At 36.0% G+C, this 101,792-nt stretch overlaps 1 protein-coding gene across 1 annotated transcript; it reads left to right on the top strand.

The window, feature by feature from the left end:
* The first annotated feature begins 10,618 nt into the window (after positions 1 to 10,618).
* Positions 10,619 to 93,108, top strand: itga8 (integrin, alpha 8). Its single transcript, XM_051130944.1, has 30 exons — positions 10,619 to 10,941; positions 11,285 to 11,418; positions 16,025 to 16,125; positions 16,661 to 16,784; positions 21,213 to 21,274; positions 21,679 to 21,724; positions 24,566 to 24,691; positions 25,171 to 25,215; positions 28,364 to 28,407; positions 29,065 to 29,121; positions 30,777 to 30,829; positions 32,167 to 32,372; positions 37,589 to 37,780; positions 44,628 to 44,673; positions 46,831 to 46,938; positions 51,520 to 51,575; positions 53,762 to 53,916; positions 55,949 to 56,086; positions 56,375 to 56,442; positions 56,634 to 56,781; positions 60,641 to 60,733; positions 72,397 to 72,476; positions 76,778 to 76,858; positions 77,152 to 77,257; positions 79,114 to 79,272; positions 80,267 to 80,380; positions 80,995 to 81,108; positions 85,188 to 85,289; positions 87,318 to 87,440; positions 91,459 to 93,108. The coding sequence occupies exons 1-30, from the start codon at positions 10,766 to 10,768 to the stop codon at positions 91,546 to 91,548; spliced, it is 3,147 nt and encodes a 1,048-aa protein (XP_050986901.1). The 5' UTR covers positions 10,619 to 10,765; the 3' UTR covers positions 91,549 to 93,108.
* Positions 93,109 to 101,792: the final 8,684 nt, after the last annotated feature.

Below are 101,792 nucleotides of genomic sequence, written 5' to 3'. Positions count from 1 at the left end.
TGAAATTTAAATGAAAATTTTTTTTATTTACTCACCAGACTAATATTAATTTTCTGAGATTGTGTATATATATAAGATATATAAGATGTTGTTTGTAATTTAGTGTTTCTATAAAAAAAAAAGATGGGGGGGGGGACCTAAGACTCATAAGATAACAAATATACGACGAATTCTACTACAAATAGCAGTATAAAATGCACCAAGGATTAATGAGCTGCTGGGTTTATGAATATTAATCACGTTGTCTGCGTTCGCTCGAACAGATTTGCTGAAATCAAAACAGGGACGATAATAGGTGAGCGCCAGCCAATGAGATTGTTGTTTGCACATTAGTTCCGCCTACTACAGGAGAAACCAGCAGTTCGTAAAAGCTGAAAAATTCCGTTATTCTGACAGGAAAATACAGCAAAGTGTATCGTTTACATGTAGCGCGTAAATTCTTCATGGTATATAAGGTATATATCTCGCTCTGTATCTTTATTTGCGCCTGTGTGTGAGACAAAGCGACGGCTAGTTGTGTGCCTTTACACTGGAGTTTACAGTTCGTCAAATACAGGTATGCGCATTCATTCAGATTACCTGAAAAATAAAATTATAATAATATTATAATAAATAATAGTAACGGCGCATTTTATTGTCAGTAACGGTAACAGCGTTGTAACAGTAATTCGTTTGATTACTTGTTACTGAGAAAAATAACGCCGTTATCACCATCACTGAATGTTACATACATTTAAACTCGTTTAACAAGCATTATAGAAATAAAAATCTAACATTTAAAAGAAGCATTTTAATTCACCCGTTATCTGTAATCCTATTTCACCGAAATAGTGCTAATTTTTGTGCCGGTGTGTCTCCGAAATCTGAGCCGGTGATGGGCTGCTGTTCGCCGGTTGAGCTGCGAACTTCAGACCGCCGCCTCGCGCCTAGTAGCTGAAAGATGCCCATAAACAAACAGTACTGAGATTAGAAAACATATTTTAACATCAACATTAGTTTTTGTTATGCAAGGCAAAATGCGTTTCCATCATCCGAAACGACCCCTGCTGATGTATTTAACATTAGCTGACTGACATCTCGTCCTTGTATGTTGCGTTGCATAAAACAATATAATTTACAGCACAGTAAAGACTTCACAAATAGAAAAAAGTATATACAAACCTTTATTTCGCTTAAGAAGTGCACCAAACCGTTGACGCTGAGAACCGCTCTCTCCTGTAGAGCATGCAAAAAGCCCGCGCTCTGACTGTACCTCAGCAGCTGGGTTGTTTTGTCGGAGATATTGGCTCAAGCCAGTGGTTGAGCAGAAAAAATAACCCAGCATTAAAAATGACTCAGCAGCTTAGTTAAAGACAAACTACCCAGCTCCTAGGTAAAATATAAAAATAACCCCCCTAAAAATAGCCCAAAAAATTGACCCAACAAACTGAACCCATCATTTGGGTAAAAAAAAAAAAAATAGGGTGCAGAAAAACTACCCAGCACCTGGGTAAAATATTAAAAACATCTCATAAAATGACCCAACATGCTGAACCTAGCGTTTGGGTTAAAAAAAAAAAAAAAAAAAAAAAACAGTGGTAGAATCCACATAGGACCATCAAACACTGTTTTTTTTTATATATTATTTGTGTAGCCTTTTTATTATTGAAAAAAAGATTAATAAAAAAAAATATTTATACTTGTATTTAAAATATATGCTTGAATATAAATATGTAATAATAATTATTATTATTATTATTATTATTACAAATAATATTGCAAATTACACACATTCCATTAAAAAAAAAAAAAAGAATAGTGGTGTAGTCTACCATGGCCTGCCCGTATTTTATTTTCTGTATACATTTACGCATTTAATTCTTTATTCTGTATGGATCATTTTTCCACATTTTCTAACCCTTCTCTCTTTTTCTGAAAGGGGACATTGGATGCAAAATTCACTTTTACATTGTAGTACATTGTATATTGTTTGCATATAAATGTGTCTGAGCAGTGTGTGCAACCACCCTACAACTTGTGGAACTCGGGCATCCGATGTCCCTTTTAAATGACTTGAATTAAGTGACTGAAAATGTTTAATCATCCTCTATATCAGCGGTTCTCTTAGTGAATTTTTGTGTTTCTTGGCTACAATGGGTTTTGGTTGTTTGGTTTACCTTTTGAGTCTTTTGAGCTGCCCCGTCCTAAGATGTCGAGATAGAGATATTAATACACCAGGCCAATTACTGACAAATTTAAATGTTTCAATTTCAAGGATTTGTTTTTCTTTGACTCAGCAGTTACATTTTGTGTCAAATGGTCGTGATCGGTATTTGTTTTGACTGGTTAGTGAAGTTTAAATCAGATTTGGGTTTAAGACCTTGCCATCAAATAAATTTGATGTCTCAGGATGTGATCGTTGTGGCCCATATGATCCACAGGGTCACAGATCAAGCTGCTCTAGTTTCCTCTATAAAGGTCAGACCAACAGATAATTAAAAACGTTCCCGCTGAGGGTGTGTGTGACATATGGAAGACATCTTTCATGGGCCAAGTGACTTGCCCAAATTCCGCATTATTACAGAAAGAAATAAAAGCGACATTTAGTGGAACCAAATTTTTCATTAAGCTTCTTGCGAAACGACTTGGCGCCACATCAAACAAGCAGTATTCAATGGCAGAGAAAATAAATTCAAAACAAGATGCGGAATACTGCATAAAGGACTTTTATATGCAGAACGTGCCTGTTGAGCTCTTTCATGTCTGCGTAGTTCCTATTCATTTTTTACTTTTAAGAATATGGCTGGAACTGGGTCGGCTGGGAGTTTTCAGACGTTTGTTGCGTCATATTATAAACAATTTTAACTAAACGTTAATGATGCTGTGGTCATCGCTCTGTAAACATTGCGAAGAACACATTGTAAAAGATTCTGTTATGGCTCGCCATGATCATATATCACTGCAGTCAATCTGGGACAAGTGTATATATTATAATGACTTCTAAACAATCTGCTGTTTGACAGGTGCTTCTATTTTCAGTAGATGACGCTAATATTACTGTCTGTCTGGAATATGAAAACATGGAGGATTTTATGTCACAGCCAGAGTTTATCAGTTCCTGTCAGAACAAAAGTTCAAGAAATCTTTATAAATGAACAGAAAATGTGGAGGAGAGAGTATTTTGGGATGGTTTGTTTCAAACATCACTGAAATAGAAATAGAAAGTGACATTGGTAAAATCTAAATTATTTTTGGACCTTTAACCATTTTCTTAAGTTCTCTGTGATCCTTTTTAGTGACTCTCAGGCAGTTGTCCTCTCGCTGATGGTTATTGAGTTTGAATAATAATGTGTGAATGAAGCCAGATTAAAAGCTAGAGTAAAACAAATGCATCAATTCTGAAAACGATATGTGAAATATGCAGATCTGGCTCAATTATATCAAACTATTCAGATGTTGTTGAAAAGATTGTTGAACAGATTGTCCCTTAAAACTCACTAATATGATCCTCAGGGAAAAAAAAGATGACATTGCTCATTTTGAAGGGCTTCAGCTGAGACCAAATTAAATGTGCGCTAGTTTGTCATCTAAAGCATTCTACAGGACACTGATCTGTACAAGAGGATGGAACAAACAACATATTAAGCACATCTGGAGTTTGCCAATAATGCATAATAGTAAACCAGAAGGAGTTTATAGTCAGATGAGACCAAGATAAAGCTTTTAATCAAATTTCAAAGCTTGATGTGTGATGCAAATCAAATGCTGTCGACTGACATAATGAAGTTCAGGAAAAAGTTTATTTTCACAGCAAGAATTATCACACAGGCCAAATTAAAGGAGTATTTTGGTTTCAATAGAACTTAAGTTCAATGGATGTTCATAATGTTGATTACTACAAACAATTATTTTGACTTGTCCCTCATTTTGTTCATTATAGTAACTGTAAAAAACAGAGGACGTGAATAAGGACATTTTTAAGGGATTAAAAGCAGAAATTTGAATGTTCAATTCATTCTTCTGTTAAAGGTTTTGTAATGTTTGGCCAGTAAAATTGTTTTTGTCATTTTTGCAGTCATTTCTAGTAGTAAGTTGTCATAGTGACAAAGTTTTAAAACTTTTTTATTTGTCATAAAACTTTAAAAAAGTTTCAGTATTTCTAAAAAATAGGCAGCGGCTATTTGCATTAAGTGTAAACAGCGATATAGGCTATTTACACTGTGTAAAGAGCAATTAGATGCTATTTACACTAAGTGAAAATATTTTTTTTTTTTTTTAGCAATAGATGCTGTTTGCACTGTGCAAATAGCAATTAAATAGCATATTTTCTTAACGATAGATGCTATTTACACTAAGTGCAAATAGCTATACACTGTGTGCAGAATTATTAGGCATGTTGATATTCTGGTCATGTTTTTTTTCCAAACACATTTTACCAATTCCAAACCACATCAGTCTTAATAACTACTGTCAATTTTGTATTTAATCATTTATATGTGATATATAATTGTCCGTGAAGGCTGGAAGTGAAAAACTCCTTATATTTAGGTGTGCATAATTATTAGGCATGTTTTCTTTTACAGATAAAATGAGCCAAAAAAGATATTTAACCCAGACTGAAAAGTCCAAATTATTAAATGCCCATAAGAAGAATGCAATACTAATGCATTACAAGAATTTGCAAAGTTAAGTCTTGACCATTGGACAGAGAAATGCTTGTTGTGTCTGCATGGTCAGAAAAAACAGGTGGAGAAGAAAAGATGGATGTTAACTGCAAAAGAATTAGGAATTAAGGTGAAGAATTAGGTGTGACACCATCAGGAACCGTTTCCAGTTCTCCAGCGCCACCATTTTCCAGAACTGCAACCTACCTGGAGTCTTCAGAAGTGCAATGTGTCAGGTTCTCAGAGACTTTGCTTGATAAAAAATCCTAAAAAATGCTCCTGACTTAATAAGAATAACAAGCTGACGTGTTGTTAAATACATGAAGACATTTTTTCTTTTTCTTTTTTTTTTTATAGGCTTTATAGACAGATGAGTTGAGAGTGACTCTTGAAGGACAAGCATCACATCCTCTTGTACCTCTGATTCAAGAATTTATCTTCCAAAATCTGGCAGTAATTTTTGGGAGTTCATTTTAGTCCATCTCTGCAAGTCAGACTTTTCAGGATAGGAGACTAAACATGAACTCCCAAAACTTACTGCCAGATTTTGGAAGATAAATTCTTGAATCAGAGGTACAAGAGGATGTGATGCTTCTCCTTCAAGAGTCACTCTCAACTCATCCGTCTATAAAGCCTATAGAAAAAAAAAAAAAAAAAAAAAAACTGTCTTCATGTATTTCACAACACGTCAGCTTGTTATTCTTATTAAGTCAGGGGCATTTTTTAGGATTTTTTACCAAGCAAAGTCTCTGAGAACCTGACACATTGCACTTCTGAAGACTCCAGGTAGGTTGCAGTTCTGGAAAATGGTGGCGCTGGAGAACTGGAAACGGTTCCTGATGGTGTCACACCTAATTCTTCACCTTAATTCCTAATTCTTTTGCAGTTAACGTGCATCTTTTCTTCTCCACCTGTTTTTTCTGACCATGCAGACTCAACAAGCATTTCGCTGTCCAATGGTCAAGCCTTAACTTTGCAAATTCTTGTAATGCATTAGTATTGCATTCTTCTCATGGGCATTTAATAATTTGGACTTTTCAGTCTGGGTTAAATATCTTTTTTGGCTCATTTTATCTGTAAAAGAAAACATGCCTAATAATTATGCACACCTGAATATAAGGAGTTTTTCACTTCCAGCCTTCACGGACAATTATATATCACATATAAATGATTAAATACAAAATTGACAGTAGTTATTAAGACTGATGTGGTTTGGAATTGGTAAAATGTGTTTGGAAAAAAAATATGACCAGAATATCAACATGCCTAATAATTCTGCACACAGTGTAGATTCTATTGTCACTATGTTAAAATAGCATGATTTTCCGCTTTTTATAATACAGAGGTAATTATCTGCACCTCAGTATTGTAGTACATTATAAAACATTATGCAATAATAGCATATTGAGTGTAAATTATAGTTTTCATTCAAATTATTAAATGGATGCCACTTTACTGGGACAATAAGCCCTTCCTACATCTACCCTAGCCGATACTTTATTAACTTTTCGGTTATTTCCTTTATTTTTTATTGAAATTAAATGCCTTTCCGATATGAGACGAGATTTGAAAAGGGAGAAAAAAAGTTCAGCAAAAGGCGAATTTGAACCCGGGTCGATTGCGACGAAAAGAGTACAGCATGCACTTTACCATCTACACCATTGGAGCAGATGTTTAACATTAGTCTTTTGTAGTGCTGACTAGCCCTATCACACGTTGGTGGGCGGAGTTAGTGTAAATAGCCTCTGCCAACAAGGCGGGCTGTTTGCACTTAGTGTAAATAGACACTCCGATAAAGGCACCACAGAGAACAAAATTACAGCGTAATATTTGAATCTGTCATGTTCAAATAAAGCACTAATTAAATGTCTTAATATTTTTGCAAGGCATTTTATAGTTTCACTTTTACATGTTTTTTTCCCCCCTTCAATGCTAAAAATCCTTTCACTCTTTTTTTTTTTAAACAGTCTCAATTATTGACGTTATATTACTCAAGCACTGCCCACAACTGCTAATGGACTGTCCCCTATTAGCATATTTCCCCCCTCAGCCAGTTGTACACTATCCACCAGTTTCTCTCGAGTGCTGGAGCAGCTGTAGTGACAACAAAGTCTCGTAAGCAATGCAGGTGTTTTGTAGTTGGATGTAAAAGTGAATATAAGAGTCTTCATTTTCACCTAATATGAGGACGCAGTGGATTAGTTTTGTTTTTAATGGTAACGTGCGACAAAAAAATGGAAGAGAGAGGAAGGGTGAGTAGTAGCTCATTATCATTTAAAGAGACATGCACCGAAATGGGTTGGTGTGAATAAAGGCTTTTTGACAAAGTATTGTTGTTTTACATGACCACTGAGGAATTTTAACCAAAGTATTTTGTTGACATTTCATGAAGACCCTAAGGAATCATACCAACTTGGAAAATGGGCATCCAATGTTCCCTTTAATCTTGTGAGCCTTGTTTCAAAATCCTAATGTTTCTGGTCAGTGTGATAAAAGACTGTCTGGCTCGTTGCCTCCCAGAGCCTTAGAGGGGAATTCAGAAAATGTTCTCCAGCTCTCTCATCCTCCTGGAATGAAAGTACAATACATGGACCATGCCTAATCTATTATTTTTTCTTGAAATATGTGTGTCTGTTAGATACAAAAGCCTTCAGAGGCAGCTGAGCCAAATATGCCAGTTCTAAGAAGAGAAGCGGGTATCCATTCACCACTGTGAATGCGTGTTTTATTATACCAGACAGAGCGATGACAACAATCACTGGAGATTCAATACTGAACCCATTATGGACTATGGAATCAAATCATCGTGCTTTTAGTCCTGGGTTGCAAAGACAACACTGTATCTAAGACTGTCACCAACAGTCCCAAAAATGGACAGCAGAGAACACTTCAGACCTTGCTGATGCATGTGCACTGTCTGCTGTGAAGGTTTTTATATATTTCACCTGCTTCTCTTTGAGAGTGGGCCAAAAACATACTTTATATCTCAACAGCAGTAAGCTATGTAAGGAAATGTTTTGCTAGCTCTGTGGAACAGTTTATGGTGAACAGAGAAGCAGTGGAATTCGGTTAATTTTTTTTTTTCAGAAGGTCATGCTTCGTAGTTCACCCTTATTTTATCATCAACATTTAATCCATGTTATTCTTAAGTGCAGAAGTAAGCCTATGGGGGGAGACTTCCAGTTCATTAGCTATAGGGGAATAATGAGAAGAACATGAAGTATACAGTGAAACTGTTTGAACTACAAACCAGTGTGTTCATAATTAAGATAATATGTTAAAATAATATGGTAAGACACACCAATTTGCAATATCAACCAGCAAAACAAGTTGTTTTGTACAGCTAAAAAAAACCTGAAAAGCATAATAACAGCCACTAGCATTTTGCAAATACGTTAGTGGTTTTCTAAAATGTGTAAAAGTGTGAGATTGTTTACAGTTGGAACTTCACAGGATAGGTGGTGAAGCGAATGACTTCATTTAGACAAGATTAAAACTCTGACAGCCAGATGGCCTGCGTCTTGCACTCAGATGTGAACGCAGCGCCTAAATTTAGGTTTGCTCCAATGAAACAGGTCAAGCAGGAACTACGATTGTAGGTTCTCTTCAAAACATCCGCACCGTTTATTTTCCAAACGTTATACTTATCGTGCGCGCTTCATACCAAAGTTTTAACTTTGGACGTCTGATGAGGATAATTACCGTTCATTATTTGCAGCCGGTGTTAAAATTGTGAAATTAAAAGCATCGGCTCTAAGGTTGACAGACTGAAACATCCTAATCCGAGTAATACAGTGTTAATAAACTTTGATATACACTACCAGTCAAAAGTTTTTGAACAGTAAGATTTTTAATGTTTTTTAAATAATTCTTCTGCTCACCAAGCCTGCATTTATTTGATCCAAAATACAGCATAAGCAGTGATACTGTAAAATTTTTTTACTATTTAAAAGAACTGCTTTCTATTTGAATATATTTTAAAATGTAATTTATTTCTGTGATCAAAGCTACATTTTCAACATCATTACTCCATTCCTCAGTGTCACATGATCCTTCAGAAATCATTCTAATTTTCTGATTTGCTGTTCAATAAACATTTATTATTATCAATATTTAAAACATTTGAGTAGCTACATTTTTTTCAGGATTCATTGATGAATAGGAAGATCCAAAGATCAGCATTTATCTGAAATAAAAAGCTTTGGTTACATTATACGCTGAAGAGTAGGGGACACCAAACTTGGTCCTGCAGAGTTTAGCTCCAACTTGCCTCATCACACCTGCCTGGAAGTTTCAAGTTTTCAACCTAGTAAGACCTTAATTAGCTGGTTCAGGTGTGTCTAATTAGGGTTGGAACTAAATTCTGCAGGACACTGGCCCTCCAGGACAGAGTCTGTTGACCCCTGCTATAGAGGGTTTGCACTGACCTCATGATTTGGTCAGTTAGCCTACCTGGACACACAGCAATATTGGTGATACTCGGATGTAAACAACAGCATGGATTGCACGGTTAATGTACTACGTTGTTCTGCTAATTTATGCTGTCTAAACCATAGGGAAAAATTGTGTGGAAACTACTAAATCATATAGAGAAGGACTTAGTAAGCAGGAAAGGGTGTCAGTATTTTGACAAACTAAAGTTAATAGGTGGGAAAGATACATACAAGCGGTGTTAATTAAAGGGGTCATCAGATGCCCATTTTCCACAAGTTGATATGATTCTTTAGGGTCTTAATGAAAAGTCTCTAATATACTTTGATTAAAAATTGTCAATGGTTTTGTAAAACAACACCCTTTTTACCTTGTCAAAATCAGCTCAGCAAAAATCATCTCATTCTAAGGGGTTGTTCCTTTAAATGCAAATGTCTCTCAACAACACCTCAATCGGAGATATTCTTGTTTAACTTACATCCCTGCTTCGGCATCGAAACAAGGAAAGTTTCTGGACTGTGACAGCTGATCTTAGGTGAGACGCTCATGTTAATCAACTATCATGGGAGCGGCCTCTGTCGGTGTGAGAGCATCTGAGAGCGGCTCGATTTAAAAAAGGGGATATTATTTTCACAGATTAATTAAAAACCACTGCATTGATTTTTATCATTATAGGGTAGATTTGTACATACACTGCCAACACACATTAATGTTTAAACAACATGAAAAAGTCAACTTAGCATCCAATGACCCCTTTAAGATATTAGCCTAATATTTCACCTACCTGACTGGAAATGATAAGAACAAACACAAATGTTGTCAAGATTCTTGCCATGGAAATCCCAATCACAAAAGCTCATTTTGTTCCTCAGACGTTTTTTTGCACTCTTCTCCTTGATTTGTTATAACTTTTGTCAGTCTATAGTACTCCAAATGTTTTTCCCGGTCTGACCGGTTAGTACAGCCCAAAACATGACAATAATTTTCAGCAGCGATAATCAGCAAAATATGTGAGTTTTGTTCGGTTCAGAGGCATTGTTTATGTTTAGTGCTGCCAGTATGGCCGATTAATGACGCGTCGTTAAAACACTATACCGTTCAAAAGCTTGTAATCTTTTATTTATTTATTTTTTTTTTTAGATTTCTATTTCAGATAAATGCTGTTTTCTGAACTTTATATTCATCAAAGAAACTTGAAAAAATTCTACTCAGCTGTTTTCAACATAATAATAAATGTTTTTGAGCAGCAAATCAGAATATTAGAATTCACTAATTTTTTTAAATAATAATAATTAATTAATTATTAATAATAATTCATTTTGATAAGTAATAATAGAAGTAATAATGTTTAAAATTAATAATAGCTATCACTACTAATACAGTAGTAGCAGTATTACAGTAAAGGTCTTTTCCTTTCGTAATTGTCTAATTTAGTGTGTGTTTCCATAAAAGGAGTTGGCCGGATGCTGTGTGATGTGGTGCAGGAGTCCGGTCTCGTGCGCAGCTCATTATAATCTTAAGTACGCAGAGAGCTCGCTCAGAGAAAGGCGCGCAGCTTGCAAAAAGCCAGCAGCAGACGCATGGAGCGCGCATTCAATTTATGACAGCTGAACACGGACGTACCTTACATTCTCTCTGCACATCTTTAATCAAAACTTTTGGATTACATTTGGAGACACCGGGTTGACGCCATGCACCCTTGTTTATTCCGCGTGTGTTTTCGTGGGGTTTTGCTCATATTTTCAATTTTATGCAAAGCTGCTGCTTTCAACCTGGATTTGGAAAAGCCAACGGTTTACAATGGACCAGAGGGAAGTTATTTTGGATACTCACTGGACTTCTACCACCCAACGCAGGACAGAAACGTGTAAGTGAGAATTTAAAAACTTTTTTGTTGTTTATGTTGTTCTTATTAAAATGACAAACTCCCAAAGAGAGGCACCTTCCAGTATATTTCGTAATAACCACTTTTCTCAGAAACAAACTTAGTTATGCCTACAATGTTCGCAGCTTTTGACTTTTGACGCAGCTTCTTTTGCAAAAACATTTTCAGCACCACCAATGTGGACCAGTGAGCTCAGATTCTTGAGGTTGATATTGAAGTACATGTAACTGGGGAATTTGCTGGGATTCATTTTGTGACTTATAAGTGTTTTACCTTGATTCAGTAGGATGCTGTTGTGTGTAGATTTATGCCTTTCTCTCCCCAGCATGTCGGTGCTGGTTGGGGCTCCTAAAGCGAACACCTCTCAGCCAGGAATTGTGGAGGGAGGAGCGGTGTACTACTGCCCCTGGCCGGCATCAGACCCAGACTCCTGCCGCCAGATCCCCTTTGATAAAGCAAGTAGGTACCCTCATGATTTACAACCGGTCAACTAATGCAAAACGTTCAGAAGCGTTTCTGTTGAGACGCTTCAGTTATAACGAGTCTTCTTAAGTTCCTTTTTATACATTTTCTTAAATGACAGTGTTCAATTTAAATCCTTCAATTTAAACAATCTAGAAACACGCTATGTTGTTTCTTTGTCTTATTTGCTAACACAGATATCTCAAGCAACATCTTCAGAGTAGGTTTCATAAATTCCTGTTTCTCCAATAAAAAGATCAAAAACCACATCCAAGAAAGAGTTAATTTCACCGCATATGGTTTGGTTTAAAATTTCAGGAGCGGAGTAATTACCAAGGAAAGGCGCGTAACTTTACCTCAGTGCGTAATCTGCCGTAATTTAGACGTCCATTACGCGCGTCTATTATTTAGGGCACCAGAACATCGAATCTTTACATTTTAATGTATTTTTTCATCATTTCCCAATGTATTTCTGCTGTCTGTGTCGTCTAAATCATTTAGTGAGGGAAAAGGTGTAGGGGATGTCTGTATTGTGAAATCAAACTTGAAGTGCCAAGAAAGAGGAAATGTTGTTTTTGAGAGTCACAAAACATCACATTTAGAATGATTTTGCCATCTGGAACGGAGATTGCAGGAGTGTTTATGATATTATTGGACTATGTTGAGGAGCCATGGCTTGCCGGTAAATGCAGTGGTCGGTTTTGGACACCGACACATGGATGCAGCGGAATTTGAGCGCTGATGTTTCGTCAGTCTCGTGGTGTTATTCATAGCATTCTCCAGAGGGAGCTTTGATCGCAGTATTTATGTGCTGTTTTTGCTTCTAACGTAGGCTCATATGAAAAAAAGGCTATTACATTTGATTCTCGAATTAATGACTCGTACGAGTCGGTTCTTTATACGCACAGCGAACAATGTTGTCCGATTCTCAAACAAGCGACTCGAATGAACCGGTTCTTTTTAGTGAATCAAAGCAATTAAGGCAAACAGTGTGATCCGATTCCCGAATTAATGACAGTAGCCTACAGTATATTTGGATCCACGAATAAATCACTTTTATAAACCGGTTCTTTTTATTTGATTAAAAGATAAAAGCCATATCTCTTCTTCAGTATTGCTAAAAGAAAAGACGAATGTACTGATTTATTTTAGCATCTACATTTAAACAGTCTATAAATATAAAAAATGGATTTAAAAAGCGGTTTGCATGACTTTGGAGCAGCTAATTATTATTATTAGATTATATTAATACTAATAATAGTCATTGTTTTTGTGTATTTCATTATTTTAACAATTATTGCTTTGTTAAGTTATTATTATTTAATTTGAGGAAGAAAACCCTTTTGGCGCATCATATTCAGCCATTTGTAGGTGAGCCAGTGAGAATCACTATTTGTAGAAGTACTGAAGTGTGCGTGAGGAATTGACATTGAAATGGATTGTCTTTTGGAGATGAAAGCAGTGGTGTTCTGGTTGGTTTTAAAAGGAGCCTGATGGTGATGAGGTGAGAGAGGCAGAGAGAGAGATGTGAGAGTGAGGGAGAGTTAAAAGAGCTGTGAACACCAGGGAAATAAGGAAAGAGAGCAAACTCTGACGAGGGAGGACAGAAGCGCTGTCTGTTCTTTGTTAGTGTCTGAGAAGACGTGTCATGCGTTTCCAGCATCTACTCAGCAAGAACATCTACGCCGAACACACACGTTTCCAGATTCATTAGTCACGTTGTTTTTAACACACTTGACCTTTGATCCTGTGCACTCTTCCCACTGTGGCCCTCAGAGCACTCCATGGGGGGCATGGCACGTGTGTGTGCGAATGACGTTTTTGATGACAGCCTGTGTGTGTGTGACTAATGCAGTCCTGACTGAAAAAGTAAATTCATTGGATACACCAGATAGGGTCACGTACAAATGGACCTCCCCTTGCAAGTTTTCACACAGTTCTCTCACACACACACACCTTCAATTACATGTCCAGATATTGTAGAGGCCTTACAGCAGATATGTTTGTAAATATGTAGTTTTATATATATGCATTATGAAAAAGAAAAATGCCAAGCATGTGTTTTGAACCCAAAAATGAAACAGATGTTTTAAACCACCAAGTGATGCCCTGCTGTGTTTTTATATTGTGAGTCTGGCCTTGCATTTTAGCAAAAGTCTGTGACACCAGAACATGTGTTCATTTAAGCAGAATTTTTGGCCTGTTTCGTGCTTTTCTGTGTTTAAACAGTCTCATCATGTTTAGAATTGAGAAGCAGTACTACATAAATATGTTTGTGTCTGTTTAGTGTCATGTAGTGTTCATGCATTCTGCTGATCTCAGTCAGCAAAAGCAACTTCCTACAATTCAGCATGGTCGTATTGCACTTATAGGCTTGCAAAACATAATGTAAACACAATTAAATTGTATCTCACTTTTATATAATAACAAGAAAAAAATGTTTTGGCAAGACACCCTTTTGGATACAAATTTTTAATGTTTTCTGTGCAAAAGTCACCACCGTGATGCAAAAGTATTGATTTGTGATCGCTAGGGTGTTTCTGTGCAGTTTCTAGGGTGCTTAAGGAGTTTCCTACAGGAGGTTAAAAGGTGGTTACTATATTGCTGCGGCATGCTTCGCTAGTGAATGCTTTGCTACAGATACAGTGTTCTGGATGGTTCCTAAGGTGTTGTTAGCGTATTTGGGCTGGTTGTTAAAGGAGCAGTTCGCTTCCAGAACAAAAATGTAAAGGTAATTTACTCACCCCCTTTGTCTTCCAAGATGTTCATGTCTTTCTTTCTTCAGTCGTAAAGAAATTGTATTTTTGTGTATGTATTTTCAGGAATGTTTTCCATATAGTGGACTTCTATGGTGCCCGCGAGTTTGAACTTCCAAAATACAGTTTAAATGCAGCTTCAAAGGGCTCTAAATTATCCCAGGCGAGGAGGAAGGGTCTTATCTAGTGAAACAATCGGATTGTTTTACCTTTTTTTATAATGGGTGTTTGACCCCTCTTCCGCGTTCACTTTGTAAACACTGGGTCGGTACTTCTGCAGCGATGTAGGGTCATTTTGAAGTTGGAGGAGAAAATGAGATGGGAATTTTTTCGACATACCCTAACTGTATTGACCCGGAATACACAGAATTCACGCAGAGCTAGACAAGACGAGCATTTGAGGTTAAAAAGTATAAAAGTTGTCCATTTTTTTTAGAAAAAAACAGATTGTTTCACTAGATAAGACCCTTCTTTCTCGGCTGGGATTGTTTAGAGCCTCCTGAAGGTGCATTTAAATTGCACGTTCAAACTCGCGGGCACCATTGAAGTCCACAATATGGAGAAAAATCCTGAAATGTTTGCCTCAAAAAAATAATTTCTTTACGACTGAAGAAAGAAAGAGAAGGGGGTGAGTACATTATCTGTAAATTTTTGTTCTGGAAGTGAACTTCTCCTTTAAGGTGTTGCCGTGCAGTTTGGCTCTCAAGAACGAAACAAGAATGTAAACCCAAGTTCCAAAGCAAGTCTACAGAATGTTATTGGCAGGGGAATATCATAAATCAAATTCTTTAGAAAAGGAGTAGCAGACTCTTTTCAACATGCTACATAAGTTATCATACATATACATGGCACAAATAACAGTGAGGAGTGGCAGAATTTCAGCAAAATTTCACAGGAAAAAAAGCCAGTTGTCCATTGTCAATAGTGTAGCTTTCTTTTGGTAAAACCAGTGAATTTTATGTGTCCTAATTGTCAATTGCACAGGCTCCTACTGAAATGACTTAATATGAACTGAGAAAAGATACTGAATAATGGTAAATGTGACCATATCATTTGAGTTTGAAATTTGTCACTCATCTTCACAGTATTAATGGTGATGCCTTAGTGAAAACACCATTAATGAGTCTTTAAAGGAATAGTTCACCCAAAATTGTAAATTCTGTCATTAAATACTCCATGTTGCACAGACTAACATGGATTTGAGCATGGTAGTTGCGTTGCTGTCTATGTAGGGTCAGAAAACTCTCAGATTTCATCAAAAATATCTTAATTTGTGTTTCAAAGATGAATGAAGGTCTTAGGGGTTTGGATTGACATGAGGGTGAGTAATTAATAAAGGAATTTTCATTTTTCTTGGGTGAACTATCCCTTTAAAAAAGTTGAATAGAGAGAAAGAACATGACTTTAAAACTCTGCAAAATCTTAGGAGATATACACATAGCATGAAGAAAAAGGCCTGAGAGATGGAGAGAAGAAAGCAGAGCAGGATTAGAGTTGATGTGTTTTTATGAGGTGTAGACTGTACCTTCTGGAGCTCTAAACAGGTCCAGCTGTAGCGAGATCTTTTCTGGATCACACAGAACCCCTGTAGACACAGATCCACAGAATCACGTAGCTGAGAGTAAAACGACCCCCTGTAGATGTGCCTTCACATAAACAAACACACTCAGACTCATTTAAAACCTAATTTGCTGTTTCATGGCTCATATTGTTCCAAAATGAGTATACTGGCACAAGAGTTTTCGCAATCTGTTATGATTCTCAGCTGCCTGATGTTTTCTGTTTATTATATAATGACGTCCCACTGTGTTTTTCTGTGACTTTCATTTTTCCTCTCTCTTCTTCAGATAACCGGATGATTAAAGTGAACGGGACGCGGGAGCCTCTAGAATTTAAATCCCATCAGTGGTTTGGGGCCACAGTTAGGACCCACAAAGGCAAAGTGGTGGTAAGTGATGCTCAGAAATATAATCCAGTTAAAGAGCATTTACAGTCATCCTCATGCTGGATGCATGCTTCCGTGTATTCGTGGATGCGGTTGGAAACTCTAGTCTTTATCAGTAAGTATCTGGCCATCAATGGGTTTAATGGCATTAGTGTTTCATTCATGAATGCATGGGAGCCGGAATCAGAGTTTTATTCATGAATGCATGGGAGTGTTGTTTTGGGCAAATGTTTTGATAGGAAGTGTGGCTCTGTCCCGGGACTGAGGGGGTTTTGGAAAATGTTGATTTGAGGTTGACCATGCGAGGTGGAGAGCTGCTGATGTTTGAAAGAAAAAGCCCAGAGTTATTACATGAGGGAAGGCATGGTTCCCAAATGTGACTGTTGTTCTTCAAACAATCAAATATGGAAACATTTGGCTCTTTCATTTTTCTTTATTCAGAAAATTACAGAAGTCTGTAATGGATGTTTTTTTTTTCCATCTCCAGCTTAGTCCTAAGAAGTCTTTTTATGTTCAAGTACCATGTGTTCTTCTGTAGGCTTGTGCGCCCCTTTATCACTGGAGGACAGTGAAGGTCAGCAGTGAGATGGATCCAGTGGGAACTTGTTATGTGGCTGTGCAGAACTTTAGTGCCTATGCTGAGTATTCACCATGTCGAACCAGTGAGTATACACGCATATACACACACACAAAGAAACAGTAATGCAGAACCAATCAGTGTGCATTTAACTTTAACTACTTGCAAATTTAAAAGCAATGTTTTTAAGCTTCACTAAAGTTTAGCATATCTCAGTTTGTTTAGAACAGAAACACACTGCAAGGCGAAATTTCCTGTTCACATCTGTGTTACATTCGAAAGTTTAGACGTTTGGAGTCTGTAAGATTTTAAGAAAACTTTTAAAAGAGATGCATTCAATTGATCAAATGTGATATTGAATCTGTTTTAAATGAATGCTGTTGTTTTGAACCTTATATTAATTTAAAAATTCTGAGAAAAATATGTTTTGATTTCTGTAAAACTATTAAGCAACATTGATAATAATATTAAATGTTTCTTGAGGTTCATGTGACACTGAAAACTAGAGTAGTGATGCTGAAAATTCAGGTTTGCTTTCACAGGAATTAATTATGTTTTAAAATGTACTCTACCAGCCAAAAGTGTTTAAATGTTTTTCAAAGAAGTCTCTTCTGCTCACCAAGCTTTGCTTATATTTGATCCAAAAGTACAGCAAAAGCAGTCATATTTTGAAATGTTTTTACTATTTAAAATAACTCTTTTAATATTCTGATTTGCTGCTAAAAACATTTATTATTATTATAATGTTGAAAACAGCTGAGTGGAATTTTTTCAGGTTTCTTTGTTCAATAGAAAGTTCAGAAGAACAGCATTTATCTGAAATATAAATCTTTTTTAACATTATAAATGTTTTTATCATCACTTTTGATAAATTTAAAGCATCCTTGCTAAATAAAAAATATTAATTTTTATTAATTTTTATACATTTATACAGCTTTTTATTTCAGATAAATGCTGATACCTAAAAGCTGGATCTTTCTATTCATCAAAGAATCCTGAAAAAATGTACTCAATTCTTTTAAATATTGATAATAATAATAATAAAAAATGTTTCTTGAACAGCAAATCGGCATATTAGAATGATTTCTGAAGTATCACGTGACACTGAAGACTGGGGTAATGATGCTGAAAATTTAGGTTGATCACAGGAATAAATTTCATTTTAAAATATATTCAAATAGAAATCAGTTATTTAAAATAGTAAAAATATATCACATTATTACTGATTTTGCTGTATTTTGGGTCAAAAAAATGCAGGCTTGGTGAGCAGAAGACTATTCTTTAAAAAAACATTAAAAATCTTACTGTTCAAAAACATTTGACTGGTAGTGTATTAAAGTACAAAACAAAACAAGCTGTAATAATATTTCACAATATTACTGTTTTACTGTATTTTTGGTCAAGTAAATGCAGCCTTGGTGAGCAGAAGAGAATTCTTTCAAAAACATTAAATAATTGCACTGACCTCAAACTTTTGAACAGTAGTGTAGCTTGTCAGCTTTTATATAGAAAGCTGTAATGGTCAATTATATTTGGAATTATTCTGAAAAAATAGCTCAGAAAAATTAGTAGTGTTAGTGTGAATCCAGAGCGCTTTATGTTCACAATGTGAGCTATATGTGTATCTAAGATGTCTGCATTCATTTAGTGTGTTCACAAGCCAAAATTTTTGCATACCACCCTAACGAATCAAGTTCTGCCCAAAGGCTGACAGAACCTATAAGCCTGTGGAACATGACAGGTTTTGGCACTGTTCGTTGCAATGCAAAAAGCATAAATCTGTGTAATGCAGTATGCATGCTTTCGTTTCTCATCTGCATCATCCTCAGCGTTGTACTTGCTAGATACAGCACCAAAAAAACTGTCACTCTTGGAGTGTTTTGACTGATTTACTGTATTTTTACTGATTTTTTTTTTGGTTTTTTTTGGATGACTTGCTGACTAGCAACAAAGAGTTGTTGTGCCAGCTCTGCTTTTCACACAGAATCACAGATGTGTCCATTGCTTCTTGGGCTGCCCAGTTGTGCCATTTGCCATGGTAGTCATATGCCCTGCTGTAAACAAAGATCAAAGGAGAAACTCGCATGTTTATTTTAATGTAATTTCCTGATTATTTCCTGTACTTTAAAGTCTCATTCACAGTTACGCTAGTTGTTAAATTTACCCTTGTCGTCATATCAGATACACACATTCCCTTAAATGTACATAGCACACACACACATATACCGTGATAGTGTGTATAAACAGTTAATGAAGGGTGAAGTGGTATATTAATAATAATAATTGTGCCTAATATGTTCTGAGAGAAAATTATTATATGATACATGAGGCCATAATGACTGTGAATTACTTTCCTTATTCTTTGTTAAACAATTTCAAGTGCCAGCCGTCTCCCTGGCAGGTCGGCTAGGAGTCCCTGCCAAGACTCAGGGCAGAGAAGATCAGTGTTGATATAAACCAGCTTGTGTTCGCTCTGCAATGAACTCGCTCATGTGTACATGTACACACACGTTTGCAAAGACAGTAGTATTGAGAAAATGTGAAATATGAATACTCAGTCTGGCAGAAGAGTGTAGGGAAAGAAAAAGGGTTGGAATGAGAAAGTGTTTATTGTATTTTTAGAGAACATGACGAGAGCAGGCTTGGGATTTGGATGTGATGTTCCGCCTCATTAACCCTCCCCACCTACTGTACGCAACACACACAGGACAGAATATACTGTACATAATACAGCATATTCTTGCTGGAAAATGGAACACCATTCCTATCCTCCAGTCAGATTTAAGGTTATATTTTGGCCTGGGCTTGGGGTTGGAGCATTGTTCTTTTCAATCAGTCATCTTCTTCTGATTTTTGGGTTGTTTATGATGAGGTTTGAGATTAGGCATAGGGTTAGGACCATAATTGCCACTTTGTTTTATGAAGAATTGCAGACAGGGAGGATTTACGCAGATTTGTTATACTAATTTGCTGAATATATTAAAAAATTAATCAATATATCATATGCACTGTCTGCAAAATAAGTATATTTTAAACAAAAACAACAGCAATAATAATAATAATAATAATAATAATATATATATATATATATATATATATTTATATTTTAATATAAAAAATATATTTAAGCTTTTTTTTTGCTGTGGCCTTATGAGTGTAGCAGGGGACAGTATATTGGATATTTGTTGATGATTTGTGTATTCATCTTCAGTGTAAGAATGCATTTTAAGTACTGTTAATAAATGAAGTATTTAAAAAAATTAAATAACTGAATATACTGAATATAACTTAAGTACATTAAAATAAACTATTAAACTATTAACATTAGTAGTGGTAGTAGTATGTCGTAGTTGTATGCTGTTATAATAGTATATTATTAATATACTGTATAATATATTGATTTATGATCGTTCCAGTATATTCAGTAAGAATCAGTTTGGGATCAGTAAAATCAGTAAGATTTTTAATGTTTCTTACACTCATCCTGCATTTATTTGATTAAAAATCCAGAAAAAAAAGTAATGTTGTGAAATATTATCAATTTTTTTATATATCAGTGTAAAATAACAGTTTTCTGTGTGACTATATTTTAAAATGCAATTTATTTATGTGATCAAAGCTGAATTTTCAGCATCATTACTCCAGTCTTGTGTCACATGATCCTATAGAAATCATTCTAATATGCGGATTTATTATCGATATTGAAAACATTTGTGCTGCTTCATATTTTTTTGGAACCTGTGATACTTTTTCAGCATTTTTTAATAAATACAAAGTTAAAAAAACAGCATTTATTTAAAATAGAAATCTTTTGAAACAATAAGAAAACCACTTTTTTTAACAGAAATTTGTACTTTTATTCACCAAGGATGTGTTAAATTGATAAAAAAATTATAGCAAAGGCTTGTTAGAAATATATTGTTAGAAAAGATTTCTATTTTGAATAAATGCTGTTCTTTTTAACGTTATATTCATCGAAGAATCCTGAAAAAAAGAATCACAGGTTCAAAAAGCACAACTGTGTTTAAACACTGATAATAAAAGTAATAAATCAGCATATTAAAATGGTTTTTGAAGGATCATGTGACACAGACTGGAGTAATGGCTGATGAAAATTCAGCTTTGCAAAACAGGAATAAAGTATGTTTTAAAATATGTTCAAATAGAAAACTATTATTTTAAACTGTAATAATATTTCACAGAATTACTGTTTTTTCTGTTTTTTTTTTATCAAAACAGCCTTGAGTAGAAGAGAGAATAAGAGATTTTTCTAAAAAAGCATTAAAAATCTTACCGATCCCAAACTTTTGAATGGCGGGGTAGTTCAAAGAGTAATTTAGACCCCATATTTGCATTTACATTAAAGAATAATATGAAGTATGAACATGTGAACTTATATCATATCATACATTTACGGAAATGTTTTATAGACATGTCTTTGAAGTGCTGAAACCTTATGTACTTAATCATATCCTAATGACTTGTAATACAGAAGTTGCTCTGATATTTACAGATAACCCGGACCCCGAGGGCCAGGGCTTTTGCCAGGCAGGCTTCAGCGTTGATTTCACTAAGGTAACAAATCTCCTTCCTCAACCCTTTGACTACACACTCCTGTGTAATATAGCCTGATTTTTATTTAAAATTCAAAACATTCACTTTACTTCCAGTTTTAAATGGAAAATGACTTTTACACCCTGCTTTTACCGTATGTATCACTTTGACCCCTTATTCAATCAGAAAGAGGTTTAATTCCTATATGTTCATGCCTTATTTCTTTTATCTCAACATAACTCACTCTTGTGTTTAAACTAATCAGTATTCATCTCTCTTGTCAGCAGCTTGTAAGACTTTCTCCATAACCCTGCTCAAAATGCACAAGCAAACACAAGGAAATAAACATAAACACATTTTTGAGGCATGTGTCCTCATTTCTACCTTCTCTTTTATTTCCTCACTTGTTTTTCTCTATCTTTCAGGAAGGGACTCTGGTTGTGGGAGGGCCAGGGAGTTTCTACTGGCAAGGTAACACACTTCTCCTCATTATTTTGTCTTTTCCATCATTCCATCCTTTTACAGAGTCTCTCAGAGTGAGATTGGCAGATGCAAGACTCTCATTTCCCAGACTCACAGTCTCACAGGACCCCAAGAATCTGAGTCCTGTCCAACAAACTGACCAGGCTGACCCTTCCTCCACCTTCAGAGCAGAATAACAGACACTCAGAACGATGACACATCACCTCCCATGAGCCCTGTTACTAAAATAATCAGGGATTATCTCAGCGTGTTAGCGCTACCATTGCTGAATCTGTTCAGCCAATCAGAGCTCGGCATTCATTCCTCAGTCAAGTGTTCTGCCACAGTTCACTCATCACAGATGGGTCAGTGATAGCAGTAGTATAGCAGTTGTGATAATAGAAGACAGAGAGAGGTCAATGAGCTGCACTTTCTGGTTAGTGGCTTTAATGTTGGCTCACAGTTGAAGCTGTAATCACTGCTTTTGAACTAAAGTGAAAGCAGGTTAATGAATGCCTGCACTTGCTCACTTTTAGCCTGAATTGTACGTTCTGCACAATTGACAATAAAATACATTTAAAGAGATTGCAGAAATCTGTACACCTGTGGATGTTTAGCGGTGTTTATGTTATGGAAGAATAGAACAGCAAGTGTTTGGCATGTTTGAGACTGTCAGCATCAACTCATCTGGCTGATTAAAAAATGTGGCAGTTCCACTTTGAGTTGAGTTGAAAATCTGCTTAGCTTTATTTATGCACCTTTTTACAAAAAATATATTGTTTTAAGCAAATTTTGCATTAAATACTTAATTTGCATAAATAGTTTTATTTCTATGTTATTAAATCATATAATTTAGTTATAATTGCTGTAATTATAATATTTCTAAATTGTAATTTTTGTATTGTATTGCCCATTAGTGACACAGGCTAGTTCAAAATTGATATTAAAATAAGCCAAATGCATTTCAATTAGCCAGTTAGTATGAGTGTGGTGAAATATCAAGAAATTAAATAAATAAATAAAATAAAATGTAAAAAAAAATGTAATAAAATACTTCTTAAGATTTAAAATCTTTAAAATTTCTATAGCGTATACATACATATATAACATTTTATATTTTCAGGAGTCAAAAGTATACATACACCTTGCAGGAGCTGCAAAATGTTAATTATTTTACCAAAATAAGATGGAACATACAAAATGCATGTTATTTTTTATTAAGTACTGACCTGAATAGGATATTTCACATAAAAGATATTTACGTGGTCCACAAGAGAAGATAATAGTTTAATTTATAAAATAACCCTGTTCAAAAAATGTTGCAGGCTTCTGAAGGGCAGTACTAAATGAAAAAAATGATATTTAGAAAAATGTACATATCTTCAAGCATTTTCCCTTCTAGAGCATCAGTGCAGTGTAAGAGATGAAGAGATGATTTGTACAAAATGTTAATTATAGGATATATTTAATTATTTTACCAAAATAAGATGGAACATACAAAATGCATGTTATTTTTATTTTGGTAAAATAATTAACATTTTTCAGATTTTGCAGGGTGTATGTACTTTTGACCTCAGCTGTATTAAATTAGCCATAAACTGCCTTTTGAAAGTGCAGTGTCTTTAAAAAAAGTGATAATTTCACCAATTCAGCTTCACAAATACATCTGACTCTATTGTTTGTAGTGTAAGAGGACATTGCTGCTCTTAAAGATTAAAAAAAAATGTGTGGAATAGATGTTTGGCCCTAACCAAATGAGGCACAGCTAAATATTTTGTGGCCGGATATATATGTGATTGTTTATGTGTCTGGATTTGGATCACAATGCTAGATGTTGATTGTTGTGTAATTGCAGTCGTATGTTGAGACATGAAAACAGACTTGCTCAATCTTCAGACCCCCCACATCCTGAACTCAGTGTCACAGCTCTTAATAAATACTGATAATCCTGGGTTCTGCATCATGTCTCACATGTGTTATTGGTTTTTGTTTGTAATGGAGAGACGGATGACTTGCGAAGACACAAAGATCTCATGTCAGACACTGGGTCGCTCTCTTTCTCTCATATACTTCATGCTGTGGACAAATACAAATGCATTAGAAGTTATGACCTGCCTCTCGCTTTCTCTCCTCTCCTCTTTTCCCACGGTCAGTCCATCTTAACCTTTACCTTTCATCATGTTTTGGAGGAAAAGACAACAGATTTCTGTGAGGTGAAAAAGTACCACATGTTGTGTGTCATGTGTGTCCACAAAACAAATGCAAATTAATAGAGACATATGCACACACAGACATACAGCTAAACACACACATTAAGAGAGATTAATGGTTGGGGTTCAGGTCAGGCTGTAGCCCGGTAGTAAAAGAGAGTAATGTGTTTATTGAACTTCAACAACAAAAATGGAGGACATTCCTCTCACTCTCTGTCACATTCGTTTTTTCATCATCTTAATCTAAGAACTTGCATCTGTATTGTTGTTTTCTTCAGTGCTTGTGTAATGTTGCGACAGGAGGTAGTCCAGATGAAGGCCAAAGAGATGACATTTTCAGCCATTGCAAGAGAAGTTAGTCATTCCAAATCTGTGATTTTTCAAATATTGCAGGTTTAGAAAGACACTAACTCATTCAAATCACCCAAAAAGTATAGTCGTCCAAGTAAGACTCTCTCAATGGGGAATGGGTTCAGCACTGCAGCTGGAATTGCTTGCTAGTTCAGTGTTGAACAGGGATGTTTAAGAGAAGTCAGACTAAAAGCACAGAAAGATTCAAAATGCTAAGCTCACCTTTGCTGAGGAACACATTGTGTGGTCTAAAGTATATAGAAGATAATGTGAAGTTGTGTGTGTTTAGGTCAAGTGATCACTGCAGGAGTTGCAGAAATACTGAACGGCTATTCCCTGAAAACCATCCTGCGCAAAGTTCAGGGAGAGAAGCAGACTGTGGCTGCATCGGACACATATGATGACAGTTACCTAGGTAAGAGACGTGTGTGTGTTTGCCATGAAAGGTAAAGATGTTTTATGGGACACTAGTGATTTGCTTTGAGGCCCTGTTTATGGGTCAGAGGATCAGCCCACTGTCAATTTAATAAACACACGTGCACATGAACACACATGAGGGTTTTTGGTGGATGTTGAGGTAACCTTGACCCCCTGTCCCATAGCTCAGTTCGGTGCTGAGTTTGTGCCTACTGATAACATTTCCATCTGGAACTACAGACCTCAAAACACTCATACACACACACGCAAATATTCCTTATATACACACTTGAAAATCCTATAAGCATTTTCCGTCACGTACTGCAAGTAGTCATCATCACAGCTGGTTTGTCATGATTATAGTGCAATTGATAATAAAATGAGATAATCCAACATCATTTTTAAACTCACCCACTTTGGTTTGCAGTAACAAACAACTGTAGTGGCTCTGGTTTTCTTATGTTTTTTTTTGTGTAGGTTACTCTGTAGCAGTTGGAGAGTTCACAGGTGATTCAGAACAAGGTGAGAACTTTTAAACTTTATATGTGACCCTGGACCACAAAGCCAGTCTTAAGTAGCATGGGTATATATTTGGAGCAATAGCCAACAATATTTAGGGGTCAAAATTGTCGATTTTTCGTTTATGCCAAAGAACATTTTAATTAGCTAGGAACTTCATTTGGACAACTCTAAAGGCGATTTTCTCAATATTTAGATTTTTTTGCACCCTCATGGAAAGCTTATTTATTCGGTTTGCAGATGATGTATAAAACTTAGTTTTAAAAAATGTACCCTTATGACTGGTTTTGTGGTCCTGTGTCACATATACACGAATGATACACTTAAAAAATTATAAATTTATTGTATTCACTCACCCTCATGTTGTTTCAAATCTGTATGACACAAAAGAAGATATTTTGAAAAATGTCTCAATGGGCTCCAGTGTTGTTTGGGACTCCATGTGTGGACAAAACATTCTTTCTACTATCTTTTTTGCCAGTTTGTCACATGTTCGGGTTTGAGTAGCAGACCTATGCCTCAGAGGCGTAAACAAACCTCTGCATCTTTTGTAGTTTGTGTGTAAATGTGAGTTCATGAGAGAGAAAGAGAGCTCTGTCTCTGTGTGTGGTTGTTGTGTGGATTTGTTGCTTACTGAGCTTTGATCGGACTGTTCAACCTCAGACCATAATTACAGAGCACTTCCAGGATTCTGTCCCTGACATGCCACCCAGTGACAAACAGCCCGTCTGTATTCTGTCATCCTCTCTAACACACACACATGTGTGCACCCACGTTGACTCATTAGCATACCTATCCATCAGACTGTGCTGTTCTGCAAAATTCTGTATCTTATTTACCAGCCGCCCACAATCCAGATTTAACAGGCTAAAATCTGTCTAAAAATCATCTTGTGTGAATTATTATGCCATATAATAGAGTACAGCTAATTGAAAAGTACACCTTTTATTTTTAAAATGATGTTTGTTTACGTTTTCTACATTGTAAAAAAAGTTAGGTTAAGGTTACGGTGACAAAAAAATGAAGCTGTGGTTGCCAGAAATTCACTGTTAAATACTATGACAGTAGCTGTGTTCACATGGACCCTAATATTCCGATCGTAATGGGACTAGAAGCACAATCAGAATAAAAAAGTCACATGTAACCACGTTAAAATTAGAACTGATTAAAATTTAGACTGGATTGTAAGGGGTGGTTTATTCCTTTTGTATTCCAAGTGAGAGAACATGTAAACACTTGATGGGTTGAAAACCGAAACTGGACAGTACTGTGCATGTGCAATGGCGTAAAGATATCATAATGACTTGTTACGCGCAGAACGAGCTGTCCTTCCCAGTGTTGCCAAGTCACAGTTTTCCTGTGGAATTGGGCTACTTTAACACTGTTGCCACGGGTTGATTTTGATGTCCGCGGGTTGAAGCGACTGCAATAATATCATGTTTAGGTACTGTAATAAGATTTTACCAGGGGAACCCCAACAAAAAAATGTGTATTTTATTTCCAGAAAGGGATTTATAATGGGGATCCCCCCCTTAAAATACAGTTGGGTTTTGAGTAGCAATTGGGCGGGTTTTGTTGTGAAAACCTGGCAACCCTGGTCCTCTCTGGTGAATAAAGTGTCATAAATGAGTTTCGGTCATTCTAAAATTCTGCTTTTACTCAGCATCTGTGAAGTGGAGCAGCACAACATCCCACCAGTCCTTGTTTAAGACACTCATCAACAGATGACTGGTTTTGGGTGCAGGAAGTGGCACTTTTGCTGCTTTCTAGAGTAATCAGCACAGCACAACAGTTCATGCGCAGGTCGTCGCCTAATTAGGACCTGAAGTAGATAAATATCAAGTTTGCTTTCTAAAACAGTGTGCGACAACAGGGGAAACTCTGTGTATTCACATAGTTTTAGTAGACCACAGCTACTAAAAAAGCTTACAAACGGCAGAGACGAGAAACGCTAGATTCCATCCAGGCAGAATGTAAATATAGCAACATGTTGCACCAGTAGTTCACCAAGTGCAACCATTTCACATCATCAAAATAATGGCACCCCCCCATAGTCCAAAATATATATATAAAGTGTTGTGGATTTTTTTAAATAACGTAAATCTTTCATGGGTTTTCTACTACATATTTCAGTAAGAGACATCAAATTACGTTATATTAAGCCATACAAGTCTTAATACCCAGAGTTCCCTTTAATAGATTTTTGGCCACCGTAATTCATCAAGTGATGATCATGAAGTACGGCAGATTGCAGAAGTCTGCTGTGTCATCCACAATTTAGCACTCAAAACTGACCTGCAAAAGGGGAAGGTGACAAAATTGTGTTCAACACCATTTTGGGGGGGTATATGTGCTCTGTTAGTTGATGTGACCAATTTCTTTAGCGAATCAGATGTTTAAACAATGCAGACAGCATGCATAAATAATTAACGCTTTCAGCGTTTACAGTTCATTCCTTCTAGAATTCCCTCTCAGACATATGTTCTATCTGGTCTGGATTAGTGGTGAATCCAGAGAGGAGAGACATGCTGATCTCTTTTTGTCAGAGTTTCATAAATGAGCCTTTGCTGTGGCGCACTTTGCGGTCAAGGAAGGCGGGAAATTTGAGGTGGCGGGGGGAAGGGTCGAGGACGATCGGGCTGTGATGGGTTCCTTGGGAGTCTGGGAGATTTCGAGTTAGAAACAAGGTTGACTTTTGAACGGTCCCTCTCCGATCTCAGTGGGTGGGACAGATCCGACAGACAGCCGCAAACCCTCCCACCACATCACTATCTCCAAGATCATCCATCAGGCCTCAGACAGCCTCTGTCTCCTCCACTATGTGTCTTTCTCCTCTCTGTCTCTCTCTTCTAAATATTTATAATAAATGAGTGACTGACATGGTGTTGACAGAGAAGAGATTAACAACACTTACACGTCTCACCTCACTGTTTAGCCTGAGATGCACTAGATAAGTGGTTGTGAGTGTGGAAATGCTCACTCATACACAACGTTCTCAAAACAAGAAAAGTGTATGTTTTATTATTGTTGGGTCTGAAGTACATCATTTGTTTCTTCAAACTCTGCAAGTCTAAAATATATAAACCTGCTGAAGCATATGTAAATATCTCAGGTATGTTTACTGTATGCCTTTCTCGTGTCCTCTGTGCAGAACTGGTAGCAGGGGTACCTCGAGGGGCGCACAACTTTGGCTATGTAAGTATACAGTCCTAAACAGACTTTGTTTACTGTATTTCTATCATGGTTAGATATGGAATCAAAGGTCAAAGAGAAAGGTCAAGGGGGAAGGAAGAATGTGAGAAATGTTTGAGAGGTTACCCACTACTTTTGTACTAAAACTGAAACATTTGTTTATTCAAATAAACAAAGACAAGTTGTATGTTTTGCAAAGACTGGTATTCTTGTGTAAGTGGATGTGAGTTTCTCATCTGGATGTGATTTGAAGTCTTAAGAAGGAATTCCCAATTAGGGCTGTAGCATCTAGGATGTACGGGTGTCCCCTTTGGCCCTCAATTAAACAGAATCATATTCAGCTGGTTTGTGAAGCAGACAGTGAATTTGGGCCTTTTTTTTTACTGCATGTTATATTCTTGGGTATTAGCCATATGTGGCTTTGTTTGATTTAGGATCTCGGTCATACGTGCCCCATAAAACATCCACTAAGATCAATCTGGATGTAATTATTAGAGTGCTAAATGCCTAACATGAGGAAAATCACTCTGGTTTGGAGTAGAGGACAGACATGTGGTCAGATATACAAGTCCTACAGTACATCAGAATCATGACAATCTGTCATGAATGGAAACAGTGTTTCACGCGCAATAATATAATCTGACTTTTCTCTTTTTGTAGGTGGCTGTGATCAATGCAACAAACCTGACATTTATTCAAAATTTTACTGGGGAGCAGGTGAGTGACTGTTCAACCTTTAAAGTGTCTTATTTTTGTTTTGCTATGTTAATTTTTGTTTTTAAAATGGTGTTAGTTAAACATGTGATTTGTTCACTGTGAATTAAAAAGGAGTAGTTCACTTCCAGAACAAAAATTTACAGATAATGTACTCACCCCCTTGTCATCTAAGATGTTCATGTATTTCTTTCTTTAGTTGTAAAGAAATTGTTTTTTGAGGAAAACATTTTGAGGAAAAACTCCCATCTCATTTTCTCCTTCAACTTCAAAATCGCCCTACATCGCTGTTTTACCTTTCTGTTGTAAAGGCCATTTGACCTTCTTTGTTCACATGTTCACTTTGTAAATACTGGGTCGGTACTTCTGCAGCGATGTAGGACAATTTGGAGGAGAAAATGAGATGGGAGTTTTTTTGACATTCCCTAACTGTCATGAAGCAGAATACACAGAGTTTACGCAGAGCTAGACAAGACAAGCATTTGAGGTTAAAAAGTATATAAATTGTACATTGTTTTTTAGAAAATAACCAATCGTTTCACTAAATAAGACCCTTCTTCTAAGGGATAGTTCACCCAAAAATGAAAAAAAAAATCCATCATTAAATACTCGCGCTCATGTTGTTCCGCCGTTGTAAGACCGCCGTTCATCTAAGGCAGTGGTTCTAAAATTGTGGTACGAGTACCACTAGTGGTACGTAAAGGATTCACTAAATTAAATACAAATTAATGTTAAAACAATACAATTTCATTTAATCTTTTTTGAGTAAAGTTTTTATTTGTATTATATATTATATTATTTAACTTTTAGGTACAGCACATTTTAATTTAATCATTAAGATTTTTTATTTACCTGTTTGTAAGCACTGTGCAGTGTAATGTTCGAACTGTGTATTTACAATGTTAAAGTGGCAGACAATAAATATTCTTATTAGGAATAAAGCTGCCTCACTTTTGAACTGTGCAGAGCTATAGCTGAATAGTTAGGCCTACTACGCTACAGTATTTTAATGCTGGTCATTATGGTGGTACTTTGAGAGCCAAATATTTTCTAATATGGTACTTGGTATAAAGAGTTTGAGAACCACTGATCTAAGGAGCACAAATTAAGATATTTTTTGATGAAATCCAAGAGCTTTCTGACCCTGCATAGACAGCAATGCAACTACCACATTCAAGGCCTAGAAAGGTAGTAAGAACATTGTTAAAATAGTCCATGTGGCATGAGTGGTTTAACCTTAATTTTATGAAGCAACGAGAATACTTTTTGTGCACAAAGAATACAAAAATAATGACTTTATTCAACAATTTCTTCTCTTCCGTGTCAGTCTTGGACGCATGTTCGCGAGAGTACCACGAATGACGTGGAAGAGAAGAAATTGTTGAATTAAGTCATTATTTTTGTTTTCTTTGAGTTTAAATATTGTAATTTATGTTCTGAAGATGAACAGAAGGTTTACGGGTTTGAAACAACATGAGGGTGATTAATTAATAAGAGAATTGGTCCCACTTTACATAGTAGTTAAGGCCACTTAATATAAAGTGGGACCCAGATTTTTTAACTGCTTTTTGATGCAGCAGAAGATATTTGTCTTAGCAGTGTGACCTATTTTTGTTTTGTCTCTTATTTCTATTTCATAAAGATTTTTTCTCTCGCAGATGGCCTCTTATTTTGGATACACCATTGCAGTGACTGATCTAAATGGAGATGGGTAAGTCAACATGGAAATAACTGTCCAATAACATGTAAGGTCACAAAACGGTTGCAAGAGGTGGTGGTAAATGAGCAAGTCTATCTACACTAAGTTCTTTCTTAGTGTAGTTTATCCAGTTTATCCACATGTGAGGCACATTCTGTAGTCGTAGTACTTAGGTGTTCCTCACGGTCTGTCTGCATTGAAACAAGGCATTCTTATCTGTCCGTAGTATTTGTTTCAAGCTAATTTAATTTACCAGTTCACTCTGTACTCAGTTACAAGGTGTATCCAGGACTAGACTGGACCATATAAATCATATAAATATGGTTTTATATGGTTTTGGCTTATTTAGACTCATAAGCTCTGGTTTACTTGACCCTCTTTAAATGCTCACAACGTCCAGAAGGATATTTGATATATATAAAATTTGTTTCTAATTTGGTCTTATGAGGATACAAAACTTTGCTGACGCATCAGTGCCAAAGCTCTGAAATGCTAACATGTGTTTATGCCATTAACTAAAAGGCTCCCTTACCAACGGTACGTAGTTGAATACACAGTAAAACAGCAGTATACACAAAGAAAGAGCAGTTAAATGATACACCAGCTATGACCACCGTACGGAGCGAATTACAGCTCATTACACTTATAGCTGTTGAAATGGCTCATTTGCTGGAAACAGGGCCAATCAGTCTTTAGTGTTGAAATCAATGTATCGTTTTTGTTATTTTTTGGCTACTAAATGCTGAAATGTTTAAATCACACTCATTTATTTTTAGATACCAAATAACATGACTTGATTGTATCTGTTAGCTTCAATCTAATAAGTCTGAGAAGTACAAATGTGAAATTTCTATGTTTAATCATGGAATCCAGGTTGGTTTTAGTCCAGGTTATTCTCAGAATACCCTGTTCCAAACTGTAGCAACATTTTGGTATTCCTCCATCAGTCCTCATGCAGTCCAAAACACACTCCTAAATTCATATCTCCAAGCAAAACGTCTCTGTTTTACATTATCAGCATTTGTAAGATTTATACTTTGTTCCCCGCCACGATACTGTCATGCACTGGCTCGTCTTTGTCTCCTCTGATAGGTCATATTTTACAATGGTTCAGTGGTGCACTTCCTTGCATATATTGCTGTCATGTAACCTCAAGGGTGACATCTTGTATGATACTTTGACTTCAAACACGCACTATAAAGCTGCAGGTCTTCATTCAGTTGTTAACCATCCATTCAGTTTCCAAGTAAAGCATCTTCAAAACAAATACTTGTACAATTTATGTTACATATGGGCCTTCAAAAATTCAGGTGTTTGTGTCAAAGTTGTGAATTTATGTGCTCATGCAGGCTAGATGACGTGCTAGTTGGAGCTCCACTCTACATGGATCGTGAATTTGAAAGTAAACCCCGTGAAGTGGGCCGTGTGTACTTGTACCTGCAAGAGGACGTGCTTCTCTTCTCCCCTCCCATCACACTTACTGGAACGCACCTGTTCGGCCGGTACGGAAGTGCCATCGCCCCTCTTGGAGATATCAACCAGGATGGCTACCTTGGTAAGTGTTTTTGTTTGTGAGTGTTATGTTGCATGTTTCAGGAGTTTTTCCAAGAGCAGTGAGACAGAGGTTACATATACACGCATTTCCTACTTGTTTGTTTTGTGTAGGATATCCTGTCTCTATTACACGCTTAAAATGTACAGTTCTAGCCAGCCCGGAAGGGTAAAATTAGTGATTTGGTGCCCTTGTCTGCGTTTTCTTGTGAGGAGTTGGGTGTGAACCACTCTGTTGCGCGTGTGTGTGTGTTTGTTTTTTTTAAGTCTGTGGGTGGAAGTCACATGGTTTATGTTCCTGTCGATGGCCAATATGAGTGAAAAATCTTCTGTAAAATATATTTTAATAATTTAATAATTTAGAAGTTAAAAGGATAGTTCACACAAAAATGAAAATTACCCTATGATTTACCCACCCCTAAGTCATACTAGGTGTATATGACTTTCTTCTTTCAGATGAATATATTTGGAGTTATATTAAAAAATGTTCTGGCTCTTTATAATGCTTTATGATGGCACTGAAGGGCTGTTAAAAAATTTTGAAGCCCAAAAAGTGTATTCATTCATCATAAAAAGTACTTAAACACACAACTCAGTGGGGTTAATAAAGATCTTCTGAAGCAGATCGATGTGTTTGTATGAGAAAAATGTCCAATTCGCTTCAGAAGGTCTTTAGTAAGCCCCAGAGCCATGTGGAGCACTTTTTATGATGGGCGGATGCAATTTTTTGGGCTTCAAAATCAGCCATTATAAAGCTTGGAAGAGCCAGGATGGCTTGGGTAGAGCATTAAGGAGTCTGAACTGCTGGCTTGACCATACTTTCAGTAAAAAAATCCTTTTTGTTGAGCCCTGTCTCTCAGTTTTTGTCCTGACCATCACCAATTATGTTGTCAAGGAAGTATTTCTCTATTTATTATGAATTTTTAAGAATTCCTTCTGCATCTGAAGGAAACCAGGTGTTTATGGGTGGAGTTTAGATCAGACTAATCAGCCACAGATCATCTCCATCACTGCAGACAGACTGAGTTGAGTTGGGAACAGTTGCACTGGTCACTGTGTGCATGTGTGCACACGCAGTCTATGAATCAGCTCCATATGTTACTGTCATATGATCTGATATTTCAGTGTAATTTTAAAATGACACTAGATGTGGATGAAAGTTAAATGAGGATATGATATCCATACATGAGATGTAAGCCACCTGATCCTCTGATTTCCAAAAGCATGTTGTCATATAAGACTTTATGATTTGTATGAAATGCCAGTGTGCTTAGAGACTCAAAAATTGTATATAATGGATCTGTGTGTTTCAAGTAAATGCGTCTATGGTAACAAAACACACAGGGATTCATTTGGTAGATTACTTATGGGTCTTGACTTTTTCTGGCTATCCAGAATATCACGTTATGAGATAATGCTGCCTTGGAGTTTTGGAGAATAATGATTTAATCAATAACTGATATGGTCATAATGAATTTGATATCACACACTGCATCTCTGTTACACCAGCCATATGGCTGCACTGGCGTGATGAAGTGACACTTCACAGTGTGTTTTTGTACTTATACTGTATGAATTATTCGGTCTTGTAGCTAATCATTCAGCTGCTTTGCCATGGGATTTGTTCACTTTTGTTGCTCTATTGCCTCCAATTTTAAAGGGGTCATCGGATGCCCAATTTTCCACAAGCTGATAATGATTATTAGGGTCTTAATGAGAAGTCTATAACATATTTTGTTTAAAATTTCTCAGTGGTAGTGTATTTATATATATATAAATATATATATATATATATCTAATGGAATTATATATATTACATATATATATATAATTCCATTAGAGCCTGGAAATAAGATTAAGTCCTTGAGCATGACTTTATAATATATGTCTGTTATTTTTGTACTTAGTGGTTTCTTATGTCTGTAAAGTGTCTCTTTCTGTCTCCACTGTGGCATGTAGTGTATGTATGCAGTCGTTTAGGGCCAAGCCACACAATTAAGTATCTTGTAAAGTGTCATAATGAATTTGCTCTCATGTATATTATGCATGAATGTGTTATTTTTTTTTGTCGACCGTTTGACTGTTAATGTTGGGGGTCTTTGGGCACTGTGCCAGCTACTGTGCCCACTGCCAGAAAACAGGAAAAGGAAATGATCAAGAATCACCAACAACACGCGACAGATATTTATAGAGAGGAACTCGCCCAAGAGAAACAGTGAACCAGAGCATTATTGCATGCGCTGACGCACATGCATACACAAACACACACACACACCTACACACACACTTCCAACCCTCTCACACACACACATGGTGGTCCGGTGGACGGAAATGAGTGCTTTCTTGTGGTGATGATTTTATTTTTCTAAGTGTAATTAAACTTTTCGTTCCCGTCTACCTCAGAACGGTTTGCTTAGCTTAGAAGATTTCCATGAGCACACATTCCTTTAAGATCTATCATTAGTCATGGGCTCTCTCTCTTTCCCTGTTCTATATCCTTTTATCCCTTTGTTTTTGTCAGTTCTTTGCAGTCTCTCAGTTATTTTCATTACAGAGTGAGGACATAGATTTGAGATACTCAAAGTTTGGCCTATTAGCAAAATCCAGATCCCCATTAGGTTTTTAGCAGACATAACTATCCTCAACATCGTTATTGTTATTAACCATTCAGTTGCAGTTTCCTCACTACACTACAACCAAGAGGCACAGGACAAAAACCCTCTTTATTCAAAAAAGCTCTATACACCGCTCAAGGTTTGCTCCATCACAAAACTTGCTTGTAGTATACAGTCTTGACGATTTGTCACATCACACTGATTTGATGCTGAGGTGCAGAGTAGATACCTTCGTAGACCGTGGGAGTTTGATTGACAGGTGATCTGACCAATTATAACACATAATCTGTCATTTTGTCCAACAAACAAACCAGCCAGGGAAGGCAGTCTATTAAAGTTGGTGGATTTGAATTTGAAAACTGGTGTGTATTGACATGTTTCCATGGTTAAAATGACACACCTTCAGATGTTTATTCATGTTTATTTCAAGCTATTAACAGCAGGAAGAAATGATCTATTTGTGTATTGCTTGAACTGAGGCACTACAGTGATTTGTCACGACTTTGTTTCAAACCAAAAGTAACCTGCTCTGTCTTGTCTGCATTGTGAGTGTCCTCTTTATGCCTCAATATATTTTTCACTTAGTGAGAATATGTAATTCTTCACTATGTCGTCACTATTGATGCGTAGTCGCACTCTATTTTAATAAGAGTGTCTGGAGTTAGCATACTGATATCGTTTATGAATTTTCTGAATGCGTTTATGTGGAAATAAGATGTCATGATTAAATTCACATGGAATACCTTGAATGAAAATGGGCTTTTAAAGAGGTCCCAGCACTGTTTTGATAAATATGCAGTAAGTCATGGCTGCGATGATTGGTTACTGAGCACTTTTAAACTAAATGAAAGCCATCTATCATTACTATTACCAGATAATTCAGTATCCCCGGGTTATTGTCTAAAAGTGGCCCTAAAGCAAAGTAATGTGAACATCCTTGACATAGATGTTTATAGAGCTTATTTCCTCAACATCCCCTCAGTCGCTCTGTTCCTCTGCCGTTCTGCCCCTCAGTGGGCATCTCTGTCTGGGTCAGCATTTCTCTGTTTCTTTAGATTTCCTGTTGTGTGCGTGTGCTGCTGTCCAAATGTAGGTTAATGACTTGAGCAGGAGGAACACTTGAACAGATAACCCTACCCTGGAGATTTATTGGCCATGCAGTAGTGGACTTGGACTTGTGCTTGTGCATGAGTCTGTTATTGTTCTGTAATAGTCCCTCAGTGCCGAAGAGAAAAGAGCGGTCGCTCCCTGCGGAGCTTTGTGTAAATCATCGGTATTCATTTCAGCAGCATCCTCTGTTCTTCCACATGAAAGCATCTCTCTGTTCCTCTTCAACATATCAAACTCTGAAATAATCAATAATAAATAATAAATGACAAAATGGAGCAGATCCAAATGTATAGCACTCAGTGTGAATCCTGGTTTTCTGGTAGGTAGTGTATGCAAGCCTGCTCTTGTGATCGAATGAAAACTCCACCTGTGACTTTATTACTTAAATCTGTTTATCTCTGTTGCAACTTCATGCCTTTCTGTATCTCCCAAAGTGACTTTGTATCTTGCAAATGAGACTTTATAACTCATGTTATGACTTTTTGAATTAAGAATTGAGGATTTTAAGTCTTACTGTTTAGACATTTCACTTTTCGGCTTTATATCTCTCAGTTGCAAGTTGATATTTCTAAATTGAGATGACAATGAAGAATTTATATCTCATGCATCAGCTGTATATCTCACATTCAGACCTTATCTTACAATTGTAACTTTATGTATTAAAATTGAGACTTTATCTCAATTGTGACTTTGTCTAATCTCACCGTTTAGACTTTGTATCGCATTACGACTTTATATCTCACGATTAGGATTTTATCTCCTACAAGTACAACTTTAGATTTCATATTGACTTTATGTATCATGTTGTGACATGTCTCAATTGCAATTATATTGCAACTTTTATCTCACAATTCTAACTTTTTTCTCGCAAATGCAAGTTTATATCTTGCAATTCTGACTTTTTTCTCAGAATTGTGAGAAATTAACTCGTAATTGCAAGTTTGTATTTCACCATTCTCACTTAATAACTCACAATTGCATGTTATAAAGTCATAATTATGACTTTTTTCTCTGAATGGCAAGTTTATATCCTGCAGTTGTGTTAGAATTGCATGATTCTGACTTTATAACATGCCATTGTGAGTTAAGTCAGAATGGTGAGATATATACTGAGAAAAAAGTCAGAATTGCAAGATATAAACTTGCATTTGTTTATATCTCATAATTCTGGCTTTTTAACTTACATTTATAAGTTTATATCACAATTATGAGAAAAAAAGTATGATTTGCGGGTTTATATCATGCAATTCTGAGAAAAAAGTTAAAACTGTGATATGTAAACTCGCAATTGTGAGATAAAAGATCACAATAACTTTTTTTATTTTTTATTCAGTGGTGGAAATGGACTTCCATAGGGTTCCATAGTATATGGAACCCTTATACTATGGAACCATAATATCCATAATATAATCTAATATAATATCCATAATATAATGTACATATTGTATATTTTGTTATTGATAAAATATTGCTTCTCCATCTTTTTCTTACTCAGACGTGGCTATAGGAGCTCCGTTCGCAGGGGAGGATCGTGGTGGCAGAGTCTTCATCTACAACGGGCAAAAATCTGGGCTGATGTTACAGGCCTCTCAAGTGCTGAAAGGCGACTGGGCCTCATCCGCCGTCCCAGCAGGCTTTGGATTCACTCTGCGTGGAGATTCTGACCTGGATAACAACCAGTACCCTGGTGAGTAAAAAAAACTTTCAATCTCTTCCCCTCTCTGTTTACACAAGTTTCTGTTAAGACAATCATGCTTTGGAACTGATGTAAGCCAGGGAGATCAGATGTAGGAGGAATGAAAGACTGGGCGAAGAAGAAAAATCCTGGACTGAGGCATGCAGATTGAGTCACACTGTTGGTCAGTCCGCTGGTCATTTTTTACAAATGTGTGCAAGTATTTCTAATCATTTTTTCTTCTTTTCTTGGTCTTTCTTCGTCTCCTTTTATGGTAGGATATTGTTTCTGCATATTTTTCTCATTACTATGTTTATCGTGGTTTATTTATCATGTTTTTATTGAAAACAATCTTCAGCAGAGTGTGATGAAATCCATGTGATTTTTGACGCTCTCTGCTGTCTGAGCCACATCAAATCACGCATATATGAATGATGTTTCAGCTTATTTTTTTTTGAGAATGGTGATTCAGAGTTTACCTGAGAAGGTCAGACCTTACTGAACATTTGGATGTTTTAAAGTTGATAATTTTGAGACTATAGAGATAAATATTTTCAGGTGACTGAACAGGCTATTTATAGCCTGTGTGTGTGTATGTGTGTGTGTGACAGATGTTGACTGAGCTCCAGATGAAGTTTCAGAGGTTCAACACTGGTTCTCCCAGCTAAATGACAAACAGACCAAGGTGTCTCGGAGTATCTGTGAAAAGAAATGATCATAAATGTTAAGCAGTTAAACATATTTTTCAGTAGAATGTTTTTTGATTTGGAAATCATTCTTTTGATGTGAGGAATCTCACTTTTCAAGGTGGATAAACATTCATTTACACAACTGCAATCAAACTTTTAAAGTGTGCGTAAACAAATATGTTGCCTGTACAAAAGCAAGTTTATCTGGAATATGTCCTGAACTGACTTGCATTTGGACAAAAGGGCCTCTGGTTTCCCAGTTGAGATCTAGAAGTGTTGAAAAATGAAGACACTGTGGCTTTATCATGGGGTTATTAGTTTGGACATCCCAACTCGACTTCACATGGTTTGTGAGTTAGTTTATATTGATTTGAACTGGCGAAGTGAATATCCAGAGCTTTCTGAAACACACGGATCTTCTGTTCTCACAATCCATCACAGCTGTGCCATAATCTTGTTTTGACTAACAGAAATATGAATTAATTGTGTCATTTAAACTACAAAAACACCCAGTGTGTTTCTGAAGCTAAACTGCTGTAACGCCTCAAGTCCATTTAGCAAAAACAGAGCAGTGTGTTCATTCTTTCTGTCCTTTAATCTCCTCTTTCATTTTTTAATGGCATTGTACAAAATCATCAAAGCAGTGCTGTCACGTGCTTTCTTTAAAGAGACGGGAAGTCAGACGGTTAGGCAGCTTATATGCACATGTGTGTGTTGCACATGGGTGTTTGTTCTTTCAAGGCGACAGGATTGTCATCTTAAATATGCTCTAATAAAACGAGATCTTTTCCATACATGAAAACCATCAATGGATGGCAAAACGATCACACACAGGTGTACATACATGCACGTAATGATGTTGAACAGACCGAGAAAAGCAAAACGAAAGACGGAAAACAGGTTTTCCTGTCTCGTCTTCTCAAAATGGATAAACTGCAGCTTTTTACGAATATGATCTCAGTAACCTTTGATCAGTGTGAATCTTCTAATTGGCCTCTCAGTATATCATTGATGTGTGTGCATGTACATTTTTACAGATGTTTAGCACTTTCTTCAGTTCATTTGGATCATAAGTTCATAAGTTGATTTAAATAAAGCCATCTGCTAATGAAGAAATATTAGTGCTGTCAAAATCAGCGTGTTAACGCAGGCGATTTATTTTTCCAATTTAACGGCATTAAAAATATTTAACGCAGGGGCGGGACTTGGGTTGCCCACCCCACTCACAACTGCTGCTTCTCTCTCTTTTTTCTTGACAAGAAGTGCATTTATTTAGTTGCAGAACGTCTTAACGAAGTCAGACGCGCACTCCAACTTCACTTCAGTGCCATGACTAGTCAAATGAGCCTGAAAACAGTACAGGTGATGTAGAAGCTTCAGTAGAACATAAGTATGTCAGCTCCGCATCACATTCAGCAGTGGCAGCTCTTAAAGTGATAGCAGCCAAATAACCTAGTAACCCAGCTGCTGTGATGTCTGTTAATCAAAGAACAAAAGAAAATAAGAGGAAATTAATCATTTTTGTATATTTGTTTAAGAGGTTGCGACTTTAACATTGTCCGTCATTCCGTCATAATGTATTATTACCTGTCATTATAATTTTCATATTTTAATTAGAATAAAACATTTCATTGCTTTTATTTTTGTTCACATTTTAATTTTTAATTATGAACCTACAGGACGACAGCGCAGTGTTTAAAAACAACAAAATACGCTAGGGCTGGGTAAACAAAAGATAATAATATTAAAATAGAATGATTTCTCGATTTTAATGAACCAAATTTGATTCTTAAATCACAATCGATCTTTTGGTCTATGCTGTTTTCATTTGATGAATAAACAGTACATAGTGTGTCTTTCTTCCAAAAAATAGCATGCAATTGTGAGTTGATATAAAACAAAGTCTCAGATTTCAAATTCTGTCCATTTCATTAGGAAATTAAAGCAATAAATACAGTTTTGGCGCTCTGTAATGTGGCGTGATAGATCGTTGTAGCTTCTGTGTACTCGTCTGTGCGTAATCAAACATTCGTGACAGTTCCGTTTTTGTTCTGGATTCAGTTCTCTGCGCACTCGCCACCAATTGGACAGGGATGGGAATTACAGCTACAATTTTACAATAGACCACCCTTAGTATAATCCATCAGAATGACGATGGCCTTCCGATTTTTTCCATCACTGATAAAAAAAAATTCTGTCAGTGACGGAGAATTTTCGGTTAACGCGATTTGTATACATATTCTTTATATTTCCTACTTGCTGAAGGGCACAGGTAAATAATGGGTTTGTGTGACTGTTTAAAGTTTAATAAATGTTAAAATTCATAGCTCTCAATTGTACTGTAATGTTGAATGGCAATAGTCAATGGTTACATATTAGGAAAAAAAGAACAATTTCCTAGAGACATAAAAAAATATTTAACATATATTAAAAATATACTGTATTTATGTTGTTTCTACATTAATTTGAAGATTGTATGTTAAATTATTGCATTATAATAGTTTATTAATCAAGATTAATCAAGAATAATTGTATAAAAAAGTTATTAATTAGTTATTTTTAAAATAATTTACAGCATTAATAAATATAAATGGGGTGTGTTGAACATTTAATTTTATTCTTTGAAATCTGTTGATAAAGTTAATTTAGTATAATTTAGTTTTACATGACTATTTTATACTTTGTAGATTTTGACATGCAATCATGTAAGTTATGTTGATCATTCTAACATATTTTGAAAAATGATTTTGCAGCATGGTTTCCATAAATGGTCTCGGTTGAAAGGGGAAATAGCTTTGTGCCCTGATTTCTGAAATAAGTCACAGATATTTTGTAACTTGCTTGCTGTACCTGGGATTGTACTGGGTAGCTCCGCCCACTGTGATATCTCATTGGGCCAAAATCACACTAAAAAAAAAAAAAAATAAATAAATAATAATAATAATAATTCACCCAAAATAAAAATTGTAATCATTAAGCACCCTCATGTCTGTGTTCTTATAAGAAAAAAAAAACACTGTTGTTCATGGAAGTCAATGGTCACCAAAACTTTTTAATTGCTAACATTCTTCTGAGTATCTTAAAAGAACAAACATATAAAGTCATATAGGTTTAAAACAACATCAGGGAATACGACAAAATTTTTCATTTTAAACATCAAATATCTTCTGACTGGCTAATGTTTTGTCAGATTGTGCAGCAATTTCACGTTCAGTGTGGACAAACTATTGCTTGTTGCTGGTAACTGGAAACTACAAAGATTATTCGATATATATATATATTTTTTTTTTCAAAAAATCAGGTTATTTATTTTGTGTTATAAATCACACAGTAACCTTTCCTGTTTACATACCTTTTCATATGTGTGTGTGGTTTGGGGTTAATGTGAGGGTTAGTGTGAACTTTCTGGTTAAATGCAGGGTTGAGGTCAAAGGTGAAGGGTCATTCATCATGACCTGCTTAAACAGCAGTGAAGATTTGGTACTTTGCACTTCCTGTCTGCTGCTTCAGGCATTGTTCTCAGACAGAACACAGAACCGACACTCACTTTGCACATTTAAAATCAATTACTTTATTAATCTGAGAGAAAAACATGTTTGAAATACCAAATGGTAACAGAGAATCAGAATGTGTCATTCTGATGGTAAAAACAATAAAAATGTTGGAAAGATTTGTAATCAGAATTTCCCTTTACACTATATTTCAACATTATATTACTTCCAAAAACATGATCTGTTGTTTGTGTGTGAAACTGATGTTACATTTAGGACTCATTAGAAATGTTTTAAGATCTTGGGTGGGCACCTTATATCCCTTTAGTGAGCAGCTCTCCAAAATGTGCACTTACTCCCAATTTCCATCCAGACATCTACAGGGAGGAGTTCGTTTCTGATTTTTTGGAGGGGAAGTGATGGATGCATGTGTGATTGTATGTCAGGTGAATTGAGAGAGAAATTCAGAGCTGGAGGTAAAAGAGGGGATTGCATTTGTTGGCTGCTGTCCGGCATTTCATTGGCTAGAGGATGAAGATGACTATAACAGACTCTATCCTCATTAAAGTTTAAGTGTTTGAGCTTCTTCTATCCCCTTCCTCCATCATTCCACCTCCTATTAACCTATTCGTGCGGTTAAGACCCTTGTGTTGTGGTGGCCAGAGGGTTCGAACGGAATATTTTGAGGTCGACTCTTGCCGCGCACACACACACGTTTACACCTCACTGCCGTTCTGAGGAAGAGTGTGCAAATGGACTTTCCAGATGTGAGAATGTAATAGATTGAATTATTCTGTCATCATCTCTGCCTCACAGATACAAGGTGAGAGCTCAGGCCTTCGGGGTGTGCGTGTGTCTGTCAGTCGGCTTTAGTGTGCGTGTTTCTGTCCGTTGTGTTCGAGGTGTGTTTTCTGTCACAATACCAAAAGCTGCTGACTCGGGTTAACAACGGGCTCTTTGCCAGGGGTGTCTTGTTCCTGAAGGCAGGACCTGATGGAAAGCATAGCCAGTGATCAACCTCAGTGAAACAGGAATCAAAGCCGCAGTCTCTGAGCGCTCATTAGGGTGCTGGAGCTGTTCTGGAACATTCCTGCATATGAGTCTCTGAGTTTGAGTCTGACTGAAAGCATCCCTCCAGGACCGATTTGTACTCTTCCTTCCTATTAATGCTTAGTGCAATTCATAAACTGAGGAGAGAAAAGTTCTCTCGCTCAAGTTTGATAAAAGACCAGATGAAACTGACCTTTTGTGAAGGTTAAAGTTTAATGTTTATGTTTTAGAAATTCTATACTTATCACAAAAACTATTTCACCACCAAAGAAATCAAACGTCTAATACTGTAATATAGTCTGAGGGGGTGTCAGAATTTGCTTTTTTGTGATCGTTTATGTTGGTTCAGTTGTACATACTAGTTTAATGAGATGTCAGAGATGAATGAATGGTTATAGCTTTAGCAGAAGCCACAGAGGAAGCAACAGACCACGAACACACACACACACACACAAACACACTGCCAGTATTTCCACTGTTTCATCTCAGGTACAGGAGGTGTGTTTTGAGTGCACACAGACCTGAATATTTGACCATATTTTTTGTCTGAAAATTGAAGTAGGTACTATTAGTTAAAAAAATAGTTTTGCTGTTTTAAACGGATAGTTCACCCAAAAATTAAAATTACCTTATTACTCACCCTCAAGCCATCCTAGGTGTATATGAATTTTTTTCTTTCAGACGAATACAGTCAGAATTATATTAAAAAATATCCTGGCTCTTCCAAGATTTAGAATGGCAGTGAATGGCTGTTGATTTTTTTTTTGAAGTCCAATAAAGTGCATCCATCCATCGTAAAAAGTGCTCCAAATGGCGTAGTGGTGAAAATGTATTTCTAATATTTTAGAAGTGGGTGTGGCAAAATGGCTCGATAGTACTACCTACAAAATTTCAAAGAAGTGCCCCGGTCTACATTTCACATACATGTACGAAATTCGGTAGACACAAGTAACACACCTATACCTACAAAAAAGTCCCTTGTTACGAAGTCCGAAACCCAACAGGAAGTGTGTTGTTTTGAATTTTCTCTGCAAGTTTTGGGCCGTTTTTTAAATGTTCCTAAAAGGCCGTTCATATTGCTCACCGTTCGCTGCTTTCCTAAACTCATCGGGTGGCAGTGAGTCCAGTTGCGAAGGCCCTTTCAACACTGCTTGCAGCTTTAATTTTTAATATAGGCCCTGGTTCATTTAAACTACATTACGACACTTCCACTGCATCACATTAAAATCTCATATAGGTTGAGGCTATCATGCCCACCTTCATTGAGAGAAGAAGGAAACCATTCAGTGTGCTGTATTTACCTTCGCCTTAATCAGATGTGGCTCTGTGCACCTTCGAGTAGAATGAGATTAAAGCCTCAAACGCTCTCCGTGGCTCTCTAGGGTTCCTCTATGGCTCTGTTCAGGGACGGCAGGTGATGTAAGATGCAAGACTGGTAGAATGAGAAACGGGTCGACGAATCTTTGATGGAGTCTGCTGGAGGCCCAAATCACTTCCAGCTGCAGTGTGCTTTGAAGCTTTATGATCCAGCCACTCGTTCTCTTTCTTCCTCTTTCTCTTGCAACACACATTTTCTGTATCATATTATGGCCGTCCTGCAGCTCTCAGAATATTTCATTCTCTTTACAGATTTGCTGGTCGGTGCATTTGGAGTGAGTAAAGTTGTGGCCTACAGGTGAGAAATTTTACACTTTAAATACTCCATATTAATACAATATTGTGAAAATGTTGAAAAATGTGAACATATATATATATATAGGACATATAACATATATATGTCATCATTACTCGGGTCTCATGATCCTTCAGAAAGCATTCTAATATTCTGATTTGCTGCTCAAAAATGTTTTATTATTATTTTTTATTATTATTATGTTGAAAACATCTGAGTAGAAGTTTTTCAGGTTTCTTTGATGAATAGAATGTTCAGAATAACAGCATTTATCTGAAATAGAAATCTTTTGTAACATTTTAAATGTCTTTATCATCACTTTTGATCAGTTTAAAGCATCCTAAATAAAAGTATTAATTTCTATAATTTCTTTCCAAAAAAAAAAAATTATACTGACTTAGGCTTTTGAATGGTATAGTGTATAATGTTACAAAAGCTTTTTATTTCTGAAGTGATTTTATGATGCTAAAAATTCAGCTTTGAAATCAAAGGAATAAATTACATTTTTAAATATATTCCAATAGAAAACTTAAAAATAGAGAAGTTATTTTAAAAAGTAAAAGATATTTCAAAATTGTACTGTTTTTGCTGTACTTTGGATCAAATAAATGCAGGCGTGGTGAGCAGAAGAGACTTCTTTAAAAAGCATTAAAAATCTTAGTGTTTAAAAACTTTTGACTGGTAGTGATGATTAATGCTGATATTTAAAGCTCAGAAACACAGAACTCAAAAATAAAAATATACTTTGATGTATTTTTTTTAAATAAAATTATATATATTCAATATATATAACAGATCTGTAAATATTATATACTATTATATACTGTATAATAGTGTGTTTGTGTGCAGCAACATATTTTTTCTGGTCTAAACTCGCTCACAGTTTTCTACTACACTCACATGCTTTCCCCATTAGAGTGAATGGCACAGAAACCACCTGTGTTTGAGGTTTAGCTGGAAGGAAACCTGATACATATGAAGTTGTTTTTCTCTGTTCTGTGATACGATTGTAACACATTTTCAAATTGCGTAACAGAAAATATTGAAATGTCTGACTTCATAATGCATTCACAACTTCATAATGACTTCCTTAGCTGTCGCTGACAGGAGTACAGTCAGCGGACATTATCTACAGACTTGTGGCATGTCTGGTTTGAGTAGGCAAGACTCCGATTGGTTGTTTCAGATCAGGTTTCCCTCAGAAATGTTTCAAAACAGTCCCCTTTTCCTGCCTCAAAGCCACCAAAAACACACAGACACATTAACATGTCCCAGCACACACTCTCACGCACTAGCAGTGTCTTGGTGTCAGTGTTAAAGCGATTAGCTGTAGTGGGCTCTGGTGTATTTGTGTAAGCTAACATTTCCACTGTTAATCCAGTTTGAGTGCTAGTCTCAACAGGCGGAAAGTGAGACCCGAGCAGAACAGAGACTGACCTCATGTTAAGTTCCCATTTACTCAGCCTGTCTGATGTTTTATTAGGATAGGACTCTGAATGTTTAGTTTCTGTTAGTTAAATGTTCTGTGAGTGACTCTTTATGTAACACAGTTTGCACTAAGTGTTCATTCTGTCAGAAATCAGATATCACTGAAACAGGCATCCTGAGAAATAGCTTTTATAGCTAATCGGAAATTATTCTTGTCAGTCATTTTGTATGTTCAGGCTGGCTGAGAAATAAACTCGTTATGAACTGAAATTCACATTGACTTTCAAAGATTTGTTCACTCTAGCGTTAAAATCTCCTGGATCCAAGATGTTCATGTCTTTCTTTCTTCAGTCTTCTTGAGGAAAACATTCCAGGATTTTCTCCATATAGTGGACTTCAATGGGGATCAACGTCTTGAAGGTCCAAATTGCAGTTTAAATGCAGCTTCAAAGCACTCGACACGATCCCAAACAAGGAATAACGGTCTTATTCTAGCAAAGCGATCGCTCATTTTCTAAAAAGCTAAAATTTTATATGCTTTTTAACCACAAATGCTCATCTTGCACTAGCTCTGCAATGCGCATCCGCGACGTCGTACCTGTATTCACGCATAACGTTGTCACGTTGAAGTCCAAAATATAGAGAAAATCCTGGAATGTTAATAAAATAAAATCATATCAAGTATATCATTGTATTCATTTTTGTAAAAAAATTGTCTCTCAACAATACTAGGGCAAGGCCAGTGGTCACTGTGGATGCTCAGCTCATTTTGACACCCAGAATTCTCAATCCAGAGGACAAGTCCTGTCGCATGCCCAATTCTGATGATATGGTAACCTGGTAAGTGCTAACTACATTTATCCAGTACTGAGGTATAGCTACTGACTCAAAGAGTGACTCTTATGTACTACAAGCTCCAAAAAGTTCTTGTTTTGATTTATCTCTTCTAGATGAAGTTTTCAGCTGATAGGACAGAGATGTGTTGATCTTTAGTCCTGGTTAAGAGTAAACCAAAGCAGTCTGGGCCAAAGAGCTATGGCTGACTGGGAGGTTTTAAAGTCATGTGGTCTATAGTACCACATAACAGCAGTTTTTTCTTCTCTGTGGTAAACTAAGTGTTTCTGGAAGTCTCAATGCATTCTTCCAAACCACACAAACATACACACAACCCTGCATTCTTACCCCTTATGTGGACGGACATTGCGTCCCACAAGCAGTTTTTGGGCCCCGTGACTGTAAACATACCAGATTTGTTTGGCTGCTTGGGGTGCATGTGCCTGTGTGTTAGGCTTGGCGTGGGGAAGAAAGAACTGGAGGTTTTGGAGAGACAAACGAAAGAACTAAAGTGTGGAATTCTGCAATAACAAAAGAGTAGCTTAGTAAAATAAATGTACAAACTGTGGTTGGAAATAGAGAGAAACTTTGAATCACATAGATGAACACAGAGAAACAGAACAAGACAGAGAAGAGAGCGTAAAGAGATCCAGAGCATAGAAAAACCACCACTATGGTTAGGATTGTAAACCGTATCTGTCTAGAGTTAAATTTCTTTCTTTTTTAAATATTCTTCCATATTCTTTCAACATTATAACAATAGCAAAAATAAAAATCGACCAAGCCTCTTCTCGTCGACTATTAGGGGCAGCCCTAAAAATAATAATAATTGTTATTTTGTCAAATTTAATACAGTTTTTTCAATTATATTTTATACAATTATATTTTAAAGCGGATAAAACACACACAGTTTCATCTGATGTTAATAAAGTATAGATTAGTATTGCATCCTTTATATCTCTGAAAAGACTTATATATAGTCTAATATCCAAGATTTTTCACATTTCTAGTAATTGTGCAGGTAATTCTCATATTGTATTTTCAGAATGTTTTGGAATATTTGTCCTCTCCCCAAATTTTTCACTCACTACCGAAACACAGTAATGTATAGTTTAATAACGAGGGCTATATTGGCCTATTAAGATTTAACTTACATCTACCTTGTAAATATATTTTTATTAAAAGTTTACAGAGGTAAATCAATAACAATTATAATTTTAGCAATATTTGAAGTGTGATTTATGAGACTTGTTGTATTTTAATTCCATTTTTTCTTTTTAAAAGGCAAAAAGTTGATCTTACTGATTTCAAACTGAAGGATTCATTCAAATAAACACTTAACCAAACACTATCATAACATCTTAGTTAATAATTCAGAATACTTTGTTTTTGACAAAACATCCCATGTTTTGGTTGTGACTGCACATTTTCAGTAGTAATGTTTTTAGTAATGTTTTAGTGACCACATCACATACTAAAACACTACTACAACATATTAAAATACAAAAAATTTGCATAACTGTTCTAAGAATGTGTTTATTTCCCCCAAATAAAGCATTGTGTGTTCCCTTTTGTCACTACCGAAACAATGATGGCATGTTTTGGTCATGATTGTTTACGGTAGTTACAATTTTATGGGATAACATTCAAAAAAAAGATGTCACTACCGAAACTTCACCAAATGTTTCGGTAGTGACAATTTTGGATACTTTTGAGCTTAGCTCAAAGATGCTAATCAGCACATGGTTAGCTAGCACAGTTCTGAACAGTTGTACACATATAAAAACTAAATGTTATGGAATAACTTACAAAAAAAAATACTTAATTATAGAAAAATGGTGTTCGGTAGTGACAATTTTTAAAGCTGCTTAATTCTTTTGAACACATTTACCTCAAAATGATGGGGCCTGTCTACTCATCATGTAGCTATGAGAGAGGGTGCCACAAATATTTCCTGATAAATATAGGGGTGTAGTTAAAATCACTCTCAGCCAATGGACTAAAACTTACAATGTTTCGGTAGTGACATGAAAATGCAAAAAATGACACTTTTTTTTTTTTTTTTACGTAAATTTACTTTAATTTAAGTTTCATAATTTACAAAGAAAATATAAAAGGAATATTTGTGAACTTCACTTTTTAACTATGGAATAAAATGTACAAATTATTTATTATTATTATTTTCATAAGTTGACATTTAGGGGTTAGGGTTCAGTACAGCCACCTCCCAATTCAGTAGAATGACCTATATATTTGATGCAAAATCAGATCCTGACGACTTCCTTAACCCGAATGAAGCATGTTGCTGGGCGTGCTTTTGCTCTTGCTATCGCTCGGGAGTGCTTTGCCCAAATCCATCGTTATCCAACTGTGGTCGCAAGTTCCGTCGTTACCAACATAGTTCAACGATTCGGTGTTTCCCGAAACCTTAGTTCAAACGAACATTCACAAACAGCGTCACAAACTCACGTGGTTGGAACTACAGCTCTCGACCTGTGGTAAGAAGAATAGTTCCTTGTTAGTAAGACATATGAGCTCAATAAATTATGCTCTTGGGCACAATAAGCAAGCTAACATGCAGTACAATATATATCTTTAACTCAATCTAAATATAAATGCATTTTAATCTATGTATTTTTAAGCTTCATCAAATAAAGCGAAATGACGGGGAACAAAAAATAGTAAATTAGTCATCAGGTACCATGTTCAGTATAGCTGCATTTTCGAGATCTCTAATCAGTTAAATAACATAAGTTATTACTCGGTGACGTCGTTAACAACAGCCCTACATTGTTGAACTAATGTGGTTCAAACGACGCAGATGCGACCATGTTCAGGAAACAGTCATGACTAGCTAGTTCGTTTCCACAACAATACATCGTACTATGGAGGTTAATGAGCGAGTTACGTCGTTGTACAGGAAACGTACCCCAGGTTGATGTGTGCGTTTGCATTTCCAGGAGAAGTGCCCATATAAGGAATTCCACCTGTTATGACATCATACATGGCCATACTTGGGAAAAAAAACTTTCAGAAACTTATACAAACCCTAAAGAAGTGTATTTGGCACTGAAATATTCCGTTATACATCCAACTCATTTTTTTGAGACTTTGGTCATGTTTAGCATGAGCATCCTCATGCTCTTTAACAGTGTAAATAAGTCAGAATGCATGAAATAGCATTAGACCTCCCCTTTAAACAACCTATGCATGTGCAGAGTGTAAAACTGTGTTAAATGACTCATGTCAAACCACACACACACGAGGGTGCAATTAAAACTCTTGAGGAGTGGGCAGTAATTACAAATGGCAGATGGGCGGCAGAGTCAGAAATGTTGCAGTGGGGTCAGAACAGGGGTCAGGGGGGTCAACCTCCGGGCACTGGAGTGTTTGTATGTGCACAGGCGTTGTGCATGATTATGTCGTCACGGGGGAGGAGAACTAACAGGTCATCATTAAATTATGTATAGCGGGGCCACTTCTTCCCTTAAATATGCATACTCTCTCTCCTTTCTCTCTCTCGCTGTACAGCGTACACATGACTTCTGCTGTGTGTTTTAAAATGCATCACTACCTGGAGGGGTCATGGCAGGGTTTGCGTGGTTAGAGCACAATGTACAATGCTGGATTCCATCAGGAATGGCCTCATGGGTATTTCGTGTTGTTCATGAGGCACAGCATCCAGCTGTTTATCGCTAATTTAAACTCAGACACGCTCATTGCTGTGTAAGTGTGTGTAGGGGGGCTAATGGGGTGTTTCTGATTAGACATATTTGGGTTGTATGGAATGCTATGCGTCGGATTGGCCCTTTGGGCCATTAAGACTGCAGTTGCGAGTCCCTGAGCACAGATATCATTACACGTTCAACATAACGGAAATACAGTTGTTGAGCACCAGATGGAAAGGTGTAAGCATGTTTTTATGCGCGCTCACCTTACAGCATGTGTCAGTGAGTTGTTTGTGATGAATTAGCGTATTTTAAGTCCTCCGTACAGGCTTCATTTGTGTTTCTTTGCAAATGACAGACTGGTTTTAAACAAGAGCCCTGCGGCAACTAAACTACCATCTTAAGATTCCAGTAAATTAATTGTGCGGCCCATAGCCGTGACATCCTGTGCTGGATAAAAGTGTGTTTGTGTGGGTGTTTGCGTATTATACTTCATATAAAAGGGCTTTTAAAATGTTATTAGAATATTTAATGACAAAGTATTTGTACGAGATCTTTGAGAACGTGACAGAGGTTTTGTGCCTTTTTTTCTGACAGGAACAGGAAATCACTTTTGGGCTGATCTAATTGCCAGCCTCTATTACCAGACTATTAAAGAGAGAGAGGTATAGAGAGATAAAGCGAGGAAAGGGCAGATGGAAGAGAAAAAAGAGGCAAATTCAATTAAGTAATTAAATATTGAGGAGCACAGAGTCCCTCAGCATCCCTCGTCTCCATTCAGCTCCGTGTATAAACACTCCACCCCTATTAGCAATCCTCTTCCTTGTGTTTTTTTAACATCACTTAAATGTCAGTATTGCTTTTTGGCTAAGTTATGCTGTACTAAATGTCTCTTTCTCTCTTTATTTCTTTCTCTTAGTCTGTCAGTAAATGTCTGTGCAAAGATCTCTGGGATTGGTATTCCTGATTATGTAGGTAAGTGCAATACTTTTCTATTGATTTCTATTAATTGTAGTCTTATCAGCAAATGTCTTGAACAAATGTACTTGGCCAGTGTATGTAAGCCTGTTTCCGCCACTAAATAAAAAATAAAAAAACACTAATTGTGAGTTTTTATTTCAGTTTACATCTCGCTCTTCAGACTTTTTTTCTCAGAACTGTGAGATACCCGTATAAACTCACAATTGCAAGTTATAAAGTCAGAATTGCAAGAAATAAACTCAGAATTGTGAGTCTTTATCATGCAGTTCTGACTTTTTCTCACAACAAAAAAGGCTTTTCTCACAAGTGCAATTTTTGTGTTTTTTTTAGAATTGCATGATTTAGACTCAATTGTGAGGGGAAATAAGTCTGAATTACGAGATATAAACTCACAATTGCGAGAAAAAACAGAATTGCGAGATACAAACTCCCATTTTGCAATTCTGACTATTTCTTGCAATTGTGAGTTTATATCGGGCAATTCTGAGAAAAAAGTTAGAATTGTGATTTTATATCTCACAACATTGACTTTCTAACTCATATTTGCAAGTTATATCTTGCAATTCTGACTTCAACAACTCAATTGCGAGTTTATATCTCAGAATTCCTAGAAAAAAGTCTTAATTGTGAGTTTTTTTTCTCGCAATTCTGACTTTATTTTTGGCAAGAAAGTTTTAATCATGCAATTCTGAGAAAAAAGTCAGAGTTGCGAGAAAGAAAACAATTCTGACTTTTGCAAGTGCAAGTTTTTATCTCGCAATTCTGACTTTTTTTCTCAGAATTGCATGATTTAAACTCAGTCGTGAGGAAAAAAGTCAGAATTGCAAGATACGAACTCACAATTGGGAGAAAAAGACAGAATTGCGAGATACAAAGTCCAATTTGTGAGAAAAAACTTTGCAACTTTATTTCTCGCAATTGTGAGTTTATATTGAGAAATTCTGAGAAAAAGTCAGAATTATGACTTTATATCTCAGAATTTTGACTTTCTAACTCCCAACTGCAAGTTTATATCTAGCAATTCTGACTTCAATAATTCAATCAATAACTTAATCAAAAGTTTATGTGTCAGAATTGCAAGAAAAAGACAAAATTGTGAGATACAAACATAAAGTCAGAATTGCAAGTTTTGCAGTTTATATCAGGCAATTCTGAGAAAAAAAGTCAGAATTGTGACTTCATATCTCGCAAACTGTTTAACTCGCAACTGCAAGTTTACATCTTGCAGTTCTGACTTGAATAACTTAATTGCGAGTTTAAATCTCAGACTTCTTAGAAAAAAGAACTGCGAAATAAAAAGTCAATCAAAATAAAATAAAATAAAGTCACAAATAAAGTCGCAATAACGTTTTTTATTTTTTTATTCAGTGGCGGAAACTGGCTTCTTCTTTCTCTCTGATCTGGTTCAAAGCAAGAAAGTATTTTAAAATAACTGTTAGAAGGTACTTCTTCCTAAATGAACTACACATCCCATAAAGCTTTGCAAACAACATATCACAAATCACAATGTTACATAAGTTGTTTCGGAGTGTACAGAAACTGACACCATTACGTCTTTCTTAGACGGTGAATGTTTCTTCATAATTGTACTTGTCCAAAAAACATGTTTTTTTCTGTGGCTTCTACATTTCAGGGGATTTTTCAAAAAAAATTGTTTAGTCAATTTCTCTATGGAAAAAAGAATGAGACTTCTAGAACTCTAATACTTCACAGGCTAAAAATAAAAACAAGTGATTTCACCATCCAATACACATTGTCTCACAATGCTTATCATTTTCACTTATATGTATTGTGCTCAGTGTGAGTTTGTGTGTCTGAGCACTTGTTGAACATCTGTATGTAAGTGGCTTCAGTAATGGCCAAAATGGAGAAGGTGCCAAACTCAGTTAAACCAACAGGCAATAAAAGCCTCTTTTCCCAGCACTTCTGAATGCAGGCCTGTTAAAAATCAGTGCATATGGTTTTGGATATGACAAAGAACAGGTGTGGCTGTGTGTGAGGTGCACGTTTGTTGGAAGCCCTATTTGAGTGTTGTTCAGAAGCCCTGGTCATTAACCTTAGGAACGTGCAATTTTTATGGTCCAAACCCTGTTTGGTTCAAGCAGAAATTGCAGGAATTAGAGTCCGTAAAGGTGGAGCTAACAATAGCCTGCCTGGATTTCTCTCTCTCTCTCTTCCAGCTCTGAGAATGGACCTGCAGCTGGATTGGCTGAAGCAGCGTGGAGCAGTTAAGAGGATCTTGTTCATGGACTCTCACCAGCACCAGAGAACCCAACAGTTGGTTCTGGGTCAAGGGGACCGCCAGCATTGCCACAACTACTCTGTTTACCTGCGGGTGAGCCATATAGTCCACACACAGCACAGAACGTTGCTGAACTGGCCTCATTCCTTGTGATAAATTCTTGTTTTATCTTCACTACAACTGAACCCATGGGAAAGTTAATTGTGAGCCAAACCAAGCTTGTAGTACAACACGGCTCATCTGGACGGAATAAGCAATGTGAGAACCCCTCCGTGAGAGTGCGTCTCGAAAATTAGACCAAAAATTCTGCCGGGCCGAGGTGACACAGGAATTGAACGCAGTCTTAAGTGTTTTTGGGTGTTTATATGATAACACAGGCCATGGGAAATACTTTTATTTGCCAACTCAGTTTGACAGATAAAGTCTCAGGAGCAACATGAGCTATCACTATTATATATAACAAACATCCATCAACAAAACAGAACAGAAATTAGAAAAAGGAAATGATTAAACAAGAATTATAATAAAATGATTATTATTTTATTATTATTATAAAAGTAATTTTATATATATGCACTGATATAATCATTAATAGAACAGAAATTAGAAACAGAAAATTATTAAATAAGAATAACAAATTAGTTATAATTGAGTATATACTGATATCTAATTAATAATTTTAAATAAATAAGTTATGTTTTTTATTATATATTATATTATATTACAAATATACAACAAAATAAATGTTTATATTATTATTATTATTGTTATGATTTATTATTATAAAAGTAATTAAATTAGTAAATATATATACTGTATATATAATCCTTAACAGAACAGAAATTAGAAACAGGAAATTATTAAATAAGAATAATAAATTGGTTATTATTGTAAATATACTGATATATAATTCATAATATTAAACAAAGAAGTTATGCTTTTTATATTATATTATATTACGAATATCCAACTAAAAGGTTTATATTATTTTATATTATAGTACATTACAAATATCCAACAAAAGAATTATTATTATTTTTACAATTATCATTATTATTATAAAATTAATTAAATTAGTAAACATATACAGAACAGAAATTAGAAACAGGAAATGATTTAATAACAATAATAAATAGGTTAAATTAAGATTAGATTAGATTAGATTATGTCAGATTAGATTAGGTTATAAATATCCAACAGCAAAATTGTTTATATTGTTATAATTATTATTGTTTAATTTTTCTTTTTCTTCTTCTTCTTCTTATTATTACTATAAAAGTAATTAAATTAGTAAATATATATATATACTGATATAATTATTAAATAAAAATAGTTGAATACTTTACATATTATATTATTATTACTATATTACAGATGTGAAACACCCTAAAACATAAGAACAGAGATGAAATAAGTGTGAATATGTAAAATGTTCATATTATTTATTTATTATTAATATATAATATATCTGAAATAAATTATTATTATTAATATGTTAATAATATATATTATATATATATATATAATATATCATATATATATATATATATAAATTATAATATATATATATATATATATATATATATATATCAGTCATGATTAAAAAAATATATACATATATTTAATATGTATATATGTATAATATGTATATGTATAATATATACATATATTTTAATCAGTCATGATTAAAAAAATTTGTAGGTATGAATTCACCCAGAATTTGAGGAAATATTTGTGTTTGTAACAATTTGGATTTGTGGAAATATGTGTGTTTTTATGCAGCAGCCTTACACCATAACAGCCTGGCAGCTTTTGTGTTCATAAGCTTTTCCTTCACAAATCCTTGTGCATTTCTGTTCAGAAACATAAACATACTTTCTCCTTTTCTCAAATCCTCCTAACTTATGAAATAATTGTATTTATTGCCCTTGGCTCTGCTCACACAGCAGCTGTGATTTTTCTCTGTCATTTATAGGAAACAGACTGATGTCAAAGCACAAAGACAATTAAATAAGTAGTAGAATAAGTAAAGTAAAACTAGGATGAGAGAAAGAGTTCTGTTTCTGTCAGTTCTGTTTGCAATCCACCTCTCTTTCTTTTTTTTTTTTCCTTGGTCTGTGTGTAGGATGAGGGAGAATTCAGAGATAAACTGAGTCCTATCAGTGTGACACTAAACTACAGTCTGGACCAGAACTCCCCTCCACCTGGCCTCCAGCTGCGGCCCATTTTGGACCACTACAGCAAGACCTTTCACCATGAGCAGGTTTGCATGCAACATGAAAGTTTAGCAGTGTTTGTGAGAAGCTGCATGTATGCATTCATCTGCACGTTAAATAATTCAATTGTGACATGCAATTCAAGCAATGTAATTCAAGCGTGACATGCAGGGTTTCGAAGAAGTTTTTTTTTTTTTTTTTTTTTATGAAAACAAGACAACAACTTGTTGTCCGATCTAAACAGAGTTAAGTAGAGAAAAAGTAAAACGCCAGTTCAATTCGATTAACAAACAAACAAAAACAGAAAAAGAAGGGTTTTTTTCCCTCTCCCTTAGGCAAACATCCTGTTGGACTGTGGAGAAGACAACATGTGCATCCCAGATCTCAAACTTTCTGCTAAAATGTGAGTCAGTGGGTCTGATGCAGTATGGCAGTACAGTACATGTGTGTGCCATTGACCAATTGTTTGTGTATTTGTTTTATATGCAGTGCTCTATTATGTATCAGTTGTTTATGTTTTATATGAGGTCATTCTTTGATATTGGCCTCATATAAGAAGTGATTTTAAATTCTGGTTTCATTGTTGTTTTATAGGGACCAGACTGAACTTATAATTGGGGATGACAACTTGCTTATGTTGATCATTAATGCAGCCAATGAGGGCGAGGGGGCGTATGAGGCAGAGCTTCATGTGACTCTCCCACCAGAGGCAGACTATATTGGTGTGGAGCGCAGACGTGAGGTAAACAACATTACCCATTATCCTTTTTGACTGTACATATACTGCATGTAAAACTGGTAAAACTGTGGTGTTGTGTGACGTTTGATCCAGGGAGGCATGTTAAAGGAGAAGTCCACTTCCAGAACAAAAATTGACAGATAATGTACTCACCCTTTGTCATCCAAGATGTTCATGTCTTTCTTTTTTCAGCCTTAAAGAAATTACATTTTTTGAGGGAAACATCAGAATTTTTCTCCATATAATGGACTGATATGGTGCCCCAACTTCCAAAATGTAGTTTAAATGCAGCTTTAAACAATCCCAGGTCTTATCTAGCGAAACGCTCGGTTATTTCCATAAAAATAATACAATTTCTATACTTTTTAATGTCAAGTGCTCGTCTTGTCTTGCTCTGCCTAAACTGTTTTTCTCCGGTTCATGACAGTTAGGGTATGTCGAAAAATTCCCATCTCATGTTCTCCCTCAACTTCAACATCATCTTATATTGCTGTTTTACCAGTTTTGTTGAGGGTGTTTGTTCTTCTCTGCATGTTCACTTTGCAAAGACTGGGTCGGTGCTTCTGCAATGATGTAGGCTAATTTTGAAATGATTTTTGAAGTTGAGGGAGAAAATACTAATTTTTTTGATGTACCCTAACTGTCTTGAGTCAGAATACACAGAGTTCAAGGAGAACAAGACAAGACGAGCTTTTGAGATTAAAAAGTATTTCAGTTGCATTTTTTAAAATGAAAATAGATAGATAAGACCCTTCTTTCTCGGCTGGGTCACTTACAACCGCATTTGGGATTGTTTGAAACCGCATTTAAACTGCATTTTGGAAGTTCAAAATTGGGGCACTATATCAGTCCATTATATGGAGAAAAATCCTAAAATGTTTCCCACAAAAAACATAATTTCTTTACGGCTGAAGAAAGAAAGACATGAACATCTTGGATGACAAAGGGGTGAGTACATTATCTGTAATTTTTTGTTCTGGATGTCTTCTCCTTTAAGCTCAGCCAAAATGGAAAATTCTGTCATTAATTACTCATATCATACCAAATCCGTAAGACCTTCAGTCATCTTCAGAACACAAATTAAGATGTTTTTGATCAAATCTGAGAGCTTTCTGACAAGAGGATGTGAGCGAAGCGCAGAGTGTAAGGAGGAACGGATTTTTTAAAAGTCAGACTGTCGTGGTTTTCACTCTTTCCAAAAGCGCTCCACCACCACTCCATCACGAGTACAATTCATGCCAATGGCATATAATATAACTGCATAGTTAGCAAGAATTCACTTGTTAAACATATTAGGTAGACTGATAGAGATGGATCACTCAAATCATTTAAATCTGGTAAAACACTTATTCCTACACAATCACTCTCTCAATAATGCATTAAAACAAACGTAATCTTACAGTGCTTCATCTGTATCCGATTTCGAATGAGCAGAAATCTGTAAGAAAGCAAAAACGTAGGCTACTGTTATTTTCATCACAGACTAAATTTGCACCGCAAAAAGCAGCAATTATACCTTTTAATGCTGACAACCATGTTATAAGCTTGGCATAACCATGTTATAGCTGGAGCGGAGTGATTATTAAACGCCCGGAGCGCGGAGAGGAAATTGTTGCCGCTCCACTCCGCTCACATACTCTGTTTCTGACCCTGCATAGACAGCATCGCAGCTACCATGTTCAAGGCCCAGAAAGGTAGTAAGGACATTGTTAAAATAGTCCATGTGACATCAGTGGTAAAACTGTAATGTTATTAAGCTATGAGAATACTTTTTGTGGGAAAAGAAAACAAACTTTATTCAACAATTTCTTCTCTTCTGTGTCTTCGATGCACGTTCGTAAAAGTACCACGACGTAGAACCCAGTTGCACTGCACCTTGTTTACAAGCAGAGTAAGATGCATGCTGTACAGTCTTTGTAAACATGTCTGAAGATTTCAACAGAGAGGATGACTCTCTGTTGTCCAGTCTTATTTGAACCAGAATATACAGACAATGAACTAACAGAGGCTACGATGGCTCCTGCGTCGAAGACTGACAGGAAAGAAAAGAAATTGTTGAATAAAGTCGTTATTTTTCTTTTCTTTGTGCACAAGAAGTATCCTCTTAGCTTCATAACATTACGGTTGAATCACTGATGTCACATGGACTATTTAACGATGCCTTTACTACCTTCCTGGGCCTTGAACGTGTCAGTTGCGTTGCTGTCTACGCAGGGTCAGAAGCTCCCGGATTTCATCAAAAATATCTTAATTTGTGTTCTGAAGATGAACGAAGCTCTTACGGGTTTGTAACGACATGAGGGTGAAAAATTAATGACAGAATTTTCATTTTTGGCTGAACTATCTCTTTAAGAGTGAATGTTAGAGTAGCACTACGGGGCTACTGGCTTGAGAGTGGAAGCACAGCTTGATTTTGGCCTTGCAGCTCAAGGTTCAAGGCTATTGGCTCTGTCTAGCCTGTTGTTAGCCCTGGCTTGCACTGGCCCAACAGTGGAAAAGAGGTTAATGTGTGTTTATGAGGGTCTGGGTGGGCGATTACATGTAGAAGTTTATAAATACTGCATGTAGTATAAGTCTTTTGTATGATGTCTTTCATTTATAGTTGCTCTGATTATAAAAGGTTTATTTTAGTCTCAGACTTTCATTGCTGTTTAGTTTATGACTCACTCTATTTTCTTCTTCCAGAAAACAGCTCATGCCTGAGTTTATTTCGCTTATTACAGTGTATAAATATTTTACATGTGTTTAATATCTGTCTATTCTTTAATATCGTTCTGTCGTTCTATCTATCATTCTGCATCGTTCAAGACAAAGATGACGTTTTATCGCATTGCAGCTGGTCATGACAAAGTGTAACGTGAGCTCAGGTCTTGTGAAATATCAGATTTACTTAATAGGTTTAAATCCATCATGGTGAAATACTAAATCTGTAATCCATTCTGACTCCGAGTTAAAAACACAAACATGAGCATTGCAGTGTCTTTGATGTTGTAATGAGGCAGGAATGCAGTGAATGTTGATCTAATTATGGGTATGGTTTCTTATTAAACAGTCTAAAACATGCCTCATGTCTAGGTGTGCTCTGTAATGCATTTCTGAGATCTAACAGACTTTTTATTTCATTTCATACAGTCCTGCATTCTCTTATCTTCATTCATATCTGCTGCTGTCATTCAGTCATTCTATCATCTCATTCATGCATCGCTGCCTCTTCCCGCTTGAGACACTGGCGCTCTGTGGCACTGACCGCAAAAGATCTGACTGCTCTCTGTCTGTCAGTTATGAGTTTAACAGACACAGTGTATAGCTGGTAATTGCAGCACGTGTTTAAGAGTGCCTCTTAATGCAATTTGCACAACTACATTAGCTGCTCTTCTGGGAGCAGACTGGTTACGGTTTGACTCTGTTTTGGGGAGAGGAAGTGATTGCCAGAGGAGGGAGATGGTGGAAAAGAGAGACTGATGTAGGGGGTTGAGGAGATGACAGGGGGAGGGCCTCAGTGATGTATGATGTGATTACTATCAGAAAATTCATCATGCACTTTCTCTCTCTTGTTTCCTTTCCTCCGTCCCTCCCTTGACCCTCTAGAGACTTGTTTTCACTGGCTTATGGTAGTTAATGACTGGTTTTGTTTTCAGTGATGTCATGCACCTATTATTTATTTTATTTTATTTTATTTAAAAAATGTAAAGATTAATTTATTTACTATTTTAATATTTAACATTTATTTAATATTTAAAATATTTTTTTAGGGGCCATTATGCTTCTATTTGTGTTCCTTTACACATTAAGCATGTATTTAACACAGCAGCTATTATAAATCAAATAATGAAGGCTAAAATATTTTTTCTCTCGGTCTCAGGATCTCCAGCGGCTGAACTGTGAGCACAGGACGGAGAATGATACCAGAGTTGTGGTTTGTGACCTGGGAAACCCAATGGTGGCTGACACAAATGTAAGAGCCATGTCTGTCTACAAACTCTATTTATATGATGTAATGTCTACAGTTTGATCTGAAAATGAATGAAGGAAAGTAGTATAGAATGCTTGGCCAATGCTTTGCAAGTGTGTGCTACATATTTACGTTACAGACAAATGGTGTGTAATGTGCTTTCTTGCATTACAGTGAGGGTAACAAAACCTCAGTACTCGAGAGGGCAATATAGTTTCCTTCAAATGTCTGTGCTATTAAACCAGATGTGTTATCATTTAGATAGCAAACTATAAACCTGTCATCAGTCTAACTATCAGTCTAAACTTAAGTAACTTGCTCAGCAATCTTCATTTCAAACAATTACCCTTATACAGCCACCATGACAGAAATTGACTTAAAATGTACAGTGTTTTGCGGCAGTGCATGGTTGAGTTGCATTATGAATTGGATTTTGGTGCATTTGTCATCACATAAAATTGGGCTGGGGTTTATATGCTTGTAGAGTTTGTACCCTTGCGTACTTGCATATGTTTTGGGCCTTTGCTTTCAGTATGAGCTTGAATCCTTCAGTGCATTAACATAAATGAGAAGGACAGAGGAAGGAGGATTGTACAGAGGTGAGAAAAGGGTAAGACAGCGTATTAGTTTGCCCTTTAATAGCCAGATATTTAGCAGTGCTGTCAGTTTGCTGAGACTTCAGGTCCTGTATGAGACACCTGCAGATGCATCACACACATACACACATTTACTTGGCTATCTAAATGGGGACAAATTATCTATTGTTTTTATATACAGATAGTTATACATTTTCTAACCTAAACCCACCCCTACCCCAACCCTACACCTCACAATTTCAAAAAAACATTTCTTACTTTATTTTTACACCAGTTTTACAAATGAGGATGTCCCCAAAGTCTCTTGATCCTGTTCAACCAAAACAGGATGCTGAAACTTTGAAGGAGAGAGGTTCTTTCAGTAAGTGCAAGTGAGATGAGTCAAGTTCATTTTATTTTATTTAAAAATTTATGAAATAAGCAGCAAAGAAATTGATCAGAAGTGACTGTAAAGACATATATAATGTTACAAAAGATCCTATTCAACGGAGAATCTTGATAGAAGTATCACTGTATCAACAAAAATATTAATATTAATAACTGTTTATTGAGCACCAGCTCAGCATATTAAAGTTTATATTTCCGAAAGGTGATGTGACACTGACTGGATAAATTATAAAATTTAGCTTTGCCATCAAAAGAAATAAGATTTTAATATTATATTATATTATATTAATATTTAACAATATTGCTGTGTAACTGTATTTTTAATCATATAAATAAGGCTGAGATACAGTATATTTTTATTTACGATATGAAGTGTTGTTTTCAGAATATATCTTTTAACTAACTTTATTTTCTTAATCTAAACAAAATACATTTTTATGCATTATTTTACTATTTTGTTAGATTTGTGTATTATTGTTGGGCTAGTTACTCAAAAAATTTAATATATTACTAATTACTAGTTACTCCTTGCTGGTGCTGTTCAAATGACTAATCGCATCCAAAATACTTTTTTGATTATATAATATATGTGTGTGTGGTGTGTATATTTATTCTGTATATATAAAGACACACACATACAGTTTATATTTTGAAAATGTTTACATGTATTTACATGTGTATATTTATATTCATATAATTTATATTATATATAAATATATTTAATATATAAACATAAGATATTTTTACTAATATATGTACATGCATGTGTGTGTATTTATATATACATAATAAATATACACAGTATATATTATGTACACAAAAACTTTTTATTTTGGATGCGATTAATCATTGCCCAGCACTAAAAGTAATACTGTTACATTACTTACTCCCAGTCAATAGTAATTAGTTACACTACTAGTTACATTAGTTTTCCAGTACTTATACTACTAGTTACATTACTTTTTCATTACACCCCAAAAACTTGGCTGCAGAAAAACCCCAAAAACTGCAGAATTTTTGCAGCCTGTGAATCCATAAAAGTTACAGATGAATGAAGACTACAACTGGCTCACATTGATGACAAGCCACAATATTTTAAATAATTTTATTTTTTTAATAAAGCAGCAACATAGTAATCTCCAACATGGCTCAAGCAGGTAGAACCAACCTAACATTGATAAGATTTGATAAGACAAAGTCTTAGCATCACTACACAATTTTACAAAATTAAAATAATGGCTCTATTTCCAGCCACTATATGATGTGGGCTTCTCCATCTTCCAACGAAACTAGCTTGCTGCGTTGGTGACATAACATGTGTACATGCAAGACAGTTACTAATAGGGATGATTGGATTTTTAAATTTAAAATTAGCGATTGTGACAAAAAAGTAACTATAGTAGTCAACATTTGAAGTGCACCAAAAAGTTCATCAAAGTTCTTTAAGACAAGAATGGGTATTGTTTTGGTTTTAGGACAACTTTGATTAAAAGGTTTTGATCCACTTCAAATGTTGACTACTGTAGTAACTAGCCATTTTTTTGGATGGTATCGTAATATTATTACTTCAATTTTAGTAGGAATTAGTTACACTACCTGAGAAAGTAATATTAGTACTGCAATGCATTACTAGTAACTAGCTACTGTCCAACACTGATTATTTGCATACTGTATACTGCTAGTGAAAAATTACAAAAATATTGATTAAGAAAAGTCTGTGTATGCGTCCTCACTAACTCATCTGTTTTTTAAGACTGCTTGCTTACTGGCCCTGTGGACCCTCGGGAATGTGGCTGTTATACAGATGTGTTCATTCACATGCCATTAAGGACAAATATACATCTCTCTAATGATATGAGCATGTGTGTTGACTAAAGAGAAAACTTAGCTTGACACTATTTGTGCATTGTGTGATTTTCATTGTGCAGTCTCTCTTCCCCGTTTGTCAGGTTGATGTTGAACATTGTTAATGAGAGTCTGGAAAACAAAACAGCGGGTGGAGAGAAAAAGTGGGATGATGAAGTGAGTGTGTGAAGGGAGGGTGTAAACACATTGGGACAAAGTTTAAGGTTCAGTCTAAACACACTCTCCATCTATTTACTAGTCACCATGACAACCCGTCTCTAGCCATCCCAAATATCTCAGCCTGGGGTGCAGTTATAACAGTTACAAAACACACTCTTGACCTGTCACACATACTCAACACACACTCAACACAACATCCTGCCCTGCATCTCATACACACACACACACACACACACACACACATACATAAAGCCGTATTCCTGAGTCCAGATTATTCATTATTTTGAATTGCATATTCATGTACAGTATTATGTTTTTGATTGATATTTCTACTAGTAGTCATTTGTAAACTCAAGGGTGACATCCATTTATAAAAAGCTCTCTCTGTCTGTCTCTCCCTCTCTCTTTCTCTCTCCATCGGTTTCCCATTTCCTCAAAGCCCTCGGGGTGATCTGCTCATTAGGCTCCAGTCTGCTTCATTCCTGCTTCATCCATATTGAGCATTTCTCTTTCATTAAAAGCAGGGAAGATTATGTTGTATCATTATCCTAAATCGACGTACGCAGCTGTAAGGATTTTTTGGTTATAGGAGAAATTTTGTGACTTGGACACATTTCAAGACATAATATATTTTGGAACATGTTATGAAGAAAACCAAGGTCTCTCCAACTAAAAAAATGGCTAGTTGCATCTAAAGTACTTTAGTTGGCTGGATATAAGTTCTGTAAGATAATAAATCTGAATTACAGTAACAATGGTCAGCTTTGTGAAAAGGTTTTTAATCGACTTACTGTTTTTGTGAATTAATATGTAGCGTTTATTCATCTTGCACATAGAAATTGGCTTCAATATGTCCACTGTTGAGCAGAAAATATTGTTTTTTTTTTTGTGTTTTTAACTATAATGAACTGAATATAATATGCCAAAATTACATTTAAACCAACCCTCAATGCACACCTTGGCAATAGAATCGCCATTGGCTAATACATTTTTAGTTTACATATCAGACTGATATACTGTTTTATATATATATATACAATATTACAAAAGATTCTATTCAACAAAGAATCTTGATAGAAGTATCACTGTATCCACAAAAATATTAATATTAATAACTGTTTATTGAGCACCAGTTCAGCATATTAAAGTTTATATTTCCAAAAGGTCATGCGACATTGACTGGATAAATTATAAAATTTAGCTTTGCCATCACAAGAAATAACATTTTAATATTATATTATTTTAATATTTATATTATATTATATTATATTATATTATATTATATTATATTATATTATATTATATTATATTACATTATATTATATTATATTATATTATATTATATTATATTAATATTTTACAATATTGCTGTTTAACTGTATTTTTAATCATATAAATAAGGCTGAGGTACAGTGTATTTTTATTTACGATATTAAGAGTTGTTTTCAGAATATATCTTTTAACTAACTTTATTTTCTTAATCTAAACAAAATACATTTTTATGCATTGTTTTACTATTTTGTGCTTAAAACAAGAAATTATCGTTTTTATATATATATATACAAATATTGTGAACAATATTTGGCAAAATAGGCCTTTTGTGTACGTAGAAAAAGTCTTAGATCTTTGAGTTCAGCTCATGAAAAATGGGGGCAAAAACAAAAGTGTTGCGTTTATAATTTTGGTCAGTGTATATGTATATGTGTATCCAGACTAAATCCAGAAGAACTGTGGCAACATCTCCAAGATGCTTTAAGAGACCTATACCTACAAAGCTACAGTACTGTTAACATTTTTAGGCAGTTAGGCACATAAAATGAGGATGCTGTCAAAAACAATGTCATAAATAGATTTTCTTTATCAATGAACTTATATTAAGTAAAATAAATCAGCATTTGATGTGACCATCCTTTGCATTTAAAGCAGCTTTTGCCCTATGTGCACTTGTGCAGAGTTTTTCAGGTCGCTTTGCAGGTAGGTTACTTGAAACATCTTGGAGATGTTGCCACAGTTCTTCTGGATTTAGTCTGTCTCAGTTTTTCTGTTTCTTCATCTCATTCCAAGAGACAGACTGGATGATGATGAGATTAGATCAGTGTGGAGCACTGGCTGTTGTCAGACTCCTTGTGCAAACAAAAATCTCACTAGATTATTACAGTTAATGGCAAACAGAATGTTTGGAAATGTAAACCGATATTTTTTACTGACACACTACAGCAAAAGATAGAAATAACTTTAAACCATTTTTTAGCTGGTGAATATACTAGTGGCCTAAAACTTTTGCACAGTACTGTATATATATAAAAAGCTTTTTAAATATCTGAAAGTTCACTCCTAACATCAGTCAGTCAGGCATTATGATATTATATTATGATAATCAAGCATTATTTAATGACAGAACCTTGTTAATAAGAATTAAAACTTGATAATTGTGTATGAATGCATATTTGTCATTTTAACTGAACTAGGACCGGTGGTGGTGCTTAAGATATTGTTGGTCACTGAGTGAAAAAAAAACTAACAATAATACTGATAAGATAATAATAATACTATGAATTCTACTACTAATAACAATATAAAACACAATAAGGATTAATGAGCTGCTGGGTTCATGAATATTAATCATGTTGTGTTTGTTCGCTGGAACTGATTTGCCGAAAACAATACAGGGACAATAATAGGTGAGCGTTAGCCAATGAGATCGTCATTTGCACATTTGCTCCACCCACTACAGGAAAACCGGCTGCATCTTATGGTTGTTCCTAATAGCTGAGGAATTCCAAATGAACTCCATTATTCTGACAGGAAAATACAACAAAGAATATTGTTTACATGTAACACTTGCGAGTAAAATCTAAGCCAATGGCTGATGTTAAACATCATTTAGTCACCCGGAGTGAAGACGGACTTGCATATGCAAGTGATTTCCTAGAATATAGGATTGTAACAGCCTATTTTCATAAACACACAGATTCCAAAAGAGGGTTTTCGCAGTGAATATGCAAGACTTTCGGTTCATTAGCTGCTGTAGGAAAATAGTGATTAGAATAACAAAGTGCAGTAATTGTTAAAACAATTTGCACTACAAACCACTGTGTTCATAATCAAGATAATACATGAAATAATATGCTCAGACACACTAGTTTGCAATATCAAGCAGTAAAATGGGCTGTTTTATACAGCTAAAAATAGCTGGAAGCGGGAGAGACCGAAAGCCTCGCGCATAAAATTTACAATTGCTCTTATGGGAAAAATAAGGTGGATAGAAGAACCATTTTGGTACCCCTAAGAACATTTCAGTGAACAGTTCTTAAAATAACTATTTTGTTTCTTAGTGTGAATAACATTTTAATAATCTAAAGAACCTTTGGTGCAATTAATAGTTTCCATGGATTTTAAAGTTTCTTAATGGAACCACAGATGGCAGTAAAAACTTTTTAAGAGTGTATATAAAAAAGTATTATTTACTATATTATTTGTTTCTGAGCATTCGTTTTACAGTGTATCTGACACACATACCTCCATCTTTATTAGCCAGTTTACTCCTCTCCTCCTCTGTTTGTTTGGATTGCAGTGCTTGTTAAAGCAATTGATACGTAATTCGTCTGTAATTTGATGCATAGCTGGTAAATGCTTTGGCTCGAGCAGTGCCAGCTCGCTGAGAGCGGAGGTAGGGCAGAGATGTTTATGGCTGCTTTTACTACAGCAGCTCAAAAGATTATGTTGCTCATAAAATATAAATCAGAGCATCACAACTGAATAGGCAAAATATTACCTGCTGATGGGTGTGCAATATGAACCTGTGGTTTTAAAATGGTATTAGTCAGTGTGTGTACAGACAGTTGGCTCAGAGGTCTATGTTTTTATGTCCAGTTGGCCTGTCGTAGTGGTGGATTGTGGGTTTTGGAATAGAGTTTGTAGATTCATTCAGCATATAAAAGAGAGTGTCAGCAAATGTGTCATTTTTGAGCACATACTGTACCATGTATTTTACAGAGTACTATAATTTATTTTATTAAATAATTTTTGCTAGCATGCTATTATGATATTTATTACATTTTTAATTTTTGACCTAATTTTTTTGTTTTTGTGATTTTGTGATGTGTTTTTGACATGTTCATTAGCTATTGTATTTTATATAGCTGTCATTTATTTTATTTCTGTTTTAGTTTTAGTAGTTTTAGTACTTCAACTGAAATATTTCAGTTTTTTCATTTAATTTTGTAAAGATTTTCATCACGTTTATATTTTATTTCAACTTTAAATGACAGAAAACAGTTTTCTAGTTTATTTTAATTTATCATATACTATTGGTTATTTAATAAACACAAGGAGCATGATTTTGGACCAATGAGCTTTCGGTGTGGGTGTGGCTATGGCTGTGCAGCACAGTGGCATTTAGTTGAAACAAAGTGACCTATATACCCATTCTCATGTGTTGCTGTTGAGGATGCTTGGCATTTTAGCATGGTTAGCATTAGCACTGACTAGTTTTTCTGAAAAATGGCAGAGGGGGGTAGAAAGGGTTTGCATGGAATCATTAAAGCCCAAAAATGCAAGTTCTGTCATCATTTACTACCCTTATGTCGTTCCAAACCTGTGCGACTTACTTTCTTCTGTGGAACACAAAGGAATAGAAAGCGAGTTGTTTGGCTCTGTGACCTGTTAACATATTCCAGATTTAGAAAGAGGGGGCGTTGTCATGGTGACAGGCTTCGTCATGGAGCCTCCGGGGTTAAACCCACATGGGCCAAATTATCATGGCACCAGCAGAGGAGGGTGACAAGGCCGCAGATCCCCCACCTCACATGCAACAATCAAAATGAGAAACACGTCATGAGCTCACACTCGCAAAACACTCGCACACCGTCGTCATTGGCGTCTCCACACATGGAATCAGCATGTAGCCTGTGATCAAATTCTTTCTTATTTTCTGTTTTCTTTTACAAAACTTTCCAAACTATCCGCTCATACCCCATAAAAGGAAGTCATAAGCATGTGGTGCAGCTCATTCATCACAAATAGGGCATCACAAGACCAATGTGCACAAAACATGTTAGTCACACCACCTCAAACAACACGAGCGCCACAGACTGTTCCTGTATGAGGAACGGCAAAGGTTTTTTTTACTGATCCGGTTCTCTGAAGTAGAAGCAACCATTTGTTATATTTATATTTATTGCTAATTTAAATATTTACTATTAAGTTATATTTCTTTTCATTTTCTGCCTTTGAATAGGACAGTTACAGTTGAGGTCAAAAGTGTACATACACCTTGCAGAATCTGCAAATTGCTAATTATTTTACCAAAACAAAAAGGGATCATACAATATGCATGTTATTTTTTTAGTACTGACCTGAATAAGATATTTCACATAAAAGATGTTTACATATAGCCCACATGAGAAAATAATAGTTGAATTTATAAAAATGATCCTGTTCAAAAGTTTACATACATTTGATTTTTAAAACTGTGTTGTTACTTAAATGATCCACAGCTGTGTTTTTTTGTTTAGTGATAGTTGCTCATGAGTCCCTTGTTTGTCCTGAACAATTAAACTGCCCGCTGTTCTTCAGAAAAATCCTTCAGGTCCTACAAATTCTTCGGTTTTTCAGCATTTTTGTGTATTTGCATCCTTTCCAACAATGACTGTATGATTTTGAGATTCACACTGAGGACAGCTGAGGGACTATTACAGAAGGTTCAAATGCTCACTGATGCTCCAGAAAGAAAAACAATGCATTAAGCCGGGGGTGAAAACTTTTTGAATTTGAATTTGAGAGGGTAAATGTAACTTATTTTAATTTCTAAGAAGCATGTAAGTCTTCTGTAGCTTCTGAGGGGCAGTACTAAATGAAAAAAAATATTATATTTAGGCAAAATAAGAAAAATGTACACATCTTCATTCTGTTCAAAAGTTTTCACCCCCGGCTCTTAATGCGTGGTTTTTCCTTCTGAAGCATCAGTGAGCATTTGAACCTTATGTAATAGTTGCATATGAGTCCCTCAGTTGTCCTCAGTGTAAAAATATGGATCTCAAATTCATACAGTCATTCTTGGAAAGGGTTCAAATACACAAAAATGATGAAAAACCAAACAATTTGTGGGACTTGAAGTATTATCACTAAACGAAAAAACAGATGTGGATAATTCAGGTAACAACACCGTATATGTAAAGTTTTGAACAGGGTCGTTTTAATAAATTCATCTATTATGTTCTTTTGTGGACTGTATGTAAATGTCTTTTATGTGAAATATCTTATTCAGGCCAGTACAAAATAAAAAATAACATGCATTTTGTACAATCCCTTTTATTTTGGTACAATAACTACCATTCTGCAAGGTGTATGTAACTTTTGACCTCAGCTGTAAGTTAATACAGGAAACCATCAGAAAACCACTGCCAATAAAGCTTTGTCTCTTTTGGCTCTTAATTTTAATGATCCCAATAAACCATCAGTCTCACTAATGTGAATCATCTTTTCTAATTGAAAATGCATTAAATTCAGCTGTATTTTTGAAATAACAGTGTAGATGTCTTTTGTGAGCCATAATTCATACAAATGCGACAGGATTCGCCCCATCTATTGCTCTCACTGTGGTACTCAATGAAGAAAGGCGTTTCATGGACTGTAAAATGAAACGCACTGAATGAGTTTATTGTTTCACTGACTCCTACCCATTTAAGCTAATGTCACATTTGGGTGATGCAGAATCACAAAACTTGGCAACAGTTAATGGCTTTGGTCTCTATCCACGACACCTTGAAGAGAAGGATTTCCCGGCATTGTTGAAGCAATATATTATCTCTTAAAAGAGTGGGCTGATATTTTAGGGGTGATACACTTCTGACAACACTGTAAATAATAGACTGACAGGCTCATTTTTTGGCATACGTTGTTCTTTGTTTTTAATAACAATCCAGCCATTTTCAAGCTTTCTGGATGCACTCTGTCCGGCTTTGCTTTTTCAATCTGTAATCCATCTGAAAAAATACCATTGCACATATGTATTCCAACACAGTGCTTTTGATGTGTGTGTTTGTGGAAACTACATCCTATGTTTCATTCCTACGTTGTGAAATGCATCTAATCAAACGCACTTGAGGAACTCAAGGACATTTTTCCCATGTTGTACGCTAGGATCTGTTCTGAGTTTCATTAAAACTTTCGATTAAGAGTTATTGTCTCATTAGTGTAATTAGATGATTACTGTTGCCACAGAAACATATGAACCAGCCCTTGTAAACTTAAAGTTGAAGTCTTATTTTTCAACACATGCATGAAGTTGCAAAGACGTGATCTTCATTTGATTTACCAACTTTCTGAGTTTTAAAAAACGACGCGAGGCCACAAAAAGAGGCTCCGTGGCCAGTTCCCTCTTTAAAGTTTAACAGCACTTGTTACTCTCACCCGTTATGAAGGGGCTTTGTAGTAAGGAAGCTTTCCGCCTGGGGAAGCTCATTTATGGGGCTCCAGAGTTAGCACATAGCCTTTAGCTAAAGGACTGGCCTTCATTATCCATCCCAGCAGCCATTATCAGAGTTCTTCTAATGAACTACACCATATGGACACAGTTACAGCCAACGAGAAAGAGATGATTAGTGAAATTTTACTATTTGTTTGCGAATGAAGATGCCAGTGTTTAGTCTTCGTTCAGCAGAGCAGAAAAACAACAAAAGATATAAATCAGAGAAAATGACTTTATAAAGACTTTTTAAGAGCTGGCAGACTTTTTGACTGTATGTAAGGCAAACTGGAATTATATGAATAACTGGTAACACTTTACATTAAAGGGTTAGTTCACCCAAAAATGAAAATTCTGTCATTAATTACTCACCCTCATGTCGTTCCAAACCCATGAGGCCTTCGTTCATCTTTAGAACGCAAGTTGAGATATTTTGAAATCCGAGAACTCTCCTACTATCACGTTTAAGGCCCAGAAAGGTAGTAAGGACATTGTTAAAATAGCCCATGTGACATCAGTAGTTCAACCCTACGAGAATAATTTTTGTGCGCAAAGAAAACAAAAATAACGACTTTATTTGATAAACTCTTTATTTAACAAGAGTACCAAGGTACATGTGTTTTCTTTGTGCACAAAAAGTATTTTCGTAGTTTCATAAAAAGGTTGAACCACTGATGTCACATGGGCTATTTTAACAATGTCCTTACTACCTTTCTGGGCCTTGAATGTTTTAGTTGTGTTCCTGTCTATGCAGGGTCAGAAATCTCTCAGATTTCATCAAAAATATCTTAATTTATATTTCAAAGATGAATGAAGGTCTCACGGATTTGGAACAACATGAAGCATCTCATCTAATTTACTGTAGTGAAAATGAGCTTTAAGAAAATATGCAAACTTCAGATTCAGGTTAATATTTCAATATTGATTTAATGAGTAGACATGTAATACTTCTAGTTCAATCATTTTCATGTTACGTGTTGGGGGTGTAACAGCAGTGAGACTGTCCAGACAGAGCCCACACTCCTCCCCCCAGCATGTAAGACGGCACAGTGTTAATTGTGGTGGGTTTTTCCTGTATGAGACACTGGGGGTAGAGCTCTATTCTGTTTTACTGAGCACTTACAGATGTCCCTTAAGCTTTTGATGTCTTCATGTTTTTCCCTTTCTTCTTTCTCTCTCTCTGGCTCTAGTTGTCGGTTGGTTTACGGTTTTCTGTACAGAGGTTGGAAGATGCCCCTCCTACCATTGGCTTTGAGCTGCAGATACACAGGTACAGTAAATATCACCGTTCATTTCACCTGTATGCCAATTACAGATCTGCAAGAAGCTTCAAGTAATCATAATGTATTCTCACAGCGATTATCTTTGACTCACACACATACAATTATACACATTTCTGGCCAAATCATTGTCAACACCGAAGTGCTTACGCTCCCACTGGTCATAAATTTATTAAGTGAATAAGTATGTGTGTCTGAGAAGCTGAACACATTGCTGGCTAATATTTCTGGTACCTTAACTTGTAGTTTAATTTAAAGGCCTCTCGCGCTACTCACTTGGGTGTGTGTGTGTGTTAGAACATGGTAAGTGGTGTGTCACTTTGATGTATGTTTTAGGGGGTCATTTGGAAGCAAGGGCCCCAAATGTTGGTCGTTATAGAGTCAGGGCTTCAGAACAGGAAGCTGAGTGTTGATAAGATGTCCTTGGATGGGTCACAGAAAATGGATGGCATACCTAAAGAGACTCTGTTTGTCTATGTGTGGGTGTATGTAGAGAAAAATTACAATTTTGGAAAATACTGGTGGGAAAAGTAGGTTCTCTGCTTTTTTGGCATCTCTTTTCCCATTATTAGAGATGGGTCATAAAGGTCTAATCATCAAACACCCAAGTAGCACACGAGTAGCTGTGTGATAGCACTCTATATCAGCATGGCTGTGATTTAGCAGTAGGCACGAGGCTGCATATATTTTAGCGTAAATTATATTTTATAATATAAGTTATACACTACCAGTCTAAAGTTTTTGAACAGTAAGATTTTTAATGTTTTTAAAGAAGTCTCTTCTGCTCATCAAGCCTGCATTTATTTGATCCAAAGTACAGCAAAAACAGTAAATTTTTACTATTTAAAATAACTGTTTTCTATTTTAATATATTTTAAAATGTCATTTATTCCTGTGATTTCAAAGCTGAATTTTTCATGTGACTCCAGTCACATGATCCTTCAGAAATCATTCTAATATTCCGATTTGCTGCTCAAAAAACATTTATAATAATAATTATTATTATTATTATTATTATTATTATTATTATTATTATTATTATTATTATTATTATTATTATGTTGAAAACAGCTGAGTAGAATTTTTTCAGAACAACATTTATCTGAAATGGAAATCTTTTGTAACATTATAAATGTCTTTATCATCACTTTTGATCAAGTTAAAGCATCCTTGCTTAATAAAAGTATTAATTTCTATAATTTCTTTCCCCCAAAATGATACTGACTCAAAGCTTTTGAATGGTATAATGTATAATGTTACAAAAGCTTTTTATTTCAGGTAAATGCTGATCTTTGGATCTTTCTATTCATCAGAGAATCCTGAAAATATGTCCTCAACTGTTTTAAATATTAATAATAATAATAAGAGTAATAACAAATGTTTCTTGAACAGCAAATCAGAATATTAGTATGATTTCTTATGGATCATGAGACAGTGGAGTAATGATGCTGAAAATTTGGCTTTGATCACAGGAATAAATTACATTTTAATATATATTTAAATTTAAAGCAGTTATTTTAAATAGTAAAAATATTTTGCAATATTACTGCTTTTGCTGTATTTTAGATCAAATAAATGCAGGCTTGGTGAGCAAAAGAGAATTCTTTAAAAAACTTACTGTTCAAAAACTTTTGACTGGTAGTGTATAAATTTTATTTTCAGCTGAACTATCCCTTTAAGAACATGTAAACTGACTTGTTTTGCATATCATTACATTGTGTATTTAGCAGAACTCCCTACTTGCTTTGCATGTCCTTGGCCATGTTCTGTTAAGCACAGGGGTGAAGTGTATTTGTTATAATAACTCTCCTCACTGTGATGTTACTCACACATACACATAGGGCGGTTTAATGTGCACGTTAGTTTTGGGGTGTTGAGATGACTGCCAGGCTGCTCTCAGAGGGGGGATATTTCCCTAAGGGTTTAATCACTGAACCCTAAAGTCTCTCCATAACTCAGAGCAAGGTTAGGTCAAACAGGAGGGCGAATCTAAGGGTGTGTATGTGTATGTTTGCCTGCACATGTGAGCGTGCACATGTAATATGTTTGCACTTAAGTGTGTGTGCTGTATGAATGCATTTGTGGTGTGTGTCTTATCTGCTTCGGTATGTGCGTCTCTGGAGAATAGAAAAATTTTCTGGTGACTAATGTTAGCCACATGTTCCTCTGCCCACTCTGATTTTTCACCTTGAGACAGAATAAGAGTGAAAGACGGAGAAAGGGGGAGAGAAAACTACAGATACGGAGGGATAGAAGCCAGGTGTCATGCAGCAAGAAAGATTGTTTTGTCTTTTAAGTCTTTTAAAGTTGTGTGTGTATGACACATGGCTCTGATGTTTGGTAATAATGATTTTTTTTTTACTTTTAAAAGTAATTTATGTAATTATTAGTTATAAAAACTTCAAATAATACAATACCGTTCAACAGTTTGTGGCTGGTATAATGTTAAGAAATGTTTTTGAAGAAGTATTTTACTCTCCAAGGCTGAATTAATATTTATCAAAAAAACATAAACCTGTAATATTATGAAATCTAATTACAATTTAAAATAAATGATACATTTTAAAATGTCATTTATTCATGTGATGGCAAAGCTGAATTTTTAGTATCATTATTCCATTCTTTCTTCAGAGTCACATGGTCCTTCATAAATCATTTTAATATGCTAATATACATTTATACTCATTCTATTTTTTAAGATCATTGTAAATATATACACTACATATAGTGGTATAGTCACTTTTGATCAATTTAGAATAAAAAAATAAAAGTTAATTTCTCACCCCTTTTTTTTTGTATATAAAATTATAGAATTTTGTCTTTAGTATTGTTTTTTTCTGCTTTTATGAAGTTTATTTTATATTGCTGGGTTCTGATTCTCTCAGGATGGAAATGTAGGTGCTGGAATCAAGGTAATACATTTTCTGACTCAAGATTTAGTATTTAATAAGACTTTTAGACCTGAATGAACGAAACAGAATCTTACAAGGCTTCAAAGATTTCTGCGGTTTCATTGTTCCTTTCAGTCACACAGTGAGTTTTATAGCATATAGTAAATATATATCGTTTTATGTGAGCCCCAGTTATTCCACAAGATCAAAGTTACAATTGTCAAACCTTTGTTTTTTTTATCTGTGCAGATATCCTCTCCTTCCACTTCCTAGATTATATATTATATATATAATATGTATATACTTTTACAGTTTACTCATATGTGTTTAACAGCTGCATAGTTATTAAAGAGACATTTAAAGGGATAGTTCAGCCAAAAATTAAAATTCTTTCATTAATTACTCACCCTCATGTCATTACAAACCTGTAAGACCTTTGTTCATCTTCGGAACACAAAAAAAGTTATTTTTGATGAAATCCGAGAGCTTTCTGACCCTGCATAGACAGGCCCAGAAAGGTAGGTAGGACATTAATAAAATAAATGCGCAGCAAAGACTGACACGGAAGAGAATATAATGTTGAATAAAGGAAATATTTTTGTTTTCTTTGCGCACAAAAAAGCACTCTCATATCTTTAGAACACTGAAGTTGAACCACTGATGTCACATGGACTATTTTAACAAAGTCCTTACTACCTTTCTGGGCCTTGAACGTAGCAGTTGCGTTGCTGTCCATGCAGAATTCAGAAAGCTCTCAGATTTCATCAAAATTATGTTAATTTGTGTTCCAAAGATGAACAAAGGTCCATCTTTGTTCCCACGACATGAGGGTGTTTAATTAATGACAGAATTTTCATTTTTGGGTGAACTTTCCCTTTAATAAGGTGTGTGTCAATGATTTATTAGAAGCGAATCTGAAATTAATTGACCAGAAAGGCCAAAAAGAGGTTCAGATGTGTCCATACTCCCCAGGTGAACGTTCACTTGTATAATATTTTATACTGTATAAAACGAGACAGAGGACTGTCTGATGTACTGATGTATGCGTGTGGCTGGTGGGGATACTGTGGTTTTCACTTCACAATGACTGACCAGACATTTGACTCAGGACGGCGACACACTCCGATGAAAACAGTATTGTTCCCACTTCACCCTCTCATCCTCGCATTCTTAAAGGACAGACATGTTCACAGAACAGATGCTGTCTGCCTCAGGCTCACACATGGATCTGTTCAATAGTCTGAGGCACTTCAGTTCACTGCGGCCTACTATACAGAGCATTACTGTCTCATAGTACACACTACATAACTTTATTTTAAGTCAGAATGCTACCTTGATAATGTAGCATAAAGAACAATTGCAAATGTTGAAATTGAACAATTGTTTGTTTCTTTGAACAGCTCAAACAAGGATAACTCAAGAAGCTCTCCAGTGAATCTGACTCTAAGCATTGCAGCGAGAGCACAGGTGGAGATCAGAGGGTGGGTATCTCTCTTTATCTGTCTCTTTCTGTCTCACTGAGTGGAAAATGAGCAGTCTCAGTCCAATTTGAATAAAAGAACCCAGACTGCCACTGTTTTCCTGTTCTGAAAGAGCTTAGTTTATTCACTGGATTCTTACAACTACAGATACAGATATTTACTTAGAAATTTGCCACATTACAGAATTAAAACAGGTTGTGAATGGTGTTTACTGGCAAATATGTAAGACTGTATATAAATGTCTGCGTCGTACAGTACCTGCTTATAAAGAAAATTGTCTCTTTTTTCCTTAGTGTGTCTCACCCAGCTCAGGTTGTTTTGCCTTTCCCTCGATGGGAACCTAAAGAGAAACCTGTGCGAGAGGATGACGTTGGCCCTCAGGTTCAACATATATATGAGGTGCGGATTGAACAGACACAAAACAAAACATTTATGGTGAAAATAGAGTGTTTTAAACAGGAATAGAAGAAGAGAGCGGGAAACTAACGTGCTCTGTTAAATGGCAAATATCCAAAACTCTGGTGTAATCAAAGAGATCCATATCAGCTTTTAATAAAACACACAAGTACATAAACAAGTCATGCCACAACTTATCAGCGTATTAACATAACTTACATATACTGAACACGCTGGGTGTAAGTGAATTCATTTCATTTTTATCTGAAAGACAGTATAATTTAATGACTCGATATTATTTTTAACAACAACCCAAATATCTCTCCAACAATAAAATTAAACACTAGTCTATTATAAGAAATCTGGTACACTTATCACAATAAACCTTCCCCCGTGGAGTGGAGTGCATTCAGCTAGCAAAACCAACTTCTGGAAAGCTATTTATTTGTTGTTTGTTTTTGTGGAGACTCTTGACCTCTTTTTGCTGCAAGAGGGCCTCACTAAACACCATCTGTCCCGCGGCTATTAATTTTTTAATTGGCTGTAATGTTGGCCAGACGCTGTACAGATGGTTTATGTTAGATGCAGCTTCAGCTCATGTTCGGTCCAACCGCTAAAGCTAATGCTAGCCCAGGGTGTTTAATTAAATGTTTATCAGTTCTTGTACATTCTTTTGTATTAAATAAAAATCTGATTCGTATTAATTGATTTTGGATGACAATTTACCATAGATTTGTTATAGTAAATGGTACAAATGGCTAATATCAGCCATTTATCGGTTATTGGCTGTAACATTAAAACATTGCCTATTGCCTGTTGGTACTGTCCATTGTTGGTATATCTCTATAAATGCTTATAAGGGAACTAATTCAATATTTTATTAAAGGGAACCCTGGGCATTAAATCTAAAAATGGCTTAATATAACATAAATGATGTCTCTTACTGAAATATGTAGCAGAAAACCCATAAAAGATTGACATTATTTGAAAAAACAACATTGTTTCATACATATTTTGGACTATTGGGGGAACCATTATTTTGATAACGTCAAATGGCTGCACTCTGTGAGCTACTGATGCTACCTGTTGCTATTTTTACCGCAACACAACTCTGAAAATAAAATACTGATCTGATGCCACATTGTATGGCTTTTGGTTGTAATTTTCAGTCAAAGGGCAGCAGGAGAAGCGACGTACATCTTCACTGCTTTCCTAGCGGTAAGAAGAGGAGAAAAGAATGGGAAGATGCCTATGAATGAATAAAACTTTCTGAAGACCTGCGTATTTGTTCTTTCCACTTTATCCCTGATGCCATTAAGGCTTTTAGTTGACCACAGCTACTGAAAGAGCTTACAAATGGCAGAGAAAGAAACGCTAGATGCCATCCTGGCAGGATGTAAACATGTCGACACTTGTCATGAAGCTGCAGCCACCGAAGGAGTTTCTCAGTGTGGATTTCACTTGTTATCCAGGGATGTTTAGACTCCTTGTAGTTTTTGCTAATATCTTTTGCCACTTATAAGCTCTTTCAGTAGCTGTTGTCATCATATCAGTATATTATTTTCCAAGTTGTGTTGCGGTAAAAATAGCAACAGACAGCACCAGTAGCTCACCGAATGCAACAATTTCATGTCATCGAATAAATGATGCCTGCCTTAGTCCAAAATATGTATAAACTGATGTGGATGTTTTTAAATAATGTAAATCATTCAAGGGTTTCCTGCTACATATTTCAGTAAGAGACATCAATTGTTATATTAAGCCATAATACCCAGGGTTTCCTTTAATAGGTTTAAATGAATTCAGTTTATGCAGATTTTGTTGTTGATCGCTTTCTGTATCTGTCTTCCTCTTCCCAGTTACATAATAAGGGTCCAAGTTCAATAAGCAGGACTCTGTTGGAGGTGGGCTGGCCCAGTCGGTACCGTGAGGAACACCTCCTTTATGCCCTTCAGATCATTACTGATGGACCTGTTCACTGCAGTGTCAACGGCTCCATAAACCCGCTGAAGTTAGAGGTACAACATGCACACAAACTCTTGTTTTTTTTCTCCTTCAGAGAGTCCTCCTTAAAGAGATCAAATGCCAGAAGAAAGTGTCTTTGTTTTTAACAATGCTTTGGTGAAGTTGAGCCCCTGATCAGATCTTTTCTCATACACAGAGCCACCCAAAAATGACAATTCTGTCATTAATTACTCACCCTCATGTTATTCCAAACCCATAAGATGTTCATTCATTTTCGGAACACATATTAATTTTTGATGAAATCAGAGGGATTTCTGATCCTGCAACTAAAAGACCTTGAACTTTGTAGTTGCGTTGCTGTCTATGCAGGGTTAGAAAGCTCTTGGACTTCATCAAAAATATCTTAATTTATGTTCTGAAGATGAACAAAGGTCCTACAGGTTTAGAACGACATTAGGCTGAGTAATTAATGACAGAATTTTCATTTTTGCGTGAACTATCCGTTAGTCTTTTTGTTCGTCTGTATCACTTCTGTTTCTCTCGTCTGTGTTCTATGCTGCCATAAATCTCAGGTTTCTGTGTTTTTACTAATGAGCCTCAAATAAATGTAAAACTATGTCTGCTGAGTCCTGCTTGTTTTAGATCAGAGCGTGTTGGACTAATTCTGACTTCTCTGCTCTCTTGACTGGACTTTATTATCGCTGTTCAGATTTCATGTGCAGTCATTATGAAGCGTCACAGCGTCCTCATGAAGTCTCTGTGCCTTGTAACTGATCTGCGTTCACGCTGAGTTCAGAATTTTAACCACCTGGACTGATATTAGAGCTCTTTTCCTGTGAACTTTAGAGGAGAGAGTTTTGGCCCAGAGTTTTGGCTGAGAACTTTGTGTCTGCCTCTCCGGCCACATTCACACAGTGACAAACACTAGAGTAGAAAAAGAAAAACCAATAGGAAATAAGTAAGTTTAAGTACTAAAATGACTAAAAATGTAACTAATATTAATTTTTTAATTCCTCTCCTATCTCTGTCCTGCTCCTGCATGCTTAGACTTCCACTCTTCAGGACACTCCAGAATTACTAGGCTTTCTGAGGAACAGCAGCGGCCCGACTCGCCACAGACGATCTGTTTCTACAGCCCAGAGTTACAACAGCAAGATACTGGTATACACACAACTCATACACTCCCATCGGTATCACAAACACTCACACAAGCCTCTTGAAGCGCATGAGGGAACAGCCTCATATACGTGACAGATAGACTCTTATGTTGAACTTGACGTGTTATGGGGACCTTTGCTGACCTCAAAGGCTGAGTTCACCTGTAAATCTCATAACAGGTCATTCATATTATGCTTATTGTCTTGCTCTCTCAAAGTGTCCCTTTAGGGGGTTTGTGTGCATAGACCAGCTGGTTTTGATAATTGTAGTCCATCACACCTCAGGCAATGAGATAAGACGGGGCAGAGGTCATGTCCTATGAACATACACAAACATTTGACATAGAAGCTTCATACTTACACACCATCACTTATCTCTTTAAATGTGACAACAAAAAACACAAAATCAAGTGTGAGGCTTTCAAGACACATCTACAGAGGTACAACAAAGTGAAAATGACAAAAAATCTTCCAAAATCTATTTAAAATCTATTTATAAATTTATTTAAATGTTCAACCCCAGATTTTTATTCTTTCAGGCAACAGGAAGAGAGATATGAGACTAAATTAGATCTCAGGCTTCTTCACGTTTTCTCTCATTGTGTGTGTTTGTGATAGAACTGCTCAAATATCAACTGCCTGATGGTGGAGTGTGTTGTGGATCGCCTGGATCGAGGGCAAAGCGCAGTGATCAAGTTCAGATCTCGACTCTGGGCTCACACCTTCTTACAGGTATTTTTATCACACAAATATGCTTGATTTTCTTGCCTATTGATCAAGGACGTTTTGTTGGTTAAAGGAATAGTTCGCTTCCAGAATAAAAGTTTCCTGATAATTTACTCCAAGATGTTCATATCTTTCTTTCTTCAGTTGAAAAGAAATTAAGGTTTTTGAGGGAAATAGTCCAAGATTTTTCTCCATGTAGTGGACTTTAATGGGATCAACAGGTTGAAGGTCTAAATTACAGGGGGGGTTTTTTTGTTGTTGTTTTTTTGTTGTTTTTTTACCACAAATGCTCGTCTTGCACTATTCTGACTTCATGTATTGAAGTTGGAGGAAAAAATGAGATTCACCCTACCCTACCTTTTTAAACCAAAGTACACAGACGAAGAACTAATTGACCTTCAGCCCACTGGTTGTCTTTGAAGTTCCCTATATGAAAAAAAATCCTGGAATGTTTTCCTCAAATACCTTCATTTCTTTTTGACTGAAGAAAGAAAGACATGAACATCTTGGATGACATGAAGGTGAGTAAATTATCAGGCATTTTGGCAACACTTCACAATAAGGTGTCATTTGTTATTAGTTCAGCATTTCCGCATTTTTCTCCATATAATGGACTTCATTGGTGCCCCGATTTTGAACTTCCAAAATGTAGTTTAAATGCTGTTTCAAAGGGCTCTAAACGATCCCAGCTGAGGAAGATTTTTTCGGAAAATAAAAATTTGTATACTTTTTAAGCACAAAAGCTTGTGTAGCACAGGCTCTGGGATGCACGTTCACAACGCTACTATTGAATCACGTCGAAAGGTCGCGCGGAACCACAGACAAAGCGAACACCCAAAGACTAAGAAAGTGCAAGTAAGTTTTGTTTACAAACAAAAGGTACAACGATGTCGGATGATTCTAAAGTTGTAGGAGAAAATAAGATAGACATACCTTTCTGAGCCAGAGTACACAGACAATGAACTTAAACGTGATTCGTAGTAGTGATGTGAAGTTCGGATCAAAATGAACGAATCGTTGAGAACGCCCTATCACTAATTTGTAGCATCGTGGACGCGCATCCCACAGCCTGTGCTACATGAGCTTTTGTGCTTTCTTTTTAAAAAAAAATGACAGATCATTTCGCTAGATAAGACCATTCTTCCTCGGCTGGGTTCGTTTAGAGACCTTTAAAGCTGCATTTAAACTACATTTTGGAAGTTCAAAATCGGGGCACCAATGAAGTCCATTATATGGAGAAAAATCCTAAAATGATGTCTTCAAAAACCATAATTTCTTTACGAATGAAGACAGAAAAACATGAACATCTTTGACGACAAGGGGATGAGTAAATTATTTGTAAATTGTTGTTCTGGAAGTGGAGTTCTACTTTAACTAATGAACCTTATTGCAAAATGTTACCAGATTTTTTTTATTCTGGAAGTGAACTAGTCCTTTAAACTCTTTAAAGGGATAGTTCACTCAAAAATTACACTTAAAACTCAGAGTAATCATGTATACATCCTCATGTCATTCTTTACTAAAGTTCCTAAAACTAAATTTTGTGTTCCACAGAAGAAAAAAGATGCATACAGGTTTTTTTTATTGTTTAAAAAAAATAGGTCAATGAGTCATGGAGTCCAAAACAGCACTAAAAAAAGAGAATACCAAACATTCTTCAAAATATGTTATTTTCCAGTCCAAAGAAAGAAAGTCATACTGTTTGGAACAACATGCGTGTGAATTAATAATGGCAGAATTTTCATTTTTGGATGAATTGTCCCTATAAGAAAACTGCTAGGAAAACCAGCATCCAAAGCACAATATCTGCTGGATACAGTGTATGTAATTACAGAGAAGGATGCAGCGTGGAATCTACTGTAGTGCATAAACATTCACAAACTGTCACAGTGTTTTTAGATGTTATCTTCACGGTATCCCTGTAAAGTCCAGCTGGTGATTTTCACTTCTTAAATCACTGTATGATCAAAGGCTCTTACTAAGCCGCGTTTACACTGACTGTGATTTGCAGCAACAAACTGTCCAGCAGTAATTCATTTACAATGAGAGCTGGCGACATGAGTGACCGTGGCCCATGCAACAAAGATGAGCAATGAAAGTTTGCATAAAGTTAAGCTTTATGCAAATGTGCAATGAAATAATTTGACTTCTACCAATAGAAGTGCAGACAGTGAAGTGTAGGAACTCCTAGGTGTCTTACAGGAGAAGTCCACTTCCAGAACAATTCACAAATAATTTACTCACCCTCTTGTCATTCAAGATGCTCATTTCTTTCTGTCTTCAGTCTTGAAGAAATTATGTTTTTTGAGGAAAACATTTCAGGATTTTTCTCCATATAATGGACTTCATTGGTGCCCCGATTTTGAACTTCAAAAATGTAGTTTAAATGCAGCTTCAAAGGGCTCTAAATGATCCCAGCAAAGGAAGAAGGGTCTTATCTAGCGAAACAATCTGTCATTTTTTTCGGAAAATAAAAATTTGTACACTTTTTAAGCACAAAAGCTTGTGTAGCACAGGCTCTGGGATGCGCGTTCATGTACTGCTCAATCACGTCGAAAGGTCACGTGGAACGTAGGTGGAACTGTAGACCCAGTGTTTACAAAGCGAACGCGCAAAGACTAAGAAAGTGCAAGTAAGTCAAACGCTGTTTACGTACAAAAAGGTACAACGATGTCGGACGATTCTGAAGTTGTAGGAGACAATAACATGGACTTTTTTGACATACTCTGCCACTGTGACTGTGAACTTATGGTGAATCGAAGACGTGATTCGTTATAGTGATGGGAAGTTTGCATCGTTTTAGCGACTCGGACCTTTGAGTCTTGTTCAGCAAAATGAACAAATCTTTTTTTGAGTCATTTCGTTCATTTTAGCAAAATCAGCATCACGTGACAGCCCCATAAGATGAAAGAACGACTCAAAAAACCCAAAGACTCGAAACAGGAGTCGCATGCGCGACCGAATGAATCACTCCCCGAGATGACTCGTTCTTCCGGAGTTACATTAAAGATTCGTTCAAAATGAACGAATCGTTCAAGAACGACCCATGGACGCGTTCAAGAGCCTGTGCCACACAAGCTTTTGTGCTTAAAAAGTATACAAATTTTTATTTTTCGAAAGCAATGACCGATCGTTTCGCTAGATTAGACCCTTCTTCCTCAACTGGGATCGTTTAGAGCCCTTTGAAGCTGCATTTAAACTACATTTTGGAAGTTCAAATTCGGGGCACCAGTGAAGTCCATTATATGCAGAAAAATCCTGAAATGCTTTCCTCAAAAACCATCATTTCTTTACGACTGAAGACAGAAAGACATGAACATCTTGGATGACAAGGGGGTGAGTAAATTATTTGTAAATTGTTGTTCTGGAAGTGGAGTTCTCCTTTAAAGAGACCGTTCACGCACCCTCATGTTGCTACAAATCTATATGACTCTCTATCTTCAGTGTAAAACCAAAAATATATTTTGAATTATGTTTCAGTCAATACCATGAAAATGGGGTCCAGTGTGTTCTTTTGGACCCCATTGACTTCCATTGTTAAAGTATTTTCTTTTTTTCTTAAAGAAAGTCATACATGTTTGGAACATTAGGATGAATTCTGAACACAACAAACTAATGTGTCACTCTCAGGCTTAAGGTTAGTGTCACAGGAAATGCCATCACTAGTGTCTAGTTTGGCACCTTAAAACACCTCAGTCATGTGACGTCATAAACCCTGACATCGTCAGAACAAAATGCCTTTCATCTCATGTCCAGAGGAACATCTGCCGGAACCAGACACATGTATGAAAGCACGTACACTGGTGTGTCTACAGTAGTGCTCCATGCGTGTGTGTGTGAGTGATCCTAGTGCGCAGGACGTACTTGAAGTTTTTGTTTTGCTGCTCTTTTGACCACTGCTTCTCGCTAAGCCTCATCCATGCTGAAGTCATTACAACTCAGCGCCCTGTCAGACACCCGCCATGTGCGTTCTGTTAATGTTAATCTGACATCCTCCTCTGCGAGGGGCCGGCCTTTATACCTCTCGCTCTGAGATGTTTCCATGTGTGCTGTATTTACGCTAATCCATTGCTTTCCTCTGGCAGAGACGGAATGACCACTACACGCTCAACTCCACAGTGTCCTTTCAAGTGTTGGCCATGCCTTATCGGATCAAAGCCGATTCACTCCCACACCAGAGCAAATCAGTGAGTATTCTGAGTATTGTGTGGGTGCAGACTGAGGAAAGAGGAAAACAACAGAGGAAAAGATTAAAAAGATTCTTGACTAAGTGTTAAGATTGACTAAACACCACTGAGTTTAGTCTGTTTAGCTTCGATAAGGAAGGTAAAGGGAGATTATGGAGTAGTTTGAAGCATGGGAGTTTCTGACGTTTTTATTATATGCCATCTGGCAGTTTTTCCTATTTAGAAGGGAGTGGAGATTATAGAAGATCATGGAGCAAAAATTACGAATCAGATTTAAACTCTCATTTTCCACAAGAGCACTAAGATACACTGTTTTGGAATCTACACTACAGTTAAAAAGTTTGGGATCAATTAATATTTTGATTTAGCAAGTGCACAATGATTGAAATTGATTTAAAGTGACAGTAAAGACATTAAAGACATGTTACAAAAAATGTCTTTTTTAAATAAATGCTGTTTTGAATTTCTGTTAAAAAATACGTAATAAAATGTATCACAGCTTACAAAAATATATTAGATTAATTTGTAAAGGATAAAGACTAGGGTAGTGGCTGTTGAAGATTCACATTTACCAACACAGGAATAAATTACATTTTAAAATTGGACACTTTACCTTAGTATTACTAGGACCCTATGAAATCTGTTTTATTTTTTCCCAAATTCCGTTTTATTTTTTTTTCCAAATTCTGTTTTTTTTTTTTTCAGTTTTTATTTTTCTGTATTTAGGGCCCTATGAAATCTGTTTTATTTATTTTTTTACCAAATTCCACTTTTTTTTTTTTTCCAAATTCCATTCCATTTCTTTTTTTCTTTTTTTTTTTTTTTTTCAAATTCTGTCTTTTTTTTTCTCTTTTAATTTTTGTGTATTTAGAGCCATATGAAATCCATTGTTTTGTTTTTTTTTCTGAATTCCGTTTTATTTTTTCCCAAATTCCGTTTGTTTTTTTGTTTGTTTTTTCTATATTTAGGGCCCTATGAAATCAGTTTCATTTTTTCCCAAATTCCAGTTTATTCTTTCCAAAACCTGTTTTTTTCCCCCCCTCCCTGTTTTAATTTTTCTATATTTAGGGCCCTATAAAATCTAAAAAAAATTATTTTTACTCAAATTGCATTTTATTTTTTGCCAAGTTCTGTTTTTTCCGTTTTATTTAGTTAAATGAAAAAAATATCAATCAAAAAGCATGTCTAATTAATTGAAATCATGAAACGTATACAATTTAACAGCAATTCATTACAAGTTTAACAAAAATCACATTTTTAAGGCCCTATGAAATCATTAAAATCATTTTATTTATTGTTTTTCTCAAATTCAGTTTTATTTTTAACAAATTCTGTGTTTTCCATTGATTTTCTGAATTAAATTTTAATGGTTTTAATAAATTTTAATAATCAAAAGAATGTCTAATTAATTTATTTTGTAAAGAATTAATTTATTATAATTGTTTTTTTTTGTCAGAAATACTGTTGTGTATTTACATTTTTCTGGTAAATAATATTTCTGGTAAATTCAAATTCAGTAAATTTTATGTGTGCCATTCATTCAAACAGAGAAACATAGAACATTTTTATGACTAGATTCTGAAATCCCAGAAATCATAGGGCCCTATATTACCGTGGTATTTTGGACATATACCATATTATTCTTAGAAGAGCATTAAAGTACCATTTAAATACAATGATGTGATCAGTAATCACTGTATGGTGTTACCACCACAGTACTTTTTTGTAAGACTCTATGTGTAGTAACAACATTAGGGCTTTTAAGATGAAGTGCTATAAGCAAAAAAAAATACCCACACTTTCTCCTCTGTGTCTGTACTACATAAAACTGACAAAAAAGGAAGGAAATGAAATATTAACAACAAACAAAGCTTTCTGAAGGAACTTCTGTTACATTTAGTTGTAAAACAGGACAGAGATGAGAAGCGATAAGGGAAAGTAAGCTATCATACTGATTTATGCATGCTAATATTGTAGCTACATCAGTGCTAGTAAAACATTAATGACCTCTGTGTTTGTGTTTTATAGATTGGCACGTTTGTGGTGTGGGCCATTCCTGACGTTTCTTTTGCCATTCCCCTGTGGGTAATAATTCTGGCTATACTGCTGGGATTGCTGGTGCTGGCTATGCTTAGCCTAGCAATGTGGAAGGTAGGTCGACCTAACACACACGGACACACAAACACAATATGACCTCCACCATCTCTAAACATGATGCTGTTGGGAATACAGTAATCATCAGTCACAAAACTGATAATAAACAACCTCTGTGTCTCATATCAAGCACACTGAGGCCTACTGGAGTATGATTAATGGACAAAACCAAGTTACAGTCATAATATCTAGGTCTGTTAGTTTGACTTCACACTGGCACAACGCTTTATTCCGACTGAAACTGAACTTTTAAAGTTCATGTAGTACTGCTTTTCATGTTCTGGTTGACAGAGGAAATACATGCTCTCAGAGTATTTCATGTATATGTTGGCATTAGTCTTCAAGAACAGCAAAAATCCGTCTGTCTCTGCTTCAGTGAAATAAAAAAACAGGAACTACAGGGGGTAGAGAAAGAGATGGCTGTTAGAGATAGAGTGAGAGAAGGAGATGGTGGAGGAAGTAGAAGAGGGGGTTGGAGGAAGTGAAGTGAAAAGAGGTATGAGGAACATTGAGGAACTTGATGAAAATTGGCAAATCAGATTAACAGATAAAGGAGAGAGAGAGATAGGGAATGCTGTTGCAGTTGGGCATTAATGAGCCATTTGTGATGTTATCAGTGTTTTGTCTGCAGGACTGTTCTCAGGCTCTTGATTGAGTCCCTATGGAGGAGGCCTGCCCTAATTGGCTAACGTGTACAAACACACACATATGTACTAAACACACTGAAGAGTGACGGGTGTGCGTGGGTGCACGAGAGGAAAAAATCAATCAGATGCTGCGAGGGGGGTTTTAGAGCAGCTGTGGCTCTACATTTTAGTTTAACACAGGCCATTATATGTTTTAAAGATAGTGTCACATAAAATGGATTAGAAAAGTAAGGAAAACATGGATGTGTCCTACTGAGGATATAGCGTAATGGCCCCCTCTTGTGGTGAAATGGGTTCTTGGCAAGGTATTAAAGGAGAAGTTCACTTCCAGAACAACAATTTACAAATAATTTACTCACTCCCTTGTCATCCAAGATGTTCATGTCTTTCTTTCTTCAGTCGTAAAGAAATTATGTTTTTTGAGGAAAACATTTCAGCATTTTTTAACATATAATGGACTGATATGGTGGTCCGATTTTGAACTTCCAAAATGCAGTTTAAATGCGGCTTCAAACGATCCCAAATGAGGTTATAAACGATCCCACCTGAGGAAGAAGGGTCTTATCTAACGTAACGATTGGTTATTTTAATAAAAAATACAATTTATACACTCAAAAAAAGAACTCATTGGATGAACTCAATTTAATTAAGGGCAGGATTTCCATCCAATAAATATGTGTAACCCAAACCCATAAAAATTAAATTCATGCAATGAAATGTAATTGAGTTGGGCCAACTCAATTTGATCAAATATAGTTTAAATGAAATGAAGTGATTTTTTTATGCTCAAATTAAAACATTTAACTGGAAAACAAATAACTAGGCAGAAATCCTTCTACACTCAAAAAATTATACATTTGATGTACTTAACTTTAGGCATTAGCCATAAGATGGCTTTCCATGGCATACCCAAAGTAGTTGTTTATTTTATTATTAAAACAACTTTAACTCATGTTAGCAGGTCCTCAACCCAAGCTCATGCTCTACACTTTACCACAGTGGTAACCCCCAAAACTCTCCATAAACTGTTTTAAATACAAACATTAAAGAACATTAAACATTAACAAGTCTCCCAATTGTATAGTCTTAATTAAAAAAATGCATAAAATAACATTTTATTTCAACATTTACTCTCTTTGTACAAAGCATGCAAAGCATGATGGGAAGGGGCCTATTTAACTGAAACATGTTCTTTCAAAATGAAAATATTGAGTTGTACCAAAACGCAACTGTTTAAAGCAGTTTAACACAATACAATTGTATAAATGGGAAACCTAACACAATGGTGTTAAATGAAAAGGATTTTTTAAAATAATCTGAACAGTGTTCAAGAATCATTTTTATGAGTGTATACGTTTTATTGCCAAATGCTCGTCTTGTCTTACTCTGCCTAGACTGTTTTTGTTCCGGTTCATGACAGTTAGGGTATGTCGAAAAACTCCCATCTCATGTTCTCCCTCAACTTCAAAATCGTCCTGTATCGCTGTTTTACCTTTTTTGTTAAGGGTGCTTGATCTTCTTTGCCTGTTCACTTTGCAAGGACTGGGTCGGTACTTCTGCAGTGATGTAGGATGATTTTTAAATGATTGTTGAAGTTGAGGGAGAAAATACGATTGGAGTTTTTCGACATACCCTAACTGTCTTGAGCCAGAATATACAGAGTTTAGGGAGAGAAAGGCAAAGCGAGCGTTTCAGAATAAAAAGTATTTAAATTGTATTTTTTAATTAAAATAACAGATCGTTTCACTAGATAAGACCTTTCTTCCTCGGCTGGGATCGTTTACAACCGCATTTGGGATCGTTTGAAGCCGCATTTAAACTGCATTTTGGAAGTTCATACATATATATTTAATTTCATATATCTGAAAACATTTTTTAAATTTAATGCAATACAGCTATATTATCAGTCAAAATAAATATAATGTCCATTTTGTGTATATAATAACAATGTTAATATTTAATTATTTATTAGTATTTATTTAGTTTTATATCATAATTGTTCTTTCTTCTATTTTCCATTTATTTCCAGGTTTAAATTAGATTTTGTGTATGGAAGCACTGAATTTAAAAAAAGTAAACTGTGAATTTTTATCCCACAATTCTTACTATTTTCTCGCAATTATGAGATACAAACTTGCAGTTTTGAGAAATGAAGTCAGAATTGTGGGATATGAAAATCATGGGATATTACAATTTGTGGGATATTACAATATTACAATTTGGAGAAGTTAAGTCAGAACTGTGAAATTCAGAATTGCAAATTTGACTTTTTACTTGCATTTGCAAGAAAAAGTGAGAATTGCAAGTTTTTAATCTCACAATTGTAAGTTTCTATCACATAATTATTACGAACTCGATTTTGTGAAAAAAGTGAGAGCCTTTGATTTTATAACTAGCAATTTATGTCTTATAACTAGCAAGTTTATGTCTCACAATTATGAGAAAAAAGTGAGAATTTTCAGTTTTTATCTCATAATTCTGACTTCATTTCTTGCAACTGTGAGTTAATATCACACAGTTGTGAGAAATGTCAGAATTGTGAGTTTATATCATGCAATTCTCACTTTATAACACACAATTACGATTTATATCTCACAATTATGAGTAAAAAAGTCAGAATTGCCGGATATAAACTCACAATTGCGAGAAAAAAGTCAAAATTTTGAGACATTTGCAAGAAAAAAGTGAGACTTGCAAGTTTTTATCTCGCAGTTTTATTCTTGCAATTCTGAATTTATAACTCGCAATTGTGAGTTTATATTACAATTATGAGAAAAAAGTCAGAATTGTGAGATACAAACTCGCATTTGCGAGTAAAAGTGAGAATTGTGAGTTTACATTTCACAATTCTGAAAAAAAAATCAGAATTGTAAGATAAAAAGTTGCAACCTTTTTTCAGTGGCGGAAACAGGTTTCCATATGTGTTATGAGTTATGATAAAACATAAGAATATTAATTTTTAAAATATATATACATGTATTATGAAATCATAAAAGCTGCGTGTATAAAAATTAAGTTCTGTAAAGGTGCATTGATTTATGTCAGCTGCTTTTAAAGAAACCAAAGGAAGTGCTTATTATGATTACTGCCCTGCTGCTTATCACAAAATATTTTTAATTTGAAAGGGAATTATGTCTTTTCACTCAGCATATCCAGAAATAGATCTGATTGCAGTCCTCAGAATCTCAGGTCTTAAATGGGCCATTGTTTTCAGCCTCTGAGAGCACATCTGTGCAAGTGTTTTAGAAGACAAAACATCGGAAGAAATGAATAATGTCTGTTATCCCAGGGATCATATTCTCATCATCTGTTCTGCGTCTTTTTTTCTTTTCCTCACCCGTCTCGTCCCACCTGCTCTCGTTCTTCAGTGCGGCTTCTTCGATCGGGCGCGGCCACCCAAAGACGATGACGTGTCCGACCGTGAGCAGCTGACCGCAGAAAAATCCACAGACGCGTGAGAACAAAACAGATGACAAGTACGAATAAAGAGGTCATGGGATAATGAATCACCATGAGGAGAGTGGAGGAGCTGTGGCCGAAGGTTTCGGTATCTTTGTAGAAGACTACAGATCCGAGCCTGTAAATAAACTGCAGCTCTCACACTGGACTGTGATCTGTGAGCTGGGCCACAGTACCACTCGAAAAACATTTCTAAAGCTTTATTTAAAATGACGGAAGAGCAAGAACTCTAATAGAGCTGCAATGTCCACAGGATCCAAAGAGCCACATGCCAGTGCAAGACTACAGGCTGATCAATACAATCCCGAAGATTAAGATCTCACCGTCTGATCAACTTCCATCGACAGTGATTATTTCTGACACTACATTGTTTAACATTATCAGTGGATCTTCCTATCATCTCAGTTACCAGTTCAGCACAAGATCTGGATCATTTCACACTACGCTTCACATTGGCCACATACACACTGCAGCCAAATATGGATTCACTACTCTTTTAGGAAATTCCTGATATTTCTTTGGATTTATATTTAAATATCAACCACCAAACTGTTTCATATTTCATGTTTACAGCAGAGATTATTGCTTTATTATTATGTTTATTGCTGTGGCCGTCTCGGGAGTGACTCCTGTTTTATGTACACACACAGAGAACTATAATTCAGATAATTCACACCCACACTTGTGTATAGTTGTTGTCATTTCTAAAACTTTGCAGTGTGTATATGGCCATTTTTAACAATGTTTAAAATGAACACATAGAATGTCACATACTGTATGAAACCCGTTGATGTCACTTACAGTATGTACTGTACTTTATGTGTTGTCATAAAATTATTGATAATGATGGCGTAGCAGTAAATTCTGCAATCTGACTAGAATCTTTATTCTTACAAAGGTTTGTTTTGGTCTGTCATTGTCTAATTTCACGTGTCTTGTCAATGATTGTACTGAATACATATTGAAGCTTGTCAAAGAATTGCTCACTGAGTACAAAGATGGGGGTGGGGGGTTATGAACAGATATAAATTACATGTGCAATAATGGGACATTTTTGAGTTGATAATTTGTGTGTACACTGGCTCCAAAGTGTTTAAAACCTGAGGTTCAGGTTGTTTTGTATATAAAGTTAAATGCTTATTTGTCAGGCTGATGGGCTGACATGAATATTTCTTTTTCAAACTAAAGGGAACAACAACATTTTGTCTTTCAATGCTCCAAATGCATAAGCAGATAATATTAGATGAAGTGGGCAGCACATTTAATTCATCTGTTGGGATTTTTTTAATAACTTTTTTGCTGCTGTAACATGTTGCATTCAGAGTATAGTAATGACAAAATCATTTTTTCTAGTTTCACGTTGATTTTTACCTTAATCAGTGCCCACTAATGTCTTTCGGTATATATGGACTGATAATACAAGAACTGTTTTAATCCTAAAGTCATAACGAAACCACATCTTGTCATATTTTCTCTGCTGGCAGGACAATCAGTTCATGATTGATGTATTATGATGTGCACCCCTGTCTATTTTAAGTTTACACATGACTGAAATTAAAAAGGAATTTGAAACTATTCTTTGTGTATTTCTATATTCTGTATTTGAATTGTTTGTTGTATACAAAGTGAGGCTGAAATTTCAATTGCATTGTGAGAAAAGGAGCAATTTGACTCTTCTCAGTTTGATTCTTATTTTTATTTTTAGTCATTTATTGTTTTATACGCTAATATACGTTTTAGATAGGGTTGCCAGGTTTTCGCAACAAAACCCACCCAAGTGCTATGCAAAACTATCTCAAAAGTATCCCAAACGCATTTCGAGGGGGTTCCCCTCATGTTACTGGGGTCGCTTCAACCAGCGGACATGAAAAATAACCCGCGGAAACAGTGTAGCCCAATTCCATGGGAAAACCACAGACTTGGCAACATTAGTTTTAGGGCTAATGACTATTGGTTTAATTAAAGGCACAGTATGTATTTTACACCGCTAGAGGGCGCATATTCAAAATAAAGGCTTAGTTTGATGACTCCGTGATTGAGTGTGGAATCATGGGAGTTGTCGTCTTCATCACACAAAAGTAAAATGGTCATGTCATTAACTACAATTAACTACATTTTGCGAGATAAATATTATATTCATACACAGACATTTGCGAAATGCATACCATTGTGTAATTATTTTTATTAGAAATGGAAGCTTTGATAGCTTTGGAAGCTTAATATTTTTTTTCTTTTCCTTTTTCTCCTTTTAAACATTGTTCTACAGTTTAGGATTGCTCTTATATTTTGTGTATTTTTGTGTATTATAAGCTGATGCAATCCAACAGGACATGGGCAGAAATCATGTTTATAGATGAGCTAATGTATTAAAGATTTATTAAGGTCACCGTAGTACCAAGTGGGCTGGGGCCAGGGGCGTCTAGGGCTAATCATTAGGGGCTCCAGCCCCGAAAGTTTTTTTTGTATGGCCCTTTTGTATGGAATTTGTCAATGTTTGAATGAAAGTTCGTCATTAAACTTAAATCAAGTCGCGATATGAACTAGTATCTGTAAATATTATAACGCAAACGACTATTTAAATATGAATTCTGCAAGTTCTCTGTGTCTTTTTATGAATGAATGGCGCGGACGCGCGGTTTCGTTTACTACACCTAAAATATTGACGCGCGTGTGACGCTCGCAGTGATTTCAGCGCCTGCCGTTTCACTAAATGAGGACATCTCCACAACTGCTCTGGGAGTCACTTCATGAGCATTTCACGGTTTCATTTGAGTAAAACAATCCTCAAATATACAGACAGGTATTCAGGCAACCCCTACTAAAAGTAAAAGTAGTAGTAGGTGCCTACTACACTCTAAAAAGTGCTGGGTTATTTCTGTGAACACATTGTTGGGTTAATTGTGGTGGGTCAAATTCTGGGTAGTTTGAGGTACTGTAAACACAGTTTGGTTGATCACGCTGGGTCAAATGGACTCTATGGGTTCTTTCTCCACTGAACACGCGGGTTGGGTTGTTTTATTTTTGGGTTATTTTAACCCGGTTTGTTTATTTTTCCACTTCATCGAACATTCTGGATTCTTCACTCGTCTCCTCGTCAGATGCGAAGCTTCGAAAAGACTCGTTTCTCCAAAGGGGTACAAGTCCGACCGGAAACTAACAATGAAATGAATTGTTCTGGCTATTAGACTGTGTTTTATAACGTCTACATCTACCCCAACCATAAACGTAGCCCTTACTATAATAAAAAAAAAACGTATTGTTGTACAGTGTGACAAAAATAACGTTACATTTATGTGCGCATGCCCAGTAGCAAAAGTTGTATTCTTTCTAGCCAACACCTAGCTAAGAGGTCACGCGGTGACGTATCGATCTGCTATTGGTCACACGGTTTCACAAAGCTTTAAATGTGCAATGCAGGAGACGCTAAACTTTTGCAGGCGTTTGCTTTTCTGAATGGAAGTCAATGGGACGAAAAGTGGTATCGACTGGGAGAATCTCCTCTCCACCGCACGCTACACGATGATTATAGACAAGAGAAGAAATACGCCCGAATCAACGCTGCAAACGAGCGATTAAGCGATGCGGCTACTACCATGAGTACAACAAAGCCATGAGTGTCTGCTGGAGGCCACAACTCACGGATTCGCGGATTTGATGGAAGAAGAAGAGTCAGCCGCTCCGGTCTTGTGGTGAGTGAGAAAATGTAACGTTAAACAACAACCGCAACAAAAGTAGAAACGTTAGTAGTGTTAACATCAGTTAAATTGCTGCACGACCAAATACCGAGGTAACCTGAAGGCCTAAATTAGGTTTAAAACACCTTAAATAACGCTGTTTGACAATTTTTGATAATGAATGTCGTTTAAAATGCCGTAAATAACGCCGTTTGACAGTTTTTAAATACAACTAGTAAAATACAAAATAAAAAAATTAATTTAAGTTGCGCCGTTTAGGGGATAATGAGTGCTGCAACTGACAGCGCTCTCTGTCGTACAACACCGTTTAGGGCAGCACTGGGCAAGCTCTATCCTGGAGGGCCGGTGTCCCTGCAAAGTTTAGCTCCAACCCTAATAAAACTCACCAGTTTGTAGCTTTTAGCTTGTTCAGGTGAGTTTTATCAGGGTTGGAGCTAAACTTTGCCCTAAACAGTGTTGTCGACATGGAGAGCTGTCAGTTGCGGCACTCAGCTTGCCCAAACGCATTTCGAGGGGGTTCCCCTCATGTTACTGGGGTCGCTTCAACCAGCGGACATGAAAAATAACCCGCGGAAACAGTGTAGCCCAATTCCATGGGAAAACCACAGACTTGGCAACATTAGTTTTAGGGCTAATGACTATTGGTTTAATTAAAGGCACAGTATGTATTTTACACCGCTAGAGGGCGCATATTCAAAATAAAGGCTTAGTTTGATGACTCCGTGATTGAGTGTGGAATCATGGGAGTTGTCCTCTTCATAGCACAAAAGTAAAATGGTCATGTCATTAACTACAATTAACTACATTTTGCGAGATAAATATTATATTCATACACAGACATTTGCGAAATGCATACCATTGTGTAATCTATTTTTATTAGAAATGGAAGCTTTGATAGCTTTGGAAGCTTAATATTTTTTTTCTTTTCCTTTTTCTCCTTTTAAACATTGTTCTACAGTTTAGGATTGCTCTTAAATTTTGTGTATTTTTGTGTATTATAAGCTGATGCAATCCAACAGGACATGGGCAGAAATCATGTTTATAGATGAGCTAATGTATTAAAGGTTTATTAAGGTCACAGTAGTACCAAGTGGGCTGGGGCCAGGGGCGTCTAGGGCTAATCATTAGGGGCTCCAGCCCCGAAAGTTTTTTTTGTATGGCCCTTTTGTATGGAATTTGTCAATGTTTGAATGAAAGTTCGTCATTAAACTTAAATCAAGTCGCGATATGAACTAGTATCTGTAAATATTATAACGCAAACGACTATTTAAATATGAATTCTGCAAGTTCTCTGTGTCTTTTTATGAATGAATGGCGCGGACGCGCGGTTTCGTTTACTACACCTAAAATATTGACGCGCGTGTGACGCTCGCAGTGATTTCAGCGCCTGCCCTTTCACTAAATGAGGACATCTCCACAACTGCTCTGGGAGTCACTTCATGAGCATTTCACGGTTTCATTTGAGTAAAACAATCCTCAAATATACAGACAGGTATTCAGGCAACCCCTACTAAAAGTAAAAGTAGTAGTAGGTGCCTACTACACTCTAAAAAGTGCTGGGTTATTTCTGTGAACACATTGTTGGGTTAATTGTGGTGGGTCAAATTCTGGGTAGTTTGAGGTACTGTAAACACAGTTTGGTTGATCACGCTGGGTCAAATGGACTCTATGGGTTCTTTCTCCACTGAACACGCGGGTTGGGTTGTTTTATTTTTGGGTTATTTTAACCCGGTTTGTTTATTTTTCCACTTCATCGAACATTCTGGATTCTTCACTCGTCTCCTCGTCAGATGCGAAGCTTCGAAAAGACTCGTTTCTCCAAAGGGGTACAAGTCCGACCGGAAACTAACAATGAAATGAATTGTTCTGGCTATTAGACTGTGTTTTATAACGTCTACATCTACCCCAACCATAAACGTAGCCCTTACTATAATAAAAAAAAAACGTATTGTTGTACAGTGTGACAAAAATAACGTTACATTTATGTGCGCATGCCCAGTAGCAAAAGTTGTATTCTTTCTAGCCAACACCTAGCTAAGAGGTCACGCGGTGACGTATCGATCTGCTATTGGTCACACGGTTTCACAAAGCTTTAAATGTGCAATGCAGGAGACGCCAAACTTTTGCAGGCGTTTGCTTTTCTGAATGGAAGTCAATGGGACGAAAAGTGGTATCGACTGGGAGAATCTCCTCTCCACCGCACGCTACACGATGATTATAGACAAGAGAAGAAATACGCCCGAATCAACGCTGCAAACGAGCGATTAAGCGATGCGGCTACTACCATGAGTACAACAAAGCCATGAGTGTCTGCTAGAGGCCACAACTCACGGATTCGCGGATTTGATGGAAGAAGAAGAGTCAGCCGCTCCGGTCTTGTGGTGAGTGAGAAAATGTAACGTTAAACAACAACCGCAACAAAAGTAGAAACGTTAGTAGTGTTAACATCAGTTAAATTGCTGCACGACCAAATACCGAGGTAACCTGAAGGCCTAAATTAGGTTTAAAACACCTTAAATAACGCTGTTTGACAATTTTTGATAATGAATGTCGTTTAAAATGCCGTAAATAACGCCGTTTGACAGTTTTTAAATACAACTAGTAAAATACAAAATAAAAAAATTAATTTAAGTTGCGCCGTTTAGGGGATAATGAGTGCTGCAACTGACAGCGCTCTCTGTCGTACAACATCGTTTAGGGCAGCACTGGGCAAGCTCTATCCTGGAGGGCCGGTGTCCCTGCAAAGTTTAGCTCCAACCCTAATAAAACTCACCAGTTTGTAGCTTTCTAGTAAACCTGAAGACACTGATTAGCTTGTTCAGGTGAGTTTTATCAGGGTTGGAGCTAAACTTTGCAGGGACATCGGCCCTCCAGGATAGAGCTTGCCCAGTGCTGCCCTAAATGGTGTTGTACGACAGAGAGCGCTGTCAGTTGCGGCACTCATTATCCTCTAAACGGCGTAACTTAAATGAATTTTCGATAATGAGTGCCGCAACTGACGTCACTTTCTGTCATTTAAAATGCAGCAAATAACGCTATTTGACAATTTTCAAATAAGGAATCTAGTAAAATGTAAAATAAAAAAAAAATGTAAGTTTACGCCATTTAGGGGATAATGAGTGCCGCAACTGACGTTGCTTTCTGTCATTTAAAATGCCGTAAATAACGCAGTTTGACAATTTTTAAATAAAACTAGTAAAATACAAAATTAAAAAATCCATTTAAGTTGCGCCATTTAGGGGATAATGAGTGCCGCAACTGACAGCGCTCTCTGTCGTACAACACGTTTAGGGCAGAACTGGGCAAGCTCTATCCTGGAGGGCTGGTGTCCCTGCAGAGTTTAGCTCCAACCCTGATAAAACTCACCAGTTTGTAGCTTTCTAGTAAACCTGAAGACACTGATTAGCTTGTTCAGGTGAGTTTTATCAGGGTTGGAGCTAAACTCTGCAGGGACATCGGCCCTCCAGGATAGAGCTTGCCCAGTTCTGCCCTAAACAGTGTTGTACGATGGAGAGCGCTGTCAGTTGCGGCACTCATTATCCCCTAAATGGTGCAACTTAAATGAATTTGATAACGAGTGCCGCAAATGACATCGCTTTCTGTCATTTAAAATGCCGCAAATAACGCCATTTGACAATTTTCAAATAAAGAATCTAGTAAAATGCAAAATAAAACAATAAATAAAGTTAAGTTACGCCATTTAGGGGATAATGAGTGCCGCTACTGACGTTGCTTTCTGTCATTTAAAATGCCGTGAATAACGCAGTTTGACAAATTTAAAAAAAAAAAAAAAAAACTAGTAAAATGCAAAAGAAAAAAAATTAAGAAATTAAAGTTACGCCGTTTAGGGCAGGCCTGGGGAGACTCGATCCTGGAGGGCCGACGTCCTTGCAGAGTTTAGCTTCAACCCTGATTAAACACACCTGAACAAGCTAATCAGTGTCTTCAGGTTTACTAGAAAGTTACAAACAGGTGAGTTTTATCAGGGTTGGAGCTAAACTCTGCAGGGACACCGGCCCTCCAGGACAGAGTTTGCCCAGGTCTGGTTTAGGGGATAATGAGTGCAGCAACTGACGGCGTTTTCTGCAGTTAAAAACACCGTAAATAATGCCGTTTGACAGTTTTCAAATAATAAAAATAAAATGCAAAAAAAACAAATAGTTAATTTACGCCATTTAGGGGTTAATGAGTGCCACAACTGACATCGCTTTCTGTTGTCTAAAATGCCGTAAATAAAATTTGACAATTTACGCCGTTTAAAAAAAAAAAAAACTGACGTTGCTTTCTGTTAATAAAAAAAATATATATATATTTACAATATAAAAAAATATATAAAATATAGTAAAATGCAACAGAAAAAATTAATAAATTTAAGTTACATTTAGGGCAGGCCTGGGCAGACTCGGTCTTGGAGGGCCAGTGTCCCTTTAGAGTTTAGCTTCAACCCTGATTAAACACACCTGAACAAGCTAATCAGTGTCTTCAGGTTTACTAGAAAGTTACAAACAGGTGAGTTTTATCAGGGTTGGAGCTAAACTCTGCAGGGACACCGGCCCTCCAGGACCGAGTTTGCCCAGGTCTGACTTAGGGGGATAATGCGTGCAGCAACTGACGGAGCTTTCCGACATTTGACAATAAATTGACATTAAATTACGCCGTTTGACAATCTTCAAATAAAGAAACTAGTAAAAAGCAAAAAAAAAAAAATTAAAGTTACACTGTTTAGGGGATAACGTCATTTCACAATTAAAAAAAAAAAAAAAAACCTAGTAAAATGCGAAAAAAAAAAAAATATATATATTTAAGTTACACCGTTTAGGGCAGGCCTGGGCAGACTCGGTCCTGGAGGGCCGACGTCCTTGCAGTGTTTACTGTTTACCTCCAACCCTGATAAAACTTACCTGAACAAGCTAATCAGTGTCTTCAGGTTTACTAGAAAGTTACAAACAGGTGAGTTTTATCAGGGTTGGTGCTAAACTCTGCAGGGACACCGGCCCTCCAGGACCGAGTTTGCCCAGGTCTGGTTTAGGGGATAATGAGTGCAGCAACTGATGGTGCTTTCTGACGTTTGACAATAAATTGACATTAAATAATGCCGTTTGACAATTTTCAAATAATAAAACTAGTAAAATGCAAAATAAAAAAAAAAATTAATAAATAAAGTTAATTTACGCCATTTAGGGGATAATGAGCGCCACAGCTAATGCTGTTTAAAGCACCGTAAATAATGCCGTTTGACAATTTTCAAAACAGAAAACTAGTAATATGCAAAATGAATAAACTAATTTAAATTAAATTACGCCATTTTGACAATTTTGAAATAAAAAATCTAGTCATATGGAAAATAAACAAATTAAAAAAATTTGATGGATTTGCATCTGTAGTCAATTGCTCATGGGATTGCTGTCTTGGATAGTGGTGGTGGATAACGTTGGGTGGTGAGTGCTGTCCCATCACACCATATCTATGGGAATGAGCCAAGGCATCAGGTGGTGTGACTGTCTCACTCACCCAATGTTCACCTGAAGCACTCTTACCATAGCGAGACGCTGCTCTAAATTCTCGCACTGTCAGTGAGAGATCAGTAGTGAGGCATCGCTCGGTGGGTGACGGATGGTGTCAAAGACAGCTTCTCGTGAGATTGTTGACTACAAAAATAATTTTGTAGTTTAAGGGATAATGAGCACCGCAACTGGCGGTGTTTTCTGCAGTTTAAAACCCTGTAAATAACACCGGTTGACAATTTTCAAATAAAGAAACTAGTTAAATGCAAAAGAAAAAAATAATTTTAAGTTACGCTGTTTAGGGCAGGCCTGGGCAGAATCAGTCCTGGAGGGCCGGTGTCCCTGCAGAGTTTAGCTTCAACCCTGATTAAACACACCTGAACAAGCTAATCAGTGTCTTCAGGTTTACTAGTAAGTTACAAACAGGTGAGTTTTATCAGGGTTGGAGTTAAACTCTGCAGGGACACTGGCCCTCCAGGACCGAGTTTGCCCAGGTCTGGTTTAGGGGATAATGAGCGCTGCAACTGAGGGTGCTTTCTGACATTTAAAATGCTGTAAATAACGCCGTTAGTCAATTTTAAAATAAAAAAAAAATCTAGTCATATGGAAAATAAATTCAAACATTTTTTTTTTTGATGGATTTGCTTGCGCCTCAGAGGGCTTGCAATGCCCTATAAGTGTAAGGGCCCACTCAACAAACATGCAACTTTTCACTTTACAAGATGTTAAATGATAGAGTGGAGTCGTGTAAATTATTTACGGATTATTTTGATGTTTTTATTAGCTATTTGAACTCTCAATCTCGCGGCACCCATTCACTGCAGAGGATCCATTGGAGGGCAAGTGATATAATGCTAAATTTCTACAAATCTGTTGTGTTGAAGAGACAAGCTCATCTACAATCTGGACAGCTTGCAAGGTGAGTAAATTTTCAGTTTTTTTATATCAATCGGCTATAATCACATTCAAATACACAGGCCAGATTTGGAACGCCTGTCATTCATGAAGTCCTACATGTTGGCCGGATGTTCATTGAATGGCTAA

Source organism: Labeo rohita, chromosome 16 (assembly GCF_022985175.1).
Source record: "Labeo rohita strain BAU-BD-2019 chromosome 16, IGBB_LRoh.1.0, whole genome shotgun sequence".
In the NCBI taxonomy this organism is placed as follows: Eukaryota; Metazoa; Chordata; class Actinopteri; order Cypriniformes; family Cyprinidae; genus Labeo; species Labeo rohita.
This window is presented reverse-complemented; position numbering and strand designations above follow the sequence as displayed.

Excerpts from the sequence above, each read along its gene's own strand:
- itga8 (XM_051130944.1), top strand. The coding sequence starts at position 10,766 with ATGCACCCTTGTTTATTCCGCGTGTGTTTTCGTGGGGTTTTGCTCATA. Across the intron at positions 37,781-44,627 it reads GGATAACAACCAGTACCCTG|ATTTGCTGGTCGGTGCATTT; the intron begins GTGAGTAAAAAA and ends TTCTCTTTACAG. Across the intron at positions 46,939-51,519 it reads TCTGATGATATGGTAACCTG|TCTGTCAGTAAATGTCTGTG; the intron begins GTAAGTGCTAAC and ends TCTTTCTCTTAG.